Source organism: Dendropsophus ebraccatus, chromosome 12 (genome assembly GCF_027789765.1).
Source record: "Dendropsophus ebraccatus isolate aDenEbr1 chromosome 12, aDenEbr1.pat, whole genome shotgun sequence".
Lineage (NCBI taxonomy): Eukaryota > Metazoa > Chordata > Amphibia > Anura > Hylidae > Dendropsophus > Dendropsophus ebraccatus.
This window is the reverse complement of record NC_091465.1, coordinates 57735810-57839054: the sequence shown is the minus strand read 5'-3', so window position 1 is coordinate 57839054 and position 103245 is coordinate 57735810. Positions and strand designations below refer to the sequence as shown.

Here is a 103245-nt window from a genome sequence, read left to right as displayed (position 1 = left end):
CTATACACTACAGATATATCCTGTTCATTCCACTATACACTAAAGATATATCCTGTTAATTTCAGGTGTATGAAACCTATAAAACTTATTGAATCTTTATTTTACATCTTTTCCCATTGTTAAAAATGTTCATTCTTTTTCTTCATTCTTTTTAGTATGTCCCTTACAGTGACAGCTTTGTCTTTAGACTCAGAGGGTATGTGCACACTTTGGATTCAGAGCAGAGAACTTCAAGTGGATTCTTCCACCCATCCAATAGGGTTCCATTCTATGCTCAGACAGATTCCACTGTCTGCCCAAAGAATTGACATGTCAGCCATGACTAACACCTGTAACAGGTCAAAACGCATTGTTTTTCTGCTTTTCCAATTCTGCCATGGAACTATTTTTAGCAATGCACCTCCTGTTATTACTGTGCCGTGCATTTTAATATTGGAAAATAAAACATTGGATGTTTTAGGCCCCGTGCACACAGAGCAAAAGCGGTGGAATTGTCCGTTGCGGAATGCCGCCAGCCTCCCTGTCATAATGACACTCTATGGGAGGCTCTTTCACCGCATCTCTCAGCTGCTTTTGCTCTGTGTACATTTTTGGCCTATGTCATTCTTGTGGAAATCCTGGAAATCAGTATATTCCTGACTTTCCTAATAAAACTCAAAGGTCAGATACAATAAGTGCACATATTGTTTCAATAATAATAAAAAAAAAAAATCCTTCATGGTTTTATCAGGTAATCTTTCAGAAATTATTTTAGTGTTCACTGCCCCTGAGAGTCCTCTCTATGATGCGTGATTTTTCATTCTCTACGTTTAAGGGGGCCTGAACAAAGCTGGACTGTTTACCAGTACTGCGCCTAGACTTCCTTTATCTTACTTCCCTAGCCAATTACAGGGCAACACATCACATATTTATCTCTACTATGCCATGACATAGTCCTGGTAAAAATGTACAGGCTTGCAATGTACTGGAGGTCTGCACATTACCCTAGATGGCATGTAGGAGAGAAGGGATTACTGATGCACTGAGTTTGCATGCTGCTGTGTTAACAGAAAGGAAATCAACAGCAGCACAGCAAGCATTAAACCCTCCCCACTGAATAGTGTTGCAATGTGTTGGACTGATGAATTCTACAGTGCACTACTAGGCATGTGGAACAAAGGGGTTACTGATGCAGCTTTTTTCCTGATATACAGTATAATTAAGAAAAAAAAAAAAAGAGGAATCCTGGTGTTTTTTAATTTTTTTTATTTACGCTGTTCACCATGCGGGAACAATAAGGCTTACCCCCGCCTGTCGGTACGAGTCATTGGGACCCCTTAAATGTTGCCATAGCTATAGATTGCAGCGTTTAAGGAGTTAATGACTGGCAGCTGTGACACAGCCCACTGAATCTAATGTTGTCAAAAGGATGAAGATATCTGAAAAACTGAGGGCTCTTACCTGTGCTAGCAGCTGTGGATGCCGCATGTGTTAGTTAACTGCAGGTAGAATCTGGAATTGCGAGTCTAGGTCCTGCGTGCATTACTTAAAGTGACTGTACCACCAGGCCCAGGCTAAAGCACTTGAGGCGGGCCGACCCACCCTTAGTGGGAGGAAACTCCCGCCCCTCTATGATAGGGTTCCATTGATTCTAATGGAGTCACGTCATGAAGGGGCTGGGGTTTCTTCCCACTGGGGTGGGTCGGCCCGCCTCCAGTGCTTCAGCCTGGGCCTGGTGGTACAGTCACTTTAAGCACACATGCTACCCACAGTGCTCTCCCACATTACCCAATATGGGAACTCAGCCTAAAATTCACCCCTCTGTAAGTCCCAAGTCCCTTTACAGTTAGCAGCGATCTGTATGGATTACTGCTTACTGCTACCTCCGCACTCCAAGATCCCCCACTGGGCCAGACACACTGCGCAATGCACAGCACAGAGAGATAGCAGCTCTTTCAAAAGCAGCCTCCCTGTGTCACTGGCATCTTCAGGGCCCCTAATGTACTGCCAGAAACCATTTTTAACTAATGATGTTCCAGAACTGTTACCTCATGGACAATAGTTATTTACTATAACACAATTTCAGGAGACTGGACAGATCCTCTATAACCCAGTGACTACAGGGAATAATAATAATATTTATTTGTATAGCACCAACAGATTCAACAGGTGACATCTTATCTTATCACAGTTGTTCACCTTCTTTTTTCTTCACCATCTAGACAACCTTGACTGCAGAGTTTGTGGCTGAAAGATTCTTGGCCCCCATACACGTAGACTATTGTCGGCGGATTCTATTCGGATTCCATCAGTCTAGCATGTATGAGGCCATTCTGAACCACCACCAGTGATAGGGGTCGGCCGTGATGAAAATTCACGGCAGACCCCTATGTTCAGAAAAAGATAAGCCATAGCAAGAGCGCTCTTACGGTGGCTCACCCCTCTTTTCCCCATAGACAACACGGGAGCATTTGCCCATGCGGATAGTATGGGGAGGACGTATGGGAGATATGAGGATATCGTTCGGCCATCAATTATTGAAGATTTAGGGCCACCTTTACATCTCCACATACCCCTGAATAATGTCACACCCCAGAACCCTGAGCACTTTCACAACCCTGACCCCTGGATAACATCAGACCCCTGAATAACATTATACCCCAGGCTTCAGAAAAAAATTATAAGGCTGTGTTCATACTGCCTCTGAGCCCACCACTTGGAGTATTCCCAATGTATCCCTGTGGTTGAAGTTTCTGTGTGCACCACGGTGTAGGTATACAGCAGCACACCTCACATATAAGGGAAACCTTTACGTTATTACAGGACCTGTCTAGTCAACTCCACTATTCCATACAGTAAAGAGCTGCTATTGCATCCCGCAATGGCCCAGCAGATAGCAGCAGGAGACTTTTTAGCAATATCTCCCGAGATGAGTAAAGGCACCATTACACGGGACGATTATCATGCGAAAGATCGTTATATTGTTCGAATTTAAACTATAATCGCTCTGTTATTGCAGGCAACGATTGAAAAATCGTTCGTATGTTGTTGATCTGAATCTAAAATCGCTAATTGTTCACTGTAATTCCACATTTGTTCGCTCACATTCCGCATTTGTTCACTAATCGTTTAGTGTTCATGGTTCATTGCTTTTCTGGGATCAGAAGGAATAAACGATTGTAGCAACAATCGCAATAACAATTGTAGTAACGATCGTAACTAACGACCATCGTTCTATATAATATGGTGAACGGTTTCAGGTTAACGATAAAAATCTTGTTTCTTTAATCATTAAAAAAATGGCTCCGTGTAATAGGACCCTAAATCTATAGCAACCCTCTGGTGACTCTACAGGTGCAGTGTAAGCAGGCGCATGTATACAGGTTAGAATCGTGAGCAGATTATACAGGGCCTGTCCAGCATGATCCTGTGGAGGAGACATCAGTTCAGTGTTCCCCAACCAATGGTAAAACTACAACTCTCACTACGTCCAAAGTGCATGATGGGATTTGCAGTTTATCAGCAGCTGGAGAGCTCCATTAGCATGTACAGTTACCCCTTCAGGAACAGGCTAATTTTACTTTTTTCGTTTTTAAATCCTTGGGGGACATTTATTAAGTCCGGTGTTTTCTGCGCCAGACTTAAAAATGTCCCTGCAGCTCTGGCACTACCGAGATTTATGTAGAGGCGGACTGCATCTACATAAATCCTGTGCGTGCCGGTGCGCACAACAGGAAACCTACGCCAGCTCAAAGCTGGAGTAGGTTTCCTGCTTATTTTTTTGCGAAAAACCCTCTAGGTCGTCCCATACCAATGGCTGCGGAGGGGGCAGGGCCTATGCGACAATGATGCCACAGAGGGGGTGGAGCCTATGGTGGCAATGTGGGCAGGGCTAAGTGCTGCTGCGGTTGTGAAGCCCCACTTAGGTGGCACAATCCGCAGATGTTAAAAGATCACTTTTACCTGGCACACTGTATTCTCTACCTGTAACATGACACAGCACGCTGTATTCTTTACCTGTAACCCCACACAGCACGCTCTATTCTCTACCTGTAACATCACACAGCACGCTGTATTCTCTACCTGTAACACAACACAGCACACTGTATTCTCTACCTGTAACACCACACAGCACGCTGTATTCTCTACCTGTAACACTACACAGCACCCTGTATTCTCTACCTGTAACACCACACAGCACCCTGTATTCTCTACCTGTAACACAACACAGCACACTGTATTCTCTACCTGTAACATCACACAGCACGCTGTATTCTCTACCTGTAACACCACACAGCACGCTGTATTCTCTACCTGTAACACAACACAGCACACTGTATTCTCTACCTGTAACACCACACAGCACTCTGTATTCTCTACCTGTAACACCACACAGCACACTGTATTCTCTACCTGTAACACCACACAGCACGCTGTATTCTCTACCTGTAACACAACACAGCACACTGTATTCTCTACCTGTAACACCACACAGCATGCTGTATTCTCTACCTGTAACACCACACAGCACGCTGTATTCTCTACCTGTAACACCACACAGCACGCTGTATTCTCTACCTGTAACACAACACAGCACACTGTATTCTCTACCTGTAACAGCACACAGCACGCTGTATTCTCTACCTGTAACACAACACAGCACGCTGTATTCTCTACCTGTAACACAACACAGCACACTGTATTCTCTACCTGTAACAGCACACAGCACGCTGTATTCTCTACCTGTAACACAACACAGCACACTGTATTCTCTACCTGTAACACAACACAGCACACTGTATTCTCTACCTGTAACACAACACAGCACACTGTATTCTCTACCTGTAACACCACACAGCACCCTGTATTCTCTACCTGTAACACAACACAGCACACTGTATTCTCTACCTGTAACAGCACACAGCACGCTGTATTCTCTACCTGTAACACAACACAGCACGCTATATTCTCTACCTATAATACCACACAGCACACTGTATTCTCTACCTGTAACACCACACAGCACACTGTATTCTCTACCTGTAACACCACACAGCACACTGTATTCTCTACCTGTAACACAACACAGCACACTGTATTCTCTACCTGTAACATCACACAGCACGCTGTATTCTCTACCTGTAACACAACACAGCACACTGTATTCTCTACCTGTAACACCACACAGCATGCTGTATTCTCTACCTGTAACACCACACAGCACGCTGTATTCTCTACCTGTAACACTGATATTGAAATAAAGTAAAGAACTTTTTTTTTTCATTTCCACGCACATATTATGATCAAGCATCTGTTATCTTTGAAGTTGAGCCCCACAATAAGGCTCTGATCCTCTCTCCTGTTTAGCATTATTTACTTGTGTTACTGCATCATTTTTGTGAATATGCTGCAGTACTGAAATGACACTCCAATTTCACACCTAATTTCACTGCACACTTCTGCAACACCTGCTTCTGGCCGGTCAGAGATGGTGAATCACTCAGGGGATTGGGGGATCCAGCCAAGCCTCCTGGGACATCACACCCTGCCCCCTGTCTGAATCATCAGCCTGATCTCAGCAAACACACACACAATGTGAGACAGAGGCATGGAAGATTTGTCTCCTAAGGGGGGATAGCAGAAGGAGCAGAAGACAATGTTGATTTGCACAGAGGCCATTATTCTTTACTTCCTGGATTTCTATCAGCTACCAGTGTAGCAGAACTGCACAGATACGGTAATACATTGTACAGATACATATATTTAACTTTTGATGTACTTTTAATAGAAAACAAGTTTTTCTTATCCGGAGTTCCCCTTTAACCCTTAGGCGACCCTCGAAGTACCCGTACGTCCAGGGCCGCCTCCATGTGTTCAGAGTGGGGCCGCCGCATGGCATCTAGTCATTAATAAAAAACCCCCTCCCCTAATAAAAGCTTGAATCGTCCACCTTTTCCCATGTTATGAATAAAAATAAATAAATAAACATATTTGGTATTGCCGCGTGCGTAATCACCGAACTATTAATTTATCACATTCCTGATCTCGCACGGTAAACGGCTTAAGCGCAAAAAAAACCCAAAGTGCAAAATTGCTAATTTTTGGTCTCATCAAATCCAGACAAATTGTAATAAAAAGTGATCAAAAAGTCGCATATGCGCAATCAAGGTACCGATAGAAAGAACACATCATGTTGCAAAAAATTACACCTCACACAGACCCATAGACCAAAGGATAAAAGCGCTATAAGCCTGGGAATAGAGCGATTGTAAGGAACATATATTTGTTAACAATGGTTTGAATTTTTTACAGGCCATCAGATAAAATGAAAGTTATACATGTTATATATTGTTGTAATCGTAACGACTTGAGGAACATATATAACAAGTCAGTTTTACCCCAGGGCGAACTGAGTAAAAACAAAAAAAAAACAAATAAAAGAAATGCGGTTTTTTTGTTTGTTTTTTTTAAATTTCACCACACATTGAATTTTTTTTCTGGTCTCACAGTGTACTTTATGAAGAAAATAAGCATTTCATTGGAAAGTACAATTAGTGGCGCAAAAAATAAGGGCTCATGTGGGTTTCTAGGTGAAAAAATGCAAGTGCTATGGCCTTTTAAGCACAAGGAGGGAAAAACGAAAACGAAAAAATTTAAATTGGCCCGGTCCTCTAAGGCAGCGTTTCCCAATCGGGGTGCCAGGAAAACCTGACAGGGGTGCCGCGGGATCCCGGTGGGAAATGTGCGCTGTCTCTTTAAGCATCCCGAGAAGCTACGGCCGCGCAGCTTCTCGGGATGCACAGAACACTTTGATGTTCCGCCCGCACTATGAGCGGGCGGAACATTAAAGTAAGCAGAATATAGGAGCAGGAAGCTTCAGCATCCTGCTCCTATATACACTCCCATAGGCCGCCGGCACTTCATGCCAGCAGCCTATGGGAGGCCGGGACGTGATCTTCCCGGCAGGCGTGATGATGTGACGTCATCACGCATGCGGGAAGTCCCGTCCCCGCGGCTCGCAAGATGGAGCCCGAAGAGGAGGATAGCTGCTTCCTGCAGCCACAGCGCGGATTAGGTGAGTAGGATTTTTTTTTTTTAGGGGCAGAGCAGGGGGCATTATTACTTCATGGGGGGCACCTCTGGGGGCATTATTACTTCATGGGAGCACCTCTGGGGGCATTATTAGGATATGGGGGCACCTCTGGGGGCATTATTAGTTCATGGGGGCACCTCTGGGGGCATTATTAGTATATGGGGGCACCTCTGGGGGCATTATTAGTTCATGGGGGCACCTCTGGGGGCATTATTAGCTCATTGGGGGAACCTCTGGGGGCATTATTAGTATATGGAGGCCATCCCTGGGGCATTATTAGTATATGGGGGCACCTCTGGGGGCATTATTAGTTCATGGGGGGGCACCTCTGGGGGCATTATTAGTTCATGGGGGCACCTCTGGGGGCATTATTAGTATATGGGGGCACCTCTGGGGCATTATTGGTTCATGGGGGGGCACCTCTAGGGGCATTATTAGTTCATGGGGGCACCTCTGGGGGCATTATTAGTATATGGGGGCACCTCTGGGGGCATTATTAGTTCATGGGGGCACCTCTGGGGGCATTATTAGCTCATTGGGGGAACCTCTGGGGGCATTATTAGTATATGGAGGCCATCCCTGGGGCATTATTAGTATATGGGGGCACCTCTGGGGGCATTATTAGTTCATGGGGGGGCACCTCTGGGGGCATTATTAGTTCATGAGGGCACCTCTGGGGGCATTATTAGTTCATGGGGGCACCTCTGGGGTCATTATTAGCTCATGGGGGCACCTCTGGGGACATTATTAGCTCATGGGGGCACAGCAGGGAATCCTACATACAGGGGGCATCCCACATTCCTACTCGCTTTACTGCACATAACACCAAACAGCGCAGTTACTTTGGGAGCTTACAGGAGGGAGAAAGGAAAGGAAGTTGCTAGAAATGTGCGGAGCCTAAATTGTTTGTCTTGCAGGTTCTGAAGAGATGAAAAGTAGCTGAAAGAAATCATCATGGCGGATGAGAGGGAAAGTGACTCCTCAGATCAAAGAAGACGTCACCTGTGAGTCACTGTATGACGGTTTTCTTATTTTGTAGAACATTATTTAGTAGGGGCGCCCCGAGGAAATTTTTTTTTTCCAAGGTGTGCCCCGAGGTGGAAAAGGTTGGGAAGCACTGCTCTAAGGGTTAAAAGAACGGGATGTTGTGTTTTAAACTACCAAAACAAATGTAATTTTCCGCTAACCACAAAAGTTATTGTCCAACACGACTTATTTGTAGTTTATTAAGGCATGTAATGCTTTTGTTTGCAGTTGTCTGAGATTTCATCATACTTGGATTAGTTTAGTGATTGTGTGGTCAGTGTGTGCATTGCTCTTATAGGTTTGATGTCCAAGTATCAAAGTGGACTAGGTGAGCTCATTTGTGAGCATGAGCTTTTTTCAGTCTTGGAGTATCTTAGCATTTGAAAGACCTGATATTTGAGTATCATTCTTTCTACGTACCTTGTCTTGTTAGTTATAGATACAGTGGTGCCTTGGATTACGAGCATAATTCGTTCCAGAGCCGCGCTTGTAATCCAAATCCACTCTTAAACCAAGTCAAATTTTCCCATAAGAAATCATAGAAATGCAGACAATTGGTTCCACACCACAAATAATGATTATTATTCTGAATAACATGTAAAACAAATGAAACAAACATTCAGAAACAGCAGAATATGTGATATTATAAGATACTGTACAGTAATGGAGAGGATAGGAAACACAAGGACTGACAGAGACTGTAGGGAGCAGGAAGGAATGAGCAGGGCAGGTGTGGGCACATACATGCAGCACTCTCTGTCTGGGGAGGGAGGGGTTACAGCTATGAAGAGATTACCTCCACAGTCCTGTCCCCTGATGTGAGCCCCAGCCTTCAGTGGATCTGCTATGATTTGGAAGGTGAGGGAGACTTCCGGGGTCAGAGTACAGTGCTGTAGACCACGCTATGCAGACCATGACCCTCCCCCACTCTCCCTCCCACCCAGCACAGGGAGCTCTTAAACCAAAGCAATGCTCTTAAACCAAGTCACAATTTTGAAAAACTGTGAGCTCTTAAACCAAAACGCTCTTAAACCAAGGTACCACTGTATTTGAGTACCTGTGCATACAAAAACAATACTCTCTGCACACCTGCAATTTGTCCTGTCTCCTCCAAAAGCATACGTGTTGCTCACTATTAGTAGGTACAGTCCATCATTAAATACAGCGTGTAGAAGGAAGCAGCACTCACCGACTTGCTTGAATTAAAATTTGTTTTTATTCCATCATACCACTACACCCCCATCATCATACCACTACACTCCCATCATCCTTTTGTTCCATCATCATACCACTACACCACCCCCATTATTATACCACTACACCCCTCATCATCCTCTTGTTCCATCATCATCATCATCATACCACTACACCCCTCATCATCCTCTTGTTCCTTCAGCATCATACCACTACACCCCCATCATCCTCTTGTTCCATCATCATCATACCACTACACCCCTCATCATCCTCTTGTTCCATCATCATCATACCACTACACCCCTCATCATCCTCTTGTTCCATCATCATCATACCACTACACCCCTCATCATCCTCTTGTTCCTTCATCATACCACTACACCCCTCATCATCCTCTTGTACCTTCAGCATCATACCACTACACCCCTCATCATCCTCTTGTTCCCTCATCATCATACCACTACACCCCCATCATCCTCTTGTTCCATCATCATCATACCACTACACCGCTCATCCTCCTCTTGTTCCTTCAGCATCATACCACTACACCCCCATCATCATCTTGTTCCCTTATCATCATACCACTACACCCCTCATCATCCTTTTGTTCCATCATCATACCACTACACCACCCCCATCATTATACCACTACACCCCTCATCATCCTCTTGTTCCATCATCATCATACCACTACACCCCTCATCATCCTTTTGTTCCTTCAGCATCATACCACTACACCCCCCATCATCCTCTTGTTCCATCATCATCATACTACTACACCCCTCATCATCCTCTTCTTCCATCATCATCATACCACTACACCCCTCATCATCCTCTTGTTCCATCATCATCATACCACTACACCCCTCATCATCCTCTTGTTCCATCGTCATACCACTACACCACCATCATCCTCTTGTTCCATCATCATACCACTACACCCCCCCATAATCCTCTTGTTCCATCATCATACTACTACACCCCTCATCATCCTCTTGTTTCTTCATCATCATACCACTACACCCCTCATCATCCTCTTGTTCCATCATCATACCATTACACCCCTCATCATCCTCTTGTTCCATCATCATACTACTACATCCTCATCATCCTCTTGTTCCATCATCATACCACTACACCCCTTATCATCCTCTTGTTACATCATCATTATACCACTACACCCCTCATCATCCTCTTGTTACATCATCATGATACCACTACACCCCTCACCATCCTCTTGTTCCGTCATCATCATACCACTACACCCCTCATCATCCTCTTGTTCCTTCAGCATCATACCACTACACCCCCATCATCATCTTGTTCCCTCATCATCATACCACTACACTCCCATCATCCTTTTGTTCCATCATCATACCACTACACCACCCCCATTATTATACTACTACACCCCTCATCATCCTCTTGTTCCATTATCATCATCATCATACCACTACACCCCTCATCATCCTCTTGTTCCTTCAGCATCATACCACTACACCCCTCATTATCCTCTTGTTCCATCATCATCATCATACCACTACACCCCTCATCATCCTCTTGTTCCTTCAGCATCATACCACTACACCCCCCATCATCCTCTTGTTCCATCATCATCATACCACTACACCCCTCATCATCCTCTTGTTCCATCATCATCATCATTATACCACTACACCCCTCATCATCCTCTTGTTCCTTCAGCATCATACCACTACACCCCTCATAATCCTCTTGTTCCATCATCATACCACTACACCCCTCATCATCCTCTTGTTCCTTCATCATCATACCACTACACCCCTCATCATCCTCTTGTACCTTCAGCATCATACCACTACACCCCTCATCATCCTCTTGTTCCCTCATCATACCACTACACCCCCATCATCCTCTTGTTCCATCATCATCATACCACTACACCGCTCATCATCCTCTTGTTCCTTCAGCATCATACCACTACACCCCATCATCATCTTGTTCCCTCATCATCATACCACTACACTCCCATCATCCTTTTGTTCCATCATCATACCACTACACCACCCCCATCATTATACCACTACACCCCTCATCATCCTCTTGTTCCATCATCATCATCATACCACTACACCCCTCATCATCCTCTTGTTCCTTCATCATCATACCACTTACACCCCCATCATCCTCTTGTTCCATCATCATCATACCACTACACCCCTCATCATCCTCTTGTTCCTTCATCATCATACCACTACACCCCTCATCATCCTCTTGTTCCTTCATCATCATACCACTTACACCCCCATCATCCTCTTGTTCCATCATCATCATCATACCACTACACCCCTCATCATCCTCTTGTTCCTTCATCATCATACCACTACACCCCCCATCATCCTCTTGTTCCTTCATCATCATACCACTACACCCCCTCATTATCCTCTTGTTCCATTATCATACCACTACACCCCTCATCATCCTCTTGTTCCTTCATCATCATACCACTACATCCCCATCATCCTCTTGTTCCATCATCATCATACCACTACACCCCTCATCATCCTCTTGTTCCTTCATCATCATACCACTACACCCCTCATCATCCTCTTGTTCCTTCATCATCATACCACTTACACCCCTCATTATCCTCTTGTTCCATCATCATCATCATACCACTACACCCCTCATCATCCTCTTGTTCCTTCAGCATCATACCACTACACCCCCCATCATCCTCTTGTTCCATCATCATCATACCACTACACCCCTCATCATCCTCTTGTTCCATCATCATCATCATTATACCACTACACCCCTCATCATCCTCTTGTTCCTTCAGCATCATACCACTACACCCCTCATAATCCTCTTGTTCCATCATCATACCACTACACCCCTCATCATCCTCTTGTTCCTTCATCATCATACCACTACACCCCTCATCATCCTCTTGTACCTTCAGCATCATACCACTACACCCCTCATCATCCTCTTGTTCCCTCATCATACCACTACACCCCCATCATCCTCTTGTTCCATCATCATCATACCACTACACCGCTCATCATCCTCTTGTTCCTTCAGCATCATACCACTACACCCCATCATCATCTTGTTCCCTCATCATCATACCACTACACTCCCATCATCCTTTTGTTCCATCATCATACCACTACACCACCCCCATCATTATACCACTACACCCCTCATCATCCTCTTGTTCCATCATCATCATCATACCACTACACCCCTCATCATCCTCTTGTTCCTTCATCATCATACCACTTACACCCCCATCATCCTCTTGTTCCATCATCATCATACCACTACACCCCTCATCATCCTCTTGTTCCTTCATCATCATACCACTACACCCCTCATCATCCTCTTGTTCCTTCATCATCATACCACTTACACCCCCATCATCCTCTTGTTCCATCATCATCATCATACCACTACACCCCTCATCATCCTCTTGTTCCTTCATCATCATACCACTACACCCCCCATCATCCTCTTGTTCCTTCATCATCATACCACTACACCCCCTCATTATCCTCTTGTTCCATTATCATACCACTACACCCCTCATCATCCTCTTGTTCCTTCATCATCATACCACTACATCCCCATCATCCTCTTGTTCCTTCATCATACCACTACACCCCCATCATCTTCTTGTTCCTTAATCATACCACTACACCCCATCATCCTCTTGTTCCTTCATTATACCACTACACCCCCCATCATGCCCTTTAAAACAAAAAAATCTATATTCACCTGAATGGTTCCTCTAGTCTTCCCCGGTCACTGTGCGGCAGCGGTGATTGGAGGAGAGACTCCTCTTCTTCTGCAGCCGATTCTGCTATCTGTCTGCACGGAGAATCCTCTGACCGGATGGATGACCTCTGACCCCTTCCTGCCGGAACTTAAGACAGTGACAGCAACTTGTGTGAGTACATACTGACATACTGTCACTGATAAGGCTGCTGCCTTACACACAACTTTAGTCAGCAGCATAAGTGTGGAGTTTACTTCTACAGTAGTTGTGACAGTGTAGGACTACAACTCCCAATGTGGCCTGCTGTCTCTGCCCCCCACTCCCCCCAGAGACTCAAATGAGGCACAAACTGCGTAGAGAGACAGACCACACTGGGAGTTGTAGTCCCACACAGTCTATATACAAAGCTTCCCTGTGACTGCAGCTCCTGCATTACTGGAAATCTCATCCCTAAGCATAATCTTCATGTATTTGAATATGTATTGTCCCATTTTTTTTGTAAATTAGGGGGGAAAAAATTAAAATCGTAAAAGATAAATAATCACTTTAGGTATCACCTCATGTGGAAACCTCCAGTGTATGAAAATAGAATAGTACTGATTCTGTGTGGTATCAGGTCTGGTGTGGTGGTATTATCCAGTCACAGTATGGTGGTATTGGTCAGGTCTGGTATGGCGGTGTTATCCAGTCACAGTATGGCGGTATTGGTCAGGTCTGGTGTGGCGGTGTTATCCAGTCACAGTATGGTAGTATTGGTCAGGTCTGGTATGGCGGTTTTATTCAATCACGGTATGGTGGTATTGTCAGGTCTGGTATGGGGGTGTTATCCAGTCACAGTATGGTAGTATTGGTCAGGTCTGGTATGGGGGTGTTATCCAGTCACAGTATGGTAGTATTGGTCAGGTCTGGTATGGCGGTTTTATTCAGTCACGGTATGGTGGTATTGGTCAGGTCTGGTATGGGGATGTTATCCAGTCACAGTATGGTGGTATTGGTCAGGTCTGGTATGGAAGTGTTATCCAATCACATTATGGCGGTATTGGTCAGGTCTGGTATAGCGGTGCTATCCAGTCACAGTATGGTGGTATTGGTCAGGTGTGGTATGACAGTGTTATCCAGTCACAGTGTGTCGGTATTGGTCAGGTATGGTATGGCAGTGTTATCCAGTCACAGTATGGCGGTATTAGTCAGGTCTGGTGTGGCAGTGTTATCCAGTCACAATATAGCGGTATTGGTCAGGTCTGGTATGGCAGTGTTATCCAGTCAGAGTATGGTGGTATCAGGCCTGGTAAGGCGGTGTTAAATGTGCATTATGTAAAGCTATTACCTACCAATCCTGTGAGGAGAATGGCTACAGACAATATGCAGATCATGTAGAAAAAAAGATTCATACAATGTATGTGGCCAAAACCATGCATCCATTTCTTCCCCAGAAGTCGTGTGTTGCAAATCTGGTAAGGCAAATCTGAGAACAGAGCCAAAGACGGATCAATTATCAATATGATTGTTTATAAAGTAGTAAATCATGATGATAATTGGTGAGTGAAAAGGGAACATCTTCAGGTTTAGTGCAGGAGCTATAAATACGGCCCTAGGCGTGTGCAGGTGCCCTCTGCTCTGCCGTACTTGCATGTATAATTGGAGGGCAGGGTCAGAGCTCCAGGCACCATTATAGACGACTGAACGGGGGGGGGGGGGGGGGGGGGGCATTGGAAAGTTTGCTATGGGGCCCAGCCATTTTTAGTTATGCCCCTGATGCAGATAATGGCATATTTGCCTAATAAACCCAGTTAGAAAGTTTCTTAAAAATCGCCTGGACTATTGATTTCTGCAAAAAAAAAATTCACGACTTTTTCAAATCTTTGGCAGATAATCTGTCAGATAATCTTTCTGTGTAAATGGACCCTAAGAAGCAGCACACAATAAATTACCATATGACATATCAGCAGCAGCCTAGAAACATCAGGTAAAGGAGGTCCCTGTATCTTAGCCCTGTATAAAGGCTTATATATTTCCCAGTCATATGCTATCACATTTTGCAATAGATTTGTTGGGTCCATGATGTTTTTTCTCAATACAGCATGCTGTAGGTATATGATATATTATGGGTGTTTAGTTACTATTTTTAAGCCTATGGACTGATGAGCCGTTTAAAGTAAAGTCCCATCAGTGTCTGACAGGTAAATTAGGCCATAGATTGTATCCATGTTTTCCAATGATTTTAATGATTTTCAATTATTTTATACCCCCCTTCCCTGTATATATATGCCCCTTCCCTGTATCCATCCCCTCCTTGGTTAAACTTGATAGACATGTGTCTTTTTTCAACCGTATTAACAATGTTATGGAGCTGCGCCACAGAGTGGAGTGGATATCATCACACTGGGGGGAGACGGGCCCATCTCCAGTGCATAGAGCCAGGCCCATGCAAGGCAAAAGAACGAGGTAGAGCGTGTTAAAAAAGAAAAAGAAAAAAGCACTGTGCCACCAGCATTCCTGCGCCAGGTAATGTTAAAAAAAACAAAAAACATGTACATTATGGTACATTCACTTTAATGCTTTTTTAAATGCAGCATGCATGTGCCACTTACATACTGAGCATGCATTTCCTCTGGAACCGGAACCGCCGGTCTCTGCAAAGATCATCCCAGCCGGTACTTCAGTACTGTCCGGATGACCATTCCGGCTGCAGAGTTCTGATGCGGGCGCATCAGCGCGCTCCCGCATCAGAACTCCCCATAGCACACAATGAAGCAAGAGGCCGGAGCTGCTCGCTTCATTGTGTGAACTGAAAGGGTTTCCTCAGCCACAATTCACTGAATTGCAGCCGCAGAAAACTGACATGTCAGTTCTTTGCGGCCCTGCATGGGATCCCGGCCGGAGCGTATACTATGTGTATACGCTCCGGTTGGGATCCCATAGAAGAATAGGCAGTGTTCCACATCGTACAAATTACTGCCGTTCTTGCCAATGGCATCAATGGCCGTACTTTTACTCTGTGTGAACATAGCCATAAGCTGTATCCAGGTTTTCCTGGACTCTCTAGGATTGCATCCAAATTCTTTAGTCATCATTATTCAAATGGCAAGTGATTGCTCTCGAGCATGCTCAAGTCACGCTCATCTCTAGTAGCGACCTGTAGCTCAGCTCCCATTTAAGTGAACAGGTTCTGATCAGTGATTGATGACCTATCCTGTGGATAGCTTATCAGTCTATTTGGACAGAAACATTTAAAAAAACTATAGAAACTATGGGGGAGATTTATCAAACATGGTGTAAAGTGAAACTGGCTCAGTTGCCCCTAGCAACTAATCAGATTCCACCTTTCCTTCCTCACAGACTGTTTAGAAAATGAAAGGTGGAATCTGATTGGTTGCTAGGGGCAAATGGGCCAGTTTCACTTTACACCATGGTTGATAAATCTCCCCCTATTTGTCTATTTGGACAAAAACATTTAAAGGGAACCTGTCACCCCCCCGTGCCAGGGCTCCTGACCCCTGCTACAGCCCCCTATACTCACCTGATCCCGCCGGGTCCCGCTTCTGGATCCGGTCGGGTCACGGAGATATCACACGCTGCAGCCCGGCGCGCACACTGAGTGATGAGTCCAACGCTCATAGAGAATGACAGGAGAGTCCAGCGCTCCGTCATTCTCTATGAGTGTTGGACTCATCTCTCAGCGCGAGCGCCACGCTGCAGCGGCTGATATCTCCGGGACCCGGCGGGATCAGGTGAGTTTAGCGGGCTGTAGCGGGGGGTCGGGAGCCTGTAAAAACACAAAAAAAAAACTTGTAAAAAATTATAAAGGGGGCATTCCCACATAGTGAATTTTGCAGTGAATTCCGCTGTAATACTTAGTACCATTATAGTCTATGGCTCTACATTCCCGCTGACATTAGAGGGCCATTAGACAATAGTAGTACTGGTGAAACTCACAGCATGAAATTCGCTGCAAACTCGCTAAGCGTGAACACACCCTAAAGGGGTTTTCCGATTTAAAGTCACTTGTCCTCTATCCACAGTATAGGGCACAAGTATGAGATTCTGCTCTCTGTACCCTCTGGGCATCTCTAGATTAATGCCCCGACTTCTTTGTTATGAATAGAGCTGCAGGTCGGCTTGTGACTTGCAGCTCCATTCATTCTTTGTGGGGCAGCCGGAGAGAGCAAAGCTCAGCACTCAATTCTTTCCGGCGGATTCATAGAGAATGAATGGAGCTGCAGGTCACACACCAACCCGCAGCTCCATTCATAACCAAGGAGCCAGGGCATTGATCTAGAATTCCTGGATAGTGGGCAAGTAAGGTTAAATATGAAAACCCCTTTAACCCCTTCACATCAGTAACATGCATATATACGTTCATACTGCACATACCCCATGCAGTAGGAATGTATATATACGTTCCTGACTGAGGGGGGTTTTATGATGAGAGATAGCGATCCCGCTCTCATCTAACTGCAGCCCCGGAGGTAATGAGAATCAGCTGCGATCCCGCAGCTGACCCCTATTAACCGTTTCGGCGGTCACTAACGAGCCGGTGCCGCCGCTGTATTTCATCTCCTTCCACCGTGAATTCACGGTGGGGGGAGATGAAATAAGTAAAATCAGACCCCAGATCAGCCCCCCTAGTGCCCCAGTCACTAACCCCCCCTCCCTGCGGCTGCCATCATATCCAAGATGGCCGCCGCTATCACTGGGAACAGACTAATGTCTGTTCACAGTGATCAAAAAAGAAAAATGAATGAAAGCCCCATGCTCTCTGCCACCGGAGGTAGCGGAGAGCATGGGGCAGTGATCGGGGACCCTCCTGTGGGGTCCCGGTACAAGCGATCAGCGGTATATACTATATACCGCTGATCGCTTGTACCATGTGCTCCCGGCACTTTTTATCCCGTCACCATGAATGATTGGTGAGAGGGGATAGAAAATGATGTGCCCCCACCCCCCAAGTCGTCCCCCACCCCCCCAGTCACACCCCCACCCCATATACTCACCTGATCCTGGGAGCTCCTTCTTCCTCGGCGTACTGGCTGGTTATGAAGTGCGCATGCGCTCCACAACCAGCCAACTCTGAAAATTTAAAGTGACAGAGACCACCGCAGGTTGCCTGTAACCACCCCAGGTTGTCCATAATCACGTCAGATTGCACGTAACCCCCCAGATTACACTTAACCACCGCACGTTGCCCGTAACCACCGCACGTTGCCCGTAATCACCGCACGTTGCCAGTGACCCCCTCCAGATTGTCCGTAATCACCCCAGATTGCCTGTAACCACCCCAAATTACATGTACCCACCCCAGATTACCTATAAGCACTTCAGTCTGTCCGTAACAATTCTAGATTGTCTGTAACCACTCCCGTAACCCCCCATATTGCCTCTGACCACCGCAGGTTGCCTCTGACCACCGCACGTCGCCTCTGATCACCGCACGTCGCCTCTGACCACCGCACGTCGCCACTGACCACCGCACGTCGCCACTGACCACCGCACCTTGCCTCTGACCACCGCACGTTGCCACTGACCACCGCACCTTGCCTCTGACCACCGCACCTTGCCTTGAAGAGGGACCCGCCACTGCACTTTTCAGCCCCCTCACTGTAGTGCTGGTTGCGCCGGCTGAACAGAGGAGCATAGGGGAGCGTACAGGATTCATGGGGCCCCGTACAGTTTTTTGCTATGGAGCCCCATGAATCCTAGCTACGCCCCTGACGCTTATCATCGGATGATGTTGATAATGATGATGATGATAAGAGACTCTATGGGGGACGGCTGGCTACTATATGGGAAACTAGGAGGACTGGCTACTATGTGAGACTATGGGGAAGGGCTGGCTACTATATGAGATTATTGGGGAGGGCTAACTACTATATGAGATTATTGGGAGGGCTGGCTACTATATGAGACTATTGGGGATGACTGGCTACTATATAAGACTATGGGGAAGGGCTGGCAACTATATGAGACTGTTGGGGAGGGCTGGCTACTATATTAGAGTCTATAGGGGAGGGCTGGCTACTATATGAGACTATGGGGAGGGCTGGCTACTATATGAGACTATGGAGAGGGCTGACTACTATATGAGACTGTTGGGGAGGGCTGGCTAATATATAAGAGACTATGGAGGAGGGCTGGCTACTATATAATAATATTGGGGAGGGCTGGCTACTATATGAGACTATTGGGGAAGGCTGGCTACTATATGGGACACTTGGGGGGGGGCTGGCTGCTATTTGGGCACTATTGGGAGGGCTGGCTAATATGTGGGGCAATTTTGTTTCGGTTGACTACAACATGGGGTAATATTGGGGGGGTTGGCTATTACATGGGTTGGGGTTTAATCATATCATAGCAATTTATCATGTCATTTATCATAGTGCATAGTGCTGGGAGACGCACACCACTGACAGGAATGCCACATTTGCTCTTCAATAATTATAAAGGTTGGCCCACGACTTTGTCCAATTTTTTAATTTTGGCCCACTGTGTATTTGAGTTTGACACCCCTGTCCTATATTATAATTACATATCAGTTGACAACTAATTGTGTTACCCATATAAAAATCTTAAGGTTACTAAGGTGAACTATAAGAAATACAGTCAATCATTATAAGAAAGTAAAGCTTATAGTAAAGCTCATTTATTGAAAACAGAAGATATAGAACATTAATATTTTTAATAAGTAGCAATAGTCTGATCCATCCAGGATCTCAGGGCGGTAACTCTCGCGTAAACTCCAGGAATATAACCATAACAAATAGGACTTCCAAATGATACAATGCCAGTCAAGATCCATGTTCCATCTCGCTGGCATACAAGAGGCCCGCCAGAGTCACCCTAAAAATAAGTAGAAAAGAAGTGAATATGTATCAAGGTCATGTTTGTTACCTATGGCTTATGTTATAGATGTTATAAATTATAAGTTCACTACAGATGAACTGATCCTATTGGCTAATTGTTCAGTAAGGCAATAAAAATATTGGCAGCACTGAAATTTGTGAGATTTGTTTCAGGACATATCAGCAGGTTAATATAACCTGCTGATAGTTCCCCTTTAACCCCTTAATGACCATGGGCATATATTTACGCCCTTAGGTCATCAAGGGAGTTCAGAGGGGGGGGCACGCGGAGGAGTGATCCCCGCATCTGTAGTCGGCCGGGGTCTGCGCCGTAATGGCGCTGATCCTGGCTCGGCATTCTATTGCTTTTGGCTGAAGCAGCCGAAAGCAATAAAACAATGATCTCATTTATCTTTGCTGTATAACTATACTGCATAGATCTCAATGAGAGATCAGTGTACTTATACTAGAAGTCCCCCAGGGGCCTTTCTAGTATATGTGTAAAAAAAAAGAAAATGTTTTATTATTAATAAATTATCCCCTCCCCTAATAAAAGTCAAAATCACCCCCCTTTTCCCATTTTATAAATAAAAATAAATAAATAAATAAACATGTTTTGTATTGCCGCGTGCGTAATTGCCTGAACTATTAATTTATTTAATTCCGGATCTCTCACGGTAAACGGCGTAAAATTGTAATAAAAAGCGATTGAAAAGTCGCATATGCGCAATCAAGGTACCGATAGAAAGAACACATCATGGCGCAAAAAATGACAACTCACACAGCCCCATAGACCAATTAATAAGAGCGAGGGAATAGGGAAGAGGGAATAGAGCGATTTCAAGGAACATATATTTTTTAAAAAAGGTTTTATTTTTTTAAAACAATCAAATAAAATAAAAGATATACAAGTTACATATCGTTGTAACCGTACCGACTTTAGGAAGATATACAACAAGACAGTTTTACCCCAGGGCGAACGGCTTAAACCCCCCCCCCCCCCCCCCCCCAAAAAAAAAAAAATATTTTTTTTTCAATTTCACCACACATTTAATTTTTTCCTGGTTTCGCAGTGTACTTTATACAAAAAGTCAGCCTGTAATTTCAAAGTAAAATTAGTGGCGCAAAAAATAAGGGCATATGTGGGTTTCTAGGTGAAAAAATGCAACTGCTATGGCCTTTTAACCCCTTAGCGTCCCATGACGTACCTGGTACGTCATGGTGCCGCGGGGGGTGTTCAGAGCGGGGTCCCTCCGGGACCCCGGTCTGAACGGCACGGATCCCGGCTGCAATCTGAAGCCGGGCAGTGCCTCTATTACCCGGCGTGGGTCCCGCTACTGCGCCGGCTAATTAAGCACTTCAATGCAGCTGTCAAACCTGTCAGCTGCATTGAAGTGCTTTGTACTGCACGTCCCTGGTGTCTAGTGGCACGGATCTCCCCCCCACGATGCGATCGCGGGGGGGAGATCCGTTCTTCTGGCCGGCCCGGGTCTCAGCGTCGGAATGACGATGATCCCGGCTCGGCAATAGATTGCTATGGCCTGCAGCAGGCCATAGCAATCTATCACCGATTACAATGATCTTTGCTGTGTATATACACAGGGGGGCTTCTAGTTTATGTAAAAAAAAAAAGTAAAAATGTGTTTTAATTAATAAAAAATCCCCTCCCCTAATAAAAGTCCAAATCACCCCCCTTTTCCCATTTTATAAATATAAATAAACAAATAAATAAACATATTTAGTATCGCCGCACACGTAATCGCCCGAACTATTAATTAATCACATTCCTGATCTCGCACGGTAAACGGCGTCAGCTCAAAAAAATTCCAAAGTGCAAAATTGCACTTTTATGGTCGCATCAAATCCAGAAAAAATGTAATAAAAAGCGATCAAAAAGTCGTATTTGCGCAATCAAGGCACCGATAGAAAGAACGCATCATGGCGCAAAAAATGACACCTCACACAGCCCCATAGACCAAAGGATAAAAGCGCTATAAGCATGGGAATAGAGCGATTTTAAGGAACATATATTTGTTAACAATGGTTTGAATTTTTTACAGGCCATCACATAATATAAAAGTTATACATGTTACATATCATTGTAATCGTAACAACTTGAGGTACATGAATAACAAGTCCGTTTTACCATAGGGCGAACGGCGTAAATGCAAAACTCCCCAAAATCAAAACAAATTAGTTTTTTTTTTCAACTTGACAGCGCAAATGGTTTTTTTCCGGTTTCGCAGCATATTTTATGGAAAAAAAATTCCTGTCATTACAAAGTAAAATTGATTTTGCAAAAAATAAGCGCTCATATACGTCTCTAGGTGAAAAAATGCAAGCGCTATGGACTTTTAAACATAAAATGGAAAAAGCAAAAGCGCAAAAACGAAAATTAGCTTTGACCTTAAGGGGTTAAGCACAAGGAGGAAAAGGGGATAACGCAAAAATGGAAATTGGTCCGGTATTTATGGGGTTAATGTTATTCTGCTCAAAGAATTTGTCTAAATTAGTTAAAACAAACTGGAATGTTATGAGTATAAGTGGATAATAGACAGGACATGACCAGAGATGTGTGATATCATACCTTGCAGGCGTCGGCTTTAGATGCCCCAGCACAGATCATGTTGCTCTGGATTTGGTCTCCCCAGTATCTCTGACATTCAGTATCGCTGAGAAGAGGCAGAGTCACCTGCTGCAGTTTGCTTGGACTTGTTTGTGCTAAAGTCAAAAAAACATTGAGGTTGATCTACATATTATCTCTGGGATTTTGGCGACCAAGGTGAGGTCATGTTATACCCAGCTTGGTAAATTACTATTGTCTGGCCATTACTTACTTATACCATTTATGTATCCCCATCCAGTAGTGACACATCTCTCTCCTACACTGAATACATCAGCACTAGCGGCAATGCACACAGGGGACACACGAGTGGTGATGGTAGCAGCGCTGGTCAGCTTCACAAGTGCAATGTCATTTGTAAGGGTTGAGTCGCTATAGCCGGGGTGCGTGAGGACCTGAGACAAAATGGGAAAATTTGAAAATAAATGAATAAATAAATAAATTACATAAATATTTTAGTGTTTCTGCTTACCCTTGCAATGGATTTAGTCTGAATAGGCTCAGCATTGCTGGAGAGGTCATGTTCACCTAGAATTACACGGTCAGAGGTGCTGTAGATAAAGATTTACAATAATTTCAGTGACTTCATCAGGTTTTTTCTGTGTTATATGACATTTATATCTAGAGTTCTATCATTTCTCTCTCTATATAAGATATACACAAAGCTTTACTCTACAATGGATGGTATATAATAGATTCCTCATGTGTATATAGTAATTACTTTATGTAGATTAACAATCATTCCATCTGAATGTTTCCTTGTTCAGCAGCCATGCCAGTGTGAGGAGAGCGCCCATGATCAATGTGATATTGTATGTCACTAGATAATGCTGGTTTCATCCATCATTTTAGGCTATGTTCACACAACGTAAGTCCCCTGGGAATCATGGCTGTTGTTACAACAGCCGTGATTCCCACGGAACTTACGAAGTGCTGCCTTCTGAGGGAATCCCGGCCGGAGTGTATACACATAGCATACACTCTGGCCGGGATCCCTAGCTGTGCCGCAAGAAACTGACATGTCAGTTTTATGTGGCTGCTATCCAGCCGCCGCACGCTCCATAGTGTGCAGTGGGGAGTTCTGATCCGAGCGCGCCCGCATCAGAACTAAATGTCGCTAAAGATCATCCGGCCAGCACTGCAGTACCGGCCAGGATGATCTTTTCAGAGACCGGCTGTTCCGTGACCCGGCTGGGTCACGGAATAGCCAATCTCTTACAGTGTGTAAACGTGGCCTAAGTCAGTAAGTTTTCCTACTTCTACACTATCTGCATGTTTAGTGTCTATATCTTTATATGACATCATTGGGTTATGTGATGTCAGAATCTATATACTGAATATTATATGAATTACTGAAATAATTACCAAATATAGCATACTGAAATTCCATGATACTTTCCAGGATGCCATAAGCATAGATATTCTATCAAGTTGCAGAGGTCCCAGCTGACAAAATCTAGACCCTTCTCCATGGCTCAGAGGGATTTTAGAAGAGCTGTACTATAAAATAGATGATAAATGACTTACCTGACTTCACAGTGAGCAGCAGTGACAACCCAGAGATCACTGATCAGAGAACCCCCACAGTAGTGGAATGCGGTGTTGGTCTATAGATGTTTAATAAAAATCATCACAACAATGTTCTGCTTTACCACCGAGGATTAAAATTTTCTAACGTATATGATCTGTAGAATTCATTTACATATATATCTTCTGTTTCCAAATTCCTAATATATTAGAACATATATAGAATAGTCCCACTTATTAAGAAATCAATGAACAGAATAGTCCCACTTATTAAGAAATCAATGGACAGTGCTGTCAGCGCCCCCCACTTACAGCTATGAGTGCTTGGAATGGTGAGGGTCAGGGATCTTCTACAAGTTATTAAGTAAGTACATGTCTGTTCTCTCTTTTACTGTTATATTGTGGATATTAAAATAAGTAAATCGTACAGTATATAAGATCATGGTACTTTACCTGCAGAGACACCTGCCATGGCCATGACCCAGAAACTGCTTCCTCACCATTCACAATTTTGGAATAACCAGAAATGACTGGCTTGATGCTTGGCACACCACAACCTGAGGAATAGGTACATAATAGGTAATAATGCAAGAAACTAGTGATCTCTATAAGACATTATAACACTGAATGCCTCTACTTACCATAGCTACCCACTAACAGGACAAAGCAGGACAGAAGCCACAGAAATGCCATAGTGAAAAGTGGAGAATAAACGGGATTTGTGCAGCTTATATATCCACAAGTAGCCATTTACACATTTACTAGAGATAGGAACGTCCAAGCTGTTATTACACAACCTTGTTCTAATTTAGAAAATGTGGAAATGTAAATGTTGAGGAAACTATGTGTAGGTGAGACAGGTGTTTCTTCACATCACGTGACCAGTTATTTATAGCCATGTTAATTTATTATCCTTACATGCTATAAATGTTGTAAAAAATGGGACACAAAATTGGGGGGATTGAAGAATTATTGTTTTTGCTTGACTTAAGGTACTGCCGAGTTCCTTCCGTCTAACCTTAACCCCACTACACTCACCTTGCCTTAAAGGACAACTCCGGCGAAATTTTTTTTGGCTTATTTAACACACATTACAAAGTTATATAACTTTGTAATGTGGTTAAATACCCGGTCTGGCCCCCTTCCCCCACTTTCCGACCCCCGACCCCCCACCCCGGAAGTTAAAGAATGTATACATTACCTATTACGGTCGTCACGGTCCTCTTCTCTGGTGTCGGGTGACGTTAGAGCTGGGGGGCGGTCCGGGTCTTCTTCCTCTTCGGCGTCTTCATTGAGAGTGAATGGGAGAGAAAAGGCTGCTGGTGCACATGCGCACCAGCAGCCTTTTCATTGGCTGGAGCGCATCACATGGCTTCCAGCTTGCTCAGCCCTGATTGGCTGAGCTTGCTGGAAGCCATGTGATGCGCTCCAGCCAATGAAAAGGCTGCCGGTGCGCAAGCGCACTGGCAGCCTTTTCTCTCTCATGGACCCGGAAGCAAGAGACATCGCTGGACGGCGGACGCAGGTGACGGTGAGGCGGACGGGGGGCGAATGGAGTGGCGATCGTCACCGGAGGGATGGTGAGTATGGTGTCTGTGTGTGTCTGTGTTTTTTTTTTTTTTTGGGGGGGGGGGGGTCCCGCGGAGTTGTCCTTTAACATAACATAACAGTAACAATAATGCAGTAATATAATCATGTCTAGGGAGGTCTGGAAGAACACCATCTATCACCGCCAGTAATAACTATCCCCCAGCCACACCTCGCAGACTCGGGACTGCCCCACTTACCCTTTACCTAAACCCTTAAGACCTACACTCCCAGCTAACCAAGTCATGCTGGGCCTCCGCTAGGTCTGCGCCCCCCCGCTCCATGCCCTTCCTTTACAATAATAGCACAACTGTACAAAAAATTTGACCTTTTTCCCTATTTCTGTTCCATCACCTTTGAGAAAATGAGTCTTAACCACCCAGCTCACTGGGTAAACTCCTTACTTGTAGACAACATTTTTTGTGACTGATTGTTCTCTGGTTGTAGTCTATGAAAGCTTTTCCAATGCTTTAAAATGGTCACTGTTGTTATAACTTTCAAAACCTAAATCAACAGGAGATGTGCAATAAAACATTTACATTAATAACATTTTAAAATAATTTAATGTTTAAGTTATTGTGCTTTAAAACAAAGCTGTACTTATTTGAAATCTATGTCCAGTCTCCTGAAGGCAGATTTTTAGACTAGTGCTGGTTGAAAAAAAATTAAGCTGTGTCACACTCTGTAGTAGCCGGGACTTCCTGTGTTTGGTCTCTTTTTTTTTCAACCAGCACAAGAATAAAAAGCCAACTTTAGGAGACTGGGTTTTGATATCAAGTAAGTACAGCTTTGCTTAAGCATAATTAAAAATATATATATATTGTATATTATATATTATATCTGTATATTTGTATATTATATCTCACATCCCCTTTTGCTTTAGATTTCGACAGTTATAACAACAGGTACACTTTAATAGACACCACCACCACCACCTTCCCAATATCTGATCAGATTGATGGACAGGAATCTTAGGTGCAGGGGTCCTGCCATCTCCTGCTTGCCCATTACAAGGTTCATCAGTCAACAACAACAAAAGCAGGTGAGAATAGCAATGTGTGTGGTGTGTCCTACTGACTGTTATGTGTAGTGAGAGTGCTAGATATATTGTCAATAGTATATGTCCATTGTATTTAATTTTTCTAACAATTTCTAGAATGCCAGCCTTTTCTTCCGGGCGCCTTGTTTAGTCTGGCCTCTCCCCATTGACCTGTCTAGCACGGGTAACCCCATCAGGAGTATTACTCCCACCAGCTTAGCTCATTGAATCACCAAAGCACGCAAGCTCCCTCACCACGTCAAGGTGAAGGCACAATGAGGGAGCCCCTCCACCCTAGCCCGATTACACATCCAAACCTTAATTTACCTGTCCTTTGCTAACGTGGACCTTACCTGTGCCCTTTCCAGCCCAGGAACGCCCCAGCACCTTAACACGAACCCTGCCGGCACCCTTTCCTGCCCCAGTCTTCTTCTTCCTTTTCCTCCTCTGCTTCTACTTCTTCTCTTCTTATTCTTCTCCTCTTATTCCAAGCCCAGGCCCACCCCAGCTCTCTAACATAGACCCTCCCGGTGCCCTTCCCAGCCCAGGCTCGCCCCAACCCCCTAAAACAGACCCTCCCAACTCCTTTCCCAGCCCAGGCCCACCCCAGCCCCCTAACGGGGATCCTCCCGGCGCCCTTCCCAGCCCAGGCCCGGCCCAGTCTTCTTCTTCCTCTTCCTCCTCTTCTACTACTCCTCTTCTTCTTCTTCACCTCTTCTTCCCAGCCCAGGCCCTCCCCAACCCCCTAACACGCACCCTTCCGGCGCCCTTCCCAGCCCCCTAAGGTGGACCCTCCTGGTGCCCTTCCCAAACCAAATTCACCCCAGCTCCCTGACGCAAACCCTCCAAGTGCCCCTTCCAGCCCAGGCCTTCCCAAGCCCCCTAATGCGGACCCTCCCAGCGCCCTTCCCAGCCCAGGCCCACCCCAGCCCCCTACTGCAAACCCTTCGTGCGCCCTTCCCAGCCCAGGCCCCTCCAAGTCTTCTTCTTCCTCTTCTTCTTCCTCTTCTTCTTCTTTTCCTTTTCTTCACAGCCCAGGCCCGCATCAGCCCCCTAACACGGACCCTCCCAGCGTCCTTCCAGGCCCGCCCAGCCCCCTAACATGGACCCTCCTGACACCCTTCCCAGCCCCAGCCCGCCAGAGCCCTCTAACACGGACCCTCCTGGTGACCTCCCCAGTCAAGGCCGCCCCAGCCCCCTAAAGCAAACGCTTCCAGCGCCCAGGCCCGTCCCAGTCTTCTTCTTCCATTTCTTTTCTTCTTCTTTTCCTTTTCTTCCCAGCCCAGGTCCACTCAGCCCCCTAATGTGGACCCTCTAAGCGCCCTTCCCAGCCCAGGCCCGCCCTAGCCCCCTAATGCGGACCCTCCTGGTGCCTTTCCCAGCAAAGTCACCCTTCCCAGCCCCCAAACGTGGACCCTCCCTAAGCCCTTCCCAGCCCAGGCCCACCCCAGCCCCCTAATTCGGACCCCTGTCGCCCATAGCAACCAATCAGAGCTCAGCTTTCATTTTACTAGAGCAAATGAAAACTATAAAGCTAAGTAGGGATTGGTTGCTATGGGCAACGGAGTACATTGCTACTGTAAGACTGCTTGATACCTCTATACATTCTAATATCTACTCTGTGTAGAGCAGCACAATCTGCCACTGAGGAGGCTGCAGACAACTCCATATTACTCTATGGTCCAGATCACAGAGCTATAATCTGAATGGCAGCAGCCTGTAACCTGTAGTGTTATATGGTCGTGTCTTGGGTTTTTTTTCTTACAGATCTCCATGGCTGCCATTACTCCATGTCCTCTATGTCCTGTAAAGATAAGTCCGATCAATGTCAGCTAGTTACATGGTTGCCTAACGTGACCAGTCTCCCCCATGTTCAGTGTCCCTCTCCGCTGTCCTGTGTGCGGTGTGTACCAGTAACACTTACCAGTAGATAACACAGCAAAGAGTGGTCGGCACTACAGCCTAGAGCTAAACCTTTAAACGGCAACCAGATGGTGATTAGGGGAGTGTTCGGTGGTGTTAGTTATTGATACAGTCTCTGTAGCATACAATGCGTAATGAAGAAATGAAAACTGCACTCACCGGCACTTGTGACAACTTCTTTTTATTTCTTGAGTGCGGACATCATGGAGCAGACGCCAGCTAGGTGCGGGTAACAGGCTTGTTTCGCGCGTAGCGCTTCAACGGACCCTCCCCCTTCGCTACGTCACCCCATCTAAATATGCTAGATACAGTGATGTATATGAACATGTGACTACATATAAACAACGTATAAAAAAAACAATTTAAAAACAATCGGACACACATTTCATATTAAGAAACTACGGTCTATTTTATCATTGAGGCCGCCCGGACCCTCGACTTCGGTATGCAGAATCCACTTTGTCTCAGCCTTCATTAGAAGGCGATGGCCATCCTCCCCTACTCGGGGCTTAACTCTTTCTATCCCTGCGAATTTTATGGCTGCCGGGTTACCTCCATGTACCTCCTTCATATGACTAATGAATCTAGGGGCACCGGAGCCGGTTCTTAGTGAATAAAAATGTTCTCTAATGCGAATATGGAGTGGTCTTTTAGTTTTACCTATGTAAAATCTTCCGCAATTGCAGAAGATTACATAGACCACTGATTTAGTCTTGCAGCAAATGAAATCATTAACATGTATCTGCCGACCATTAATGTTTAAACTTGTACTTTTATGCATGTGAGTACACCAGTTGCAAGAGCCACATTTATAATTGCCTTTTAAATCATGTTGTAACCATGCTGTGCCATTTTCTTTAGTTGTTTTCATTTTACTGTGTACTAGTATGTCTTTTATACTTTTGCTCCGTCTGAAAGTGACGAAAGGTTTTTTTATGGCTTGCTCTTTAAATACTGTATCGTTTTCTATCAAATACCAATATTTATTGATCGCTCTACGAATCTGTGATGCCATAGGTGAGAGCTTGAAAGAAAACGCTAACCGATCAGTGTTACCATTTTTGAACCTTTTTTGTTTAGTCGCATTGTGGAGTAAGGTATTGCGGTTTTTCTGTGCTGCCTTATGCAGCGATTCATCGATTAATTTTTCGGGGTAACCCCTGTCCATGAATCGCTGCCTAAGTGCGGCTGCCTGTATTTTAACCCCTTGCCTCCGCAGCCTGTTTTGGCCTTAATGACCAGGCTCATTTTTCAAAATCTGACCTGTCTCACTTTATGCTCTTATAGCTCAGTGATGCTTTAACGTATGCTAGCGATTCTGAGATTGTTTTTTTGTCACATATGGCACTTTATATTAGTGGCAAAATTTGGTCACTACTTTGTGTGTTTTTTGTGAAAAACATCAAAATATCATGAAAAATTTGAAAATTTTGCATTTTATGAACTTCTGAAATTCTCTGCTTCTAAAAAAGGAAGTCATAGCACATAAATTAGTTACTAAATTACATTACCAATATGTCCTCTTTATTCTGGCATAATTTGGGAAACATATTTTACTTTTTTAGGCTGTTATGGGGCTTAGAAATTTATTAGCAAATTATCACATTTTGTGAAAGTTTCCAAAACTGATTTTTTTTTAGGGACCAGTTCTTTTTTTAAGTTGATTTAGGAGGCTTGCATGCTGTAAAACCCCATAAGTGACCCCATTTTGGAAACTAGACACCTTAAAGAATTAATCTAGGGGTATAATGAGCATTTTAACCCTACAGGGGCTGGAGGAAAGTATTCACAATTAGGCCTTAAAGAAATCGAAAATTTAAATTTTCCAATAATATATATGTTTAGATTAAAGTTTCTCCTTTCCAAAAGGAACATGAGAGAATCTGCACCCCACAATTTGTAACACAGGTTCTCTTGAGTACAACGGTACCTCATATGTGGGCGTAAACCACTGTATGGGCACACAGCGGGGCTCAGAAGGGAAGGAGCGCCAATTAGCATTTTCAGTGCAGATTTTGCTGAAGAAGTTTCTGAGCGCCAGGTGCGTTTGCAGCGCCCCTGTAGTGCCCGTAGAAGAGAACCCCCCCAAAAGTCACCCCATTTTGGAAAGTACACCCCTCAAAGAATTCATCTTGGGGTGTGGTGACCATTTTGACCCCACAGGTATTAGAGGAAAGTATTTAAAATTAGACAGTAAAAATGAAAAACTCGAATTTTTCCAATAATATGTTCGTTTAGTTTAAAATTTCTCAATTTCACAAGGAACATGAGAGAATCCGCACCCCAAAATTTGTAACGCAGGTTCTCCTGAGTACAACGGTACCCCATATGGGGGCATAAACCACTGTATGGGCACACAGGAGGGCTCAGAAGGAAGGGAGCGCCAATTAGCATTTTCAGTTCAGATTTTGCTGAGGAAGTTTCTGAGCGCCAGGTGCGTTTGTAGTGCCCCTGTAGTGTCCGCAGAAGAGAACCCCCCCATAAGTCACCCCATTTTGGAAAGTGCACCCCTCAAAGAATTCATCTTGGGGTGTGGTGACCATTTTGACCCCACAGGTATTAGAGGAAAGTATTCAAAATAAGACAGTAAAATTGAAAAACTTGAATTTTTCCAATAATATGTTTGTTTAGTTTGAAATTTCTCAATTTCACTAGGAACAGGGGAGAAGCTGCATGCCCAAATCTGTAACGCAGGTTCCCCTGAGTAGAACGGTACCCCATATGTGGGCATAAACCACTGTATGGGCACCCAGCCGGGCTCAGAAGGGAAGGAGCGCCAATTAGCATTTTCAGTGCAGATTTTTCCGAAGAAGTTTCTGAGCGCCAGGTGCGTTTGCTGAGCCCCTGTAGTGTCAGCAGAAGAGAACCCCCCCAAAAGTCACCCCATTTAGGAAAGTACACCCCTCAAAGAATTCATCTTGGGGTGCAGTGAGCGGTTTGACCCCACAGGTATTAGAGGAAAGTATTCAAAATAAGACAGTAAAAATGAAAAACTCGAATTTTTCCAATATATGTTCGTTTAGTTTAAAATTTCTCAATTTCACGAGGAATGGGAGAAAAAATGTACCCCAAAATCTGTAACGCAGGTTCTCCTGAGTACAACGGTACCCCATATGTGGGCATAAACCACTGTATGGGCACACAGCGGGGCTCAGAAGGAAGGGAGCGCCAATTTGCTGGAGCAAAACCGCAGCTAGTAATGGTTATTAGAATAGCGCAGTTACTAAAATACAAAAAAAAATGAGATTACAGGTAATGTGGGGTGGTTACGGATAATCTGCGGTGGTTACGGGCAACCTGCGGTGGTTACGGGCAACGAGGGGTGGTAACGGGCAACGTGGGGTGGTTACGGATAAACTGAAGTGCTTATAGGTAATCTGGGATGGGAACCTGTAACGTGCGGTGGTCGGGGGCAACGTGCGGTGGTCGGGGGCAACGTGCGGTGGTCGGGGGCAACGTGCGGTGGTCGGGGGCAACGTGCGGTGGTCGGGGGCAACGTGCGGTGGTCGGGGGCAACGTGCGGTGGTCGGGGGCAACGTGCGGTGGTCGGGGGCAACGTGCGGTGGTCGGGGGCAACGTGCGGTGGTCAGAGGCAACGTGCGGTGGTCAGAGGCAACGTGCGGTGGTCAGAGGCAATCTGGGGGGAATTACATGTGATTAGGGGCAACCTGGGGGGTTACAGACAATCTGCAGTGGTTACGGGCAACATAGGGTGGTTACAGACAATCTGGGGTGGTTACGGATAAACGGAAGTGCTTATAGGTAATCAGGGGTGGGTACATGTAATTTTGGGTGGTTACGGCAATCTGGAGGGGGTCACTGGCAACGTGTGTGAGTTAGAGGCAACGTGCAGTGGTTAGAGGCAACGTGCGGTGGTTACGTGCAATATGCGGGGTTACGGGCAATCGGGGCTGATTACGGACCATCTGGAGGGGCTCACTGGCAATTTGGGGTGGTTACAGGCAACGTGCGGTGGTTATGGGCAACGTGCGGTGGTTACGGGCAACGTGCGGTGGTTATGGGCAATGTGCGGTGGTTATAGGCAACGTGCGGTGGTTAGTGGCAACGTGCGGTGGTTAGTGGCAACGTGCGGTGGTTAGTGGCAACGTGCGGTGGTTAGTGGCAACGTGCGGTGGTTAGTGGCAACGTGCGGTGGTTAGTGGCAACGTGCGGTGGTTAGTGGCAACGTGCGGTGGTTATGGGCAACGTGCGGTGGTTATGGGCAACGTGCGGTGGTTATGGGCAACGTGCGGTGGTTATGGGCAACGTGCGGTGGTTATGGGCAACGTGCGGTGGTTAGTGGCAACGTGCGGAGGTTAGTGGCAACGTGCGGTGGTTAGTGGCAACGTGCGGTGGTTATGGGCAACGTGCGGTGGTTATGGGCAACGTGCGGTGGTTATGGGCAACGTGCGGTGATTACGGGCAATCTGGGGCGGATATGGGCAACCTGCGGTGGTTACGGGTAATCTGGGGAGGGGTTAGGGGTAATCTGGGAGTAAACTGCAATTATTACTATAATAAAAAGTGTGTTTTATTTTTTTGTATGTTTTTCACTTTTTGTACTTTATACATTAATTATCACTGTATTACTATGATTACTGTGATATTTTCTATCACAGTAATCATAGTTCAGTGACAGAGACCAAATTGGTCTCTGTCACTTTAAATTTTCAGAGCTAACTGCTTCTGACGCGCATGCGCACATCAGAAGCAGTCAGGACGTCGAGGAGGACGGAGCTCCGTGGATCAGGTAACGTATGTGGGGAAGGGGGGGTGACTGGGGGACGGGGGTGACTGGGGGGGTGGGGGGCGACTTGGGGGGGGGCACGGTGACACTTTTTATCCCCTGTCACCAATGATTTATGGTGACAGGGGATAAAAAGTGCCGGCAGCACTGGGAACAGGCGATCGGCGGTATATAGTATATACCGCCGATCGCCTGCTCCGGGACCACACGGGGGGGTCCCCGATCACTGCCCCATGCTCTCCGCTACCTCCGGTGGCGGAGAGCATGGGGCTTTGATCATTATTTTATATCCATCCCTGCGAACAAACATCGCAGGGATGGGGGCGGCCATCTTGGATCTGATGGCCGCCCGGGTACGGGGATCTGGGGTCTGATCGGGGGGCTGATCTGGGGTCTGAGGGGACATTTTTCATCTCCCCCCACCGTGGATTCACGGTGGGGGGAGATGAAAGCTATCGGCGGCGCCGGTAATGCCCGGTACCGGCGGATCGCCCCTAAAGAGGTAGTAGCGGCGATCCGCCGGTATCGGAGAACGAGGGGAGGGGGCCGGGGGACACAGACTGAGTGGCGGTGGGGGGAGGCAGCGTTCTGCAGCCTCCCCCCGCTGCCCGATCGGCGGGGGACACTAAATCTCCCCATAGACGCTGCGGTCGCATTGACCGCGGCGTTTATGGGGTTAACTGCCCGGGGGGGAGCGCGGCTCCCCTCCGGGCAGTGGCAGCAGGAGGACGCTGTGTGACACAGCCTCCTCCTGCTGCCCGATCTCACCCAGGGACAGAGGGGGGAGGCAGGGAAAGCATGACGTCCAGGGACGTCATGATGCATTCTGCCACTGCTTTTCATGACGTCCCTGGACGTCATATTGGGGGAAGGGGTTAAAAGATTCTTCCGTACTATTTATTCGGCGCAACCGAAGAAATTGCCCATAGGGCACTGCTTTCTTCGTTGCGTCTGTGTGGTAACTATTAAAGTGGAGCAAGGTGTTGGATGCTGTGGGTTTCCTGTATCCTTTTGTTTCTACCCTGCCATCTTTCACAGACACCACGACATCCAAGAACTCCATCTCATGGGAACTGATTTTGCTGGTGAACAACATGTTCATTGTATTCTCTTGATTGAGGTAGCCTACGAACTCCTCAAAGTCCACTTCTGATCCTGTCCAAATTATAAAAATATCATCCACAAAGCGTGAATACCTGTGGATGAATCTTGAAAAAGGATTTTTTGTACTGAAAATAAAGTGCATTTCAAAAACTGCCAAAAATAAATTGGCCACGATGCATGCCACTGGAGTGCCCATGGCAACTCCAGATATTTGGAGATACCATCTATTCTCAAACATGAAAGTGTTGTTAGATAAGATCAAATCTAGTTCCTCACAAACAAAATCTATATACTCCTTGCTTCTATCTGTTTTTTCCAAAAGTTCACGAATACTATCTATCCCCAACCAATGAGGAATGCGCGTATAAAGCGACTCCACATCGATTGTGGCAAGGAGCACATGTTCCTCGCATGCACAATCCCCCAGGCCGTTTAAAAATTCATTTGTGTTTTTAACCAGAGAGGGAACCTTCTCAAGCAGGGGGCTCAAGAGCTAATCCACATACTGTGATAGAGGTTCTAAAATTGATCCTATTCCGGCAACAATAGGGCGGCCTGGGAGATTGTGCTGCGTCTTGTGTATCTTGGGGAGGAAGTACCAGTGAGGCGTACTGTATGATAAGGGCAAGATTTTACAGGCGGTATTCTTAGAAATGAAACCTTTTTCAACTTGCCTCCTCAGAAGGGACTGCAATTTAGAGGAGATCTTTTTCATGGGATTTCCTTGGAGTTCTTGGTAGTTCGTGGCGTTTGACAGCTGGCGAAGGGCTTCTGTACGGTAGTAATCCACTGACATAATAACTACTCCCCCCCCTTGTCCGCTCCTTTTATTATAAGATTATCCCTTTTTCTTAGTTTCTGTAGGGCTTGCCATTCAGCACTACTAAGATTATTTTTATCTGTGGGGTAGATTAATGCACGGACGTCGTCCATAACCTTTTTATAAAAAAGATCTAGGCTGCTACCAGGGGCAATGGGAGGTGAGAATGTGGATTTTATACCTTTGGTGAAATTGGTATCTTCTACCTCTATGTTGATGGATGTAGGGTTAACATCCCCTGCTAGCTCCATCAAAATTGATCGATGAATCGCTGCATAAGGCTGCACAGAAAAACCGCAATACCTTACTCCACAATGCGACTAAACCAAAAAGGTTCAAAAATGATAACACTGATCGGTTAGCGTTTTCTTTCAAGCTCTCACCTATGGCATCACAGATTCGTAGAGCGATCAATAAATATTGGTATTTGATAGAAAACGATACAGTATTTAAAGAGCAAGCCATAAAAAAACCTTTCGTCACTTTCAGACGGAGCAAAAGTATAAAGGACATACTAGTACACAGTAAAATGAAAACAACTAAAGAAAATGGCACAGCATGGTTACAACATGATTTAAAAGGCAATTATAAATGTGGCTCTTGCAACTGGTGTACTCACATGCATAAAAGTACAAGTTTAAACATTAATGGTCGGCAGATACATGTTAATGATTTCATTTGCTGCAAGACTAAATCAGTGGTCTATGTAATCTTCTGCAATTGCGGAAGATTTTACATAGGTAAAACTAAAAGACCACTCCATATTCGCATTAGAGAACATTTTTATTCACTAAGAACCGGCTCCGGTGCCCCTAGATTCATTAGTCATATGAAGGAGGTACATGGAGGTAACCCGGCAGCCATAAAATTCGCAGGGATAGAAAGAGTTAAGCCCCGAGTAGGGGAGGATGGCCATCGCCTTCTAATGAAGGCTGAGACAAAGTAGATTCTGCATACCGAAGCCGAGGGTCCGGGCGGCCTCAATGATAAAATAGACCGTAGTTTCTTAATATGAAATGTGTGTCCGATTGTTTTTAAATAGTTTTTTTTATACGTTGTTTATATGTAGTCACATGTTCATATACGTCACTGTATTTAGCATATTTAGATGGGGTGACGTAGTGAAGGGGGAGGGTCCGTTGAAGCGCTACGCGCAAAACAAGCCTGTTACCCGCACCTAGCTGGCGTCTGCTCCATGATGTCCGCACTCAAGAAATAAAAAGAAGTTGAAGAAGTGCCGGTGAGTGCAGTTTTCATTTCTTCATTACGTACTTACCAGTAGATATTCTGGGATGCACCAGGGAGCTGTACCGTCCATCAGGCGTCTGTGACAGGAAAAACGGGCAGAATTTTTTTTTTTACTGAACTAGCAACCAGTTATCTTTAACATAATACAATGTACTGTGCAGCAGCTCCAGCTAAAAAGCAGCACACAATAAATTACCATATTACATATCAGCAGCAGCCTAGAAACATCAGGTAAAGGAGCTCCCTGTATCTTGGCCCTGTATAAAAGCTTATATATTTCCCAGTCATATGCTATCACATTTTGCAATAGATTTGTTGGGTCCATGGTGTATTTTCACAATGCAGCATGCTGTAGGTATATGATATATTATGGGTGTTTACTATTCTTAAGCCTATGGACTGATGAGCCGTCCACAGTTTAGTCCCATCAGTGTCTGACAGGTAGATTAGGCCATAGATTGTATCCATGTTTTCCAACGATTCTAATGATTTCCATTTATTCTATTGGAGCTGCGCCACAGAGCGGAGGGGATATCATCACACTGGGGGAGATGGGCCCATCTCCAGTGCATAGAGCCGGGCCCATGCAAGGCAAAAGAACAAGGTAGAGCATGCTAAAAAAAAGAAAGAAAAAAGGACTGGGCCACCAGGATTCCTGCGTCGGCTAATGTAAAAAAGAAAAAAAAAAAAACATGTACCTAATGGTCCATTCACTTTAATGCTTTTTTTTTTTTTAAATGCAGCATGCATGTACCACTTACATACCGAACATGCATTTCCCTCCATAGGCTTATAAAAAGTTAATAAATATTCACAAGATACCATACCTACAGACCGCTGACATTAGAGGGCCATTAGACAATAGTGGTACTGGTGAAACTCCCAGCATAAAATTTGCTGCAAACTCGCCAAGTGTAAACACACCCTAAATGGGTTTTCCAGTTTAAACTCACTTGTTCTCTATCAACAGTATAGGGGAAAAGTATGAGATTCTGCCCTCCGGGGATCTCTAGAATAATGCAGCGACTCCTTTGTTATCAATATAGCTACAGGTTGGCTTGTGACTTGCAGTTCCATTTATTCTTTGTGGGGCAGCCGGAGAGAGCCAAGCTCAGCACTCGACTCTTTCCGGCGGCTCCATAGAGAATGAATGGAGCTGCAGGTCAAACACCAACCCGCAGCTCCATTCATAACCAAGAAGCCAGGGCGCAGATTTAGAATTCCTGTGGATAGGGGACAGGTAAGGTTAAATCTGAAAACCCCTTTTAAGATGTTTAACCAGGCAGCAAGTGGCTCTCCAATGCCAGGGCTGAATTTTATTCCCAGCCATGCCATGGGGCCCCCACTGGGCATTCATATAGAGTAATTAGACCTCTCTGTGTCCCCATATAGTAGTTAGGCCCCTCTGTGCATCTATATATTAGTTAGGCTTCTTTGTGCCCCCACCATATAATAGTTAGGTCACTCTGTGCCCTATATAGTATTTGGTCCACTGGTTAGCCCCACCCTGGTAATTTGTATTCCCAGTAACGTGTTAGGAAATATTGTCCTGTTAAGAACCTTTTTGAGTAATTTAACATAATTCTGTCATAAATTTTGTGATAGATTAATCAGCTCAATAATGTAAATCATCCATAATCAGTGGGCATCACTCATGAAATTCTGCTCTCATAATTCTGGTCAAATTCTGGGCACCATGCCGGAAACCTGATGGATCCTATTAATCTTAGTGGGATTCTTCAGGTGCTATTGGACGCGTGGAGGCGGCCCTGGACGTACGGGTACGTCCAGGGTCGTCTAGGGTTTAATGAGGAAGCAGAATAACAGAAAATACAATGCAGAGGTGAACTGAGTCTTATTGCTCCTATATTATAATTACTAGGGATGAGCGAACCAAACCATAACGAACAAGATTCGTTACAAACTTTGCAAAAAGTTTGTAACCATTCTGGTTAAAAGAACAATAACAAATAAAATCACAGAATAGACCAGGATACAAGGGATTATTACTTCTTTGAATTTTGTTGATATTTCTTGATATTTCTGTGAATATCAAGATGTGTGACGTCACCCCTGTTAGGGTGAGACCTTAAGTTTTTCTCCTCAAATATACCTGGGTGCTGCCTAATTAAAAATGTAATGTCAAAGCTGTCTGTGAGTATCAACCAAGACACATGAAAGCAAGTTCAGTGTTCAAGCTAATCTACTTTAAGTGAAAATCTCTCAGTTTATATCTTTATGGCTATGTTCACACTGCGTATGAATCCATCCGTAGCACGAACCGCGAATATACGCACATAGTTTTGAGGTTGATGCGTTCGCTTGAAAGTATACGATATACGCCCGCACAATGCACACTACGTATGAGCTTACGGCCGGATCGTATACAGCGCCGTGAAAAATGAACAAGACCATTGTTTGAGGACGGAAATGTTGAAACTCACGGCCGTGGATTTCCATGCAGTCCCGTACGAAGGACTTATTTCAGCCAAATTGAACTTGATTTTTCTATCCAAAAGGTTCTGTGTAGTTTACGGGGCTGGGCGAAGATTTCCAAGTAAATTACCTGCCTCAGATCGCTTCGAATCAAGCTAGGGAAGCATAACTGTACTACGGGCGTATGTTCGCGGTTCGTATGCATCCGGCCGCTTGTCGATTTTTCCCACGCCCGTAGTTTCAGCCACACATGTACGGCGGCGTACGAACTACGGACGGAATCATACGCAGTGTGAACATAGCCTATAACTATACAAGAAAGCTTAAAAAAAAAGTCCAATCACTGTCCCAGCGGGGAAAAAAAAATCCCATGAGCTGTCCCATCACTGCACAGTTGTGTAGAAAAATGTTGGCGAGTCATTAGGATTCTTGGTGTCCAAGACCGTGCACCTGAGTGCTGATGTCTGGTCCTTTAATTATGGGCAAGGGCAGTACATGTCTGTTACTGAACCGAACTTTTCAAAAGTTTGCTCATCCCTAATAATTACGTATCAATTGACAACTAATTGTGTTACCCAAATAAAAAACATAGGGTTACTGAGGTGAACTATAATAAATACAGTCAAATATTATGAGATTGTATAGCTCATTTATTGAAAACAGGAGATATAGAACTTTTATATTTTTAATAAGTAGCAATAGTCTGATCCAGCCAGGATCGCAGGGCGGTAACTTTTGCATAAACTCCAGGAATATAACCATAACAAATAGGACTTCCAAATGATACAATGCCAGTCAAGATCCATGTTCCATCTCTCTGACATACAAGAGGCCCGCCAGAGTCACCCTGAAATTAGGAAGAAAAGAAGTGAATGTGTATAAAGGTCATGTTTGTTATCTATGGCTTATGTCATAGATGTTATAAATTATAAGTTCATTACAGATAAACTGATTCTATTGGCTAATTGTTCAGTAAAGCAATAAAAATATTGGCAGCACTGAAATTTCCGAGATTTGTTTCAGGACATATCAGCAGGTTAGTATAAACTGCTGACAGTTCCCCTTTAATTTCGATTTTGGCACTTCCGTTTTTTTTTCCTCCTTGTGCTTAAAAGGCCATAGCAGTTGCATTTTTTCACCTAGAAACCCACATGAACCCCTATTTTTTTTGCGCCACTAATTGTACTTTGCAATGACAGGCTGAATTTTTTTCATAAAAGTACACTACAAAACCAGAAAGAAAAAAAAAAGTGTGGTGAAATTGAAAAAAAAACAAAAAAAAAACAAACAAACCGCATTATGTTTATTTGGGGGGTATTTGTTTTTACGCCGTTCGACCTGGGGTAAAGTTGACTTGTTATATATGTTTCTCAAGTTGTTACGATTACAACGATATGTAACATGTTTAACTTTTCTTTTATCTGATGGCTTTTAAAAAATTTAAACCATTGTTAACAAAAATATGTTCCTTAAAATTGCTCCATTCCCCTGGTTTTATCCTTTGGTCTATGGGGCTTGGTGAGGTGTCATTTTTTGCGACATGATGTGTTCTTTCTATTGGTACCTTGATTGCGCATATTATTACAATTTTTCTGGATTTGATGCAACCAAAAATGTGCAATTTTCCACTTTGGGATTTTACGCTTACGCTGTTTACTGTGCGAGATCAGGAATGTGATAAATTAATAGTTCAGGCGATTACGCGCACAGCGATACCAAACATATTTATTTATTTATTTTTATTTATAACATGGGAAAAAGGGGGTGATTCAAAGGGGAGTTTTTTTTTTAAATTAATAATAACACAATTTTTTTTTACGCATATACTAGAAGCCCCCCTGGGGGACTTTTAGTATATGCACATTGATCGCTCATTGAAATCTATGCAGCTCTGCAACCGAAAGCAATCAAGTTACAGCGCTAGACACCAGGGATTGGGCTGCATAAAGGATTCAGATGCAGCTGTCAACTTTGACAGCTCAAACTGATTTCTTAATTAGCGGCACGGCGATCGGACTGTGCCCACTAATTGCCGCGGTCCTGGGCTACATGTGGCACCGGGGACTGGGGCGGTTCAGAGCGGGGTTGCCGCGCGGCCCCGCTCTGAAGGCCCCAAAGCGGCCGCAGGTCGTAGATATACGCCCACGGTCGTTAAGCGGTTAATGTTATTATGCTCAAAGAATTTGTCTAAATTAGTTAAAAAAACAAACAAACTGGAATGTTATGAGTATGAGTATAAGTGGATAATAGACAGGACATGACCAGAGATGTGTGATGTCATACCTTGCAGGCGTCGGCTTTAGATGCCCCAGCACAGATCATGTTGCTCTGGATTTGGTCTCCCCAGTATCTCTGACATTCAGTATCGCTGAGAAGAGGCAGAGTCACCTGCTGCAGTTTGCTTGGACTTGTTTGTGCTAAAGTAAAAAAAACATTGAGGTTGATCTACATATTATCTCTGGGATTTTGGCGACCAAGGTGAGGTCATGTTATACCCAGCTTGGTAAATTACTATTGTCTGGCCATTACTTACTTATACCATTTATGTATCCCCATCCAGTAGTGACACATCTCTCTCCTACACTGAATACATCAGCACTAGCGGCAATGCACACAGGGGACACACGAGTGGTGATGGTAGCAGCGCTGGTCAGCTTCACAAGTGCAATGTCATTTGTAAGGGTTGAGTCGCTATAGCCGGGGTGCGTGAGGACCTGAGACAAAATGGGAAAATTTGAAAATAAATGAATAAATAAATAAATTACATAAATATTTTAGTGTTTCTGCTTACCCTTGCAATGGATTTAGTCTGAATAGGCTCAGCATTGCTGGAGAGGTCATGTTCACCCAGAATTACACGGTCAGAGGTGCTGTAGATAAAGATTTACAATCATTTTAGGGACTTCATTAAGTTTTTTCTGTGTTATATGACATTTATATCTAGAGTTCTATCATTTCTCTCTCTATATAGGATATACACAAAGCTTTACTCTACAATGGATGGTATATTATAGATTCCTCATGTGTATACAGTAATTACTTCATGTAGATTAACAGTCATTCCATCTGAATGTTTCCTTGTTAAGCAGCCATGCCAGTGTGAGGAGAGCGCCCATGATCAATTCTATGTACCGTTAGTAAAGTTTCTGTAGCTGTATTGTGATATTGTATATTACTAGATAATGCTGGTTTCATCCATCACCTTTAGGCTATGTTCACACAAAGTCCCGTGGGAATCACGGCCATTGTCACAACAGCTGTGATTCCCACAGAACTTATGAAGTGCTGCCTTCTGAGAGAACCCCGGCCAGTGTACGCTCTATAGTGTGCAGTGGGGAGTTCTGATGAGGGCGTGTGCGGGTGTGCCCGCATCAGAATTAAATGGCGCTAAAGATCATCCGGCCGGTACTGCAGTCTGCCGAACAGACCCGAGGACAGATCTTGGATTAAATGCAGCTATCCAAAGGTACAAGTGGTTTGGGGGGGACAGATTGTGGGTACAGAGTCGCTTTAAGTCAGTAAGTTCTCCTACTTCTATACTATTTGCATGTTTAGTGTCCATATCTTTATCTCACATCGAGTTATAGGATGTCAGAATCTATATACTCAATATTATATGAATTACAGAAATAATTACCAAATATAGCATACTGAAATTCCATGATACTTTCCAGGATGCCATAAGCATAGTTATTCTACCAAGTTGCAAAGGTCCCAGCTGACAATATGTGGGTGCCTCGCCTTGTTAATACACATTAATGGTGCGTTCACACCTACACGATCTGCAGCTCATTTTCTGCAGCAGATTTCATTTAAATAACTGAACACAGCATGAAATCTGCGGCAGATCCTGTAGGTGTGAACGCACCCTAAAGGCCCTATTCCACGGAACGATTATCGTTAGTATTCGTCCGATATCGGCCGCTAATCGTCCCGTGGAATAGAGTGCAACGATCAGCCAACATCGTTCATGTCGGCTGATTGTTGCAGTCACTTGTTTTTCCACATGTTGAAAAACAAGCGACTGATATAGCAGCGATCTGCTGCCGTCTCTCCGTTGAATAGGAGCGTCGGCAGCAGACGCTGCTATATCCTATGGGCTGCCCGGACGATCTAGCGATCCCCCGGGCAGCCCCCCCGCAGCTCCCCGCCGCCCCTCCCGCATTCACCCGCTCGCTGCAGCCGCGCTGAATAGCGGTGGCAGCGAGCGGGGAACGAGGACCAAACGAGCGCTTAGAGCGCTCGTTTGCTCCTCTGACGACCAGTGGAATAGGGGCATTAGACTCTTCTCTATGGCTCAGAGGGATTTCAGAATAGCTGTACTATGAAAAAGATGATAAATGACTTACCTGACTTCACAGTGAGCAGCAGTCACAACCCAGAGATCACTGATCAGAGAACCACCACAGTAGTGGAATCCGGTGTTGGTCTATAGATGTTTAATAAAAATCATCAGAACAATGTTCTGCTTTACCACCAAGAATTACAATTTTCTAATGTATATGATCTGTAGAACGTAGATCTGTTTCCAAATTTCCAATATATTAGAACATATATAGAATAATCCCACATGTCAAGAGTTTCAACTGGTGGGATCTCAACCAGTGGCGTAGCTGCCATGGAGGCAGACCATACTATGCGGCCTGTGCGGTAGGGGGGCCTGGAGCCACATGGTACGGCTCACACCAGCATCTCTCACCTAGAAAGCTGCTGGCTTTGCATGCCTTCTCCTGGACAGTGCTGTCAGCGTACCCCGCTTACAGCTATGAGTGCTGGGAATGGTGAGGGTCAGGAATCTTCTACCAGTTATTAAATAAGTACATGTCTGTTCTCTCTTTTACTTTTATATTGTGGATATTAAAATAAGTAAGTCGTACAGTATATAAGATCATGGTACTTTACCTGCAGAGACACCTGCCATGGCCATGACCCAGAAACTGCTTCCTCACCATTCACAATCTTGGAATAACCAGAAATGACTGGCTTGATGCTTGGCACACCACAACCTGAGGAATAGGTACATAATAGGTAATAATGCAAGAAACTAGTGATCTCTATAAGACATTATAACACTGAATGCTTCTACTTACCATAGCTACCCACTAACAGGACAAAGCAGGACAGAAGCCACAGAATTGCCATAGTGAGAAGTGGAGAATAAACGGGATTTGTGCAGCTTATATATCCTCAAGTAGCCATTTACACATTTACTAGAGATAGGAACGTCCAAGCTGTTATCACACAACCCTGTACTAATATAGAAAATGTGGATGTTGTGAAACTATGTGTAGGTGAGACAGGTGTTTCTCCACATGACGTGACCAGTTATTTATAGCCATGTTAATTTATTATCCTTATATGCTATAAATGTAAAAAAATGGGACACAAAATTAGGGGGGATTGAAGAATTAATGTTTTTGCTTTACAATAGTAGCACAACTGTACAAAAATGTGACTTTTTCCCTATTTCTGTTCCATCAGCTTTGGAAAAAATGAGTCTTAACCACCCAGGTCACTGAGCAAACTCCTTACTTGTAGGCAACAGTTTTTGTGACTGATTGTTCTCTGATTGTAGCCTATGAAAGCTTTTCCAATGCTTTAGGGTGCGTTCACACGTACAGGATCTGTCCCGGAGGAGCGATCTCCGTGTGTTGTGCCGGCCGGGGTCCGCTCCAAGATGGCGACGACCCCGGCTCGACACTCGTTTGTTTTCGGTCGACGAGTGTCGATCTCATTGATCTTTGCTGTATAACTATACAGCAAAGATCTCAATGAGAGATCAAAGTGTATATACTAGAAGTCCCCCAGGGGGGCTTCTAGTATATGTGTAAAAAAAATAAATAAAGTGTTGTTATCAATAAAAAGCCCCCTCCCCTTATAAAAGTCTGAATCACCCCCCTTTTCCCAGGTTATAAATAAAAATAAATAAATAAACAGGTTTGCTATCGCCGCGTGCGTAATCGCCTGAACTATTAATCACATTCCTGATCTCGCACGGTAAGCGCAAAAAAATCCCAAAGTGCAAAATTGCGCATTTTTGGTTGCATCAAATCCAGAAAAAATTTTATAAAAAGCGATCAAAAAGTCGTATATGCGCAATCAACCTTCTTATAGGCATATAGTACCGGCACTACTCACTGGACACAGGTGAATTATCAGACTAACACGTCTTGAAGCTTTGGATGAGATGTCTCGTCCACGGGGTGCTCCCCTTAAGAAAATAGACGGTACTAGAACAAATCTATATTAGCGGAGGAGAAAGATGCGGGGGCACTCACCGTTTGGATGCGTAGACTTTATTTCATGTGTGCTTTAAAATACAGCAGGTTACATATGCGCAATCAAGGTACCGATAGAAAGAACACATCATGGCGCAAAAATGACACATCACACAGCCCCATAGACCAAAGGATAAAAGCGTTATAAGTATGGGAATAGAGCGATTTTAAGGAACGTATATTTGTTAACAATGGTTTGAATTTTTTACCGGCCATCAGATACAAGAAAAGTTATACATGTTACATATTTTAATCGTAACGACTTGAGGAACATGCATAGCAAGTCAGTTTTACCCCAGGGCGAATGGCGTAAAAACACAATCCCCCTAAATAAAAGAAATACGTTTTTTTTTTCAATTTCACCACACTTTGAATTTTTTTTCTGGTTTCGCAGTGTACTTTATGCAAAAATTCCGCCTGTCATTGCAAAGTACAATTAGTGACGCAAAAAATAAGGGCTCATATGGGTTTCTAGGTGGAAAAATGCAAGTGCTATGGCCTTTTAAGCACAAGGAGGAAAAACAAAAAAGCAAAAATCAAAATTGGCTCCGTCCTTAAGGGGGTTAAAATGGTCACTGTTATAACTTTCAAAACCTAAATCAACAGGAGATGTGCAACAAAACATTTGTAATTTACATTAATTACATTTAAAAATAATTTCATATTTAAGTTATTGTGCTTTAAAACAAAGCTGTACTTACTAAACTAAACACAAGTCCTGGTCATCTGCACATTAACAGAGAAGACAGCCATTTGATTGAGGACACATTAAGCTGGGACATTCTGTATTAATACGTAGAAAGTGGGTGTCAGCTCACCTGTTTTGAGCCAGGACCAAGGTTTGTAGATGTGGAGTGCACGGATCCTGGGTTGCCAGCCCTTTACGTAATGGAAATCTGTCTGCTAAGAAGCGGGTGGATCCAGCACTTTTGTCCGGTGAAAAAGATGAACTGTTAAAACATATATCTTTATTCCATGTTCAGGTTAAAATTAGGACCCATGTGGAAGGGTTCTATCGGTGAGACGACGCGTTTTGCGCATGCGCGCTTAATCATGTCTGAGTACCGTGTGGAAAGGAAATTATTAAAAGACTTAGAAAGGCCTATTGGAATAGTGATACTATAGTAACATGCCGTGACGACATGTTAAATAAAGAGTAATTTTTTTACTTACCGTAAATTCTTTCCTGTAGTCCTAAGCAGCAGCACGAATGGGGGAAGATTCTATCTCCCAGCAATGATAGGACAGATGGTAACAAGCAATTAAAGACTTAATTGAACCCCGCCTATAAGAACTTGGCCTAACCTAGGCTCCTTGTGTAATTCTAACGACAATACTTAAGAAAACATTTGGGAGGGTAGTCTGTGGTGCTGCTTAGGACTACAGGAAAGAAATTACAGTAAGTAAAAAATTACCCTTTCCCTTACGTCCTAAGCATCAGCACGAATGGGGATGTAGCAAGACACATAAGGGGAGGGGACATTTATTTGCCATAACCACACTTCTTCTGAAGGTTGTTCGTATGACCTAATGTCCAGTCTATAAGCAAGAAGCAGTCATGCAGATTTTGTCAAGTACAGAATTCGTGGATATTGCCCTTGTAAAGGGTGCTCTAATAGGCTGAGGTACTTTAAACCTGCCTTCCTGGTAGAATACTGACTGGGCTGTATTATCCACTTAGACTTCAAGGATCTGCAGATTCTTGCTTTTCTTCAACTCTTCTTCATTGAAGGGTTTCAGCAGGAACAAAGGCAACTCAATCTGTCGATTTGTTTTAAATTAAAGATGCAACCTTTGGGTAAAATTCTCACCAACACCCAATCCTACAGGAAAAGAAGGTAGGGCTCAGACGCCCCAGTGCTTGAATTTTACTTACCCGATTTGCTGAGGTAACAACAGACAGAAAGCAGAGTTTCTGAGACAAGAAGTCAACTGGCAAAGTCTCACAGAGCTGATCCACTTAGAGTTCCAAATCCCAGCTGGGGATGTGTCTGAGATAGTAGGCCCAATTCTCTGGATGGCCTTGATAATCTTCTGTGTAGGATCACAGAGATGTAAACTCTGATGTTTAATATCTTCTTTAAACCATTCTGAAGAAATGGATTGTAACAATGGAAATGTGGAAGAGACTTTCACCCACCAGGCTTCAAACATCTTCTTTACCTTCAGGTAGTTTCTGTAGACAGTTGCGGCTCTGGACTGCAGAAGAGTGGTCACCACTTTGACAGCATATCAATTTCCATCTTGTTGACGACAGGCAAGCTTCAGACAAGCCTGCGCTCTTGAGTTATTAACTGAGGGTATACAGACGGCTCCAGATTATTTCTATGGAATTAGCATCAGGAGAGAACGCCATGCTTTTAGATAAGAGGCCATCATGAAACCAGAGACTTGCTACTTGCAAGATTTTTAGACTCTGCCCACACCTGGCAGGGATGCTGGGAGTAATCTCTGCTACTCTGAGTCAGTAGCTGAGGAGTCCGGGGGAGTTCCCAGAACATTCTTAGGCAGGAGGCTCACCATTGTGAACCATGCCCTCTTGGGTCAATAGGGGCAAATGAGGCTGACCAAGGCCCAATGTTGTCTCAGATTCTGCAAGACTCTGGGCTTTATAAAAGTGAGGAAAAAAAGGCTTTCCAATTTGAACCTTCAATAGGAAGAATAGGTCGTATATTCTCCATGCGATTTACCAGAAAGCTTCTGGTCCAGAGAACCTTCCTCCGACAGGGTTAAATCGCAGTATATCTTGTCTGCAAACAAAATGCCTCTGCCTCCAGTAGTAATGCTACTGATTTAGTGCCCCTATAAAGATCGATATGCGCCATCCTAGATGCGGTTTTGATCTTATACTGATAGCTTTCCATAGATTGATGTGCTGGAGTGGACTAGTTTTTTTTTTTTAAACAATATTTTATTAGTGGCTTATGTAATATTTGAACATACATATTGAAAATTCATTACATATTCAAAAAGAAAGTCGCTCACAGGCAACAAAGGATTGTATGTTTACAATATCATACAGATACAATGAGCCTTTGTAATAACCTTAAAAGATATATTATCATATACAATATAACGTAGTCTTACCAAAAACATAAGTAGAAAAACAGTAATTTATAATATCACCTTAAAACATGGTATAGATGTCAGATATTCAAATATGCTACCAATAGAATGGAGAGAATTGTCTTTAACAGAGAAAGGGAAAAGCTTAAGATATTTGGAGTGCTCCCAGAGTTCCCTTTTGGGCGGCCATGCATTACCAATCAGTGTCCTTAAATTGATTAATGACAGAGTCTCTCTCTTCTATAGTAAAATCATGAATTAGAAATTGTGTCCATTTGGACATAAATGTTTTTATTGATTTTTCTTTGGTGCGCAATACATCCAAAAGTTCCCAATGAAAGATCTCCTTCAGAGCGGAGATTACCTCAGAAATGTCTCCAGAGTATCCAGTATCCAGTGTCTTAATAAACATTTCAGGGAAACTAATAGAGTTAAATGAATTCCTTTAGAAGTAAGTAATTTAGGAGAGGGAGTAGTAGAGTTTATATCAATAAAATGAAAAAGATAACTAAGAGCGAGAAGTGGTATGGCATGGCCCCAAGTGGACAAAAGATAGAGCCGCACAGAGTCCCAAAATTCCTGCACTCGCGTGCAGGCCCATGAAACAAGTCTGCTTTAGGAAGTGAACATTACGGGCAACTGTTTATGTGAGAAGTGTGAGAGTTGGAAAAAGGAATATTAAAGGCATATATAGCCTTGTGTATAAAGCGGAAATGTATTTCACGTAGAACCACATTAGGAGTGGCAGAATGCACTAGTTGAGATCCTCTCAATATTTGTTGGGTCAGATCCTCTGAAAAAATTACGGAGGACCATTTTTTGAAAAAAAATTGTCTAGATAAATTCTTTAGAGAGAGTGATCTAAGTTCTCCATATGTATGTGATAAAGAATTATGAACCGGTGGTGTTGGAAATAGATTATCAAATTCTATATCACTTTCTGCTTCTGCTATGTCCCGCACTCTGGAAGTAAGAAATTCAATTATAGAATCGTATTGAGGTAAATTAAATGAAGACAATTTAAATCGTGTTCTGACGATATCCCATGATAAGAAAGTGTTGGAATTAGTATCCAGCAGATCCCCAACAGAAGAAACATGTGCACTCTGCCACTCTGAGTAATCTAATTTGTCTAAATCAGGTGGGTAAAGTGGTGAATGCCACAGAGGAAATCTTTTCGATAGGCAAAAGGGTAAACCATATAATTTTCGTATCGCCTTCCATGTGGCAATGGTGTCTTTAAAGATAACACTTCTCTTAATTTCTGGGGGGAGTTCTGGTAATTTAGCATGTTGCAGGGTGGGTAAAGGCCAAGATGCTGCTAAAGCTTTCTCAATTAAAATATTGGAGAAATATGACGTGTCCATAATCCAATCTTTAGCATGGCGAAAGAGAGCGGCTAAATTATATAATCTAATATCTGGGCATTGAGCGCCACCTTTAGAAGTAGGGAGACAGAGAGTGGAATAGGCAATACGAGGTCTCTTTGATTGCCAAATAAATTTAGTGAAATATGATTGGAGTAGGGAAACGTCAGAATGTTTGCGTAAAAGGGGTATTGTTTGCATTGGATATAACAGTTTTCCAAAACACATCATTTTGATTAAGTGGGTACGGCCTAGAATTGACAATGGTAGAGATTCCCATCTCTGGAGATCTTGTTTTATTCTCTTAATTATAGGGCGATAGTTCAGGGAATATAGTGAGGAGGGAGTTCTGCCAATCTGGATTCCAAGATAAGTAATATAGGATTTAGCGATGGAGACCCCCACAGGACCTAAAGTAGACCTCTTATGTGGAGTTAGGTAAAGAAGTTGACATTTATGTATATTGATTCTATACCCAGAGAAGGAACCAAAAAATTTTAAGGCATCTAATACTGCTGTAACATGTAGATCTGGGTTATCTAAATATATTAAAGTATCATCAGCAAAGCCTGTAACTTTGATGATTTGGGAAACAACCCGTATGCCTGAGAAAAAGTCAGAAGAAATAAGATATCTAGCCAGAGGCTCCATCGCCAAATTGAACAATAGAGGGGATAGGGGGCAACCCTGTCTGGTACCTTTTTGTAAGGGAAAGCTATCTGAAAGGAAACCTGGGGTATGAATTCTAGCTTTCGGAGATGTGTATATTGTGGAAATAAAATCTTTGAATTGACCTGTGATACCAGTCAATTCAGTTAAGGTCATGTCCAGCCACTCCCAGCTGATATTATCAAAAGCCTTTTCGGCGTCAATTGCCAGCAGACCTGGAGAGTGGCTGGAACGACCCCCAGATTGGACACCAGACTGGGCCGCTAGTACCGTTCTTATATTAGTGACACCAGAACGTCCTTTTATAAAGCCAACTTGATGGCTGCCTATTAGTGATGGTAGGATGTCTGCCAATCTATTGGTCATAATCTTTGCCAACAATTTTAGGTCTACATTTATTAAAGAGATTGGCCTGTACGAATTAGGAGATGTCGGATCCTTCCCCTGTTTATGTAGTTGGAGTGGACTAGTATTCCCATCATATGTTGGATGCCAGCAACATCTCTGATGGGGATTAAGGCTCCTTTGCCCGTTGCTCCTGCATACAAGCTCCCCACTGTGTGCTTGATACATCAATGGGTTTCTCTACCCACTTCATTGGGAGACTGTTGCCATTGAGCAGGGAAAGCTATCCTTGTATCTGGATGTTATTTCCAGTGTAGACATAAGACCCAAAGGTATCAGATGAAGTGACAGCAACTGGGAAGTTCTGAGAACCCCGACTTGTGTCAACTTCTGTAATCTCTCTGGAGGAAAAGAGTCACAGACTGGGGATCTATTCTCCTCCCTAGGAATTGTCCCATGACAGAAACAATGATGAGCTTCAATTTTTTCAAACAGTCAGAATACAATAGACATCACCTTGGTGACTACAAACAGAAGGGCTGTAAAGCAAAAATTATGCCACTTGCCTCGTACAAAGGTCTTTATGTAAAGGAATATGCAGCTTTTGTCTGCAGACAGTTATATGCAGGTATACATGGTCAGATAACATCCTTCTAGGAGGGACATACAGATCATAGATCCCACATACAGCACCTTCCTTAGATTGTGAAATTCAATATGGTAGCCTTTCCTATCATATAACACTGGTAGATACCTCTCTCATTATGGAAGAAAATTGTCAGAAAAGACGTAGTCACAAGTTCTTGTCCCCATCCCCAAGGCCTCCGAGAAGTCTGGTCCTTCTTGTGCAGGATTCTTTCCTTTACCTTCCGTACTAGAATTCCTACGGAATGTGGACCAAAGTAGGAGTTCCTTTCTTTTTTTTTTTTTATTAGACTAGGGCAGATAATGGACCTGATCATATGAAAAAGGACTTTCATGAGAATGTCCAATACAGATCCAACTATCTTTATATTGGAGTGAACATCTGCCCCCTTTCAACGAAGGACCAGTCTCCAAACTGTGGGGATCGGGCAGCTAACTATACTGCTCAGCTATAGTAATATACTTTTTTTTTTTTTAATTACTAAGAAAAAAAAAAAACTTTGAACAAGGTTTTTGTTCATCTGAAGGAGCCATGACCTCTGACTCCATCCAGTTCAGCCTGTAGATGATCATTCAGATGTAAAATATTAAGCAGTCATTGTCTCTTCTGAGAACAAGTTGCAATCTACAAATGACTTCCCTGCCACCTGAAAGTGGAATCTTGCAGGATCTGTACGCCGGTGACTTGAGTTTTTTCCAAAGCTTTCTCCCCTCCAGAAGTTCTGTCAGCAGAATCCTGCTACATCCAAGGATGTATATTGTGCCAGACTTACCGGCTGGCTAACAGACTAGTGCAGAGTGCCAGCAATTCTAAGGGTACTATTAAACCAACAGATCTGACGACAGATTATCTGCCAAAGATTTGAAGCCAAACCCAGGAACAGACTATAAACAGAGATCAGGTCATAAAGGAAAGACCGGATTTCTCCTCTTTTCAAATCCACTCCTGGGTTTGGCTTCAAATCTTTGGCAGATAATCTGTCGTCAGATCTGTTGGTGTAATAGTACCCTTAGGCAGTGTTCACACATAGCAGCTTCATAGCTTTACTGCCTCCTTCAGTAGCAGTACTCAAGTGGCACACAGAAACTCCATAGGGTCACTGCATCTTTTGATAGCAGTATTACAGAGAGTAATTGAGTGCAGGTGTCCACAGTATTACAGAGAGTAACTAGACAACAGGTGTGCACAGTATTACAGAGAGTAACTAGACAACAGGTGTGCACAGTACACATACAGCAGCTCTAAGCATGTAGTTTCATAAGTCACTGCATCATCTGATAGCAGTACTAAATTAACCAGACAGTACACATCTATAATCCTAAGGCCGTATTCACACACAGTAGCTTTACTGCATTCTTAAATAGCAGCACACAAAGGCTTCATAGAATCACTGCATCATCTGATGGCAGTATTAGGGAAAGTAATCATATAGCAGCAGGGGCGTAGCTAGGGGTTCAGCCTAGGGGGGGCGAGTGAGTCTGAGTGGGCCCCCAACCAAGGTTACCCATAGGAAACCTCAGCAGGTGACAAGGATTTCTGAATAATAAAGGGAATATTGTTCTACATTTCTGATAGTGAATAAGAATAAAGAGCCGTGTAAGAGGCTTCTACATCTGGAATATAGAACCGCAAAAAAGTAAAAGGGCTTAAGATTAGAAAAATATAGCTGCCTTCTTCCACAGACAGAACCACTCTTGTCCTCAGTTTGTTTGTGGTATTCAACTAAAGTGAATGGAGCCAAGTTGTGATACCACACACAACCTAAGAGCAGGGGTGGCGCTGTTTTTGGAAGAAAACAATTATGCTGTTTTTCTTTTAATTCTGGAGAACCCTTTTAACCAGATTATCTTTGCCTAAAAATAATAGTGGTATAGGTAATAAGCTTTTAGACATCTATCTATCTATCTATCTATCTATCTATCTATCTATCTCTCCATCTGTCTGTCTGTCTACCTCTCTGTCTGTCTATCTATCTCCTATCTATCTATCTATCTCCTGTCTGTCTGTCTGTCTATCTATCTATCTATCTATATATCACTCCATCTGTCTGTCTGTCTACCTCTCTATCTATCTATCTATCTATCTATCTATCTATCTATCTATCTATCTCCTGTCTGTCTGTCTGTATGTATGTCTGTCTATCTATCCATCATACTGAGTGCAAATGCTGGAAAAGCTGGGTGACCTCCATTATACTGACTACAGGATACTGGAAAAGCTGGGTGACCTCCATTACACTGACTACAGGATACTGGAAAAGCTGGGTGACCTCCATTACACTGACTACAGGATACTGGAAAGGCTGGGTGACCTCCATTATACTGACTACAGGATACTGGAAAAGCTGGGTGACCTCCATTATACTGACTACAGGATACTGGAAAAGCTGGGTGACCTCCATTACACTGACTACAGGATACTGGAAAAGCTGGGTGACCTCCATTACACTGACTACAGGATACTGGGAAAGCTGGGTGACCTCCATTATACTGACTACAGGATACTGGGAAAGCTGGGTGACCTCCATTATACTGACTACAGGATACTGGAAAAGCTGGGTGACCTCCATTACACTGACTACAGGATACTGGGAAAGCTGGGTGACCTCCATTATACTGACTACAGGATACTGGGAAAGCTGGGTGACCTCCATTATACTGACTACAGGATACTGGGAAAGCTGGGTGACCTCCATTATACTGACTACAGGATACTGGGAAAGCTGGGTGACCTCCATTATACTGACTACAGGAGACTGGGAAAGCTGGGTGACCTCCATTATACTGACTACAGGATACTGGGAAAGCTGGGTGACCTCCATTATACTGACTACAGGAGACTGGGAAAGCTGGGTGACCTCCATTATACTGAATAGAAGATTCTGGAAAGCTGTGTGACCTCCATCATACTGAGTACAAGATGGTCCCAGAGCTGTATATATATATATATATATATATATATATATATATATATATATATATATATATATATATATATGGCTCCTCCTGATTATTTGGTCATATATATACTGTATATAGCTGCTGTGTCTGGTCAGTGGTGTGGGTGGGTGGTTGTGTGTCTGTCTGTGTGTTGTCACTCCTCTCACAGTACCTGACACCTTCCAGCGCTCAGCAGCCTCACTTACTGTCAGAGCTGCTGCTGGATGACTTCAGTCCCTCTCTGGCAGCCATGGACGGCAGGATCCCTCCAGCTGCTGGTCCCTCCCCACACATGTCTGTAGTGGCCGGGGCCCCCAAGAAGCCAACAGCACCTGGCAATAGCGGGCCCCCTCAGCTGTCGGATGCCGTGCCCGGCCAGGGCTGGATGTTTTTCCTGCTTCTTCCTCACACGCTGCTGCTTCTCCCCTCCCCCTCACTGTCCTACAGAGTGTGGTATGAGGGGGAGGGGCCAGCAGCAGCTTGTGAGGAAGAAGCAGGGAGAAGATCCAGCCCTGGCCGGGCACGGCATCCGACAGCTGAGGGGGCCCGCTATTGCCAGGTGCTGTTGGCTTCTTGGGGGCCCCGGCCAGGACAGACATGTGTTAAGGCTGTCTGCAAAAGCAATAGCTTTTGCAGACAGCATTAACTGTCTGAGACCTTAGTGGGCCCCTGCCTGAGTGGGCCCGGGGGCGACCGCCCCCTTTGCCCCCGCCTATTTTCGCTACTGTATAGCAGGTGTATCCAGTGCACATTCAGCAGCTCTAAGCATGTGTTCACACACAGGGTAGTCTTATATGTCTACTGCATCATCTGATTGCAGTATTAGGCTAGGTTCACACTGCGTTTTCAGCATCCGTTTAACGGATCCGTTTTTTTTAACGTCCAGAAAAATAGGGTCAGCAACGTTTTTTTGTCCGTTTTGGTCCGTCAAAAAAAACGGATCCGTTTTTTTTTATAATGGAAGTCAATGGAAAAACGGATGCACACAAATGAATTCCGTTTTTTGCAATCCGTTTTTCATGCGTTTTTTGCAAAAAACGGATGCGTTAAACGGATGCTGAAAACGCAGTGTGAACCTAGCCTTAGGGAAAGTAATCAGATAGCAGGTGTACACATCCAGCAGCTCTAAGCATGTGCTCACACACATAGCTCCATATGATCTGATGGCAGTATTAGGGAAAGTAATCATATAGCAGGTGTATCCAGTGCACATTCAGCAGCTCTAAGCATATGTTCACACACACACAGTAGTCTTATATGTCTACTGCATCGTCTGATTGCAGTATTAGGGAAAGTAATCAGATAGCAGGTGTATCCAGTACACATTCAGCAGCTCTAAGCATGTGCTCACACACACAGTAGTCTTATATGTCTACTGCATCATCTGATAGCAGTATCAGTGGAAGTAATGACAGCAGGTGTTACAAAGTACACAACTTCAGACTCCAAGGCTGTGTTCACACACACAGTAGCTTCATAGGACACTGCATCATCTGATAGCAGTATAGTGAAAGAAATCAGACAGCAAGTGTACACAATACACTACAATTCTAAGGCAGTGTTCACACACAGTAGCTTCACTGCATTCTTAAATGGCAGCACACAGAAGCTCCACATGATCACTGTATCATCTAATAGCAGTATAGTGAAAGTAAATAGACAGCAGGTGTACATAGCATACAACTAACAATTCTAAGGCTGTGTTTACACAAAGTCGTTTCAGTGCATTCTTAAATGGCAGCACTGGAGCAGCACACAGAAGCTCCATAGGGTCACTGCATCATCTGTTAGCAGTATTAGTGAAAGTTATTAGACAGGAGGTGTATCTACTACTACTACTACACAATAACTCTAAGGCTGTGTTCACACAGTTTTATAGGTTCATTGTATCATCTGATAGCAATACTGGAAAAGTAATCAGAGAGCAGGTATACACAGTACACAACTACAATTCTAAGGCTGTGTTTACACACACAGTTTCATAGCTTCACTGCATCATCTGGTAGCAGAACTATAGAAAGTAATCAGGCAGCAGGTGTTCACAATGCACAACTAGCAGCTCTAGGGTTGTGTGCACACACAGTTTTATAGCTTCACTGCATCATCTGGCAGTACTATAGAAAGTAATGAGGCAACAGGTGTGCACAATTAGCAGCGCTAGGGCTGTGTTCACACACACAGTTTTATAGCTTCATTGTAGCAGTACTGGAAAATAATGAGACAGCAGGTGTACTAAATACACAACTAGCAGCTCTAAAGCTGTGCTCATACACACACACTATAGTCACATAGGTCACTCATATAATGAAGCAGTCTAACAGGACTTGCACAACAAATGTAAAAAAGTGAAAGATATTGAAACAAAACATTTAAGGCGTAAAAGCCTCATACAACATATATATCCAATATGACTAGATAATTCTCCTGACACACAGGCCAGGCTTCCAGCTCAAAAAGAAAAAGCAGCATATCTTACCTTGCTGAAGTATCAAGAAACATCAGCAGCCGCCCAGGTGAGGACACAGGTCTGGCAGCACCATGATACTTACTGCAGCAGCCGCCCAGGTGAGGACACAGGTCTGGCAGCACCATGATACTTGCTGCAGCAGCAGCCTCATAGCTTCCCTCACACAGCGGCTTCATACAGCAGAGAAACTGAGCGATAACTCTACTAATAAAAAAAAGTAAAAAATAATCTCCTCTCTGATACAGCAGAGCAGGAAAAAGAACATTTTATAAACTCCCCCTCTCCACACGACCATGTAGAAAGGACCTGATCCCTGTTTATAGTCTGCTCCTGGTTTTGGCTTCAAAGATCTGTCAGATAAATCTGTCTGTGTAAATGCACCATTAGGGTAGCTTCACACGGGCGGGCTCGCAGCGAGATTCTCGCTGCGAGCCCGGCAGGTCCTGGCAGTTCCCATAAACTACATACTTGCTGCGGACCGCAGCGAGTATGTAATTGTACCGCGCTTAACTCCTTCTACTCCCGCCCGGCTCCCCCGCTGTAAGCAGCATACATTACCTGTCCTTGCTGCACGGGTCCGGCGTCCTGCTCTCCCGTCCGGCCAATTAGTGTGTTGCCCAGCCGCAGCCACTGATTGGCCGGGCGGGAGAGCAGGACGCCGGACCCGTGCAGCAAGGAGAGGTAATGTATGCTGCTTACAGCGGGGGAGCCGGGCGGGAGTAGAAGGAGTTAAGCGCGGTATAATTACATACTCGCTGCGGTCCGCAGCAAGTATGTAGTTTATGGAAACTGACAGGACCTGCCGGGCTCGCAGCGAGAATCTCGCTGCGAGCCCGCCCGTGTGAAGCTACCCTTAGGCCAGGTTCTTATAGGCGGGGTTCAATTAAGTCTTTAATTATAGTGCTTGAAAGCACTATATTGTAATCCGTATTCTTCTTTTCCAGCTATTTTTCTGCGCGTAATACAGCCCGAACCGCTTTACACACAGACTCCGTTCAAACTGCGTTTCGAAGCCCTCGGCGGTGTGTGGTGTGCTATCTATTTTTCGTTTCGATCAGATTTGTCGTTTTTAAGAAATTTACGTTTAAAGACCCCAAATTTCCCATAGAAAATAATGGCCCATTGCAAATAATGGCCACACTCTAACCAGTAACAGCCAATCACAGCACATATGCAAATAGCTGAGATATAGCAGCCAATAGGAACTCTACGGTCTCGTCAGGCATGTATCACAACATCCACAGTCACATGTCCACTATTGGCCAATAGAAGATGTAATACATGGAAGGTCCTTAACGATTTTGTCTCACTGACATGAGTAAGGTTGTAATGGTAACCGAACCCAGATCACTCTTAAAGGGACCCAGGTCGCCCTTAAAGGAACGCAAGTCGCTCTTAAAGGGACCCAAGTCGCTCTTAAAGGGACGGGAGCCATGTCGCTCTTAAAGGGACCCAAGTCGTTTTTAAAAGGGACCCAAGTCGTTCTTAAAGGGACCCAAGTTGGTTTTAAAGGGACGGGACCAAATTCGCTCTTAAAGGGACGGGACCCAAGTCGCTCTTAAAGGGTCCCATGTAGCTCTTAAAGGGATCCAAGTCGCTCTTAAAGGGACGGGACCCAAGTTGCTCTTAAACGGACGGGACGCATGTTGGTCTTAAAGGGACCCAAGTCACTCCAAAAGGTATGGGACCCAAGTCGCTCTTAAAGGGACGGGAGCCATGTCGCTCTTAAAGGGACCCAAGTCGTTTTTAAAAGGGACCCAAGTCGTTCTTAAAGGGACCCAAGTTGGTCTTAAAGGGACAGGACCCAATTCGCTCTTAAAGGGACGGGACCCAAGTCGCTCCTAAAGGGTCCCATGTAGCTCTTAAAGGGATCCAAGTCGCTCTTAAAGGGACGGGACCCAAGTTGCTCTTAAACGGACGCATGTTGGTCTTAAAGGGACCCAAGTCACTCCAAAAGGTATGGGACCCATGTCGCTCTTAAAGAGACCAATGTCGCTAGAGCGACCTGGGTCCCTTTAAGAGCGACCCGGGTCCTTTTAAGAGCCACCTGGGTCCCTTTATGAGCGACCTAGGTCCCTTTAAGAGCGACCTGGGTCCTTTTAAGAGCGAAATATGTCCCTTCAAGAGCGACCTGGGTCCCTTTAAGAGCGACCTGGGTCCCTTTAAGAGCGACCTAGGTCCCTTTAAGAGCGTCCTGGGTCCCTTTAAGAGTGAAATATGTCCGTTTAAGAGCAAAATGGGTCCTTTTAAGAGCGACCTGGGTCACTTTAAGAGAGAAATGGGTCCCTTTAAGAGTGAAATTGGTCCCTTTAAGAGCGAAATGGGTCCCTTTAAGAGCGAAATGGGTCCCTTTAAGAGCAACCTGGGTCCCTTTAAGAGCAAAATATGTCCCTTTAAGAGCAAAATGGGTCCCTTTAAGAGTGAAATTGGACCCTTTAAGAGCGACCTAAGTCCCTTTAAGAGCGAAATGGGATCTTTTAAGCGTGAAATTGGTCCCTTTAAGAGCGAAATGGGGCCCTTTAGGAGCGAAATTGGTCCCTTTAAGAGCAACCTGGGTCCCATTAAGAGCAAAATATGTCCCTTTAAGAGCAAAATGGGTCCCTTTAAGAGCGAAATTGGTCCCTTTAAAAGCGACTTGGGTCCCTTTAAGAGCGGCCTGGGTCCCTTTAAGAGCGATCTGGGTTTCTTTAAGAGCGAAATAGGTCCCTTTAAGCGTGAAATTGGTCCCTTTAAGAGTGAAATTGGTCCCTTTAAGAGCGATCTGGGTCCCTTTAAGAGCAACCTGGGTCCCTTTAAGAGTGAAATATGTCCCTTTAAGAGCAAAATGGGTCCCTTTAAGAGCGAAATTGGTCCCTTTAAAAGCGAAATTGGTCCCTTTAAAAGCGACCTGGGTCCCTTTAAGAGCGATCTGGGTCCCTTTAAGAGCGAAATAGGTCCCTTTAAGCTTGAAATTGGTCCCTTTAAGCGTGAAATTCGTCCCTTTAAGAGAGAAATATGTCCCTTTAAGAGCAAAATATGTCCCTTTGAGAGCAAAATGGGTCCCTTTAAGAGCGACCTGGGTCCCTTTAAGAGCGAAATGGGTCTCTTTAAGCGTGAAATTGGTCCCTTTAAGAGCGAAATATGTCCCTTTAAGAGCAAAATGGGTCCCTTTAAGACCGATCTGGGTGCCTTTAAGAGCGAAATGGGTCCCTTTAAGCGTGAAATTGGTCCCTTTAAGAGTGAAATTGGCCCCTGTAAGAGTGAAATATGTCCCTTTAAGAGCAAAATGGGTCCCGTTAAGCGTGAAATTGGTCCCTTTAAGAGCTATCTGGGTCCCTTTAAGAGCGAACTGGGTCCATTTAAGAGCGAACTAGGTCCCTTTAAGTGCGAAATAGGTCCCTTTAAGAGCAACCTGGGTCCCTTTAAGAGCAAAATATGTCCCTTTAGGAGCAAAATGGATCCCTTTAAGAGCGAAATTGGTCCCTTTAAAAGCGACCTGGGTCCCTTTAAGAGCGAAATGTGTCCCTTTAAGAGCGAAATGTGTCCCTTTAAGAGCGAAATATGTCCCTTTAAGAGCAAAATGGGTCCCTTTAAGACCGATCTGGGTCCCTTTAAGAGCGAACTGGGTCCCTTTAAGCGTGAAATTGGTCCCTTTAAGAGTGAAATTGGCCCCTGTAAGAGTGAAATATGTCCCTTTAATGGTGCGTTTACACAGGCAGATTTATCTGACAGATTTTTTAAGCCAAAGCCAGGAACAGACCATAAACAGGGAACGGGTCATAAAGGAAAGACTGAGATTTCTCCTTTTTTCAAATCCATTCCTGGTTTTGGCTTCCAAAATCTGTCAGATAAATCTGCCTGTGTAAACGCACCATAAGATCAATGAATTGGGGTATAGTTTATATTTTATATATTATTCTACATATTATATATAGGTGATGCACTTTATACAGTAGGGTCTATGATCTATTGTCTTTACCAATGCACTTTACGATTATTTATTAGTGATCAATGAACTGGGGTATAGCTATTATTATTTATTATTTAATATAGTTATTATTATTCACTCTATCACTTGGAGGAACACTACACTAGGTAGTGGATTATACATCCTATTTATAATTATAATAGGGGATACACTTTGTAATCTGGTGGGGTGTATGAACTATATGCGTACTACTCTTGTATATATATTGTCACTATTAAATAACTATTTATTTATTGATATGATTTATTTATTATTAATTTTTTATGATTTACCTTATTATTTTTGTATATTTATCATTTTATTTTATTTATTTTATTTTATTTATTATTCATCATTATTATTATTATTATTATTTATTATTTATCATTTATTATTATCAATTACTATTATTCATTATTTATTTATTATTATTTATTTAGTATTTATTAGCTATTTGAATGTCGATTGTATTTACAGGATGAGTGTATAGTTTCATGTCCTTATAGTACAAATTTATATATGATTCATACTCCACATATAATTTAGGGGGATATTTTTTTATAGAGTTAGATATACGGTCTGGGCTGTGGGTATTACACTTATAGACGTGTGTGTGTGTGTGTGTGTGTGGGTACATGCTTAGACGCTGGGTGTGTGTGTATATATATACATACATGTCTTTTGTCACCAGCACATACATATATGTTTCATTTCACCTGGCTTATAATTAATGTATGTCCAGGGATTTTTTTCACTTATAGATTCGTCAGTGGGTAAGTTTTTTTGGGTGGGTATATTATATGTGTTTTGTCTTTTGTTTTATGTGTGTTTTTCACGTGTGGCACCTAGCACTCTTTCATTTTTTTATCACTATTTATTCATTTATTACTCCATTCATTATTCTTTGTCACTGGTCACTTTTCCATGTTATTTCTTTTTTCACTCTTTCCATGGCTGTATATATGTACTCTATGTTTAAGTCCCGTTTGTGCCCTACTGCGCATGCGCGGAGTCCGGACTCTGAAGACACGTGATGCGACCTTGGTCACATGACCGGGATCGCATACACGTCACTATGACACCGGTCATGTGACCGGGATCGCCATTATGACACTTAGATATTTGGCTACCGGATGACGTGGACTCCCTCCTTCACTTCACATACATGGCACGTGACTTAGGGGCGGTCATGTGACCGCACTTGACTCCGGTCTCTCCCGGAGATGGTTTGGAAGGGGTGGATGACACTGATTATTATGGTGAGCTTAATACACCTGCCAAGGGGTGGGAGAATTTACAGGGGAAGCTTTTGGATTGGCTTTTGGAATGATTAGTGATGTGATGGCCAGCTGCATAGATGCGATGTGATTGGTATTTGGACATATAAAAAAGACAAGTGACCTGACTCTCATTACCCTTGATAAAGCTTGTACAGCGAAACGCAGCGTTGGGTGAGTGGTGGTACTGGGCAGGAGTATATACTATATACCCAGAGGTTTGATCATACACTTGTATGAATTAGACACTATACGTAGTATTGCATTTGGTTGCACTTCAGACTGCACTTGCAGCCTTATACATATAGGTTTACTTCACTGTTTCCTACTTATTTTGTTTGGATTATTATTATCCATTATTTAATATTTTTTTTTTTGCACTTTCTTACCTCTGTGGGTTGATTGATATACCATCAATGGTTTAATATATAGTAGTTATATTATTTATTTATTTACTCTGCCCTGTATACCATCTAATGTATGTATTGTATGGCTTTCTGCTCCCTTTTTAATATGTGTTTTTAAACAATATAAATTTTCTTTGTATGTAATAAATAAAGTATTTTTTGATATATGTAGAATACTGTCCAGCATTGTTTATTTATAGGTGGTATGTCCCTTTAAGAGCAAAATGGGTCCCATTAAGCGTGAAATTGGTCCCTTTAAGAGCGATCTGGGTCCCTTTAAGAGCTATCTGGGTCCCTTTAAGAGGGAACTGGGTCCATTTAAGAGCTAACTAGGTCCCTTTAAGTGCGAAATAGGTCCCTTTAAGAGCGAAATTGGTCCCTTTAAAAGCGACCTGGGTCCCTTTAAGAGCGAAATGGGTCCCTTTAAGCATGAAATTGGTCCCTTTAAGATTAAAATTGGTCCCTTTAAGAGCGAAATATGTCCCTTTAAGAGCGAAATATGTCCCTTTAAGAGCGACCTGGGTCCCTTTAAGAGCGACCTGGGTCCCTTTAAGAGCAAAATGGGTCCCTTTAAGAGCAACCTGGGTCCCTTTAAGAGCGAAATATGTCCCTTTAAGAGCAAAATGGGTCCCTTTAAGAGCGAAATTGGTCCCTTTAAAAGCGACCTGGGTCCCTTTAAGAGCGATCTGGGTCCCTTTAAGAGCGAAATGGGTCCCATTAAGCGTGAAATTGGTCCCTTTAAGAGTGAAATTGGTCCTTTTGAGAGTGAAATGTGTCCCTTTAAGAGCGAAATGTGTCCCTTTAAGAGCAAAATATGTCCCTTTAAGAGCAAAATGGGTCCCTTTAAGACCGATCTGGGTCCCTTTAAGAGCAAAATGGGTCCCTTTAAGCGTGAAATTGGTCCCTTTAAGAGTGAAATATGTCCCTTTAAGAGCAAAATTGGTCTCTTTAAAAGCGACCTGGGTTCCTTTAAGAGCGATCTGGGTGCCTTTAAGAGCAAAATAGGTCCCTTTAAGCGTGAAATTGGTCCCTTTAAGAGTGAAATTGGTCCCTTTAAGAGCGAAATAGGTCCCTTTAAGCGTGAAATTGGTCCCTTTAAGAGTGAAATTGGTCCCTTTAAGAGCAATCTGGGTCCCTTTAAGAGCGATCTGGGTCCCTTTAAGAGCGAAATGGGTCCCGTTAAGCGTGAAATTGGTCCCTTTAAGAGCAAAATATGTCCCTTTAAGAGCAAAATGGGTCCTTTTAAGAGCGACCTGGGTCCCTTTAAGAGCGATCTGGGTCCATTTAAGAGAGAACTGGGTCCCTTTAAGAGCTAAATAGGTCCCTTTAAGAGCAACTTGGGTCCCTTTAAGAGCTAAATATGTCCCTTTAAGAGCGAAATATGTCCCTTTAAGAGCGAAATTGGTTCCTTTAAAAGCGACCTGGGTCCCTTTAACCCCTTAACGACATCGGGCGTAAATTTACGCCCTGATGCCGGTAAGGGAGTTCAGAGTGGGGCCGCGCGGCGGCCCCGCTCTGAACCTCGCCGGTCCCGGGTGCCGCGTGTAGCCCGGGACCGTAGGTATTAGCGGGCACGGTCCGATCGCCGTGCCCGCTAATACAGTAATCGGATGCAGCTGTCGAAATTGACAGCTGCATCCGATTACCGGAAGCTGCGTCATCCCTGGTGTCTAGTGGGGAGATCGCTCCTCCGGGATGTTATCCCGGAGGAGCGATCTCCGTAAATGAAGCCGGCCGGGGACCGCTCCAAGATGGCGCCGTCCCCGGCTCGGCACTCATTTACTTCCGGCTGCAGCAGCCGAAAGCAAACGAGTGCCTATCTCATGGATCTCTGCAGCATATCTATGCTGCAGAGATCTCAATGAGAGATCCAAGCACTTATACTAGAAGTCCCCCAGGGGGGCTTCTAGTATAAGTGTAAAAGTTAAAAAAAAAATGTCATTATTAGTAAAAAGCCCCCTCCCCTAATAAAAGTCTGAATCACCCCCCTTTTCCCAGGTTATAAATAAAAGTAAATAAATAAATAAATAAATAAACATGTTTGCTATCGCTGCGTGCGTAATCGCCCGAACTATTAATTAATTACATTCCTGATCTCGCACGGTAAATGGCGTCAGCGCAAAAAAATCCCAAAGTGCAAAATTGCGCATTTTTGGTCGCATCAAATCCAGAAAAATTGTAATAAAAAGCGATCAAAAAGTCGTATATGCGCAATCAAGGTACCGATAGAAAGAACACATCATGGCGCAAAAAATGACACCTCACACAGCCCCATAGACCAAAGGATAAAAGCGCTATAAGCCTGGGAATGGAGCGGTTTTAAGTGTTGTATATTTGTTGACAATGGTTTAAATTTTTTACAGGCCATCAGATACAATATAAGTTATACATGTTATATATCGTTTTAATCGTAACGACTTGAGGAACATATATAACAAGTCAGTTTTACCCCAGGGCGAATGGCGTAAAAACACATTTCCCCCAAATAAACAAAATGCGGTTTTTTTTTCAATTTCACCACACTTTGAATTTTTTTCTGGTTTCGCAGTGTATTTTATGCAAAAATTCAGCCTGTCATTGCAAAGTACAATTAGTGACGCAAAAAATAAGGGGTCATGGGGGTTTCTAGGTGGAAAAATGCAAGTGCTATGGCCTTTTATGCACAAGGAGGAAAAACCGAAAACGCAAAAATCGAAATTTGCTCTGTCCTTAAAAGGTTAAGAGCGAAATGGGTCCCTTTAAGCGTGAAAATAGTCCCTTTAAGAGTGCAATAGGTCCCTTTAAGAGCGAAATATGTCCCTTTAAGAGCTAAATATGTCCCTTTAAGAGCGACCTGAGTCCCTTTAAGAGCGAAATGGGTCCTTTTAAGAGCTACCTGGGTCCCTTTAAGAGCGAAATATGTCCCTTTAAGAGCAAAATGGGTCCCTTTAAGAGCGAAATTGGTCCCTTTAAAAGCGACCTGGGTCCCTTTAAGAGCGAAATGGGTCCCTTTAGGAGCGACCTGGTCCCTTTAAGACCGAAATGGGTCCCTTTAAGCGTGAAATTGGTCCCTTTAAGAGCGAAATATGTCCCTTTAAGAGCGAAATATGTCCCTTTGAGAGCAAAATGGGTCCCTTTAAGAGCGACCTGGGTCCCTTTAAGAGCGAAATGGGTCCCTTTAAGAGCGAACTGGGTCCATTTAAGAGCAAAATATGTCCCTTTAAGAGCTAAATAGGTCCCTTTAGGAGCAACCTGGGCCCCTTTAAGAGCGAAATATGTCCCTTTAAGAGCAAAAGGGGTCCTTTAAGAGAAAATTGGTTCCTTTAAAAGCAACCTGGGTCCCTTTAAGAGCGAAATGGGTCCCTTAAAGAGCGACCTGGGTCCCTTTAAGAGCGAAATGGGTCCCTTTAAGCGTGAAATTGGTCCCTTTAAGAGCGAAATATGTCCCTTTAAGAGCGAAATATGTCCCTTTGAGAGCAAAATGGGTCCCTTTAAGAGCTATCTGGGTCCCTTTAAGAGCGAACTGGGTCCCTTTAAGAGCGAACTGGGTCCCTTTAAGAGCTAAAAAGGGTCCCTTTAGGAGCAACCTGGGTCCCTTTAAGAGCTAAATATGTCCCTTTAAGAGCGACCTGAGTCCCTTTAAGAGCGAAATGGGTCCTTTTAAGAGCTACCTGGGTCCCTTTAAAAGCGAAATATGTCCCTTTAAGAGCAAAATGGGTCCCTTTAAGAACGAAATTGGTCCCTTTAAAAGCGACCTGGGTCCCTTTAAGAGCGAAATGGGTCCCTTTAGGAGCGACCTGGTCCCTTTAAGACCGAAATGGGTCCCTTTAAGCGTGAAATTGGTCCCTTTAAGAGCGAAATATGTCCCTTTGAGAGCAAAAAGGGTCCCTTTAAGAGCGACCTGGGTCCCTTTAAGAGCGAAATGGGTCCCTTTAAGAGCGAACTGGGTCCATTTAAGAGCGAAATATGTCCCTTTAAGAGCTAAATAGGTCCCTTTAGGAGCAACCTGGGTCCCTTTAAGAGTGAAATATGTCCCTTTAAGAGCAAAAGGGGTCCTTTAAGAGAAAATTGGTTCCTTTAAAAGCAACCTGGGTCCCTTTAAGAGCGAAATGGGTCCCTTAAAGAGCGACCTGGGTCCCTTTAAGAGCGAAATGGGTCCCTTTAAGCGTGAAATTGGTCCCTTTAAGAGCGAAATATGTCCCTTTAAGAGCGAAGTATGTCCCTTTGAGAGCAAAATGGGTCCCTTTAAGAGCGACCTGGGTCCCTTTAAGAGCGAAATGGGTCCCTTTAAGAGCGAACTGGGTCCCTTTAAGAGCTAAATAGGTCCCTTTAGGAGCAACCTGGGTCCCTTTAAGCGTGAAATTGGTCCCTTTAAGAGTGCAATAGGTCCCTTTAAGAGCGAAATATGTCCCTTTAAGAGCTAAATATGTCCCTTTAAGAGCGACCTGAGTCCCTTTAAGAGCGAAATGGGTCCTTTTAAGAGCTACCTGAGTCGCTTTAAGAGCGAAATATGTCCCTTTAAGAGCAAAATGGGTCCCTTTAAGAGCGAAATTGGTTCCTTTAAAAGCGACCTGGGTCCCTTTAAGAGCAAAAAGGGTCCCTTTAAGAGCGACCTGGGTCCCTTTAAGAGCAAAATTTGTCCCTTTAAGCGTGAAATTGGTCCCTTTAGGAGCGAACTGGGTCCATTTAAGAGCGAACTGGGTCCCTTTAAAAGCTAAATAGGTCCCTTTAGGAGCAACCTGGGTCCCTTTAAGAGCGAAATATGTCCCTTTAAGAGCAAAATGGGTCCCTTTAAGAGCGAAACTGGTTCCTTTAAAAGCGACCTGGGTCCCTTTAAGAGCAAAAAGGGTCCCTTTAAGAGCGACCTGGGTCCCTTTAAGAGCAAAATTTGTCCCTTTAAGCGTGAAATTGGTCCCTTTAAGAGCGAAATATGTCCCTTTAAGAGCGAAATATGTCCCTTTGAGAGCAAAATGGGTCCCTTTAAGAGCGACCTGGGTCCCTTTAAGAGCGAACTGGGTCCCTTTAAGAGCTAAATAGGTCCCTTTAGGAGCAACCTGGGTCCCTTTAAGAGCGAAATATGTCCCTTTAAGAGCAAAATGGGTCCCTTTAAGAGCGAAATTGGTTCCTTTAAAAGCGACCTGGGTCCCTTTAAGAGCGCAATGGGTCCCTTTAAGCGTGAAATTGGTCCCTTTAGGAGTGAAATAGGTCCCTTTAAGAGCGAAATATGTCCCTTTAAGAGCAAAATGGTTCCCTTTAAGAGCGAAATTGGTCCCTTTAAAAGCGACCTGGGTCCCTTTAAGAGCGATCTGGGTCCCTTTAAGAGCTATCTGGGTCCCTTTAAGTGCGAAATAGGTCCCTTTAAGAGCAACCTGGGCCCCTTTAAGAGCGAAATATGTCCCTTTAAGAGCAAAATGGGTCCCTTTAAGAGCGAAATTGGTCCCTTTAAAAGCGACCTGGGTCCCTTTAAGAGCGAAATGGGTCCCTTTAAGCATGAAATTGGTCCCTTTAAGAGTGAAATTGGTCCCTTTAAGAGCGAAATATGTCCCTTTAAGAGCGAAATATGTCCCTTTAAGAGCGACCTGGGTCCCTTTAAGAGTGATCTGGGTCCCTTTAAGAGCGATCTGGGTCCCTTTAAGTGCGAAATAGGTCCCTTTAAGAGCAACCTGGGTCCCTTTAAGAGCGAAATATGTCCCTTTAAAAGCAAAATGGGTCCCTTTAAGAGCGAAATTGGTCCCTTTAAAAGCGACCTGGGTCCCTTTAAGAGCGAAATGGGTCCCTTTAAGCATGAAATTGGTCCCTTTAAGAGCGAAATATGTCCCTTTAAGAGCGAAATATGTCCCTTTAAGAGCAAAATGGGTCCTTTTAAGACCGATCTGGGTCCCTTTAAGAGCGAAATGGGTCCCTTTAAGCGTGAAATTGGTCCCTTTAAGAGTGAAATATGTCCCTTTAAGAGCGAAATATGTCCCTTTAAAAGCGACATGGGTCCCTTTAAGAGCGACCTGGGTCCCTTTAAGAGCGATCTGGGTCCCTTTAACAGCGAAATAGGTCCTTTTAAGCGTGAAATTGGTCCCTTTAAGAGCGAAATTGGTCCCTTTAAAAACGACCTGGGTCCCTTTAAGAGCGAAATGGGTCCCTTTAAGCATGAAATTGGTCCCTTTAAGAGTGAAATTGGTCCCTTTAAGAGCAAAATGGGTCCCTTTAAGAGCGAAATTGGTCCCTTTAAAAGCGACCTGGGTCCCTTTAAGAGCGAAATGGGTCCCTTTAAGCATGAAATTGGTCCCTTTAAGAGTGAAATTGGTTCCTTTAAGAGCGAAATATGTCCCTTTAAGAGCTAAATATGTCCCTTTAAGAGCGACCTGGGTCCCTTTAAGAGTGATCTGGATCCCTTTAAGAGCTATCTGGGTCCCTTTAAGTGCGAAATAGGTCCCTTTAAGAGCAACCTGGGTCCCTTTAAGAGCGAAATATGTCCCTTTAAGAGCAAAATGGGTCTCTTTAAGAGCGAAATTGGTCCCTTTAAAAGCGACCTGGGTCCCTTTAAGAGCGAAATGGGTCCCTTTAAGCATGAAATTGGTCCCTTTAACCCCTTAGTGACCGCCGATACGGCTTTCTACGGCGGTCACTAATGGTCCTTGTTCTGCTGCCATCAGCTTTTTACGGCGATGGCAGAGAATAAGGCTGCGGGGCCGGGACGGCCCCCACCCCATCCCCCCGGCTACCGGAGGTAGCTGAGGGGTTGGGGCGGTGTGTGGGGTCCGTCCCGGCCCCCCCCCCTTACCGACGATGGAATAAGTGTCCCCCAGACCTCAGATCAGCCCCCCCTAGTGCCCCAATAACTAACCCCCCTCCCCCGGCGGCCATCATTTCCAAGATGGCCGCCGCCATCGCTGTGAACCGACTAATGTAGGTTCACAGCGATGTAAAAGTTAAAATGAATGAAAGCCCCATGCTCTCCGCCACCCGAGGTAGCGGAGAGCATGGGGCAGTCATCGGGGACCCCCCCTGTTTGGTCCCGGTACAAGCGATCAGCGGTATATACTATATACCGCTGATCGCTTGTGCCATGTGCATCCAGGCACTTTTTATCCCCTGTCACCATGAATGATTGGTGACAGGGGATAAAAAGTGATGTCCCCCCACCCCCCAAGTCGCCCCCCACCCCCCCTGTCACCCCCGTCCCCCAGTCACCCCCCCTTCCCCATATACTCACCGGATCCACGGAGCTCCTTCCTCCTCGGCGTCCTGGCTGGTTATGAAGTGCGCATGCGCTTCACAACCAGCCAACTCTGAAAATTTTAAGTGACAGAGACCAATTTGGTCTCTGTCACTGAACTATGATTACTGTGATAGAAAATATCACAGTAATCATAGTAATACAGTGAAAATGAATGTGCAAAGTACAAAAAGTGACAAACATACAAAAAAATAAAACACACACTTTTTATTATAGTAATAATTGCAGTTTACTCCCAAATTACCCCTAACCCCTCCCCAGATTACCCATAACCACCGCACGTTGCCCGTAACCACCGCACGTTGCCCGTAACCACCGCACGTTGCCCGTAACCACCACAAATTGCCAGTGACCCCCTCCCGATTGCCCGTAACCACCCCAAATTACATGTACCCACCCCAGATTACCTATAAGCACTTCAGTTTATCAGTAACAATCCCAGATTGTCTGTAACCCTTCCAGGTTGCACATAACCCCCCCAGGTTCCCCGTAATCATGCCAGATTACATGTAACCCCCCCCCCAGATTGCACGTAACCACCGCGTGTTGCCTCTGACCACGCCACGATGCCTCTGACCACCGCACGTCGCCTCTGACCACCGCACGTCGCCTCTGACCACCGCACGTCACCTCTGACCACCGCACGTCACCTCTGACCACCGCACGTTGCCTCTGACCACCACACGTCGCCTCTGACCACGCCACAGCGCCTCTGACCACCCCAAATTACCAATGACCCCCTCCAGATTGCGGTGCCCATGCCAGATAACAGGTATGCACCCCAGATTGCCTATAAGAACTTCAGTTTATCCGTAACCACCCCACATTGCCCGTAACCACCCCACGTTGCCCGTAACCACCCCAGATTGTCAGTAAGCACTGCAGGTTGCCCGTAACCACCCCACGTTGCCCGTAACCACCCCAGATTGTCTGTAAGCACTGCAGGTTGCCCATAACCACCCCACGTTGCCCGTATCCACCCCAGATTGTCTGTAAGCACTGCAGGTTGCCCGTAACCACCCCACGTTTCCTGTAACCATCCCAGATTGTCTGTAAGCACAGCAGATTGCCCGTAACCAGCCCACGTTGCTTGTAACCAGCCCACGTTGCCTGTAACCAGCCCACGTTGCCTGTAACCACCCCACGTTGCCGTAACCACAGCAGGTTGCCCGTGACCACCACACGTTGCCCATAACCACCCCTCGTTGCCCGTAACCACCCCAAGTTGCCTGTAACCACCCCAGGTTGCCGTAACCACAGCAGGTTGCCCGTGACCACCCCATGTTGTCCGTAACCACCCCAGATTACCTGTAACCACCTCAGGTTGCCCATAACCACCCCTGGTTGCCCGTAACCACCCCACATTACCTGTAATCTCATTTTTTTTATTTTATTTTAGTAACTGCGCTATTCTAATAACCATTACTAGCTGCAATTTTGCTCCTGTAAATTGGCGCTCCTTCCCTTCTGAGCCCTGCTGTGTGCCCATACAGTGGTGTATGCCCACATATGGGGTACCGTTGTACTCAGGAGAACCTGCGTTACAGATTTTGGGGTACGTTTTCTCTCCTGTTCCTCGTCAAATTGAGAAATTTCAAACTAAACCAACATATTATTGGAAAAATTAGAGTTTTTCATTTTTACTGGCGAATTTTGAATACTTTCCTCTAATACCTGTGGGGTAAAAATGGTCACCACACCCCAAGATAAATTCTTTGAGGGGTGCACTTTCCAAAATGGGGTGACTTTTGGGGGGAATCTATTCTGCTGACACTACAGGGGCGCTGCAAACGCACCTGGCGCTCAGAAACTTCTTCAGAAAAATCTGCACTGAAAATGCTAATTGGCGCTCCTTCCCTTCTGAGCCCGGCTGTGTGCCCATGCAGTGGTTTATGCCCACATATGGGGTACCGTTCTACTCAGGAGAACCTGCTTTACATATATTTGGGTGACATTTCTCTCCTGTTCCTCGAGAAATTGAGAAATTTCAAACTAAAGGAACATATTATTGGAAAAAATCGAGTTTTTCATTTTTACTGTCTATTTTGAATACTTTCCTCAAACACCTGTGGGGTCAAAATGCTCACCACACCCCAAAATAAATTCTTTGAGGGGTGCACTTTCTAAAATGGGGTGACTTATTGGGAGATTTTACTCTGCGGACACTACAGGGGCTCTGCAAACGCACCTGGCGCTCGGAAACTTCTGCAGCAAAATCTGCATTGAAAAAGCTAATTGGCGCTCCTTCCCTTCTGAGCCCCACTGTGTGCCCATGCAGTGGTTTATGCCCACATATGGGGTACCATTGTACTCAGGAGAACCTGCGTTACAAATTTTGGGGTACTTTTTTCCTCTTGTTCCTCGTGAAATTGAGAAATTTCAAACTAAACGAACATATTATTGGAAGAATTCGAGTTTTTCATTTTTACTGTCTTCTTTTGAATACTTTCCTGTAATACCTGTGGGGTCAAAATGGTCACCACACACCAAGATGAATTCTTTGAGGGGTGCACTTTCCAAAATGGGGTGACTTATGGGGGTTTTTCTCTCTGCTGACACTACAGGGGCACTGCAAACGCACCTGGCGCTCAGAAACTTCTTCAGCAAAATTTGCATTGGAAAAGCTAATTGACGCTCCCTTCCTTCTGAGCCCTGCTGTGTGCCCATACAGTGGTTTACGCCCACATATGGGGTACCGTTGTACTCAAGAGAACCTGCATTACATATTTTGGGGTGCTTTTTGTCTCATATTCCTTTTGAAAATGAGAAACTTTAATCTAAACGTATATATTATTGGAAAATTAAAATTTTCAATTTTTTTTACTGCCTAATTGTGAATACTTTCCTCCAGCCCCTGTAGGGTTAAAATGCTCATTATACCCCTAGATTAATTCTTTAAGGTGTATAGTTTCCAAAATGGGGTCACTTATGGGGGTTTTCAGGATACCAGACTTCTAAATCCATTTAAAAAAAGAACTGGTCCCTAAAAAAATCAGTTTCACGAAAATGTGATAATTTGCTGATACATTTCTAAGCCCCATAACACCCTAAAAAAGTAAAATATGTTTCCCAAATTATGCCAGAATAAAGAAGACATATTGGTAATGTGACTTAGTAACTAATTTATGTGCTACGACTTTCTTTTTTTAGAAGCAGAGAATTTCAAAGTTCATAAAATGCTAATTTTTTCAATTTTTCATGATATTTTGATGTTTTTCACAAAAAACACACAAAGTAGTGACCAAATTTTGCCACTAACATAAAGTGCCATATGTCACGAAAAAACAATCTCAGAATCGCTAGCATACGTTAAAGCAACACTGAGCTATAAGAGCATAAAGTGAGACAGGTCAGATTTTGAAAAATTAGCCTGGTCATTAAGGCCAAAACAGGCTGCAGCACGAAGGGGTTAAGAGTGAAATGGGTCCCTTTAAGAGCGAAATATGTCCCTTTAAGAGCAAAATGGGTCCCTTTAAGACCGATCTGGGTCCCTTTAAGAGCGAAATGGGTCCCTTTAAGCGTGAAATTGGTCCCTTTAAGAGCGAAATATGTCCCTTTAAAAGCGACCTGGGTCCCTTTAAGAGCAACCTGGGTCCCTTTAAGAGCGATCTGGGTCCCTTTAAGAGCGAAATAGGTCCCTTTAAGCGTGAAATTGGTCCCTTTAAGAGCTAAATTGGTCCCTTTAAAAGCGACCTGGGTCCCTTTAAGAGCGAAATGGGTCCCTTTAAGCATGAAATTGGTCCCTTTAAGAGTGAAATTGGTCCCTTTAAGAGCGAAATATGTCCCTTTAAGAGCAAAATGGGTCCCTTTAAGATCGATCTGGGTCCCTTTAAGAGCGAAATATGTCCCATTAAAAGCGACCTGGGTCCCTTTAAGAGCGTCCTGGGTCCCTTTAAGAGCGAAATATGTCCCTTTAAGAGCAAAATGGGTCCCTTTAAGAGCGAAATTGGTCCCTTTAAAAGCGACCTGGGTCCCTTTAAGAGCGAAATGGGTCCCTTTAAGCATGAAATTGGTCCCTTTAAGCGTGAAATTGGTCCCTTTAAGAGCGAAATATGTCCCTTTAAGAGCGAAATATGTCCCTTTAAGAGCAAAATGGGTCCCTTTAAGACCGATCTGGGTCCCTTTAAGAGCGAAATGGGTCCCTTTAAGCGTGAAATTGGTCCCTTTAAGAGTGAAATATGTCCCTTTAAGAGCGAAATATGTCCCTTTAAAGCGACCTGCGTCCCTTTAAGAGCGATCTGGGTCCCTTTAAGAGCGAAATAGGTCCCTTTAAGCGTGAAATTGGTCCCTTTAAGAGTGAAATTAGTCCCTTTAAGAGCGATCTGGGTCCCTTTAAGAGCGATCTGGGTCCCTTTAAGAGCGAAATGGGTCCCGTTAAGCGTGAAATTGGTCACTTTAAGAGCGAAATATGTCCCTTTAAGAGCAAAATGGGTCCCTTTAAGAGCGAAATTGGTCCCTTTAAGAGCGAAATTGGTCCCTTTAAAAGCGACCTGGGTCCCATTAAGAGCGAAATGGGTCCCTTTAAGCATGAAATTGGTCCCTTTAAGAGGGAAATTGGTCCCTTTAATAGCGAAATATGTCCCTTTAAGAGCGAAATATGTCCCTTTAAGCGTGAAATTGGTCCCTTTAAGAGTGAAATAGGTCCCTTTAAGAGCGAAATATGTCCCTTTAAGAGCAAAATGGTTCCCTTTAAGAGCGAAATTGGTCCCTTTAAAAGCGACCTGGGTCCCTTTAAGAGCGAAATGGGTCCTTTTAAGAACGAACTAGGTCCCTTTAAGTGCGAAATGGGTCCCTTTAAGAGCAACCTGGGTCCCTTTAAGAGCGAAATATGTCCCTTTAAGAGCAAAATGGGTCCCTTTAAGAGCGAAATTGGTCCCTTTAAAAGCGACCTGGGTCCCTTTAAGAGCGAAATGGGTCCCTTTAAGCATGAAATTGGTCCCTTTAAGAGTGAAATTGGTCCCTTTAAGAGCGAAATATGTCCCTTTAAGAGCGACCTGGGTCCCTTTAAGAGCGACCTGGGTCCCTTTAAGAGCAAAATGGGTCCCTTTAAGAGCAACCTGGGTCCCTTTAAGAGCGAAATGGGTCCCCTTAAGCGTTAAATTGGTCCCTTTAAGAGTGAAATTGGTCCCTTTAAGAGTGAAATTGGTCCCTTTAAGAGCGACCTGGGTCCCTTTAAGAGCGGAATGGGTCCCTTTAAGAGCGAAATAGGTCCCTTTAAGAGCAACCTGGGTCCCTTTAAGAGCAAAATATGTCCCTTTAAGAGCAAAATGGGTCCCTTTAAGAGCGAAATCGGTCCCTTTAAGATCGACCTGGGTCCCTTTAAGAGTGAAATGGGTCCTTTTAAGAGCTACCTGGGTCCCCTTTAGAGCGACCTGGGTCCCTTTAAGAGCGACTTGGGTCCCTTTAAGAGCGAAATATGTCCCTTTAAGAGCAAAATGGGTCCCTTTAAGAGCGACCTGGGTCTTTTTAAGAGCGACCTGGGTCCCTTTAAGAGCGAAATCGGTCCCTTTAAGAGCGAAATTGGTCCCTTTAAGCGTGTAATTGGTCCCTTTAAGAGCAAAATGGGTCCTTTTAAGAGCGACCTGGGTCCCTTAAAGAGCAATCTGGGTCCCTTTAAGAGCGAAATAGAGTGAAATAGAGAGTGAAATTGGTCTCTTTAATAGCAACCTGGGTCCCTTTAAGAGTAACCTGGGTCCATTTAGGAGCAACCTGGGTCCCTTTAAGAGCGACCTGGGTCCCTTTAAGAGCGATCTGGGTCCCTGTAAGAGTGAAATGGGTCCCTTTATGTGCGACCTGGGTCCCTTTAAATGCGACCTGGGTCCCTTTAAGAGCAACCTAGGTCCCTTTAAGAGCGAAATGGGTCCCTTTAAAAGTGACCTGGGTCCCTTTAAGAGCGAAATGGGTCCCTTTAAGAGCGAGCTGGGGCCCTTTAAGAGCGACCTGGGGCTCTTTAAGAGTGAAATATCCCTGGGTCCCTTTAAGAGCGACCTGGGTCCATTTAAGAGCGAAGGGACCCACGTCGCTCTTAAGCGACCCATGTCACTACTAAAGGGACCCATGTCGCTCTTAAAGGGACGGGAGCCAAGTCGCTCTTAAAGGGATGGGACCCAAGTCGCTCTTTAAGGGACGGCACCCAGGATTAAAGTTAAAAGGAAGTCACTGGTAAAGGGGCGCTCTAGAAGTCACTGGTAAAGGGGCGCTCTGGAAGTCACTGGTAAAGGGGCGCTCTTTTCAAGCACTATGTATTTCCCTGGAAATGCAAATCTAGTTGCTTGTTACCATCTGTCCTATCATTGCAGGGAGATAGAATCTTCCCCCATTCGTGCTGATGCTTAGGACGTAAGGGAAATGCAACAGCTGTGTATGGAGCGGAGGAATCACTTATTTAACCCCTTCGTGCTGCAGCTAGTTTGGGCCTTAATGACCAGGCTAATTTTTCAAAATCTGACCTGTCTCACTTTATGCTCTTATAGCTCAGTGATGCTTTAACGTATGCTAGCGATTCTGAGATTGTTTTTTCGTGACATATGGCACTTTATGTTAGTGGCAAAATTTGGTCACTACTTTGTGTGTTTTTTGTGAAAAACATCAAAATATCATGAAAAATTAAAAAAATTAGCATTTTATGAACTTTGAAATTCTCTGCTTCTAAAAAAAGAAAGTCGTAGCACATAAATTAGTTACTAAGTCACATTACCAATATGTCTTCTTTATTCTGGCATAATTTGGTAAACATATTTTACTTTTTTAGGGTGTTATGGGGCTTAGAAATTTATCAGCAAATTATCACATTTTCGTGAAACTGATTTTTTTAGGGACCAGTTCTTTTTTTAAATGGATTTAGAAGTCTGGTATCCTGAAAACCCCCATAAGTGACCCCATTTTGGAAACTATACACCTTAAAGAATTAATCTAGGGGTATAATGAGCATTTTAACCCTACAGGGGCTGGAGGAAAGTATTCACAATTAGGCAGTAAAAAAAATTGAAAATTTTAATTTTCCAATAATATATACGTTTAGATTAAAGTTTCTCATTTTCAAAAGGAATATGAGACAAAAAGCACCCCAAAATTTGTAATGCAGGTTCTCTTGAGTACAACGGTACCCCATATGTGGGCGTAAACCACTGTATGGGCACACAGCAGGGCTCAGAAGGAAGGGAGCGCCAATTAGCTTTTCCAATGCAAATTTTGCTGAAGAAGTTTCTGAGCGCCAGGTGCGTTTGCAGAGCCCCTGTAGTGTCAGCAGAGAGAAAACCCCCCATAAGTCACCCCATTTTAGAAAGTACACCCCTCAAAGAATTCATCTTGGTGTGTGGTGACCATTTTGACCCCACAGGTATTACAGGAAAGTATTCAAAAGAAGACAGTAAAAATGAAAAACTCGAATTCTTCCAATAATATGTTCGTTTAGTTTGAAATTTCTCAATTTCACGAGGAACAAGAGGAAAAAAGTACCCCAAAATTTGTAACGCAGGTTCTCCTGAGTACAATGGTACCCCATATGTGGGCATAAACCACTGCATGGGCACACAGGAGGGCTCAGAAGGGAAGGAGCGCCAATTAGCTTTTTCAATGCAGATTTTGCTGCAGAAGTTTCCGAGTGCCAGGTGCGTTTGCAGAGCCCCTGTAGTGTCCGCAGAGTAAAATCTCCCAATAAGTCACTCCATTTTGGAAAGTGCACCCCTCATAGAATTTATTTTGGGGTGTGGTGAGCATTTTGACTCCACAGGTATTTGAGGAAAGTATTCAAAAATAGACAGTAAAAATGAAAAACTCGAATTTTTCCAATAATATGTTCCTTTAGTTTGAAATTTCTCAATTTCACAAGGAACAGGAGAGAAATGTCACCCAAATATATGTAAAGCAGGTTCTCCTGAGTAGAACAGTACCCCATATGTGGGCATAAACCACTGTATGGGCACACAGCCGGGCTCAGAAGGGAAGGAGCGCCAATTAGCTTTTTCAATGCAGATTTTGCTGCAGAAGTTTCCGAGCGCCAGGTGCGTTTGCAGTGCCCCTGTAGTGCCAGCGGAATAAAATCTCGCCATAAGTCACTCCATTTTGGAAAGTGCACCCCTCAAAGTATTCATCTTGGTGTGTGGTGACCATTTTGACCCCACAGGTATTAGAGGAAAGTATTCAAAAATAGACAGTAAAAATGAAAAACTCGAATTTTTCCAATAATATGTTCCTTTAGTTAGAAATTTCTCAATTTCACGAGGAACAGGAGAGAAATGTCACCCAAATATATGTAAAGCAGGTTCTCCTGAGTAGAACAGTACCCCATATGTGGGCATAAACCACTGTATGGGCACACAGCCGGGCTCAGAAGGGAAGGAGCGCCAATTAGCATTTTCAGTGCAGATTTTTCTGAAGAAGTTTCTGAGCGCCAGGTGCTTTTGCTGAGCCCCTGTAGTGTCAGCAGAATAGATTCCCCCCAAAAGTCACCACATTTTGGAAAGAGCACCCCTCAAAGAATTCATCTTGGGGTGTGGTGACCATTTTTACCCCACAGGTATTAGAGGAAAGTATTCAAAATTGGCCAGTAAAAATGAAAAACTCGAATTTTTCCAATAATATGTTGGTTAAGTTTGAAATTTCTTAATTTGACGAGGAACAGGAGAGAAAACGTACCCCAAAATCTGTAACGCAGGTTCTCCTGAGTAAAACGGTACCTCATATGTGGGCATAAACCACTGTATGGGCACACAGCAGGGCTCAGAAGGGAAGGAGTGCCAATTTACAGGAGCAAAACCGCAGCTAGTAATGGTTATTAGAATAGCGCAGTTACTAAAATAAAATAAAAAAAAATAGATTACAGGTAATGTGGGGTGGTTACGAACAACCTGGGGTGGTTATGGGCAACCTGAGGTGGTTACAGGTAATCTGGGGTGGTTACGGACAACATGGGGTGGTCACGGGCAACCTGCTGTGGTTACAGGCAACACGGGGTGGTTACGGGCAACGCGGGGTGGTTACGGGCAACGTGTGGTGGTTATGGGCAACGTGTGGTGGTCACGGGCAACCTGCTGTGGTTACGGCAACGTGGGGTGGTTACAGGCAACGTGGGCTGTTACAGGCAACGTGGGCTGGTTACAGGCAACGTGGGCTGGTAACGGGCAACGTGGGCTGGTTACGGGCAACCTGCTGTGCTTACAGACAATCTGGGATGGTTACGGGAAACGTGGGGTGGTTACGGGCAACCTGCAGTGCTTACAGACAATCTGGGGTGGATACGGGCAACGTGGGGTGGTTACGGGCAACCTGCAATGCTTACAGACAATCTGGGGTGGTTACAGGCAACGTGGGCTGGTTACCGGCAACCTGCAGTGCTTACAGACAATCTGAGGTAGGTACGGGCAACGTGGGATGGTTACGCGCAACCTGCAGTGCTTGCAGACAATCTGGGGTGGTTACGGGCAACGTGGGGTGGTTACGGGCAATGTGGGGTGGTTACGGATAAACTGAAGTTCTTATAGGCAATCTGGGGTGGGTACCTGTAATCTGACATGGGCACCGCAATCTGGAGGGGGTCATTGGCAATTTGGGGTGGTCAGAGGCGACGTGTGGTGGTCAGAGGCGACGTGTGGTGGTCAGAGGCGACGTGCGGTGGTCAGAGGCATCATGGCGTGGTCAGAGGCATCGTGGCGTGGTCAGAGGCATCGTGGCGTGGGCAGAGGCATCGTGGCGTGGTCAGAGGCAACGCGCGGTGGTTACGTGCAATCTGGGGGGGGGGGTTACATGTAATCTGGCATGATTACGGGGAACCTGGGGGGTTATGTGCAACCTGGAGGGGTTACAGACAATCTGGGATTGTTACTGATAAACTGAAGTGCTTATAGGTAATCTGGGGTGGGTACATGTAATTTGGGGTGGTTACGGGCAATCTGGAGGGGGTCACTGGCAATTTGCGGTGGTTACGGGCAACGTGCGGTGGTTACGGGCAACGTGCGGTGGTTACGGACAACGCGCGGTGGTTACGGGTAACGTGCGGTGGTTACGGGCAACGTGCGGTGGTTACGGGCAACGTGCGGTGGTTACGGGTAATCTGGGGAGGGGTTAGGGGTAATTTGGGAGTAAACTGCAATTATTACTATAATAAAAAGTGTGTGTTTTATTTTTTTGTATGTTTGTCACTTTTTGTACTTTACATATTCATTTTCACTGTATTACTATGATTACTGTGATATTTTCTATCACAGTAATCATAGTTCAGTGACAGAGACCAAATTGGTCTCTATCACTTTAAATTTTCAGAGTTGGCTGGTTGTGAAGCGCATGCGCACTTCATAACCAGCCAGGACGTCGAGGAGGAAGGAGCTCCGTGGATCCGGTGAGTATATGGGGAAGGGGGGGTGACTGGGGGACGGGGGTGACAGGGGGGGTGGGGGGCGACTTGGGGGGTGGGGGGACATCACTTTTTATCCCCTGTCACCAATCATTCATGGTGACAGGGGATAAAAAGTGCCGGGAGCACATGGTACAAGCGATCAGCGGTATATAGTATATACCGCTGATCGCTTGTACCGGGACCAAACAGGGGGGTCCCCGATGACTGCCCCATGCTCTCCGCTACCTCCGGTGGCGGAGAGCATGGGGCTTTCATTCATTTTAACTTTTTCATCGCTGTGAACCGACGTTAGTCGGTTCACAGCGATGGCGGCGGCCATCTTGGAAATGATGGCCGCCGGGGGAGGGGGGTTAGTTATCGGGGCACTAGGGGGGGTCTGATCTGGGGTCTGATATACACTTATTTTATCTCCCCCCGCCGTAGATTCACGGCAGGGGGAGATGAAAGGCGGCGGCAGCACCGGTAATCCCCTTTACCGACGGCCGCCGCTATAACGTTAATAGCGGCGATCGTCGGTAAGGGGGGGGCCGGGACGGACCGCACACACTGCCCCAACCCCTCAGCTACCTCCGGTAGCCGGGGGGATGGGGTGGGGGCCGTCCCGGCCCCGCAGCCTTATTCTCTGCCATCGCCGTAAAAAGCTGATGGCAGCAGAATAAGGACCATTAGTGACCGCCGTAGAAAGCCGTATCGGCGGTCACTAAGGGGTTAAATACATCGAATAAAATGTTCCATGAAGTGTTCTCCAAATAGACTTAGCGTGTATATGTATAACACTACATTCTGGGCCGACATGCATTATATGATTATAAAAAAAGGGGGGGGGGGGGGACTTCTGATTTTACATGTTGGCACAGAAAGAAAAAAACGCTGTAGACTACAAACATAAATCGCTATATATGAACACACATTGATACATAAGTGTGTGTTCATATATAGCGATTTATGTTTGTAGTCTACAGCGTTTTTTTCTTTCTGTGCCGACATGTAAAATCGACAGTCCCCCCCCCCTTTTTTTATAATCATATAATGCATGTCGGCCCAGAATGTAGTGTTATACATATACACGCTAAGTCTATTTGGAGAGCACTTCATGGAACATTTTTTTCGATTTTATCGGCTCCATACACAGGTGTTGTATTTATTTAACATGTCGTCACGGCACGTGACTATAGTATCACTATTCCAATAGGCCTTTCTAGGTCTTTTAATAATTTCCTTTCCACACGGTACTCAGACATGATTAAGCGCGCATGCGCGAAACGCGTCGTCTCACTGATAGCACCCTTCCACATGGGTCCTAATTTTAACCTGAAAATGGAATAAAGATATACGTTTTAACAGTTCATCTTTTTCACCGGACAAGTGCTGGATCCACCTGCTTCTTAGCAGACAGATTTACACTCTGTATTAGCCGGGACTTCCTGTGTTTGGTCTCTTTTTTTATTTTCCAACCAGCATAAGAATAAAAAGCCAACTTTAGGAGACCGGGTCTTGATTTCAAGTAAGTATAGCTTTGTTTAAGCATAATTAAAAAAGTAAAAATGTAAATACCAATAATGCCTTTATCTCACATCCCCTGTTGCTTCAGATTTGGAAAGTTATAACAGCAGGTACACTTTAATAGATCCCACCACCCCCATCTTCCCAATATCTTATCAGATACCCCTTAAGTAAGCAAAATTTTCTGTGGGAGCCATTTTGATGAGACTACACATTAGAATGATATCCATTCTTACTCATCTGGGCTCAGATCACCACCATACTGGAGTAAGAAGGAGAGGAAGACTTGGAAAGGAGATTGGATAGGATAATTGGATAATTGAAGAGGAGGTAAGAAGAGAGAGGCTGCCACAAACAGCCCATGTCATTCTGCATTTCCATGTTAAGTAGCAAGAATAAGAACCATTCTGGATGCAAGGAATGAGAGCAGAAGATATGTTGGGTGTCAGGGATGGGAGGGGTTGATACTGAGGACAAGAATACAGATGTAGATCCATACTGAAAGCTTAGTATGTGTGCTGGGGTTGAGAGAGGTAGCCATGCTGAATGCAACAAATGAGAGCTGGAGACATATTGAGAACTGGGATTAAGAGCGGGACCCATTACAAGGGGTCAGGAATGAAAGGAGGAGCTGTGCTGGAAACAAGAAATAAGATCAGTAATAACTAGATTTGCATTTCCAGGGAAATACACAGTGCTTGAAAAGAGCGCCCCTTTACCAGTGACTTCCTTTTAAGAAAAAACTTGAACCCTGGGAACCGTCCCTTTAAGAATGACTTGGGTCCCTGTAAGAGCGACATGGGTCCCGTCCCTTTAAGAGTGACATGGCTCCCATCCCTTTAAGAGGGACATGGGTCCCATCCCTTTAGGAGCGTTTTGGTCCCGTCCCTTTCAGAGCATAATAGGTTCCATCCCTTTAAGAGCAACTTGGGTCCCTATAAGAGTGACTTTGGTCCTTTTAGGATCGACTTCGGTCCCGTCCCTTTAAGGGCGACTTGGTTCCCGTCCCTTCAAGAGCGACATGGGTCCCTCTAAGAGCGATTTGGGTCCTGTTAAGAGCGACTTGGGTCCCTTTCAAAGCGACTTGGGTCCCGTCCCTTTAAGAGCGACATGGGTCCCTTTAAGAGCGACTTGGGTCTAGTCCCTTTAAGAGCGACTTAAGAATTCTGGATTACAGGTCGTTCACCTTTTGTGTATTGCCACCTATTTGGGTTAGGGCATTTGTGATAGAGGTGTGAAGGAGGTCCACTTTTTTTTATCAAGCAGTGGCATGATGAGTCTGGTAACCTCTTGGGCAACTGATGTGGCCTGTGACTCTGCCTCGTTGCGATCTGCACGAGTGAAATGAGACAACGACATTGCTTGGTCCATTGAATCTTCAGTGTCCGTGGCCCACGTCGGTGGTAGCTGGGTGTTTCGGGATTTGGTTCTCTTAGTTCCCTGAGTAGGAGATAGATGAGGAGTTTAGAGCTCCTTAGTGTTTTGTGCATGCCCCCAGTGGAAATGGTGACAAATATGTTCATGACATGAACGATGAAGCGGGCAGACCCCAGTGAAATGAGATGGGACTCCGGGAAATGGTTATGCTGTCAGAAAGGTGGCATATATGGTATGTAGCAAAAAATTTTCACGAGTCTTTAATCGTCCTCAGAAATGACCAGGTTAGTAACCCTTTTGTAACAGAGGAGCCAAAAGGCCACAGTAGAATTCTGACAGTAGTGTTGTTTGGTTTGAGAATAAACTTGGAGAAAAATAACAGAGTTCAGATAATAGGAATTTTGAGCTTGTGAAAAGAAACAGCACAGTTCTTTAGCGAGAGAGCAGGGTATTTCAGTTTTATAATTTGTGTAATGGTTGTGCTGCTCTCTAGTGGCTGAACAGGAAAACAACCACAAAAAGGGATCCGGAAAGATATATACTGTTAGGTTGGTGAGAAAGCGCTGCTGCCGTCTAGTGGTGAAACAGAGAATCAGCAGAACAGAAATGTTGAATATAACAGACAGCCAGCAGGAGAGAAGAGGAACAAGCAGGATGTATTTCCCCCCCAAGTATAATTTACAGGTACAGTTCTTTTACTATTGTGGTTCAATTCTGGCTATACATGAACACTGGTGGGCCACTGTGGTAAGTCCCTGGTTCAGTAAGCTGTGCAATTTGTTGATAAAAATGGCGGCTTCTCCACATCCTGTGGTCTTTATTATGCGATTGCTGGGGTCTAACAGTACCTTGGGTACTGGGGCGTTAGACGGTGACAGATATAGGGTCCCCCTTTGTGAGCAAGATGGCGGGCGTCTTCCTCACTGTGTTCCAACCGCAATTCTACAGGGGTCCAGCGGCACTTATGGGTCTGGAGTGCGGGGTGGTAGTGTTCGGGGGTCTCCCACGTAGGGATCGTTGTGCGGGGCCGCTTTGTTGTAAAGTCGGGGGTTCGTTGGTGGTACCTGTGGATCTGAGCAAGATGGCGCCGGCTGGTGCCGCGGCACCCACGCCTGCAGCTGCCCGCATTTGCTATGAAGCCCGGATTCCGGTGAAGAGACCGAGGTAGCCCCTGTATAGCGGGAGCCATCCTTTAAGGCTAGTTTGTTAGCTCGGGGCGCGGAGCCAGGGTAAAACGCGGCCACTCTGGTGTCCCGCCCACTGTAAGTCCACTTTAATGCTTAAATGCAGCATGTGCCACTTACATACTAAGCATGCATTTCCCCCCATAGGCTTATAAATAGTTAATAAACACCCACAAAATACCATACCTACAGCATGCATTGTGAAAAAAAAAAGCATGGACCCAGCAAATCTATTATAAAATGTGATAGCTTATCATATCACACAGCCATAGGCTATGTTCACACTATGTATGAGACCGGCCGTTCCGTGACCCCGACCGGGTCACAGAATGGCCGGTCTCTGCGGTCTCTGCCTGGATGATCCCGGCCGGTACTTAAGTAACTTAAGTACCGGCCGGATGATCTGTCCGGCTGCAGAGCTCTGATGCGGGCACATCAGAACTTCCCCCTGCACACAGTGAAGCAAGCGGCCAGAGCCGCTCGCTTTACTGTGTGAACTGACAGGGTTTTCTACAAGCGCAATTCATTGAATTGCGGCAGCAGAAAACTGACATGTCAGTTCTTTGCGGCCCCGTTCAGGATCCCGGCCGGAGCGCATACGATGTGTTTACGCTCCGGCCGGGATCCCTCAGAACAATAGGCATTGTTCACCTGTAGAAAGTAAGGCTGTTGTTGCCGATGTCAGCTTATGGCAACAATAGCAATAAGCTGTATCCATGTTTTCCTGGACTCTCTAGGGTTACATCCAAATTCTTCAGTCATCAGTATTCAAATGGCAAGTGATTGCTCTCGAGCATGCTCAAGTCGCGCTCATCTCTAGTAGCGACCTGTAGCCTCAGCTCATCTCCCATTTAAGTGAACAGGTTCTGATCAGTGATTGATGAGATATCCTGTGGATAGCTTATCAGTCTATTTGGACAGAAACACCCTATTTAAAGTTTTGTAAAAAACACAAAAAAAACTTGTAAAAAATCAAGGGGGCATTCCCACATAGTGTATTTTGCAGTGAAATCCGCTGTAATACTCAGTACCATTATAATTACAATGTTTGAGATAAGGGGAACAGGGTAATCTAACAACTAAGGCTACAGTACCACCCTGGACCACCAGATGTAACCTTATCAATAAAACAACCCACACTACCATTATAGTCTATGGCTCTACATTCCCGCTGCCATTAGAGGGCCATTAAACCATAGTGGTACTGGTGAAACTCATAGCATGAAATCCGCGGCAAGCTCGCTAAGTGTGAACACACCCTAAAGGGGTTTTCCGGTTTAAACTCACTTGTCCTCTATCCACAGTATAGGGGACAAGTGTGAGATTCTGCCCTCCGTGCCCTCCGGAAATCTCTAGATTAATGCCCCGAATCCTTTGTTATGAATAGAGCTGCAGGTCGGCTTGTGACTTGCAGCTCCATTCATTCTTTGTGGGGCAGCCGGAGAGAGCAAAGCTCAGCACTCAACTCTTTCTGGTGGTTCCATAGAGAATGAATAGAGCTGCAGGTCACACACCAACCCGCAGCTCCATTCATAACAAAGGAGCCGGGGCGCAGATCTAGAATTCCTGTGGGTAGGGGAAAAGTAAGGTTAAATCTGAAAACCCCTTTAAACATGTTTAAAAAGACAGCAAATGGGCCTCAACGCTCTCCAATGCCAGGGCTGAATTTTATTCCCAGTCCGGCCCTGGGGCCCCTACTGGGCATTCATATACAGTTCTTAGACCTCTCGGTGTCCCCATGTAGTTAGGGTCTTTTGTGCCCCCACCATATAGTAGTTAGGTCACTCTGTGCCCCATTTAATATTTGGTCCATTTGGTACATCTATGTAGGTAGCCCCCAGTTGTAAGGCTGTCCAATAAGTAGTATCCCCCATGTAGCTATCCGCCCATAGGTAGTGCCCCTAGTAGTTAGCCCCCCCTGGTAAATTGTATTCCCAGTAAGGTGTTAGGAAATATTGTCCTGTTAAGAACCTTTGTGAGTAATTTAAAATAGTTCTGTCATCCAGAGGGAGTTGTGCCTAAATTTTGTGGTAGATTAATAAACTCAATAATGTAAATCATCCATAAGCAGTGGTCATACCACTTGAAATTATGCTCTCATAATTCTGGTAAAATTCTGGGCACCATGCGGGAAACCTGATGGATCCTATTAATCTTTGTACGATCCTTCAGGTGCTATTTATGTCTGCATATGAGTGACCCACCAAAACAGTTTCTTCTTGTTGTTTCCCTTAATGAGGAAGCAGAATATGCAAAGAAGGGGTCGGTGGAGCCTCAGTTACGAGTCTCAAAACACGGGAATAGCCAGGTATCCCTCTCTCCAGAGAAGGAAGCCCGTTGCCAAGGGGTGTCTCCTAGTGGCTAGACATAACAACATAAGACAAGGATTACCAAGGCTAGGCCTCCATCCACAGACTGCAGTTTCGGGGTATTTGCCCCTCGTCAGTGTGGGGTAAGATTCTGGCTACTGGGGAGAATGAAAAATAAACCAACAAAACACAGCAATCACTGAACTCAGGAAAAACAGTGAAAAAATCCAATGGAGTACTCATTTACGAGTCTCCACTGATTGTCCCCTACAAAATTTGAATATGCAAAGAAGGGGTCCGTGGAGCCTCAGTTATGAGTCTCAAAACATGGGAATAGCCAGATATCCCTCTGTCCAGAGAAGGAAGCCCATTGCCAAGGGGTGCCTCCTAGTGGGGAGAGCACCAAACCACCCTGATACGTAGTCCCTCAGGTCCTCACTCTGTTGGAGACTCGTAAATGAGTACTCCATTGGATTTTTTCGCTGTTCTCCCTGAGTTCAGTGATTGCTGTGTTTTGAGGAAGCAGAATGACAGAAAATACGATGCAGAGGTGAACTGAGCCTTATTGCTCCTATATTATAATTACTTACACATACAGGTTTGAGATAAGGGGGACGGGGTAATCTCACAACTCAGGCTGCAGTACCAAGCAGTAGAGGAGGGTATCATCCCGAAAAAAGTTTATGATGGATTAAAGGGGTAGTGCGGCGCTAAAAAAATATTCACAGATTAACACACATTACAAAGTTATACAACTTTGTAATGTATGTTATGTCTGTGAATCGCCCCCTTCCCGTGTACCACCCCCCCCGCCCGTGTACCCGGAAGTGTGTGGTGCATTATACATTACCTGATCCGTGTCGAGGGCCGTCCGCCATTTTGTGCCAAACGTCATCTTCGGACGGCCGCCCGAATCCCCTCCGCCGCCCCCCCCCCTCCGCCGCGTCACAACTGTGCTCAGCTATAGTAATAGGGTGATTGAGAGAGGTTTCAGAAGGGCAAAAAATACGAAGAGAGAAGATATTCTACAGATGGGTAATAAAATGAGGGACAAGAAAAATGATGGTATTATCAGGTTTGTCTCCACGTACAATTGTAAATGGGAAACAATGAGAAACATCCTCCAGAAACACTGGTCAGTCTTACAGACAGATCCGGTGTTGACCGCAAGACTACCCAAAATTCCAGCCATGACAACCAGGAGAGGGAAGAATTTAAAAGATCTTCTGGTTAAAAGCCACTATGTGGCAAAACCAGAAAACCCTTTTGGGAGAACCCACCTGCGAACAGGGTGCTGCCCATGTGGAAACTGTGTTGCCTGCCCCAATATACTGAGAACTGATTGCTTTTCCACGGTTCATGGAAAAAGAGAGTACAAAATACAGGATTATATATCCTGCAACAGCACACATGTGGTATACTATGCCACGTGTGGCTGTGGGAAAATATATGTGGGGCTCACCTCACGTGAGTTAAAAATCAGAGTGAGAGAACACGTGAGGGGGATTCTGGCGGCTAAAAATGTGGATGAGATTGACACTCTCAAAACAATACCTAAACATTTTAAGCTTTTCCATGATAGCGATCCGAAGAGTTTTATGGTGAGAGGCATTGAGGAGGTCAAGGTTGGAATCAGAGGGGGCAATGTACGGAAGATTTTAGCACAGAAAGAGTGTCGGTGGATCACTATTTTGGATACTTTGGCCTCTAATGGCCTAAATGAGAACTGCAGTTTTGTTCCATATCTGAACTTATATATTAATTCCTTTTGTTTTTTCTTTCCTTTATTTCTTTCTTTGCTATAATTTTGTTTTCAGGTTTCTGTACTATTTTAGGACTATCTGGAACCAGTTAGGGACAACTTTTACCTTGCGAGATATTCCCTGGAGTATGCTCAGGGGATTTTTGGTGAACATCAGTGCTGGACCCAATTGTGGATCATAGGGGAGATGGTGGGATTGTATTGATGAAGAAATAACATGGAAAGAACTTGATTGAGCTCGTAGTTGGACTTATGAGTAAAATGAACATACTTTTTTTATAGTGTATATGTGGTATCACAAATGATGGGAAACGCATGGTGTGTCCCGATTTTGGTTCACACCATGCATTTCTCCTACTAAAATATAAAAAAATCTATTTTTTTTCGAATGATTATGCACGGAGGATCGCAGCTGCGATTTACATGAATTGTTTTTCAGCACTTGCACACCGGATCGCATCAACGATCTGGATTATTTATTTACTTAGCACTTGTATTTATGAAATGGCTTACAATATTGCACTGATATTTATATTACTTTTCACTGTATTTACATTGTATATGGTTGTTATAGGTGTCGATTTGTTATAGTATAGTAGATACACAATTTATATAATTTTGCACCAATTATATATATTTTTTGTTTATATACACGGTATTTGATTATTAGTTATTGAAAAATCAAGTAATTTTTAATTTGCATAATCATGTCCTTCAGTATCATCATGCAATAATATTCCCACTGTGATTAGATATCTAAATATGCAGAATTAGTCCTCGTATATAGACCTGGTATACTGCACTGAATGATATTGCACTCTCGCATTGCTTTATAGTATAGTGCCCTTATTGGATGAATAGAACCACATGACCTGACAGTTCTGGGCGTGCGCGCTGTGACGGTCGCTGGCGCCAGCGTCGCATCCGGGAGACCTCAGGATCTGATGTGCGCATGCCCGTGACGTTCACGCCGTGGTCATGTGCACTCGGAGTGAGCCGCCAGCCCGGATGTGACGCGGCCTCCGCTTCCGGCTCGGCGCGCCATAGTCCCGGAAATGGGGGTGAGTTAATGAGAATCTATGTATATATAAGGGGGTAAGGAATAGAAGTGGCCAGTTCCCTGATGAAGCGTGGATAGCGAAACGTACGTAGGGACGGCTCTTGTGGTGTCTGGCAGCATAGGTAAGCGCAATAAGGTCTAAACTTGTGATAGTAGTTAATCACAGACTTTTTCTTAAACTGGAGAAAGCATGATATAGGGGGTATTGTGAAGTCTGAAGGACCAGGTAGATATTGTTTAAATATTAGGGCTGTGACTGACACATAGGATATTAATTTAATTGCAATACCCATGATAATTTATATCTGTCAAACCCATTTTTTATGATTGTTTTTTACTGTGGTAATTTTTTTAACTTTATTCAGATGAAATATTATATGTATTGGTACCTATTTATACATAATAAAAATTATTTGTAGTTTTTATGAACTAAGCCCATTGTCCTTTTGTGTAAAATATATTATAATTACGTATCAGTTGACGACTAATTGTGTTGCCTAAATAAAAAACATAGGGTTACTGAGGTGAACTATAAGAAATTCAGTCAATTATTATGAGATAGTATAGCTCATTTATTGAAAACAGAAGATATAGAACATTTATATTTTTAATAAGTAGCAATAGTCTGATCCATCCAGGATCTCAGGGCGGTAACTTTTGCGTAAACTCCAGGAATATAACCATAACAAATAGGACTTCCAAATGATACAATGCCAGTCAAGATCCATGTTCCATCTCTCTGGCATACAAGAGGCCCGCCAGAGTCACCCTGAAAATAAGTAGAAAAGACGTGAATATGTATAAAGGTCTTGTTTGTTACCTATGGCTTATGTTATAGATGTTATAAATTATATGCTCACTACAGATGAACTGATCCTATTGGCTAATTGTTCAGCAAGGCAGTAACAATATTGGCAGCACTGAAATTTCCGAGATTTGTTTTGGGACATATTAGCAGGTTAGTATAACCTGCTGATAGTTCCCCTTTAATGTTATTATGCTCAAAGAATTTGTCTTAAATAGTTAAAAAAACAAACTGGAATGTTATGAGTATAAGTGGATAATAGACAGGACATGACCAGAGATGTGTGATGTCATACCTTGCAGGCGTCGGCTTTAGATGCCCCAGCACAGATCATGTTGCTCTGGATTTGGTCTCCCCAGTATCTCTGACATTCAGTATCGCTGAGAAGAGGCAGAGTCACCTGCTGCAGTTTGCTTGGACTTGTTTGTGCTAAAGTCAAAAAAACATTGAGGTTGATCTATATATTATCTATGGGATTTTGGCGACCAAGGTGAGGTCATGTTATACCCAGCTTGGTAAATTACTATTGTCTGGCCATTACTTACTTATACCATTAATGTATCCCCATCCAGTAGTGACACATCTCTCTCCTACACTGAATACATCAGCACTAGCGGCAATGCACACAGGGGACACACGAGTGGTGATGGTAGCAGCGCTGGTCAGCTTCACAAGTGCAATGTCATTTGTAAAGGTTGAGTCGCTATAGCCGGGGTGCGTGAGGACCTGAGAAAAATTGGGAAAATTTGAAAATAAATAAATAAATAAATGAATAAATAAATGAATTACATAAATATTTTAGTATTTCTGCTTACCCTTGCAATGGATTTAGTCTGAATTGGCTCAGCATTGCTGGAGAGGTCATGTTCACACAGAATTACACGGTCAGAGGTGCTGTAGATAAAGATTTACAATAATTTTAGTGACTTCATTAAGTTTTTTCTGTGTTATATGGCATTTATATCTAGGGTTCTATCATTTCTCTCTCTATATAGGATATACACAAAGCTTTACTCTACAATGGATGGTATATTATAGATTCCTCATGTGTATATAGTGATTACTTTATGTAGATTAAAGGGGTTGTGCGGCGCTAAAAATTATTCACAGAATAACACACATTACAAAGTTATACAACTTTGTAATGTATGTGAAGTCTGTGAATCGCCCCCTTCCCGTGTCCCACCACCCCCGCGCGTGTACCCGGAAGTGTGTGGTGCATTATACATTACCTGATCCATGTCGAGGGCCGTCCGCCATTTTGTGCCAAACGTCATCTTCAGACGGACGGCCGAATCCTTGCCGCCGTCCTTGGCGCGTCATCAGCCGCCCAGCCGCGATTGACTGAGCATAACTGTGCTCAGCCAATCGCGGCTGAGCACAGTTGTGACGCGGCGGAGGGGGGGCGGCGGTAAGGATTCGGCCGTCCGTCCAAAGATGACGTTTGGCACAAAATGGTTGACGGCCCTCGACACGGATCAGTTAATGTATAATGCACCACACACTTCTGGGTACACGGGAAGGGGGCCATTCACAGACATAACATACATTACAAAGTTGTATAACTTTGTAATGTGTGTTATTCTGTGAATAATTTTTTAGCGCCGCACTACCCCTTTAACAGTCATTCCATCTGAATGTTTCCTTGTTAAGCAGCCATGCCAGTGTGAGGAGAGCGCCCATGATCAATTCAATGTAACGTTAGTAAAGTTTCTGTAGCTGCATTGTGATATTGTATATCACTAGATAATGCTGGTTTCATCCATCACAATGTAAGTCCCATGGCAATCACGGCCGTTGTCACAACAGACATGATTCCCACAGAACTTATGAAGTGCTGCCTTCTGAGAGAACCCCGGCCACCGCACGCTCTATAGTGTGCAGTGGGGAGTTCTGATGCGGGCCCGTGCGGCTGAGCCCGCATCAGAATTAAATGGCGCCGGGATGATCATTTCAGAGATCGTCTGTTCCGTGACCTGGCCGGGTCACTGAACGGCCGATCTCTTACAGTGTGTGATCATAGCTTCAGTCAGTAAGTTTTCCTACTTCCACACTATCTGCATGTTTAGTGTCCATATCTTTATCTCACATCATTAAGTTATATGATGTCAGAATCTATACACTGAATATTATATTAATTACTGAAATAATTACCAAATATAGCATACTGAAATTCCATTATACTTTCCAGGATGCCATAAGCATAGTTATTCTACCAAGTTGCAGAGGTCCCAGCTGACAACATGTGGGTGCCTCGCTTTGTTAATACACATCAAGACTCTTCTTTATGGCTCAGAGGGATTTCAGAAGAGCTGTACTATAAAATAGATGATAAATGACTTACCTGACTTCACAGTGAGCAGCAGTGACAACCCAGAGATCGCTGATCAGAGAACCACCACAGTAGTGGAATGCGGTGTTGGTCTATAGATGTTTAATAAAAATCATCAGAACAATGTTCTGCTTTACCACTAAGAATTACAATTTTCTAATGTATATGATCTGTAGAATGTAGATCTGTTTCCAAATTCCCAATATATTAGAACATATATACAATAATCCCACTTATCAAGAAATCATTGAACAGACCATAATCTGACACGTTACAGCGAGAGACATGTCAAAAGTTTTAATTGGTGGGATCTCGACCAGTGGCATAGCTGCCATGGAGGCAGACCATACTATGCGGCCTGTGCGGCAGGGGGGCCTGGAGCCACATGGTACGGCTCACACCAGCATCTCTCACCTAGAAAGCTGCTGGCTTTGCATGCCTCCTCCTGGACAGTGCTGTCAGCGTACCCCGCTTACAGCTATGAGTGCTGGGAATGGTGACGGTCAGGAATATTCTACCAGCTATTAAGTAAGTACATGTCTGTTCTCTCTTTTACTGTTATATTGTGGATATTAAAATAAGTAAATCGTACAGTATATAGGATCATGGTACTTTACCTGCAGAGACACCTGCCATGGCCATGACCCAGAAACTGCTTCCTCACCATTCACAATTTTGGAATAACCAGAAATGACTGGCTTGATGCTTGGCACACCACAACCTGAGGAATAGGTACATAATAGGTAATAATGCAAGAAACTAGGGATCTCTATAAGACATTATAACACGGAATGCCTCTACTTACCATAGCTACCCACTAACAGGACAAAGCAGGACAGAAGCCACAGAATTGCCATAGTGAAAAGTGGAGAATAAACGGGATTTGTGCAGCTTATATATCCACAAGTAGCCATTTACACATTTACTAGAGATAGGAACGTCCAAGCTGTTATCACACAACCCTGTACTAATATAGAAAATGTGGAAATGTGGATGTTGTGAAACTATGTGTAGGTGAGACAGGTGTTTCTCCACATGACGTGACCAGTTATTTATAGCCATGTTAATGTGACACAAAATTAGGGGGGATTGAAGAATTAATGTTTTTGCTTTACAATAGTAGCACAACTGTACAAAAATGTGACATTTTCCCTATTTCTGTTCCATCAGCTTTGAAAAAATGAGTCTTAACCACCCAGGTCACTGAGCAAACTCCTTACTTGTAGACAACAGTTTTTGTGACTGATTGTTCTCTCGTTGAAGCCTATGAAAGCCTTTCCAATGCTTTAGGGTGCGTTCACACGTACAGGATCTGCAGCAGATTTGATGGCGCAGATTTGAATCTGCAGCAGATCCGCAGAAGATTTGATGGCCCAGAGTTGCTTTGCATTGAATCTGCAACTTAATTTTTTTTCCCCAAACACATTTTTATTGAGACAAAATAGAAATAGAAGGCTTAGACTAAGGAACCTTGTTTCAACAGAATTATTTAGTAAGTGGACCGATATTAAATTAGGCGGAAAACAAAGTAGGGATATGAAGTATAGGTGAATGCCAGATACCCATTAAGTTAGAAAGTTTCTGTAGTAAAGTGTCAAATCTTCAGTGGATGGAAACAATTTCTCAAAGAGTTGAGAAATCAGATAAGTAGCTTCTATAGAATCTAGTCCATGGCTCCCATAGGTTTAAATATTTATCATGTGATCCTTGTGCCAGGCTTGTGTCAGCCTTCCTGAACGAATCCATTACTCACTTGACTTTACTGTGGTCTAATCTATTGCACCTCCCATCTTACCCACATATAAAGTCCGATAAAGCAATCCTATCCCTTAAGGGATTACTTGGTCAGCCTCCCCCTGGTGGTATACAATTGACACAATCAGAGACGTTTACTAAAGCCCCTATTCCACGGGTCGTTTAAAGGAGCAATATCGTTCGTATTCGGCCGATATCGGCCGCTACGAACGATATTCGTCCCGTGGAATAGAGTGCAACGATCAGCCAACATCGTTCATGTCGGCTGATCGTTGCAGTCGCTTGTTTTTCAACATTTTGAAAAACAAGCGACTGATATAGCAGCGATCTGCTGCCGTCGCTCCGTTGAATAGGAGCATCGGCAGCAGACGCTGCTGTATCCTATGGGCTGCCCGGACGATCAGCGATCCCCTGGGCAGCCCCCCTGCAGCTCCCCGCCGCCCCCTCCCGCACTCACCCGCTCGCTGCAGCCGCGCTGAATAGCAGCGGCAGCGAGCGGGGAACGAGGAGCAAACGAGCGCTAATAGCGCTCGTTTGCTCCTCCAAACGACTCGTGGAATAGGGGCATAAGGGATGCTATGACTTTCTGACTTTGTTCCCAAATTATAGAGAGGCCTCCTGGTTAGAATGCTACCTTAGGGTGCGTTCACACCTGCAGATTTGACGCTGTGTTCAGTTATTTAAATGAAATCTGCTGCAGAAAATCAGCTGCAGATCCTGTAGGTGTGAACGCACCATTAGGCTATGTTCACACTACGTATATGTACGGCAGTAGCGCGAGCCGCGAATATTCGCCCGTAGTTTTGAGGTTGATGCATACGCTGGAAAGTATACGATATACGGCTGCACAGTGCACACTACGTATGAGCCTACGGCCCGATCGTAAACGGACCCGTCAAAAATGAACAAGACCATTGTTTGCGGCCGGAACTGTGCAAATTCACGGCCGTGGATTGACAGGCGGTCCGTACGGAGTACTTAAAAAATAGCCGGCAATAATGCCAAATGCCGATGCCTCTAATAGTTAATATATTAAATTAATAAAACACATTTTCTTTGTAATAAAGTCCCTTTCGTTGTTCAATAATTTAACGAATCCATCATTGTGCAATTAAATATACTGTTAAAATAAATATATATATAAATAAATGTATATTTATATATATATTTATTTTTTGACAGTATATTTAATTGCACAATGATGGATTTGTTTAAATTAAATTATTGAACAACGAAACTGATTTTATTACAACAAAAATCTGTTTTATTAATAAAATATTAATTAGTACAGGAAGCTCCATTAAGCCGTTAATTCATATTTCCGGTAAATAGAGCATTCTGTACTAATCAATACTTGACTTTATTTAAAACATCAAATGTTTCTTCTAATTATGTTATCACAATAGCATTATTAGAAGAAACATTTTGAATTACATGTGCACTCAGCTGATTGGCTGATCGGCTAAGCGCACATATAAATAGTGGGTCCGCAGCACAGTGACTTCATTGTGCTGCGGACCAGCGAAGAGGACACATCGGGACATCGGATGGTGAGTATAAAGCTCTCCCCACCCCCTCCCCAGCACTGCACCCATCCCAGTAAGGAAGGGGGTCACTTAACACCTTCCTTGCTGGGATGGGTGCAGTCTGACATCAGTCTGGCCCCCAAAGGGTTAAGAGGGATGCAATACATCCTCCCTTAACCCCTTGGGGGCCAGACTGTAAGCAGCGTTCTGTAAAGATGCTGCATACTGTAAGGTGCACAACACCGCTCACAATGATGGGTGTTGTGCTCTTGTTTGTGTGTTTTTTGTGTGTTTCTCCCTTTTTGTTTTTCATATATCGGTATCCTGTGGATTATGTCGGATTCGATGACCAGCGGTTGTTTGGTTGTTTTTTTTTTTTTTTTTTATAAAATGGTCAATGAGGGGTGTGGGGGTGTTTTTATTTGAATAAAACATTTTTTTTCACGTGTGTTGTCTTTATTTCTTTACTTTATAGACTTAGTAGTGGAAGCCGTCTAATAGACGGAATCCATTACTAAGTCGGGGCCTAGTGTTAGCTGGTATAAAATGGCTAACACTAACCCCCCATTATTACCCCAGTACCCAATGCCACCAGCGGTACTGGGAAGAGCCGGGTGCCAGTGGTCCCGGAGCGTCAAAATTGGCGCTCCTGGACTGGGGCGGCAGCAGGCTGGTAATATTTAGGCTGGGGAGGGCCTAAACCAATGGCTCTTCCCACCCTGATGTTACCAGGCTGCTGTTGCTTGGTTTTTAACCCGGCTGGTTATAAAAATAGGGGGGACCCTATGCGTTTTTTTTTTATTATTTATTTTTGATGAATGAGGCAGAGACCAAACCATCTTTCATTTTATCGTGGGAGAAAGAACTGAATATCACAAACTCTCGGTCCATTTCACAAATATGACATTTTCTCGGTCCACATTTCACAAATTTATAAAAACTCATACGGCTTCTCCCGATGTTTCAAAATTCAAGAAAATTCCTTTAAATTATTAACTAGGGGGTATAGAACTCCTTATCTGTTAAAGAAAATGAAAGTTCTCGAAAACGACTGCTGTTGGAGATGTAGAGCCTCTTCAGGGACTATTTCCCATATCTGGTTATTATGCCCAAAACTTAAAAACTATTGGTCGGAAATCGCTAGCCACATTTTAAACATCTGTGGAAGCAACTTTCCATTGGATCCAACTCTTATCCTGTTATGGGGTCCCCTCTCCTCTGTTCACCCCATGCAAAAATCATTTACAAACCATCCTGTTATCAGCGGCAAAACTGCTCATTCCAATTCATTGGAGGGATGAATCCCCACCAACGCTATGTGAATGGGTAGAAAAAGTACAACAAATTGCTCGCTTTGAGGAGTTGTGCAGCTGGGAAATTAAATCTGCAACTTCAAATCTGTGCCATAAAATCTGCTGCAGATCCTGTATGTGTGAATGCACCCTTAGGCTATGTTCACACTACGTATGAGACCGGCCGTTCTGTGACCCCGGCCGCAGAGCTCTGATGCGGGCGCATCAGCGTGCGCCCGCATCAGGGCTTCCCATAGCCCACAGCCGGAGCCGCTCGCTTCACTGTGTGAACTGACTGGTCTTTTTTTCCAGCGCCGCACAAATCCCATCGTACACACATCGTATACGCTCCGGCCGGGATCCCATTGCACATAGGCTATGTCCCACCCCGCAAAACTACGGCCGTAGTTCTGCGGCGAGAACTACGGCCGTAGTTTTACGCAGTGTGAACATAGCCTTAAAATGGTCACTGTTGTTATAAATTTAAAAACCTAAATCAACAGGAGATGTGCAATAAAACATTTGTAATGTACATTAATTACATTTAAAAATAATTTCATATTTAAGTTATTGTGCTTTAAAACAAAGCTGTACTTACTTGAAATCTATGTCCAGTCTCCTGAAGGCAGATTTTTAGACTAGTGCTGGTTGAGACTAAACACAAGTCCTGGTCATCTGCACACTCACAGAGAAAACAGCCATGTGATTGACGGACACATTAAGCTGTGTTTGGTCTCTTTTTTTTTTCAACCAGCACAAGAATAAAAAGCCAACTTTAGGAGACCGAGTCTTGATTTTAAGTAAGTATAGCTTTGTTTCAGCATAATAAAAAGAAAAAAAAATTAATAAAAAAAAATTAATATATATATATATATATATATATATATATATATATATATATATATCATAAAAATCAAAGTCTGTCTGTCTGTCCTCTATAGACTTCCAAACGCCTGAACCGTTTGACCCCAAATTTGGCCCACAGATACATTGGGTGCCCGGGAAGGTTATTGCGAAGGTCCGGTCCCCGCCAGATGTACAGGAGGGGAAGGGGAGGGGAAAGAGGCGCCCCATAGAGATGAATGGGAAAATCTCCTCACTGCAAACACACGGCAGTTGGAGCCTTAGCAACCAATAGGATTCCTGCTTTCATTTTCACAGGGAGCAATGGTTGCTAGGGAAGCTGCCTCATAACATCCACAGTAATAACTGGTAGACCCCCTACTCCATCTATACAGTACATGTATATACAGGACCCCCTACTCCATCTATACAGTACATGTATATACAGGGCCCCCTACTCCATCTACACAGTACATGTATATACAGGACCCCTTACTCCATCTATACAGTACATGTATATACAGGACCCCCTACTCCATCTATACACTACATGTATATACAGGACCCCCTACTCCATCTATACAGTACATGTATATACAGGGTCCCCTACTCCATCTATACAGTACATGTATATACAGGACCCCCTACTCCATCTATACAGTACATGTATATACAGGACCTCCTACTCCATCTATACAGTACATGTATATACAGGGCCCTCTACTCCATCTATACAGTACATGTATATACAGGACCCCCTACTCCATCTATACAGTACATGTATATACAGGACCTCCTACTCCATCTATACAGTACATGTATATACAGGACCCCCTACTCCATCTATACAGTACATGTATATACAGGGCACAACAGGTATACCAAACTGTGACTGGGTAACACTGCTACACCAGACCTGACCAATACCGCCATACTGTGACTGGATAACACCTCCATACCAGACCTGACCAATACCGCCACACTGTGACTGGATAACACTGTCATACCAGACCTGACCAATACCGCCATACTGTGACTGGATAACACTGCCAGACCTGACCAATACCGCCATACTGTGACTGGATAACACTGCCAGACCTGACCAATACCGCCATACTGTGACTGGATAACACCTCCATACCAGACCTGACCAATACCACCACACTGTGACTGGATAAAACCGCCACACCAGACCTGACCAATACCGCCATACTGTGACTGGATAACACTGCCACACCAGACCTGACCAATACCGCCACACTGTGACTGGATAACACTGCCACACCAGTCCTAACCAATACCGCCACACTGTGACTGGATAACACTGCCACACCAGACCTGACCAATAGAGCAAAACTGTGACTGGATAACACTGTCGTACCAGACCTGACCAATACCGCCATACTGTGACTGGATAACACTGCCACACCAGACCTGACCAATACCGCCATACTGTGACTGGATAACACTGTCATATAAGACCTGACCAATACCGCCATACAGTGACTGGATAACACCGCCACACCAGACCTGACCAATACCGCTATACTGTGCTGGATAACACTGTCATACCAGACCTGACCAATACCGCCATACTGTGACTGGATAACACTGCCATACCAGACCTGACCAATACCACCATACTGTGCTGGATAAAACTGTCATACCAGACCTGAACAATACCGCCATACTGTGACTGGATAACACTGCCATACCAGACCTGACCAATACCGGCAAACTGTGACTGGGTAACACCGCGCACACCAGTCCTGACCAATACCACCATACCGTGACTGGATAACACCGCCACACCAGACCTGACCAATACCGCCATACTGTGACTGAATAACACCCCCATACCAGACATGACCAATACCAACACACTGTGACTGAATAACACTGCCATACGGGTAAATACAACCCTGCAGGTATACAGGACACTACAGGTATACAGGACCCCAAAACTATACACTACAAGTGCACGGGACCTCCACAAAGCTATATACTACAGGTATACAGGACCCCAATCTTTACACTACAGGTATACAGGACCCCAAAACTATATACTACAGGTATACAGGACCTCCACCAACTATATACTTCAGGTATACAGGACCTCCACCAACTATATACTACAGGTATACAGGACCCCAAACTATACACTACAGGTATACAGGACCCCAAAACTATACACTACAGGTATACAGGAACTCCACCAACTATATACTACAGGTATATAGGACCCCAAACTATACACTACAGGTATACAGGACCTGCACCAACTCTATAATACAGGTATACAGCACCTTCACCAACTCTATACTACAAGTATACAGGACCCCAAATATACTACAGGTATACAGGAACTCCACCAGCTATATACTACAGGTATATAGGACCCCAAACTATACACTACAGGTATACAGGACCTCCACCAACTCTATACTATAGTTATACAGGACCCTCAAACTATTTACTACAGGTATACAGGACCCCCGAACTATATACTACAGGTATACAAGACCTCCCCCAATTATACACTACAGGTATCCAGGACCCTCAAACTATAAACTACAGGTATACAAGACCTCCAACAACTATACATTACAGGTATACAGCACCAACTATATACTACAGGTATACAGGACCCCCGAACTATACAGTACAGGTATACAGGACCTTCACCAACTGTACACTGCAGGTATACAGGACCTCCCTCAACTATACACTGTAGGTATACAGCCACCCCCAACTATGCACTACAGATATGCGAGACCCCTAAAAACTATACATTGTGGGTATACAGAACCCCTCCAACTATGCACTACAGGTATACACTAATTCCACTGATTAACTCAGATGAAACAATACCTTTAGCTTGGCCTCCTGGCCACCTTAGAACAAATCTAATTAACACACTGACACTTTATACCCGGGCAGCGCCGGGTACATTTTCTAGTCAATCATAAAAATGAAAGTCTGTCTGTCTGTCCGTCCGTCCGTCTGTCCCATATAGACTTCCAAATGCCTGAACCGCTTGACCCCAAATTTGGCACACAGATACATTAGCTGCCTGGGCAGGTTAGAGCGAAGGTCCTGTCGCCACCAGATGTACAGGAGGGGAGGGAGAGGGGGAAAAGCGCCCCATAGAAATGAATGGAAAAATCTCCACACTGCACACACAAGTGATATAATTAGCTGCAGCAGCTTGCCAGCAGAAACGGCAGTTTGGAGCCTTAGCAACCAATAGGATTACTGCTTTCATTTTCACAGGGAGCAATGGTTGCTGGGGCAGCTGCCTCACCACATCCACAGTAATAACTGGTAGACCCCCTTTTAACACCACCATATCAGACCTGACCAATACCACAATACTGTGACTGGATAACACTGCCATACCAGTCCTGACCAACACCGCCACTCTGTGACTGGATAACACTGTCATACCAGACCTGACCAATACCGCCATACCAGACCTGCCCAATACCGCCATACTGTGAATGGATAACACTGCCATACCAGACCTGACCAATACCGCCATACTGTGAATGGATAACACTGCCATACCAGACCTGACCAATACCGCCATACTGGGAATGGATAACACTGCCATACCAGACCTGACCAATACCGCCATACTGTGACTGGATAACACCGCTATACCAGACCTGACCAATACCGACACACTGTGACTGGATAACACTGCCATACCAGACCTGACCAATACCGCCATACTGTGACTGGATAACACTGCCATACCAGACCTGACCAGTGTCGCCCCACTGTGACTGGATAACACTGCCACACCAGACCTGACCAATATCGCCACACTGTGACTGGATAACACTGCCATACCAGACCTGACCAATACCTCCATACTTTGACTGGATAACACTGCCATACCAGACCTGACCAATATCGCCATACTGTGAATGGATAACACTGCCATACCAGACCTGACCAATACCGCCATACTGTGACTGGATAACACCGCCAGACCTGACCAATACCGCCATACTGTGACTAGGTAACACTGTCATACCAGACCTGACCAATACCGACATACTGTGACTGGATAACACCGCTATACCAGACCTGACCAATACCGCCATACTGTGACTGGATGACACTGCCATACCAGACCTGACCAATAACACCATACCATGACTGGATAACACTGCCACATCAGACCTGACCAATACTACCATACCCCCCTTCGAAAAGACAATAGATTTTCTGTCAAGTCTGAACAGGAGGTGGAAGACTAGAAAAAACGAAAAAATTAAAAGTTTCCTTTCCCCTGCTCCCTGGTGCTGCTCCCATGCAAGGTGCTGCCCTAGGCAGACCACAAGTGCCCAATGGTAAATACGACCCTGCAAGTATACAGGACACTACAGGTATACAGGACCCCAAAACTATACACTACAGGTGCACGGGACCTCCACCATCTATATACTACAAGTATACAGGACCCCAAACTATACACTACAGGTATACAGGACCTCCACCAGCTCTATACTACAGGTATACAGGACCTCCACCGACTATATACTACAGGTATACAGGACCCCAAACTATACACTACAGGTGTACAGGATCTCCACCAACTATATACTAAAGGTAAACAGCACCCCCACCAACTCTATACTACAGGTATACAGGACCCAAAACTATACACTACAGGTATACAGGAACTCCACAAACTATATACTACAGGTATAGAGGACCCCAAAACTATACACTACAGGTATAAAGAACCTCCACCAACTCTATACTACAGGTATACAGCACCTCCACCAACTCTATACTACAGGTATACAGGACCCTAAAACTATACAGTACAGGTATACAGGACCCCCCAACTATATACTACAGAACACTACAGGTATACAGGACCCCAAAAGTATACACTACAGGTATACAGGACCTCCATCAACTATACACTACAGGTATACAGCACCCCCACCAACTCTATACTACAGGTATACAGGATCCCAAACTATATACTACAGGTATACAGGACCCCAAAACTATACACTATAGGTATACAGGAACTCCACCAACTATATACTACAGGTATACAGGACCCTCAAACTATACACTACAGGTATACAGGACCCCCAAACTATATACATCAGGTATACAAGATCTCCACCAACTCTATACTACAGGTATACAGCACCTCCACCAACTATACTACAGGTATACAGGACCCAAACTATACACTACAAGTATACAGAACCTCCACCAACTATATACTACAGGTATACAGCACTTCCACCAACTATATACTACAGCTATACAGGACCCCCAAACTTTACACTACAGGTATACAAAACCTCTACTAACTATAAACTACAGGCACACAGGACCCCCAAACTATACACTACAGGTATACAGGACCCCAGAACTAAATACTACAGGTATACAAGACCCCCACCAACTATACATTACAGGTATCCAGGACCCTCAAACTATAAACTACAGGTATAGCAGTCCTCCACTAACTATACATTACAGGAATACAGCACCTTCACCAACTATATATTACAGGTATACAGGACCCCCAACTATACAG

At 44.3% G+C, this 103245-nt stretch overlaps 3 protein-coding genes across 3 annotated transcripts; all 3 read right to left on the bottom strand.

Moving 5' to 3' along the window:
* Positions 1–19720: 19720 nt before the first annotated feature.
* LOC138768716 (chymotrypsinogen A-like) lies at positions 19721–36582 on the bottom strand. Its single transcript, XM_069946670.1, has 10 exons — positions 36541–36582; positions 35446–35545; positions 34362–34495; positions 27024–27123; positions 24498–24601; positions 24045–24124; positions 22990–23068; positions 22732–22912; positions 22482–22615; positions 19721–19892 (listed from the first exon to the last, which is right to left on the bottom strand). Exons 1-10 carry the CDS (start codon positions 36580–36582, stop codon positions 19731–19733), a joined length of 1116 nt encoding a protein of 371 aa, XP_069802771.1. The 3' UTR covers positions 19721–19730.
* A 3051-nt stretch (positions 36583–39633) lies between these two features.
* On the bottom strand, positions 39634–87187 carry LOC138768715 (chymotrypsinogen A-like). Its single transcript, XM_069946669.1, has 11 exons — positions 87143–87187; positions 47174–47425; positions 47103–47110; positions 46045–46176; positions 44564–44700; positions 43851–43954; positions 43298–43377; positions 41740–41818; positions 41482–41662; positions 41232–41365; positions 39634–39795 (listed from the first exon to the last, which is right to left on the bottom strand). The coding sequence occupies exons 1-11, from the start codon at positions 87185–87187 to the stop codon at positions 39634–39636; spliced, it is 1314 nt and encodes a 437-aa protein (XP_069802770.1).
* A 2534-nt stretch (positions 87188–89721) lies between these two features.
* On the bottom strand, positions 89722–93108 carry LOC138768713 (chymotrypsinogen A-like). Its single transcript, XM_069946668.1, has 7 exons — positions 93057–93108; positions 92869–92972; positions 92264–92343; positions 90735–90813; positions 90465–90645; positions 90215–90348; positions 89722–89883 (listed from the first exon to the last, which is right to left on the bottom strand). Exons 1-7 carry the CDS (start codon positions 93106–93108, stop codon positions 89722–89724), a joined length of 792 nt encoding a protein of 263 aa, XP_069802769.1.
* Between the last annotated feature and the right edge of the window lie 10137 nt (positions 93109–103245).

Bases quoted from the DNA above. Each gene is read 5' to 3' on its own strand.
- LOC138768716 (XM_069946670.1), bottom strand. From the start codon at position 36,582: ATGGACGGTACAGCTCCCTGGTGCATCCCAGAATATCTACTG. The intron at 34,496-35,445 runs GTATAAAATCCA...TAATTTGGACAG, and splicing joins AGATACCAATTTCACCAAAG to GATCAGAAGTGGACTTTGAG. The intron at 22,616-22,731 runs GTAAGTAATGGC...TTTTGACTTTAG, and splicing joins GGGATACATAAATGGTATAA to CACAAACAAGTCCAAGCAAA.
- LOC138768715 (XM_069946669.1), bottom strand. From the start codon at position 87,187: ATGACGTTTGGCACAAAATGGCGGACGGCCCTCGACACGGATCAG. The intron at 44,701-46,044 runs GTGAGCTGACAC...TTTGCTGTATAG, and splicing joins TTGGTCCTGGCTCAAAACAG to TTATACAGCAAAGATCAATG. The intron at 43,955-44,563 runs GTGTGAACGCAC...CCTATTCCTCAG, and splicing joins CTCCGGGACAGATCCTGTAC to GTTGTGGTGTGCCAAGCATC.
- LOC138768713 (XM_069946668.1), bottom strand. From the start codon at position 93,108: ATGGCAATTCTGTGGCTTCTGTCCTGCTTTGTCCTGTTAGTGGGTAGC. The intron at 92,344-92,868 runs GTAAAGTACCAT...AAACATCTATAG, and splicing joins CATGGCAGGTGTCTCTGCAG to ACCAACACCGCATTCCACTA. The intron at 89,884-90,214 runs GTATGACATCAC...ACTTATTTTCAG, and splicing joins CTAAAGCCGACGCCTGCAAG to GGTGACTCTGGCGGGCCTCT.